Source organism: Lithobates pipiens, unplaced genomic scaffold (genome assembly GCF_037356315.1).
Source record: "Lithobates pipiens isolate NorthernLeopardFrog02 unplaced genomic scaffold, aLitPip1_a1.2 Scaffold_18, whole genome shotgun sequence".
NCBI classification, from domain to species: Eukaryota; Metazoa; Chordata; class Amphibia; order Anura; family Ranidae; genus Lithobates; species Lithobates pipiens.
The window spans coordinates 544,005,451-544,149,629 of NW_027507758.1; the positions used below are offsets into that span (position 1 = coordinate 544,005,451).

Below are 144,179 nucleotides of genomic sequence, written 5' to 3' on the forward strand. Positions count from 1 at the left end.
TATCAATGAGGACATTGTATTACCATCGCTGTGTCCTAAGCCGAAGCACCCTAAAGAGGTGGCCCTTCACACTCTAGATGTGGTTAGGGCTCTGTAGGTGTATTTGTCTGCCATGGCTCCCTTTCGGAAGTCAGACTCGCTGTTTGTTTCGGTTGCTGGTCCCAAGAAAGGCATGGCGGTCTCGTTGGCCACCATTTCCAGGTGGATCAGACAGATTGTGGTACAAGCCTTCACCTTGAAGGGGCAGGTGCCCCCCTTTCTGGTCACGGGCCACTCCACAGGGGCAATAGGAACGTCTTGGGCCTTCTGACACCAAGCGTCGGTCGCTCAGGTGTGTAAGGCGGCGACCTGGTCGTCTGCCCATACTTTTACCAAGTTTTACAAGGTAGGCGTCAGTGCATCGGCTGATGCCTGTTTTGGCCGCAAAGTTTTTGCAGGTGGCCCTGTAGTTGCAATTGAATATGCAACCGATATTTTTTTCCTGTTTTTTATTTATTTATTTATTTATTTATTCTTTAAAAAAGTTTCAAAAATCCGAAAGATTTCGTTCCACTTCACAATTGTGTCCCACTTGTTGGTGATTCTTCACAAAAAATTTAAATTTTTATATCTTTATGTTTGAAGCTTGAAATGTGGCAAAAGGTTGAAAAGTTCAAGGGGGCCGAATACTTTCGCAAGGCACTGTAGACATATAATTCTGTAGTGGGAATAGTTTGTTTGGACCAATTTGGCCTAAACAAACTATTTCAAATCATCTTAAGACCCCTTTCACACTTGAGGCGTTTTTCAGGCGCTTAGTGCTAAAAATAGTGACTGAAAAAAGCCTCATCTGCAATCCCAGTGTGAAAGCCTGAGTGCTTTCACACTGAGGCGCTGAGGTTCTGCAAGCAGCTTCTTTGAGGCGCTTTAGGAGTGGTGTATACACCGCTCCTAAAGCTCCCCTGCCCATTGAAATCACACTTTTAACCCCTCGCTAGCGGCCGAATAAAGGGTTAAAAGCACGTCTAAAACGACGTTTAAGCGCTGCTAAAAGCACTTTACTGCCGACACCTCCATGCTTTCAGTGAGAAAGGGCTCTTAACCTGTCACTTGCGTGTCCTGAATTCCAGTGATGTTGGCGCCACAGCTGGTGTTTCCATCACCTGTTGGGAGCTGCTGCCGCCATTACGGGTAAGGGTACCCAGCAGTGTAGCCTTATGGCTTTGCGCCGGAACCCTACTGCACCTGCGCCTCTCTCATACTGGCCTGGCAACTGGGAGGAGGAGGGAGCCCCAGCCATGACATCAATAGATCAATAGCCGTGGCTGAGGCTCCCAGAGGTGGGAAAGGATACCTATTAAAGACAGGTGTTCCTGTCCCCCCCCAAAAGGTGCCAATTGTGGCAAAGGAGTGGGGGGGGGGGGGGAGAATAGGATGAACAGAAGTTCCACTTTTGGGTGGAACTCCGCTTTAATAAAAAAATTTCTTTAGCAAGAAACGTACTATCCGCACTAATAATTATGCTACCAAAATGAATGTGGGGTGTAAATTGCCTCCAGCATTGCTCCCGTTCCTTCTCGCCGGAAGCTGACATTTTGCTGGGCTTAACAGTTTCAAAAAACATTCCTGGAATGCTGGGATTGTTAACTGGTTACTTGCAGCAGCATGGCAGTTGCAGATCAAACAGAAGCAGCTCCCTTGGCTGTAAAGGATACCGCTTTCAGCCTGGGTTCACCCTGCTGCGATCTCAGATCTCATGTGATTCGGACCCTCCCTGCAGGTGCTGATCACATGCGAAGTCTGTGAGATGTGAGTTCAGCCTTACACTTGTATGGCTGAACTCGCATTCGATTCGAACAGAAAATAGTGCAGGGACTTAATTTTCCCAATCGGATCTGGATTCCTGTGCGAGTTCACAGTTCGCACTGTGATCTGTGAACTAAACTGGGGGTGTCATTAACTTTAATGACTCGCAGCGGTTCGCGGTAGACAGTGTGAACTTCCTGCGGGAGAGGAGCGATCCGTAAACCAGCGCTAGTTCCCACATCGCGTGAACCCAGGGTAAGGCTGTCGGCAGTTCGGCATCAAAATTCTGTGGTGCCTAAAAAGAGAGCAACGGAGCATCTGCAGAACAGGGTGATTTTAACCACTTGCTTACTGGGCACTTAAACCCCCCTCAGTCCCAGACCAATTTTCAGCTTTCAGCGCTGATGCACTTTGAATGACAATTGCGCGGGCATACAACACTGTACCCAAATGAAATTTTTATCATTTTTTTCCCACAAATAGAGCTTTCTTTTGGTGGTATTTAGTTACAGCTCGGAGTTTTATTTTTTGCTAAACAAACAAAAAAGATGCAAAAAAAAAAAAAAAAAAAAATCATGTTTTAATAGTTTGTTATAAAATTTTGCAAACGGGTCATTTTTCTCCTTCATTGAAGTGCGCTGATTAGGCGGCACTGATAGGCTGCATTGGTGGGCACTGATAGGCTGCATTGGTGGGCACTGATAGGCTGCATTGGTGGGCACTGATAGGCTGCATTGGTGGGCACTGATGGGCTGCATTGGTGGGCACTGGTGGGCACTGATGGGCTGCATTGGTGGGCACTGGTGGGCTGCATTGGTGGGCACTGGTGGGCTGCATTGGTGGGCACTGATGGGCTGCATTGGTGGGCACTGATGGGCTGCATTGGTGGGCACTGATGGGCTGCATTGGTGGGCACTGATGGGCTGCATTGGTGGGCACTGATGGGCTGCATTGGTGGGCTGCATTGGTGGGCACTGATGGGCTGCATTGGTGGGCACTGATGGGCTGCATTGGTGGGCACTGATGGGCTGCATTGGTGGGCACTGATGGGCTGCATTGGTGGGCACTGATGGGCTGCATTGGTGGGCACTGATGGGCTGCATTGGTGGGCACTGATGGGCTGCATTGGTGGGCACTGATGGGCTGCATTGGTGGGCACTGATGGGCTGCATTGGTGGGCACTGATGGGCTGCATTGGTGGGCACTGATGGGCTGCATTGGTGGGCACTGATAGGCTGCACTGGTGGGCACTGATAGGCATAGTTAAGGCGGCACTAATAGGCACAGATAAGGCGGCACCGATGGGCACAGATAAGGCGGCACTGATGGGCAAAGATGGGCACAGATAAGATGGCACGGATGGGTGGCACGGATAAGTGGCACGGATGGGTGGCACGGATGGGCACTGATAGGTACCACAGATAGATGGGACTGATGGGCACTGATAGGTGGCACTGATAGGTGGCTCTGATAGGTGGCACTGCTGGGCACTGATGGGCGGCACTGCTGGGCACTGATGGGCGGCACTGCTGGGCACTGATGGGCGGCACTGGGGTGCAGCACCTTTGAGGCAGATTTTGGGTGGCACTGTGGGTGGCACTGCTGGGTGGCACTGTGGGCACTGCTGGGTGGCACTGTGGGCACTGCTGGGTGGCACTGTGGGCACTGCTGGGTGGCACTGTGGGCACTATGGGCACTGCTGGGTGGCACTGACAGGGGGGCACTTACTTTATTTCAGGATGGCACTGCGGGTGGCAGGTGGGCACTGGCAGGGGGCAGGTGTCCGTTTAAATTGCTGGCCGTGATCGGGACTGATGTCCCGAACACGGCCGCCGGCGATCGGCTTTTTTTTTTTTCTCCTCGCGCTGTCAGCGCGAGGAGGAATACTAGCCGATTACCGGCTCCGTTTTATCACATGATCAGCTGTCATTGGCTGACAGCTGATCACGTGATAAGGGGTCGGGATCGACCCCTTACACGGATCGGTGATCAGGCGAGTCTCACGGACTCGCCGATCACAGAGCGCGCCGCGCGCGCCCCTCAGGGGGCGCGCAGGCCGCTCGTAACCGGGACTACGTCAATAGACGTAGTCCCGGAAATGTGGGTCCGCGCTATTGCCGTCATTTTGCAATAGCGCGGTACCCAAGTGGTTAAACAGTACAAGCACTTATTTTTAATGTTTGACATAGCTATACCTATAAAAGGGGGCCAGCCTGAAGTGATCTAGCAGGACTTAAATTTCTGACTAAAGTTCCACTTTGATGGCTGGGTTCACACTAGTGCGAATTGGATGTGTGTTTCCCTCCGTATCCAATTGTGACAGGCTCTCTATGGAGCCGGTTCACACATCTCCGTGGTGGCTTGCACAGGAGTCCTTTGCATCTTTGGCTCTCCGTTTCAGGGCCAAATTCAAGCAAAAATGTTGCTCGGATTTGTCCCTGAAACAGAGAACAGGGACGCATCGGACCCCTGCTGCAAGCCGCGCCCGGCATATGTGTGAACCCAGCCTAAAAAAAATCAATTTGGGAGATTGTGACATTCATCTCTTGTTAAACCACAGAAAGCCTTTAATGCTTTCAAAATAATTCAAGACGTTTCATGAATGAGGGAGCCGCAGAGCAAGCCACCTGCTGTGATCTCTGTGCTCCTGGCCCCAACTATCAGTTTCATGGACGAGAGTTCAGTATTTACATCACTTTCAGGGGGTGCATAAATCTAACAATTTTTGTGAATGAAGCCGCAGCCACCAGTGGGACACACATTATTAGATCATTTGTTTCTGGTAACTAGCTGATGCCCCAGTATTGTTTTTGCCTGGAGTCCAAAGTGTCTCTAAAGTCTAAGTGTAGGTTCACACTGTAGCGATGTTAAACATCGCATTGCTGTGCAGATCACATGTGATGTCTGTGATGCAAACTCAGCCATGCAAATGTTATGGCTGAACTTGCATTGCATTCAAACCAAAATTGTGCAGGACCTTCTTTTGTCCGCACCAGAATCGGATCACATCCTGTGTGATTTCACAGTTCGCACTGCGATATGTGAACCGATCTGGTTATTAACTCTATTGACACCCGCAACAGTTCCCGTAGGGCAGTGTGAACTGCCTGCGCATTCTATGTGATGCCGGAAACTGCACGGGAATCGCACTGGTTCCCGTATCGCGTTGGTGGGAACCGACATTAAAGGTTTTTTACCTTAATCCTTTCGCTGCCAGAGCCGTTTGTGTTTTTTGCACACATTTTTAAAAGAATAATTTTAGGCCTGAAGATTACACAAAACCCACAATTATTATATATTTTCTGAAAGCAGACACCCTAGAGAATAAAAAAGTGGTAATTACACTTTTTTGTCATGTTACTACCGCAAAGGTCTCTGCAATGCCCTGCCAACGCCCTGCCAATACTCTGCGGTACCCAGCCAATACTCTGCCTTGGTCAGCCGTACCCAGCCCTACTCTGCCTTGGTCAGCCGTACCCAGCCCTACTCTGCCAATATTACAGTGGGGGAGATTGTAGATATTACAGTGGGGACTATATGGTGGTGGAATTTTCACAGGTTTTTGCAAATTAAATTATTTGCTGCTCCGAAAAATGATCCTATCCGTGATTCTGATCTGAGGAGTGATCCGATCCGTGAGTTTTTTGATCCGTTGCACCCCTAGTAAGTACCCAATATTTTCTATAGGCAACCCTTTAAAAGCCCCTATAAGTATCAGTTTAGTGTTGTGTACGAGGTCTTGTGTTTAGAATTATTGTTCTCACTCCAGCGTGTGGCGATATGTAAAGTGTATCACAATAGGCGTCCACGACGCATGCGTTTACGTTCGTACATGTATATATTTAGGGATGGGGGATTTCATGTGCTTGGGTGTAACAATTATTTTAACTTTTTTTTTTTTTTCCATCTATCTATGTGATGATATTTAGGTGACAGGTTCTCTTTAATGAGACATGCAGGGTCGTATCCTCTGGGCTCCACTGTATGTTTTGCAGTGCAGATCGCATTGCATAACATCCTTTCACTGCTAAGCTAGCCAAGGACACGGAGAGGCTGACCCAGCATAGATGTTGCTTTCCGAGTAACAACAAAAAGAGAAGGAGACCAGATGTGTGTCCACTCTGCCCCACTCCTTCCCCTTCCGCCGCCGGCACTCGCCATGTTGCTCCCGGGCCCACAGATGGGCAAACGGAGCCCGGAAAACATGACGCAGGGGGGCACTGCTACCAGGGGTGTGTGAGCAATTGGGCGGCAGCACAGCCACCCGAATGCTTTCACCTGACAGGAGTCTGCCTGTCAGTTTCACACACAAGCCAGTGGCAGCAGAAAGTGGGCACCATAAGCCAGGGCTCAACAAAACCTGGACGCCAGGTCGCATTTGTGACTAGAATTAGCGACCTGGGGCAGCACAGCTGGGAGTATCCTGTCTCCGTGCACCCCCCCCCCGCGTGATCGCATCGGGCCGCGCCACCGGCCGGTAATTGAGGCAGCGGCTTCGAGGCCTTCTGTGGTTCTATGCTTCCTTCTGGAATCTGGCGCCCTCTTCTGGTGGCCATTGGTATGACAACCAGCAATGCTAATGGAGCTTCCCCTGACCGTTTTCACTGCCCGCCCATCTCCTTCCCTTTACTTAGAACCCCTAAACCAGGGCTCGACAAACCCCAGGCGCCAGGTCGACAATGCGACCAGAAATCGCAACCTGGCGCCTAAGCTGCCACCAGCCCACTCACTATTGATGCCCCAGACATGCAGCGCATTAACACTGTCTGCCGTCCTCCTCCCTCCTCCACACTCAGCGGCTCTGGCAAGCATCAAGCGCTGAGCTAAGTGTGTGAAACTGAGAAGCAACTGAGAGAGGAGAATCTGCCAGATTTCAGCTTGTTGGGGGTGGGCGGGACCCAGCAGCTATCAAACACCAGCCAATGGGATCTGGGCGGGCCACTACTTGTATGTGGCCCTGCCCCTTTTCTTAAGCAGCCCAACCGTTGGCTGATGTTTGATAGCTGCTGAGTCCCGCCCACCCCGACATTAAGCTCAATTCTGACAGCTCCTCTGTTACTTTTCAGAGTGCTCAGTGTGCCACCTGCCAGTGCCACCGCCAACCAGTGCCACTTGCCAGTGCCACCTGCCAGTGCCGAGTGTCACCGCCTGCCAGTGCCACCTGCCACCACCAACCAGTGCCACCTGCCAGTGCCAACCATTACCACCGCTAATCAATGCCACGTGCCACCGCCAACCAGTGCCACCGCCAACCAGTGCCACCTGCCAGTGCCACCGCCAACCAGTGCCACCTGCCAGTGCAGAGTCACCGCCAACCAGTGCCACCTGCCAGTGCCACCGCCAATCAATGCCACCTGCAACCACCAACCAGTGCCATCTGACACTACCCATCAGTGCCACCTGCCAGTGCCACCTGCTACCACTAACCAGTGCCACCGCCAATCAGTGCCACCTGCCACCGCCAATCAGTGCCACCTGCCACCAACCAATGCCACCAATCAGTGCCACCGCCAACCAGTGCCACCTGCCAGTGCCGAGTGTCACCGCCAATCAGTGCCACCTGCGAGTGACACCTGCCGCCACCTGCCAGTGCCAACCAGTGCCACCACCAACCAGTGCCACCTGCCACCACCAACCAGTGCCACCTGCCAGTGCCGAGTGTCACCGCAAATCAGTGCCACCTGCCACTACCCATCAGTGCCACCTGCTACCACTAACCAGTGCCACCGCCAACCAGTGCCACCTGCCACCGCCAACCAGTGCAACCGCAAATCAGTGCCACCTGCCAGTGCCGAGTGTCACCGCCAATCAATGCCACCTGCCACCACCAACCAGTGCAACCTGCCAGTGCCAACCAGTGCCACCGCCAATCAATGCCACCTGCCACCACCAACCAGTGGCACCTGCCACCGCCAACCAGTGGCACTTGCCAGTGCCACCTGCCATTGCCAATCAGTGGCACCTGCCATTGCCACCGCCAATCAATGCCACCTGCTACCACTAACCAGTGCCACCTGCCAGTGACAACCAGTGCCACCGCCAATCAATGCCACCTGCCACCACCAACCAGTGCGCCACCTGCCAGTGCGGAGTGTCACCGCCAACCAGTGCCACCTGCCACCACCAACCAGTGGCACTTGCCAGTGCCACCGCCAATTAATGCCGCCTGCAACCACCAACCAGTGTCACCTGCTACCACTAACCAGTGCCACTGCCAATCAGTGCCACCTGCCAGTGGCATCCAGTGTCATCACCAATTGGTGCCACCTGCCAGTGACAACCAGTGCCACCTGCCACCACCAATCAGTGGCACCTGCCAGTGCCGAGTGTCACCGCCAACCAGTGCCACCTGCCACCGCCAACCAGTGCCACCTGCCACCGCCAACCAGTGCCACCTGCCACCGCCAACCAGTGCCACCTGCCACCGCCAACCAGTGCCACCTGCCACCGCCAACCAGTGCCACCGCCAACCAGTGCCACCTGCCACCGCCAACCAGTGCCACCTGCCACCGCCAACCAGTGCCACCTGCCACCGCCAACCAGTGCCACCTGCCACCGCCAACCAGTGCCACCGCCAACCAGTGCCACCTACCAGTGCCGAGTGTCACCGCCAACCAGTGCCACCTACCAGTGCCGAGTGTCACCGCCAATCAGTGGCACCTGCCAGTGCCAACCAGTGGCACTTTCCAGTGCCACCTTTCACCGCCAATCAGTGCCACCTGCCAGTGCCAACCAGTGCCACCTGCTACCACTAACCAGTGCCACCTGCCAGTGACAACCAGTGCCACCGCCAATCAGTGCCACCTGCCACCGCCAACCAGTGCCACCGCCAACCAGTGCCACAGCCAACCAGTGCCACCTGCCAGTTCCAAACCAGTGCCACCTGCGAGTTCCATACCAGTGCCACCTGCCAGTGGCAATAAATGTCACCTGCCAGTGCCATCTGGCAGTTCCATGTGCCTGCCAGTGGCAACCAGTACCATATGTCAGTCCCAAACCAGTGCCACCTGCCTAAGCCAACCAGTTCCATCTTTTGCCAGCCTTACTCTTTCTGGTAAGCCCATAACCCTGATGTAACAGCGTTACATTGGAGTTATTGATTGGGTGCTCCGTTGGGGGTGAAAATGACTGGCCTTATCCCGGGAGCTGACAATCCATACCACCTTTAAAAAAAAAAAGAAAAAAAAAAAAACTGGCTCCTAACTTTTTCAACTGGCTCCTAAATTCAAAGTAAATTTGTCAACCCCTGCTCTAAACATATATTTTTTTATTCTAACACCCTAGAGAATAAAATGGCGGTCACTGCAAAACTGTCTGTCACACCGTATTCGCGCAGCGGACTTACAAGCGCACTTTTTTTAGGGAAAAATAATTTATTTTGTTAAAAAATAAGACAACAGTAAAGTTAGCCCAATTTTTTTTTATATTGTGAGAAATAATGTTACGCCGGGTAAATTGATATCCAACATGTCACGCTTCAAAATTGCGCCCGCTCATGGAATGGCGACAAACTTTTACCCTTTAAAATCTCCATAGGCGACATTTAAAAATGTCTACAGGTTGCATGTTTTGAGTTACAGAGGAGCACCTAGAGCTAGAATTATTGCTCTCTCTCTACAGATCACGGCGATACCTCACATGTGTGGTTTGAACACCGCTTTCATATGCGGGTGCTACTTACATATGCGTTCGCTTCTGCACGCAAGCTTGGCGGGACAGGGCGCGTTTGAAACTATTTTTTTTTTTCTTATTTTAACTTTTAATTTTTTCACTGTTCTTTTAAAAAAAAAAAAATGGCCTGGTCCGGATCGCTGTTACGGAGCTGGCTCGTAGATTCCAAGCAAATTTATCAAGCCCTGCCATAAGCGGTGAGAGCCGGTAGCCTCTTAATGCTTTCAATTGGGTTGCCTAATTTCAGCTGTTCGCAGAAACCCCCATTGGGGTTTTTGTAGCTGATCGCAGACACTGTCCCAATTGTGAAGGCATGCTTAACCTTCGTCTCCTGGCACTGGCAGATCCTGACTGCTGTAACAGATGTCACCATAGCATAAGGAGGTGCTGCTCTCAAGAATTCTTGTAAGATTATCTTCCACGGGGGGGGGGGGGGGTGTCCAGATGTGAAAGGCGGCGGACGTGTTGGTGGTGAGGAGCTCCGGGTAGCCATTATCATTCCTCAACCATCCATGTCTCTAACGGCTTAAAGTTGGTCAAATTACCTGTCTGACGGATCTTCCACACATCCTGCTGCAGCCTGTGCCTGTATTGTGAGGGTCCGGCCCGTGAACACCCAGGGAGCCATCGGATCTTCCACGGCCGCCGAAATCTTCCTGCACTGCATCCTGCTTGAGAGAGCCCTTCCTGGCCTGGTGGAGAGGTAGGGGGCCCCCATTATCATCCGACCTGCCCTTCCTGGTACCTGGCGAGGGCTGGTGGTCTGTGGGACTGCTGTAACCGCTCGTCGCGGCCTAGTGAAACCTGCCACCCACCGGGCTTTCCTACACCGCCGGCCGGCGGAGGAGCACCGCGGCCGGACTCGCCTGGACTGGGGAGCGCGGACACTGGTGCACTCGGCCAACCCACCACCCCTCCATCTTCCTGCTGGAACTGCCACAAAATCCTGGCTGGTGGGGACTGCCGGTGTGGGCTGGCTAAGGAGTCCTGGGGCCCAACATCCTTATTGCCCTTCTGGCTCCCTGTGTCTTTCCTGCACGGCCCTTCTCACTGCAGTGATCCTGGCCACCATTGAACAAAGCAAAACCTCCATGCTGGTGAGAATAGACCGCCTTGCTGAAGAATGTAATCTCATTAGGAACAATAATCTCATTAGGAACAACCTGGATAAGATCAGGGGCAGGCTGACTCAGAATCCAGAATCTCTGCCACTGAAGATCTTACAGCTACCCACACCAACAACATAGCGGACTTGCAACGCACAGAACAACTGCTTGTAACTAAATCCGATGAAGCAGAAAACAGGGCAAGACGCAACAACGTCCGAGTCTTGGGTCTCCCGGAGGGGAGGAGGGTGACCGACCGGCAGAGTTTGCGGAAGAATTCTTCAAAAAACTGCTGGGCCTCGCGGATATCTCCCCGACCTATGTTGAGCGCGCCCACCGGGTACCGACGGGACGCACTATCCCTGGTGCAAATCCCCGACCCTTCATGGTCTGCTTCCTCAACTTCAGAGGCCGCAAAAGGATCCTCTCCGCAGCTTGCAAACACCCCTCGCTTCTGTATGCCAACGCCTCAATCCTACTGTTTCCAGATTTCTTGGCTGACCTACAGCGCAAGAGGAAGTCCTTCAATGATGTCCGTAAACGCCTACGGAAAAAGGACATTAAATACAGCATGATGTATCCCAGCCGTCTCCGGTTCCCTCACAATGGCTCGGTCAGGTTCTTCGACTCTCCAGCTGATGCAGACGACTGGCTGAATGGCCTGTGGTGAGCACCAGAAGCTATCCTTCACTACAAGTTGATTCCTGAAAGTTACCATAAAGACTCTATCTTACTTCCAAATACATGCTCGGGGGGGGGGGGGGGGGGGTTGGGGGTTTTGGGTTATCCAGTCGCCAGTTCAGTTGTATAGATCCTTGGTAGGGATGCACCGAAATTTCGGCCATCGAAACATATCGGCCGAAAATGGCCTTTTCGGCATTTTGCCGAAAGAGAATTGTTGCCGATAATGGCGCCGAAAATCGCGCATGCGCAGTAGCAGTGGGAGAAACTTCGGATGACATCACTCGTTCTGTGGGCGGCTTGCACGTTCCTCGTGCTTGTGAGACGCTGCTGGAACCCGAGAGACACTGCTGGGACCCGAGTCGGCTTCATAGAGGGCTGCACATAGAATACTGAAGTACAAGAGTGGGCACTGTCCCTCCTGGATCGCTACCATTACTACTATTCGCCGGTGAGCAATGCATTGCCTTTTTGCCTTTAAACTGCCAAACAATCCAACTAATTTATTTTACTATACTACTGAAACTGTCATAGCAGTCAAACAACATGTATTACTTACGCCTTTGTGCCTTTTGTGCCATGCAGTATGGTATTAAATATGTCTGCACTACAGTACATCTAATGTAGCCAAAAAAATATGTTATATAAAACTGATTTGAAATGGAATGGCATGCTATTTATTCTGTAGTACTAGTATACTATAAAATGTATGCCCTTGTTGTCATTGAATTTGTCATTTTGGTATAGTATAGCACAGTACGCAATATATTATATTTAATAACTATATATATTTTAATTTATTGTGCACTGTCATGTTTCAACAAATCATGTATAACTTAGTTAATACTATGCTGACAAATGCAATGACAACAACAAGCGCATGAAGTTATAGTATATTATACTGCAGAATAGCTCAAAATTAAATATATTAGCATGCAATTGCAATTTGCATGCAAGCAATCCATTCCATTTGCAATGAAACTTAATCAGTGCAATTATATTATCTTTTTGGTACAAGTCAGATGTACTGCAGTGCAGACATATTATTAACTAGCTTGCATGGCAAGAGCTGCAGCGTTTAAAAAAAAAAAAAGTGATAGTTTGTTATTTTTTAAAGCTGCCTCCTGGGGTTTAGCTTTTAAATTGATTTCGTCCTTTTTTTCTTTCTTTTCCCCCTCAGATTTCACTCCCACTATAGATCATTCTATGCTATTATTCTGCGCTATCAGAAAAGGTGGACCATGTCTGCAGTGTGGAAATATTTTAAAGTTTCTGATAAAGACCCCAAATTTGCAATCTGTAGTCTTTGCTCAGCAGAAATTTCAAGAGGGTGTACAGTGCCAAGGCATTTTTCAACAGGTTTGATACACCACCTGAAAACACGACATCCAGTTCAGCATTCAGATTACAAGAAAACAGTGCCACTTCCAAAAAGTGACTCAGGCTCAACACCATCTGTGGCCACGGTCCTTGAAAAGGTTAAAAAATTTGCAAGCGACAGTCCCAAAGCTCGTGCCATAACAGATAAAATTATGGAATTTATTGCATTAGACGACCAGCCATTCTCTGTTGTGGAGGACATTGTATTCCGTAGGCTCATGCAACATATTGAGCCGCGTTACTCACTACCAAGCAGACGCTACTTTGCAGATACCTGTCTACCTGAATTGTTTTGCAGTGTTAGAAAACACATTCAAGAACTCATGACTACCGACATCATAGCAATCAGTTTTACTACCGGCATTCGGAGTTCAGACGTCAGTCCAACGAGCATGCTTAGCCTGACAGCGCAGTGGATAGATGACAAATTTCAATTGCAAAACATCCTACTTAACGCACGTGAGTTTGTTGGATCACATACTGCAGCAGCAATAGCTGACACTTTAAAATCCATGCTTGACACTTGGCACATTGAGAAGTCTAAAGTGCATTTGATTGTCCGAGATAATGCGCGGAACATGGCAAAGGCAATGGAGGACAGTGAACTTAAAAGCATACCGTGTATGGCACACACGCTGCAATTGGCTGTGAATGAAGGATTGCTGAGTCAGCGCACCATATCTGATATTGTATCAAAAGGAAGAAAAATTGTGGGTCACTTTAAGCATTCTCCGCTTGCTTATTCCAGATTACAAGCTTTGCATATAGTTTGGAATGCCACCGAAACGACTGCAGCAAGATGTAGCCACTCGTTGGAACAGCACCTACTATATGCTGCAAAGTCTTTTTGAATAAAAGAGTGTTTTAGCTGCATACATTGCAAATTACGAGCTGCCGGCAACACTGAGTGCACATCAGTGGATGTTAGTTGAAAATAGTTTGTCTCTTCTATCTCCATTTGAACAGTTAACAAAAGAAATAAGCTCAACTAATGCTTCCATTTCTGAAGTTATTCCCTTGATTGCCGCACTGAAGCGTCTGCTAGGAAAAGAGAAACAGACCATGGCGTAAGAAGGCTAAAACCACTCTACTGGAGGCCGTTACCAACCGGTTTCAAGACACCGAGTCCAACCCTCTGTACTGCATTGCAACAGTTCTAGATCCTCGATTTAAAGAGCATTATTTTAATGTTGAGAAAAAGCAGCGTGCACGGGAAATGATACAGGCAAAAATGGAGGTGGTGGAAGCATCCGGTGAAGGAGTTTTGAGGTGTAGCACAGAGGAAAGTGAGAAGAAACGGTTGAATACAAGTGAAGAGGAACACGCTCCCTCCATATCTGATATGTTTGAAGAAATTTTACATGAATGCACCCTGGTCCATAGCAGTGCAACAACAAGTGCAGCTACCCAACAGCTGGACATTTATTTAGCTGAACAGCCTATCGCCAGAAGTGACAATCCCCTTGTGTACTGGCGCAACGTTTTCCTTTGCTTGCACAGATTGCACACAGATATTTATCTGCCCCAAGCACCAGTACAGAGAGTGAGAGACTATTCAGTCTAGCATCTCATATTCTTGACGAGAAGAGAAACCGTCTCTCCTGTGAGAAAGCGGAGCAACTTTTGTTCTTAAAGCAAAATCTGCCACTTTTACTGAAATAGATTTATAAATCCGTAGCATAGACCAATTCCTTTGCCATGTTGTTGAGCATAGTAAATTGGCATTGGACTGTGCTATTGGACAATTGGAACATACAACATAGTATAACTGACTACCAGTATGTTCCAGTTGTCTAGTTGTGCCATACTGCCATTAGTTGCTTGTTCATTGTAGTAGTTCTACAGTTTTTTTGCACTTCAATTTAAGAGATCCCCAGTTTTAGTACTGTACACACACACATCATACATAGTTTGTTGCTGTTGGGCCAAACTATGTCTCTCCCTAAGCTTTCAGCCCGCTGCATGTGCAAAACTGTATGTCCTGTATCTGTGGCGGTCTACATATTCCAGTACTATACACTATACCACACTGTGTTCCAGATATGGGCGGAGACTTCCAGAAACAGACTAGTCTACATTGCTTGCTGTGATTGCCTGAGCACCGCTGCTGTAGACCAGACTGCAGACTGTGTTCCAGGATGTCTCTGCTCATACCCGGGGGCCGGAAAACAGTGTGGTCTACTGTATGACTATGTATGTAACCCGCAGCTACATACATACACTTTTATCGCACATGCAGCCGCTGACACCTTAGGGAGAGAACTTAGGGGCAAAAAAATAAAATTACTACAGTTCTCTCAGGTTGAAAATATTTATTGCATTTAGCATACTTGTATATTACTGTGAAACAGAATAACAGCCTTCTGCCATTGTTATTCTTTATAGTTTGTTGTTGGGACAAACTGTCAGTCATTGATTGTCTCTCCCTAAGCTTTCAGCCCGCTGCATGTGCAAAACTGTATGTCCTGTATCTGTGGCTGTCTACATATTCCAGTACTATACACTATACCACACTGTGTTCCAGATATGGGCGGAAACTTACAGAAACAGACTAGTCTACATTGCTTGCTGTAATTGCCTGGGCACCGCTGCTGTAGACCAGACTGTGTTCCAGGATGTCTCCGCTCATACCGGGGGGGCGGAAAACAGTGTGGTCTACTGTATGACTATGTATGTAACCTGCAGCTACAACATACACTTTTATCGCACATGCAGCCGCTGACACCTTAGGGAGAGGGAACTGAATTACTACTAGTTCTTCTGATTTAAGTTGAAAATTAATAAAGTCTAAGACTTAGTCTTAGTCATTTTATTTTTATATCATTTTATTTCATTTTTTATTTTATTTATTTAGTTGTTATGGTTCAATGTGCACTGACTGACTGTAGTCTACACTGCAGGATATGCTGTAGTAAAACTTATAATTTAATTTTGTATTTTATTTGATTTTATGATTTAATCGTCTGTGTCCACTGTCCAATTTATTTGGGTTGCTTTATTAAAGTACTGTTATTTTACATTACTGGACTATTCTTTTATTCGTAAATTTAATGATTCAGTTGAATATGAATACTATAATGAATAATACTATAAGGCAATTTTATATAAATATTTTTTTTTAATATATATAAAAAAAGATATTTTCAGTTTCGGTTTTCGGCCTAGTGTAGTTTTTCATTTTTGGTATTGGTTTCGGCACCAAAAAACCCATTCGGTGCATCCCTAATCCTTGGGTCTCATCACCTAACGTTGTTGCTAGTTGACGTCTGAGCCCCTTACGCAGGACTTACCCGTTATTTTGGGTGGGAGACCAATCCACCCCAAGAAGCTGGTATGTTAAACTTACCCCTGACCGCAGTGTTTTTTTTTTTTTTTTGTTTTTTCTTCTTTTCTTCTCTCCTTCTACCCCAGAGCTACCTTGTTGGACATAACTCACTGAAGTAACTAACTCCCCCTCCCCCAGTTTTTATTTTATTTTATTTTATTTTTTTACGCCAATTGATTGACCCGCTATTCACTCACCTGGAGGGACTTTAAAATAGCCATAGTTTAAGCCTGCAGCTCCAAATTAGTGCTGCGGAGGACTGTAGTGTGGACTAGTTTTCAGGTTACCGCTTTACAATGTTGTGTTCAGTTTTGGGTATAGACCGGCTCCCGGCCCATCCCCAGTGTTTTTGGGGGACGCCAGGTACCGGTAGGAAAAGTACACAGTGCTTGGCAAGTTGTATTGTTCTCTGTCTTCTATAGGTTATGTGTGGTTGACTCTGGCTCTAAATCACTCGTCAAATGGGACCCAGTTGGGACTCATTCACCATGAAGTTAGCAATGCTCCCCTGGGATCATGGCTTCACGTGATCAGGGAACAATGTTGGTGATATTATGGAATGTCAGAGGCCTCAACTCCAAATTTAAAAGGGTGCTGATGTTCCAGTATGTCGGCGCACAACCCGCAAGTACTGATCCTACAGGAGACGCACTTGTTGGGTGGCAAACTGATGGCCTTGAAAAAGCCCTGGGTTCAGAGAACTTTTCATGTCACGTATTCCTCATATGCCAGGGGGTCTCAATACTGATAAATCCTATCCGTGGAAAGTTGAGGTGGTCCAAACAGACCCCCATGGCAGATTTGTAATTGTGATATTGACAGCCTGGCAACAAAGGTATATTATTGTAGGAGTTTATATAGCACCACCTTTCAAACCCGAAGTGCTATACCAGGGGTTGACAAATTTGTTTGGAATCTAGGAGCCAGCTAAAAAAGTTAGGAGCCAGGTCCGTGACAGCGATCTGGACCTGTCCCTGGCCTGACATGGAGATGAGTGAGGGGAAGATAGCCCCCAGCCCCCCACCTGTCTCCAAGTCATTGCCCATAGCTCTTAGAGGGACATTTTATTTTTTTCAAATGACAAATTTTTTTTAAATTGCATTTTAGTGTAAATATGAGATGTGAGGTCTCTCTGACCCCAGATCTCATATATGAGGACCTGTCATGATTTTTTCTATTACAAGGGCGGGCGCAGTTTTGAAGCATGACATGTTGGGTATCGATTTACTTGCCGTAACATTATCTTTCACAATCTAAAAAAAAAATTTGGGCTAACTTTACTGTTGTCTTATTTATTTTTTTTGTTAAATTATTTTTCCCCAAAAAAAGTGCGCTTGTAAGTCCGCTGTGCAAATACGGTGTGACAGACAGTATTGCAACGACCACCATTTTACTCCTCTAGGGTGTTAGAATAAATTTTTATATATGTGTGTGTGTGTGTATGTGTATGTATATATATATATATATATATATATATATATATATATATATATATATATATATATATATATATATATATATATATATATATATATATATATGTGTGTGTATGTATGTGTTTAGGGGTTCTAAGTAAAGAGAAGGAGATGGGCTGGCAGGCAGGGCAAGCTCCATTAGCATTGCTGGTTGTAATTCCAACGGCCACCACAAGAGGGCGCCAGATTCCAGAAGGAACCATAGGATCACAGAAGGCCTCAAAGCCGGGGGCTCAATTGCCGGCGGCGCGGCCCGACGCAATCACGCCGGGGGGTCCACGGAGACGGGATACCCCCAGCTGTGCTGCGCCAGGTCGCTAATTCTAGTCGCAAATGCGACCTGGCGCCCGGGTTTTGTCGAGCCCTGTGCTATACACTATTTTGGAGAAGATTACCCCGTACTGTCCAGCTAAATTGTTAATCCTAGGAGACTTCAATATCACTCTCTCTCCCCTGATCTTGACAGGCCCACGCCATCACAGTCCTCTACTGGGGACCTGATGGGGTGGACACACTCGGCAGGGGTTACTGAGGTATGGAGGTGATTACACCCCCCAGACTAAAGCTTACTCATGTTTTTCAACCTCATATAAAACCTTCTCCAGAATTGATTACACGTTTGCAAATCAACTTATGTTAACTGACATAGTGGAGGCAGCATACCTACATAGTGGGCTTTCTGATCACTCTCCCCTGAAGATCGCCATGCGTACCAGAGAGAAACGCGGCTCCATGTGGCACCTTGGGGCCCACTGGATCTCCCATGACGAGATATTAAGGCAGACCCCACAAACATTGCGGGAATTTTGGAAACATAACGCGCACAGTATGGGATGCCTTCAAGGTGTTCACTAGAGGACACTATATGTGAGCAATTAGGTGGTAAAGGCAAATCAACAAGCCAGCACATCACGGTTGGAAGGGGAGATTGAGGAGGCTTCAGCCACTTACGGGTCTGACCCCTCTGTCTCCAATTTCGAGACTGCAGTCCACAAAAAGAGATCCCCAACTCCATCACAAGGAGGTCACTCATTTAGAGATGTTCCACACCAAACAGCGATTCTTTGAACAGGGTGATAGAAATGGTAGACTGCTAGAAATGATGTCCAATTACGACACCCCTATGACTCTGATTCCCAAACTGGTCTCTTCTACAGGTGAACCTATTACTTCCCAAGAAAATATCCTAAAGGAGTTTCAGGCCTTTTATCAGACACTATGCAGTACCCTCAGGATATGACTCCTGGTGAGATGGCGCCTCTCCTGGACCCCCTGGCTCTGGGGTGGCTATCAAATGAGGAGAGGTCCCATCTGGTCAGATCTATCACTGCAGAGGAAGTACATGCTATTAACACATTGGCACTGGGACCTGATGGTCTACCCATTGAATTTCAGCGGTCTCATGCGGATCTTCTGGCCCCCTGTTGGCAGACGTGTATACCCAATGTCTAGAGGGGGGGGGGTGCTCTAGGGCTGAAACAACTAATCGATTAATCGACAACTAATCGATTATGAAATGAATTGATTACTATTTTTATAATCGATTAATCGGCCAGTAACATAATGGGGTTAAAAATACTAAAATGGGCCCTTTATAGTACAAAAATATAATCGCTACTGTAAATATTATTTTCACTGTTCTATGGTGAAAAATTGAACCCCTTCCAGTAGTGATTATCTGCTTTTTTTTGTACTATAAAGGGCTAATTTTAGTCTTTTTAACCCCATTATGTTACTACACATCTTAGGCCTGGTTCACATCTATATGTTTATTGGCGCTTTTTGCAGAAACACACTACAGTTCATTTACATGGTTTTCTATGGGACACATTCATATCTGTGCTTTTTTTCAGCCGCTACATATTTGGAAAGGGTCAGGGACTTTTAACGCAAAACTGTGCTTTTTTGGTTCTATATACTTCAATGGAGAAGCTGCAGAAAAGAATGTAATGCGTTTTTGCAGCAATTTGTGTTTTTTAATCTGCCCAAAAAAATTCAAAAAACGCAAATTGCAGTAAAATTACGTGCGCAAAAATCAAAACGCACAGCAAAAAGCACTGCAGAAACAGATCAAAGTAAAAACTGCATAGGTGCGTACCGAGCCTTATGCTGGCCTCACAGATCCATTTGCAGGTGAGAATATTCAGATGAAAAATCTTTGTACATTTGCTGAATGAAAGAATTTTGTTTGAAATTTTCACTTAATTTCTGAACAAAAACCACATACACCGTCTGAAAATTCCTTTGACCAAGAAGTTTTCTATTTCCAAATTTTCCCGTCACTGTGGTTGAAAATGAACGTCAATTTGACCCACTTTTTTATTTATTTTTTTAAGGTTATTAACCGATTAATCGAAACAATGATCGGCCAACTAATCGATTATGAAAATAATCGTTAGTTGCAGCCCTAGTGTGCTCCCACCCTCCATGGCAGACGTGAACATTATTCTAATCCTTAAGCCCAATAAAGATCCCAAACAGTGCGCCTCATACAGGCCCATAGCACTTCTCAACATTGATTTCAAAATTTTATCAAAATTACTGTTAGACTCAACCCGCTTCTGCCCTCCATTATAGACACAGACCAGACTGGGTTCATGGCCCATAAATCGACGAATATTAACCTCCGCAGACTATTCATCAACTTGCATGCCATACATGACAATATGGGCACTACAATGGTGTTGGGAATCTTGGTTGCCTCCTTTGATATCAAAAAGGCATTTGATTCGATTGCATGGCCATTGTTCTGGGAAACTCTGCGGAGGATGGGATTTCCGTTGGTTTTTATTGCCTGGCTGCAAACCATATACAAATCCCCGAAGGCAGCCATCAGACCTGGGGGTGACATCTCTCCCCCCCCCCCCCCCCCGCTTTCCGCTATCCAGGGGTACCAAGCAGGGCTGCCCTCTCTCCAGCACTGTTCGCCATAGCTATGGAACCAGTGGCGATGGCACTGCGGGTCTCGCCCCACATAAAAAGATTAAAAATAGCGTGGCTGGAGGAGAGGGTAGCTCTGTACGCAGATGACCTCCTACTCTTTCTGAACGACAGAGACTCCTCCCTCAGAGGAGCGCTGCAAGTATAGACTGAATTCTCCAAAATAACAGGATTACAGGTGAACTGGACAAAATCCCAGTTGCTAGCTATTGACCCTGAGGCAAAAAGGCTAGCCCCTCCAGATCTCCAACTGCAATGGGTAGACAAAATGGTGTACCTGGGGGTGCACGTCACGAGAGATGCATCCAGCTTTATCCCTCTTAACCTAGAACCGGTGGTCAAAGTAGTCAAGACCAAATTAAAAGCCTGGGGGAACCTTCCCCTATCCTTATTAGGCGACATTAACTTAATTAAAATCATACCTAAATTTACCTACTTATTCCGTAATTCCCCACAAAGGATACCTTGCTTATTTTTTACGAAACTCAACCGCATTTTCTCCTCCTTTCTCTGGGGCCCAAATCCCCCTAGATTTAAACTGTCCACACTGATGTGTCCGGTGTCGCAGGGGGGTTTTTGGCGTTTCTGGACTGCTAGAAATATTTTCTGGCAGCCCAGCTGGTCACGGCAGTTTGGTGGCTAGTGCAGGACGCGTCCAACCCAGCGGCAGTTCTAGAGGCTGCGGTGGTCCATTCTGTGGAGGCCCCAACACATTTACCCCTTTGAGGACCCAAAGCTCCATATGATTTGACCTCTTCCATGCACATGACTCTAAAGGCCTTGAGAGCGGGTACCGGGACTTCAGAAGTTCCCACGAAATGCAGTCTCACCTCGTGCCCCCCTTTGGAACAACCCTACCGAACCCCATTTTTACTCCCAGACCCCACAATATGGGCCAAATGTGGTATTATTCTGTTATCTGACCTCACCAACGGCACGGTTTTACACCCCTTTAACCACCTGGTATCCCACAACAATGTGCCTCCCTCGCATCTATTTCGCTATTTGCAAATGTCTCACGCGTTTAAAGCCCAAATACCCAACGACACGCAAATAGTGCAATCCGATCTGGAGAGGGTCACATGATATGAATGCACCAGGAAACCGACTTCGGTCCTGTATGCACATCTCCTTAGGGTCTCCCCTCCAGATCTATCAAAGCTCCGGCAGTGATGGACACATGACATCCGGGGACTGGACTCCGAGGACTGGGAGGACGTGGGATTTTCCCCTTCAAAGTCCTGGTCTCACTTCGAAACCGTCTCATACAATACAAAATACTACATCGGGCATATATAACCCCGTATAGATTGCATAAAATGAGAACCTCCCTGTCCTCGGAGTGTTGGAGGTGTACAGGGGATCCGGGCGACTTTATACACACTACCTAGCCTGCCCAGCAATTAAAAACTACTGGTCACAAGTACGATCTGTAATACAAGAAGTAGTGGGAATAGATATAGTCCTAATCCCGCAGATATGCCGTCTAGGCTTAGTAGAAGAATTAGCCCCCAGGATCGCAGAGAGAACTCTGATAGAACTCCTGCTTTTCCATGCCAGGAAAATGATCACTCTCTCCTGGAAAAACGTGCCCCGCCATCCATATTGCTATGGAATACACATGTCAATATAGTACTACCACTCTATAAGGAAACATACCAAAATAGAGGATGCCCCAAAAAATACGATAGTGTGGGCCAAATGGCTAGTGGACGCCTCCACAGCAACAGCAGACTGAATGAGCATGTACATAATACCACTCTACGGGTGGCTGTGATTTTGATACATTGGGTGACCTTCTTTTTTTTTTTTTTTTTTTGTGTTATCTCTGATACGGGATTATTTGATATCTATTATGGTCCCTTGGGTCTCGACTGAAAGATCTGATCCTTAGATATTTCAGTTGAGCAAGAGCCAATACAGCACTAGGTTGTTTGTATGTTCTTTTCTTGTAGATGTGCTACAGCTGTATGTCACTAAGGATGGAAGCAGCCCAATTGCCGGCTGGCACTGACTCCTGCGTGGGTCTAGTCCCAAGACTGTGGCAGGTTTACTGTTGTTTATTTGTATGTTTTTATACTCTATACTCTAAAAAGATTAAAAAAAAATAAAAAATTATCTTATCTATTTGGCAATGCTTAGGGCAGTTTAAGCGGCTGCAGGAATGTCTCCAGTGGCTGAGAAAAAACTTTAAGGTGAACTAAAGTTCTTGGGTGAGCACATTATGGCACTCCTTTCTTCCACAGTGCCTCCTTCAGAGATTGTGTGTGCAGTCTCCCTGGTTAACGCCAATGACTTATTCTCCTCTTCCAGGTTCAGCATCTGCTATAGAAGCCGAACTGCTAGCAACTAAAGAAAAAAACTCATTGTGTGACCGTATCTACTGATCAGGTATAATTAAAGAATGCCACATGTTATAAGGTGATTTGAGAGAGTATACAGAAAAGGCAACTGAAATATGACAGGTTGCAATGTTTTCATTATGAGAAATGGAAGACAGGGCATTGTTGATATTATTGAAGGAATTTGTAAAGTTTTGCATTTGATACTACTGTTTGTGCTTTGCACAAAAGCTAAACGAAAATTTTCTAGTCTCCCAATACATTTTTAACCACTTCAGCCCCGGAAAGTTTTACTCCCTTCATGACCAGGCCATTTTTTGCGATACGGCACTGTTATTTTAACTGACAATTGCGTGGTCGTGTGACATACTCAAATAAAATTGATATCCCACCCCCCACAAATGGCTTTCTTTTGGTGGTATTTGATCACCTCTCATCTTTTTGCGCTATAAACAAAAAAAGACCGACAATTTTAAAAAAATATATTTTTTTTTACTTCCTGCTATGAAACATGTAAAAAAATCTAATTTCTTCATCAATTTAGGCCAATATATTCTGCTACATATATTTGGTAAAGTAAAATCCGAATAAGCATATATTGATTAGTCTAGTGATCAGTGCTAAAAATATGTACTGTTATTGTACAAATGATACTGACAGGGAAGGGGTTAACACCAGGAGCGATCAAAGGGTTAACTGTGTCCCTAGGGCTTGCTTTCTTACTGTGTTGGGGGATGGACTCAATGTATGAACACAGAGATCTGTGTTCCTGTTAGCAGGAACACAAGATCTCTCTGTTCATACCTGACAGGACGGCGGTCTGCCTTGTTTACATCAGCAGGTCGCCATCCTGTCTCTGGGGAGCGACTGCGGGTGATCAGTGGACATCGCGTCCACTGGACCCGCTGATCAGCTCCCCCCTCCGACGTGCATGTACCCTGCTGGCTATTGCACAGGTACGTCATTTTGTGCAATAGAGCTGACCTGCCCCAGTATATGTACTGCGGCCAGTGGGCAATCGCACACTAATGGCTTAAAGCTCTCATCTTCACTTGTCTTTCTACTGGGTTCGTGGACTCCAGCTCTGTGACTGGCCGGAGCTGTCAGATGATGGGAATGGACTTTTTTTTTTTTTTTTTTTTAATTAAAGGAATTGTCCAAAACTACCCACTGTCCCATACTCCTTCACATAGGGAGAGGGGCCCCTACAAAAAAAATCTGTATTTATTATTTCTCTTATATTCCCTGACCGACACAGCTCCTCTCTGTAACAAAATGGGTTGTTAGCCCTATCACTGGAGATTAGTAGGCAAAGTTGTAATGCAACACTTCAGATATTTTAGTTCTGCCCAGGGGGCAGTCCTTAGGCTTTAATCCCCACAGTCTGCCCTAGCAGCCTCAGTTTTATTTTGCCTAGTGAATGAGATACACCTAGGAACCCTGCGGGCCCATAGGTCAGTGTTTTTTTTTGATGCAGAAGCTTGGCTTTTTGCGCAAGATGAATGATCCTGTGATCTTCTATCAACAGGCGGCTGGGTGACGGGCTGGTTCACTTATCCTTGTAGTCTCCCCAGTCCGGTCATCGAGCGTGTGCAGGTCGCAGCTACGGCTTGGCAGGCCACGACATACCTCAGCTCCAGAGGTGGGCGGTGAGCTTTATGCTCCAGGGCATACATATGACTGGGCTACTGATGTCTGTGTCACAGTATGCCGGGCCAGTAGACTTCCCTGTACTGATCAGGAGTTGGCTACAATGGAATGTCTCCCAGCTCTTTAGGTCTGGTAAGTACAGCTCTCCCTGTCTCGGCAGAGTTGACCAGCTGGGCATTCCCTGGGAGGTCGATTCGGGGGGCCCCCTCACACCCCCGTCTTCACTCCCCTCCTTTCCCCCCTCGGGGGGGGGGGGGGGGGCTGTGCATGGATACTGAGCGGTGTGTGTTTACCCTGGGCTCTCACCTGGGTTCTGGCTGTGCTGGGGTGCCTGGGTCCGGAGTGCTTAATCCCGGAGGGTGCCTGTGAGGTTTGCCCCTGTGTTGGTGCAGAGCTGTGTCTTCCACATGTTTTCTTTCTGCCTCTCATGGCGCTGGCTGGCAAGGGACAGCATGCTTCTGGGCTTCAAGTGGCCATTTTCCCAGTGATTCCCTATTCAGAACACTGGCGGCCATTTTCTTGAAGCCGGACCACGGTTTTTGTGCTCTAACAGCAGCTCCTGTGCCCTCAGCTTCCTGTTTGGTCATCAGAGCGCTGGGAGGCTTTCTGTGTAATCTGGACACGTGTTTCAGATCGCTCAGCGATTGTTCACCGATTGTGCTGATGGACTGCCACCGACACAGATTTGGTCCCTCTGCATCTGGGAGCGCTAGGGATCTACAGGCACTGCTGTATTACAGCGCAGAACTCCTCAGGGTGGTGAGTCCGTGGGTTAGAACCCCTCAGGCAGCAGCAGCAAGGAGGGTGGGACTGTCGCTGTCCTTATGTCCCCTTCGGGTGGCAGACAGGGTAGGGTCAGCATGGCTTCAGAAACTGGTGTTTCTTCCCCCGAAATCCAGGCAATTGCAATCGGGTCACCTGCCGACTGCGCGGTCCCTATGGACCACCTGACGGCGGTCCTCAATTAATTCGTTGCCAAAATAGAGGAGGTGCGTGGGAAGAAAGGTGCTAAAAAGCGGCCCCTGTCACCACCCCCCCGTCCTCTGGGGGGAGCTCTGACGCAGACTTGGGTCCTGCTGAGGCCAGTGACCCCTCCTCTGTCTTGACGCTGACCAGGACCCTTCGGACAGTGAGGATGAGTCCCGATCTGGGTCCATGCATGACAAATCGCTTGTTGGAGCACTTCTCACAGCTGTGCGTGATACCCTGAAGATTCGGGAGCCAGCGGATCCTTCTGCTGATGTACCGGTCCCTTTTGGATCCCGCAAGCCAGCACGTTCACTTAAGGTATTCCCGTATATGACTTATTTTGACAAGTTCATTTACAAGGAATGGGGTTGCCAGCAACGGACCTTTTCGGTCCCCAAATACATGGCGGTGCGTTACCCCTTTGAGGAAAGCCTTCTCAAGAAATGGTCAGCTCCTCCGGTCGTGGACCCCCCAGTATCCAGGTTAAATAAAGTAACCACAATCCCGGTTGAGGGGACTCCTGCATTCAAGGATCCCACGGACAGGAAGGTCGAGGCGATGGCTCGTTCCTTGTTTACGGTTGTGGGACCAGCCGTGCGACCTGTACTGGCATCCGCACTGGTGTCACAGACACTGACTGAGTGGGCAAAACTTTTGTACCGCGAATTGGGAGAGCAACAGGCCTCCCCTGTCTGCATGGAACTAGCAGACCAACTAGTGCAAGGCCTTAAGTACTGTTATATCCTCTGTGTTGTGAGAGACACAAGACTCTGGTCTGGAACAATGGAAGTTTATTTCCAGTACTCACTGTACACTGCAACATGCATCTCAGGACAGTACATCTTATTAGGCTCTTACATGTGTCCAAGATGGCTACTATACCCCTTGACCCTTGGCATCACTCCTGGGTGGAGCCAGCCTTAAAGTGGCAGTACATGTGGAACCCTTCAGGTATAACACCTTCCATCCATCCCTAAAAAAACAAAACAAAAAAAAAACAAACAAAAAAAGAGAAAAGGCACAAAACATTAACTAATAACTGTCCAATAACAGTCCTCCAAACACAGGAGATGCACAGGACTTTTCCTGCATCCAAATGTGAGAGCAAGATTCCAGGGACAGTTGCGGGGATACAATGTCATTGGATCACTTTCGGCGGCCCCGTCGAAAGTCTCGTAACCGGTCTTGAAGCTGAAACCGGTCAGGAGGGCGACAGTGTCGTTGAGGGCGGGCACCCATCGACTCGGGATCGGAGGAAACAGGGTCGACTGGAATGGGCACTGGCGGTGCAAAGAAGGGATCCCCCAGCTCAGTGGGTGAACCAACCTCCGGACCAGGGCTGGAGGGCTCTGTTGGAGCTGAGTTTAAAAGATGAGAGTCCCCCCAATCATCAGTTCCCATGCATCCTGATCCGCTGGGAGCAGTTCCTTGCAACACTGGTGGTTCAGCCGGCGTCAGGGATTCATGCAGCTGAAAACGAGGGCGCAGTTGGTCCGCATGCCTTCTGCAAATAGAACCATCTTCCAGGCAGACCCTATACATCTTGGGTCCCAAAGTCTCTGCAATGACAGCAGGAAGCCAACGGGTGTTGGAAGCCCCATAAGATCGGGCCCATACCTTTTGTTGGGCTGTGAATCGGGGGATCTCATGGTGTTTGACCATCTTGTCTTGGGACTGCAGTACATGTTCCTGGACTGTTTGTGGGCGGAGCATGTCCAAAACAGTCCATGGCTGCCGACCCAGAAGGAGTTCTGGAGTTTTCCCAGTGGTTGCATGTGGTGTGTTTCTGTAAGCAGAAAGGAAGGAGTCCAGCTGCTGGGGTGACAGGGACTGCTGTTTACTTGTAGCCACTGTAGCTTTGAAATAGCGTTTAAAAGTCTGCACAAACCGCTCTGCTTGACCATTTGTAGCTGGGTGGTAAGGTGCGGTCAACTTGTGTTTGATGTTGTGGGCAGTCAAGAAACGCTGAAACTCCTGACTGGTGAATTGTGCACCATTGTCTGTGACGATTTCTCTGGGGTATCCAAATGTAGCAGCGAGATGTAACAGTATGGAAACTTTTGCCTTAGTTGTTGGCTGAGTAACAGGAATGACCTCAGGCCACTTTGAATGGGCGTCCACTATGATCAAGAAGGTGTGTCCTCTGATCGGACCTGCAAAGTCCAAGTGTAGTCGAAACCAAGGAACCGTGGGCCAAGTCCAGGGCTGGACGCACCCTCGAGGAGGGTCTCTTGCAGTTTGTGCACATCCAGCACAAGCATTCACATATGTTGTGATATCCGAGTCTAAGTTTGGCCACCACACATAGCCTCGGGCCTTTTGTTTCATACGTGTGCCCCCGGGATGACCAGTATGTAGTAAGTCCAGAATGTGTCTCCGGAGGGTCTGTGGAATGATCACTCGGTCTCCCCATAAAACACAGTTACCAGCCACAGTTAATTCCATACGCCTACGGAAATAAGGTTCATAATCCTGTGTGACGGTTGCAGGCCAACCGGACCGTACCCAGGAGAGTATTGTTTTCAGAAAGGTATCCTTGGCTGTATGGGCTGCTATCTCCCCAGAAGACAAGGACAGGCTGGTGTAACGACAACTCTTGACCGGTGGAGAGGAGTCCATTGACCTCCCTGTCAGTCGGGACATTGCGTCCGCATTAGCATTGGCATCATGACCGCGATACTGGATTTTATAACTGTACGCTCCCAAGAACAGGGCATAGCGTTGGAGGCGGGCCGCAGTAGTCTGAGAGATGCCTTTGTCAGGGCTAAAGATCTGAAGGAGTGGTTTATGGTCTGTAAGTATGGTGAATTCCCTACCATACAGGTAAAGATGAAACTTCTTAATTGCCCATATCAGCGCAAGAGCCTCTTTGTCAATGTGAGAGTAATTGCTTTCTGCTTTTGTCAAAGACCTGGAGGCAAATGCCACTGGTTTTTCTGACCCATCAGGTAAGATGTGAGACAGTACAGCCCCCAGACCATAGGGTGAGGCATCACAAGTCAAGGTCCGAGGCTTCTGGAGGTCATAGTGAACAAGCATGCGTGACGCCAACAGCTTCCGCTTAGAGACTTCAAAAGTGCGTTGGCATGCAGCCGACCAGTCCCATCTGGAGTGTTTCTCCAAAAGCTTGTTCAACGGAAACAAGGTGTGTGCCAGATCTGGCAGAAATTTGTGGTAATAGTTCAGAAAGCCAAGGTATGATCGCAGCTGCTGGACATTGGTTGGGGCAGGAGCTTTGACTAAGGCATTAACCTTGGCTTCTGTGGTGTGTATACCGTCTGCATCCACAAGGTGGCCACAAAACTCCAATTTTGGCACCATGAATTGGCATTTTGCTAAGTTCACTTTCAGACCCTGCTCTTGGCGTCTTTCCAACACAAGCTCCACGTTTTGCTTGTGTTCCTGGTCCGTCCGTCCCGTGATGAGCATGTCATCTAAGAGGCACTGAGTGAAAGGAATGTCCGCCAAAATCTCATCCATCTTCCGTTGCCAAATGGCTGGGGCAGAGGCTACACCAAACACCATCCGATTGTACTCATACAGTCCCTTGTGGGTGTTGATGGTCAGAAACTTGCGGGAAGAAGGATGGACCTCAAACTGTAAATATGCTTGTTTGAGATCAAGCTTGGTGAACTTTTGACCCCCTGCAAGAGAGGCAAAAATGTAATCTACTCTGGGTAGAGGGTACTGGTCTATTTCCAGTTGGGAGTTCAGTGCCATGCGGAAATCGCCACAAATGCGCAAGTCCCCATTCGCTTTCTTCACTGGTACAACAGGTGATGCCCACTCGGTGTGCTCTACCTTTGAGATGACACCTTGTTCCTCCAGCCGACTTAGTTCTGCTTCCACTCCTGCTCGGAGTGCGAAAGGTACTGTGCGAGCTTTGAAGAACTTAGTCTGGGCGTTGGGTTTCAGCTTGAGTCTCACACAGTCATGCTTTATTTTCCCCAACTGGTCATCAAAGATCTTTGGGAACCGCTGCTTCAGGGACACCACCCATCCCTCATTATCTCCTAATGGAATTGTCAGTGTTACAGGGATTTATGGCGATGTCTGGCATACCAAAGTGAACAATCCAGTCTCTCCCAAAGAGAGGGGGTCCCCCATTCTCTAGTATATATAATGGCAGTCTCTTTGTCTGACCCTTGTACAATACCTGCACTTTTGCATAACCCAGTGGGTGGAGTATCTGCTTTGAGTATGTCTGCAGTTTGATTGGCGTTGGGCGGACAGTTGTTCGGGTCTGAAGTTGTCTCCATTGTTTCTGAGTGATAACTGAAACTGCTGCTTCTGTGTCTACATCCATCTTTAGTTTCTTTCCCTCAATGGTTACCTCTACAGTCATTGCAGAGGGTGCTGAATGCATATGATGTATGTCTAAACTGTGGAGCACTTCCTCATCCTCTGACTCAGATGATGATGTATATCTTCCCACCATATAGGTCTTTGTCTTGGGGTTCAGAGGTTGTTTATCTCGCACCTTCTTGCTCCGGCAAACTCGTTTCAGATGTCCTGTTTTACCACAATTATGACAGGTCTGATCCTTAAACCTGCAGACTTTGTGATCATGGTCTGTATTCCCACAACGGTAGCAAGCTGACCCCCGGCTTGGTGGAGGTCTGTATTTCCAGTTTGCAACTGTGAGCTTGACTGCTGTTCTGAAAACTTCTTGTTTCACCTCTTCCCTTCTGCCCTGAGAGTTCAATTCCTCTGTATCTTTCACAGCCATTTCTATCATTGAAGCTATCTCAATTGCCTTTGCAAGGGTAAGGTCTTTCTCTGTTAACAGTCTCTTTTGGCTAGAGTCACAATTCAGTCCCATGACAAACTTATCTCTCAGTGCAGTAGGTAGGTACTCCCCAAAAGAACAGGTAGAGGCTAGTCTGCGAAGGGCGAGCACATAAGCTTTAATTTCTTCACCTGGCTGCTGCTGCCTCTGATAAAAACGAAATCTTTCTGCAATCTCTAGTGGTTTAGGCTGGAAGTGACCCTCTAACAGTGTCAGGAGCTCTGCCAATGTCTTAGTTGCTGGTTTTACAGGGGAAAGGAGATCCCTGAGAGTGTCATATGTCTGAGCACCGACCACTGTCAGAAATACTGCTACTTGCCTTTCACCTGGGATGACATTTGCACTGAAATACTGTTCCAGTCTCTCCACCCAGGAACTCCAGGATGTCTGTTCTCCATCAAATTCACTTAATGTCCCGATCAATGACATTTTCCTGCTGGGATCTGTGATTGCTTTTATCCAGGTAACAATCCACAATGTCTTTTGTCTCTCTCTCAGACTGATAGACACTTTGTAAATCCCATCCTCGTCGCCACTGTTATATCCTCTGTGTTGTGAGAGACACAAGACTCTGGTCTGGAACAATGGAAGTTTATTTCCAGTACTCACTGTACACTGCAACATGCATCTCAGGACAGTACATCTTATTAGGCTCTTACATGTGTCCAAGATGGCTACTATACCCCTTGACCCTTGGCATCACTCCTGGGTGGAGCCAGCCTTAAAGTGGCAGTACATGTGGAACCCTTCAGGTATAACAAGTACGTCTGTGACGCGGCCCTGGATACCCTCCCTTTGTTATCCAGGGCTTCAGTGTCAGCTGTGGCGCTGCCGCGCCTGATTTGGTTAAAATGCTGCTCTGCTGACCAGGCATCTAAGAAAGCCCTGACGGATCTTCCCTTCCTTGGCGGCCGGCTCTTTGGAGCCTCATTGGATTACATTATTAAAAATGCCACTGGTGGTAAGAGTACCCTAAGGAAGCCACACCACAGGCAAGGGCCCTCCTTTTTCCACTCACAAATGGCTTTTTCGTCCGACCGGGGCTTCGGCCTCGCAAGCCTGCGACAAAAAGTGCTACCGGATGAAGGTTTGCCCCCACCCATGTCTCGGGTGGGGGGTCACCTTCGGGAGTTTGCAGCCCGGTGGTCCTCCCTATTATCCGACCAATGGGTCTGCGATCTGATTTCCACAGGCTACAAGATAGAATTTCTCTCTTGGCCCGCCAAACAGATTCTTCCCCTCCAGCATACCCGTGTCCTCGGTTCGCTGGGAGGCCCTGTTGGCGGTAAGGGACTTGCTGAGTCGTGGGGTGATTGTACCAGTTCCGGAATTGGAACGCTTCCAGGGATTCTACTCAAATCTGTTTGTGGTTCCCAAGAAGGAAGGGGTACGTCTGATCTGCCCCCTGAGTCTTTACCAAGGTATTGGCTCCAGTTTTGGCGTTGCTGAGACAACGCAGGATCGCGATCGTGGAATATCTAGACGATCTCCTGAGTGCATCTTCCGCCTCAGAGTTGGAGGAGGATATTGCGATCACCATGCAGACTTTGCAAGAATTTGGGTGGCTGTTGAACCTAAAGAAGTCTGTGTCTGTACCGCCCCAGCATCTGGAGTACCTAGGCTTGCTGCTGGACTCCAAGGAAGCGAGAGTCTTTCTCCCTTCAGACAAATTGCAGACTCTCAGATCCGCGGTCAAACTACTGATGAACCCAAGTTGCCGATCAATCTGCTCGATTTGAGAGCGTTCAGGCTGTGCCTCCACACATGGTTGTTGAATCTTCAAGGGCGTCCGATCAGGATACAGTCGGACAACGCCACGGCTGTGGCGTACATAAATCACCAAGGGGGAACAAGAAGCTCAGCCGCTGCTCGGGAGGTCGCTCACATGCTTCGGTGGGCAGAGCGACACGTACCGGCCTTGTCGGCCATTTACATCCCGGGGGTGGAATATTGGCAGGCGGACTATCTGAGCTGCCAGATGCTGGAACCAGGAGAATGGGCATTGCACCCGGAGATATTCAGGCAGCTGTGTCTGAAGTGGGGAACACCAGATGTGGATCTATTGGCCTCCCGTTTTTAATTGGAAGGTGCCAAGTCGCCCTATCTGGTCATCCACAGGGATAAGGTGGTGTTGCGTCTGCAACCATCTTTTCTACCGAAGGTGATCTTGGCTTATATCAATGAGGACATTGTATTACCGTCAATGTGTCCTAAGCCGAAGCACCCCAAGGAGGTGGCCCTTCACGCTCTGGACGTGGTTAGGGCCCTGAAGGTGTATTTGGCTGCCACGGCTCCCTTTCGGAAGTCAGACTCACTGTTTGTTTCAGTGGCTGGTCCAAAGAAGGGCATGGCGGTCTCATCGGCCACCATTTCCAGGTGGATCAGACAGATTGTAGTACAAGCCTACGCCTTGAATGGGCAGGTGCCCCCCTTTCCGGTCACGGCCCACTCTACGAGGGCAATCGGAACGTCTTGGTCCTTTCGACACCAAGTGTCGGTCGCTCAGGTGTGTAAGGCAGCGACCTGGTCGTTACGTTGTCCATACGTTTACCAAGTTCTACAGGGTAGACGTCAGTGCGTCAGCTGATGCCTGTTTTGGCTGCAAAGTTTTGCAGGCGGCCGTGTGTTTTTTCAATACTTATGCAAACTTGTTTTCCTGGTTTTTCAATAAAAACGCAGTACTGTTGTGTTAATGCACTGTTGCATTATTTCCGCAATTGGTTGCGGTCTTGGGGATCACTCCTGTTGAGGCTAACCGGTTATATGGTGGTGTTTTTCCACACACTGCTGTTTTTTTGCGGGTTTAGTTTCACTAGTTCCCACTTGCCATGATGGATGAAGTTTTTTTTTTTTTTTTTTTTTTTTTTTTTTATGCCATTTTTCCCACCCCTCGTTTGGCACTGCTTGGGGACTTCCCACTTTGTACAGAGAGGAGCTGTGTCGGTCGGTGAATATAAGAGAAAATAGGATATTTTTTGTACTCGCCGTAAAATCCTTTTCTCTGTAATTTGCCGACCGACACAGCACCCACCCCTCCTTTTCTCTACGTTATATACTGCTTGTTGATGTACTGAAGCTGCTGGGGCAGCAGGGAGGTTTGTTGGCACAGGGTCCGCCCCCTGGCAGTACTGACAATTCTGTGTATTGTTACAATTTTACCTAATTCCTCCTAGTGGCAGGCTAAGAAACCCACTTTGTACAGAGAGGAGCTGTGTGAATTACAGAGAATAGGATTTTACGGTGAGTGCAAAAAATCCTGTTTTTTTTGTTCATACATTTGGGCCTAAATTGATACTGCTACGTATATGGTAAAAAATAACCCAGATAAGTTTGTGTATAGTATTTGGTCTGTGTGAAAGTTATGTCTACAAGCTATGGTGCAAATTATTGAAAATTGATCACACCTGATGCACTGAAGGCCTTTCTCAGCTCTTGAGGCCCTGAAATGTCAGGAAAGTACAAATGCCCACCAAATGAACCCTTTTTGGAAAGTAGACAGTTCAAGGTATTTAGTAAGAGGCATAGTGAGTTTTTTGAAGTTGTAATTTTTTTTTCCACAACACAATTCTTTCGAATATTAGATTTTTTTTTTTTTTTTCACTCAAAATTTTCATTAGTTATTTCTCACACACAGCATTTGCATACTTTCAATTACACCCCAAAATTCATTCAGCTACTGCTCCCGAGTATGGCGATACCACATGTGTGGGACTTTCACGACCTGGCCACATAGAGAGAGAGGTCCATCATGCAGGCCGTTCTAGGAGCATAAATTGCACATAAAATTTCTACCTACCACACTTTTGAAGACCCTGGAACACCCGGACAATGGCATTACCCTGAAAATGACTTCATTTTGGAAAGCAAACACCCCAAGGTATATTCTATGAGGCATAGTGAGGCTCTTGAACGGTTCATTTTTTTCCACCAGTCTTTGGGAAAACGTTGTTTTTTTTTTTTTTTTTATTTCTAACACCACAGCATATGTGTATCAAAAATGACACCTCAAAATATGTTCTGCTACCCCTCCTCCTGGGTATGGCAATACCACATGTGAAACTTTTACACAGCCTGGCTACCATTGAAGTAGTACCTTCAGGCGTTCTAGGAGCATAAAATTACACACATAATTTCATTTCTACCCATCACACTTTTGAAGGTCCTGGAGCACCAGGACAGTGGATTTGCCCACAAAATTTAAAGCAAACACCCCAATGTATATTCTGAGGCATGGGCTGCAAATAGGTACTTGGGTACTCTGATGGGCTGGTGACAGGAACTCTTTATTGGGGGGAGGCAATCAATGTGTTTTTATACTGTAGGCAGTAATGAGCTGTTACCGCAATCTCCTCCTCAGACATATACAGTGTGTGAGGAGGAGAGCCTGGTAACAGCTCATTACCACAGTTTGTTGACATTCTGTGACCATCTGTGATTGGACATAGCCGGTCAGGTGGTGGAGAGACTATTTTTATTGGCTCTTTACACTGATCTGTAATAGGCTGGGCTGTGTCCCGAGGGACATGCCTCATACTCGATTGCTGCACTGTGGGGGCCCGCAGGAGCCGTGAGAAGCCCAGGATGTCATATGACACCTGTTTGAAGGGACTGAGTGTTCCTGCAGACATTGTATGACCATGGCCCTGTATGGAAGTGGTTAAAGGCTTTCTACTTGTTGACTTTTGCCTTTTGAACAGACTTGCTGGCAGGATCAGCAGATCAAAATAAAAGAAAGCAAGCCTAAAAAAATACTGCAGCCATCGCTTCTAAAGCCTCGTACACACGGTATGATTGTTGGCCAACCGAGTAGGGCTGAAACAACTAATCGATTATGAAATTAATTGATTACTATTTTCATAATTGATTAATCGGCCAGTAACATAACGGGGTTAAAAAAACTAAAATGAGCCCTTTATAGTACAAAAAGAGCAAATAATCGCTACTGTAAATATTACTTTCAATGTTCTACAGTAAAAAAAATTAACCCCTTACAGTAGTGATTATCTGCTTTTTTTTCTACTATAAAGGGCTAATTTTTATTTTTATTTTTTTTTTATTTTATTTTTTTAACCCCATTATGTTACTAAACGTCTTAGGCCTGGTTCACATCTATGTGTTTGTTGGTGCTTTTTGCAGAAATGCACTACAGTTCATTTACATGGTTACCTATGGGACATGTTCATATTAACACAAAATGGTGCTTTATTGGTTCAATATACTTCAACGGAGAAGCTACAGAAAAGCATGTAATGCGTTTTGCAGCAATTTGTGTTTTTCAATCTGCCCAAAATAAAATGCAAAAATGCAAATTGCAATAAAATCACGTGCGCAAAAATAAAAACGTACAGCAGAAAGCACTGCAGAAACAGATCAAAAGCAAATTGCATAGGTGTGCACCGAGCCTTATGCTGGTCACACAGATCAATTTTCAGATGAAAATATTCAGACGAAAAATCTTTGTACATTCGCTGAATGAAAAAATTTTGTTTGAAATTTTCACTTGTTTTTAAAATGAATGTCATTTCTGAACGAAAACCACATACTGTCGTAAAATTCCTTTTGACTAGGAAGTTTTCTATTTCTAAATTTTCCCATCACTGTGGTTGAAAATGAACGTCAATTTGACCCACTCTTTTTTTTTTTTTTTTTTTTTTTTAAGGTTATTAACCGATAAATCAAAACAATAATCGGCTAACTAATCGATTATGAAAATAATCGTTAATTGCAGCCTTACAACCGAGCATCTCATTTTTATCAAAAGGGCATGTGCCAGGATCTTGTCTTGCATACTAACAGTACACAATTGTCATGCCACAAACGCGAACGTAGTGGTGTACTACAAGGAATTTTAGCTCTTGAGCGCCACCCTTTGGGCCCCTTCTAACTTCGTGTTTTGTGAGCATTGATTCCGAGCATGCGTGTTTGTACTTTCGACTTGTGTGATAGATTTGTCTACTGACCATACGAAAATCTGATGTCAAACTGTTGTCTGCCGAAAATTTACTAGCCTGTCATCCAACATTTGTTGGCGGAAAATTGGACAATTGTCAAAAGAAGTGTATTAACAGTAAGATTTTAGGGGAACAGTCTTGTCAGCAGACAGTCCCCTGCCAACAATCGAACCATGTGGACGAGGCTTTAGAATTGGCAAGCTCCAACATATTTGCTTTTTTGTTTCATACTGCTTCAAATGAGGTGTCTGCATTTTCTTTTTCTTTTGAACCCTCCCCTACCTTTTTTTTTTTTGTATTTTTATTTTTTTTCTTTATCTGGTTATCAGGCCAGCACGCTTCCTGTCTTAGTGTCTCTCTGGATTGAGGATCAATAGTGACACCTTTTGGACTGCAGCATTGTCAGTCTGGGGAGGGGTTAGTGTGAAATGCATTAGCATATGGGCTTGCAGAAATCCAGATAACACTTTTATAAGCAGTTAAATCAAACTGTTTTTTCTTTTGGGATAAAGGTTTTACATAAATAAAAGCTGACTGTTTTAAACACCCCTGTCAGTGTTAGTTTGTCTCATGTCTCTAACTGCCACTTTTGCTTGACAGCTTGTTCTTTTGAAAAATAACACTGACATGTTCACTAGGTGAAAATATAGGGGGGAAAAATGTAAATTAAACATTACATATTCCTGGTATGTGCATGCTGTACCATGTACGAAAAGTCTCATGTTCTATTTGTATTGCTTCCTTTATGTAAAATCCCTGGAGTTCCTGCCGGTCTGTCTGCTTTCCTATTAAAAACGTACCACACTAAGCAGGTGAGCACAGCGTGGTCAGTTCTCTAGCTGATGAGGAGACAGCCTGCTCTCCAATGATCAGACTTGTCCTGACTCACCCTAGATCAGTGATGGCGAACCTTGGCACCCCTGATGTTTTGGAACTACATTTCCCATGATGCTCAAGGACTCTGCAGTGTGGTTGAGCATCATGGGAAATGTAGTTCCAAAACATCTGGAGTGCCAAGGTTCGCCATCACTGCCCTAGAGCCTTTCACTGGGAAGTTCAGTGTTCTACTGTTTTTCCTTCCCCAGGTACTATGCAGCTGAGAACAAAGGGAATGTGATCACTTATTGAAAAAAAAAGGGGGGGTCGAGGTCTGTGAAACAGGTATTCGTTTTTAAATCTATATTCAAATGTTATGCATTTTCATTGCTATTTTAAATTGAATGGGTTCTTTTACAAGGTGATTGTGTTACAATTACTTTAATGCAGCCACCAACTGGTTTAAGGAGCCTAATCAACCCTCCCCACTTAAATTACAAAACGCCAATCCTGTGTTAAGAGGGGAAGTAGTTCTTTTGCAAAAGAACAAATGGGCAGGGCTGACACTATCCCCTTGCTTTTTTTATTTCAGAAAAGTCAACTGTCCACAACAGGAAATTAGGAGCAATGTGTGTGAGTTGCAGGGATGTATTGCTCATTGCCCTGATGTAGGGCAAAATATAAATTACCTTTTTTGTCTAACGTTTATTCTATTTTTTTATTTTTTTTTAGATGAAATGGACTACATGTCTTTGTGTCAAAAGCATGATTTGAAAATGGACTTCACAATCTTGAATGTCAGTTGCGCTCCTGGTGAGGTGCTGGTGAAATTTCAAGGAAGATACATATCTAGCTATGAACATGACTACCACATACTACGAACAGAGTTACAACTTGTTTCTAAAGTGAACGAGGACCTTGATATTGGAGAGTTTTGCTTGGTACAAGATAAACCTCTTGGGTTATGGCACAGAGGGAAAATTTTGGATAAAGTGAAGCAGAAGTTTGAAGTAGTCCTCATAGATCAAGGAAACACAATAAAAGTTGATTTGCAACAAATTGCTTCTGCTACTGGAGAGTTGTTTACACTCCCACCCAAAGTAGTGAATGGAATCTTCTCAAATGTACTTCCGTTGGATGAGAAGTGGTCTCCCAGAGCAATAAACTTCTTTTCCTCCTTGGTTGGAGAACAGCATAATGGACATGTCAGTACCTTCTTACCCCATCAAGTCATTCTCTTGGAAGTGCCAAAAATCATTAACAATGCCGTTGAACTACGTGTCGCTAAATATATGGATTCTGACACCTTTTGCTTGCTTGTTGAGCTCCTTCACAAATTCCCAGCAAATTCCCACGGTAAGCAAATGCCTGACTTGCTTCAGCAGAAGAAGTTAACCTCAAACATCCCTCTGAGCTTGAATGCTAATGACCTACGTTTTCAGAAGGTGATGGATCATCTAAAGCCTGCCATTTCTGTCGGAGTTATGGAAAAAATTAAAATTTCTTCAGCAATGAGTCCCGATCGCTTTTATTGTCACATTCTCTCGTGGGAAGCAGAGTTGCGTACACTGACCACTAGAATGTGCTCATACTATGAATCACTTAAAACAGAAGCAAACTCTACACTTGGAAACTATGGAATGCTTTGTGCCGCCAAGAGAAAAGATGGACTGTGGTATAGGGGCGTTATCCAGACACTTCTGACTTGTAATGATATAAAAGTCTTTTTTTTTGACGTTGGCAGCAGTGAAAATGTAGTGTCCACAGACATTCATCAGTTGAAGAAAGAGTTCCTGCTTTTGCCTATGTTGTCCATTCCATGTGCCTTATCTAGGGTAAATGTCCGCGCAGAGAGTGCAAAAAACATGCAGTTATTGTTGTTTAAGCGGGCTCTTACAGGACAAATTGTGATTGCTTACATTGATGAGTTTTGCAGTGAAGAAAAGGTTTTCAGCATATCCTTATATGAAAAGGAATATGAACTGTGTTCTGACTGTCATCTGACAAACCAGCAAGTTCCAATGTTCTCACCTAACTCTTTTACCAATATTGTGAATACGGAATATGAGGGGAGTTCAGACTCGGCTCAGCCGGAAGCTTCAGTATCCAAAGAAATGGATAGCGAAGAAGTTATTTCATACAACTGCTTACAAATGGACCCAGACTCGATCCATGTGGCATATGTTGAATACATACTGGACCCTTCAAACTTCTGGATAAGGACTGATGCATGCCAAATGGAGTTTAATACCATGATGGCAGAGATAGCAGAACAATACAATAAATGTGAACTCATGGAAATGGTGATAGACAATCCCAAACCTGGTCAACTTTGCTGTGCCCTGTATGCAAAAGATGGTCATTATTACAGGGCTGTGATCACAGAAGTGCATAACCCAGAAATTTCAGTTTATTTCATTGACTTTGGAAATACAGAGACTGTTGCTTTCTATGAAGTCAAGGTTTTGTTGCCAAAGTTTAGTACTTTGCCTGCCCTGGCAATGGGCTGCACTCTAGCATACGCATTTCCACAAGATGAAGTGTGGGTAAAAAGTGCAAATGATGCCTTTAAAGAAATTGTGAACGGGAAACCTCTTCTTTGTCATGTTCTTGCAAAACGCAAGTTCCAATACGTGGTGGAAATGCGTCTTTTTGAGAGCTCTGAAGGTTCTGATATTGTGTCTCTTTTGGTGAAAGCTGGCCATGCAGAGTTTTGGAAGGTTAATTTAAATTCCGGATCTGTCGCTCAAGCTTGTCAATTGCCAGAAAGTACAAAATGCATGGATAAAAACACGAATGGCAAAAAATCTGCTATTGTTGGGCGTATAACCAAAGGTGATATAGAGGTGTCATTACGTGAGTGTACAATGAAGACACAAACAAAAGACCAAAATCTTTCCTTTAGTGAACTATCGCATAGAACAAGTTCACATATTTCTCAAATTTCCTTCAAGCAATATATATTTAAGCCTGGGGCTGTCATGTTTGTAAAGTGTTCTCATGTGGAGTCACCAGGATGTTTTTGGTGCCAACTGTCCTGCAACCTTACTGCTCTAGATAACTTGATGGATGAAATGCAAATTTTCTATAAATCTTGCAACAGCAGATATCAAAATGGACAAATAGCTTGTATTGCAAGGTCCCCAAATACTGGCAAGTATTACAGAGCTGCTGTTGTGAACCAGGTCTCTAGAAATGAAGTCGATGTGATCTTTGTTGACTATGGGAGACTGGAGAGATTGTTGATTTCAGAGCTTAGAGAAATTAAACCCCAATTTCTTCAGTGGGAAGGTCAGGCTTTTCGCTGTTGCTTGAGTGAGGTAATATATTCTTTCAGCACTCCTCACACATGGTCTGCCAGTGCTTGTAAGGACTTTAAGAATTTCGTAGAGTCTGCCACTGACCTCAAAATTATTGTCATTACTCTGTTCAGTCATGGCTCGGATGCCCTCTATAATGCAGTAGAACTGGAATATCCCTTTTCTGCAAACCATTGGCAAGCTAGCAAAGGGCAGCTTATCTGTAAAGACACAGTTCCATCTTTTCATCTGCATACGTTTTGTTACTCCACTTTTAACCTTGAGGTGGGAACCAAAGAAAACATTTACATTACCTTCATATACAATACAGGGAAATTTTACTGCCAGCTTGCAAAAAACGAAAACACCATTGATGTGTTAATGAAGAAGGTGTCTGATTTAGGCGAGAGGCTAAAGCCCGAAACAGGAAAAAAAGTAGAGGAATTGTGTATTGTTAAATACACTGAAGATGGTTTCTTTTACAGAGCATTAGCACATGCTGTGGACTCGCACTATGCCCTAGCCTTTTTTGTAGATTTTGGGGACAGCCACATGGTAAAGAAAAATGAATTATTGCCTATACCCGAGGAAGATGCAGATGTTTTATTTGAACCTATGCAAGCTATTCCATGTTACCTGTCAGGCTTAAAAGATGCGACTTTTACCACAGAGGCCAAAGCTTGGTTTGAAGATCAGTGTGATGACAAACCTCTCAGTGCTACTGTAGTATCCATTGACAAGGAAGGACAACTGGAATTGGACTTGAGTTGCGGAACTATCTCTGTAAATCGTAAAATAAAAGAAATATTGGGGGAGCAGGTACAGCCAAAGGTGTCAAAGAATGTATCAAGTGTGGAGGGTAGCAGCATTTCCCTTCCAATTTCTGCAAAAAATCACAATCTACAAGATGTGAACAAAGGATCTGATTCTCTTGGCAAAGACAAAAAAAATAAAATTTCTGATTTGAATGGAAATACAATTGCAGGAGTAAATTTTAGTTTTTCTTTAGATAGTTTAGAGAATTCTACGTGTAAATTATTTCAAAAGGAGCCTTTACATGAAACTGTGCATGCATCAAAGTCGCCAAGTCCCCCACAATCTCAGAATTCCTGCAGTCCACCAAGCCTTAAAAAGCCTCTAAAATCAACTGATCTCCCTCAAAATGTTCCAGAAACTGGCTCCACTCATCTTGTGTATGCATCTTGCATATCCAGCCCTTCTGAGTTCTACATACAGCTAGCTGAGAATGAGAAACAGGTATTGCAACTTGAGAAAGACCTAAATGACATGTCTTTCCAACCTATTGAAGAAAAGCATCTTGAGGAAGGGGCTTTAGTTGTTGCTCAGTATCCAGATGACAAAGCTTTTTACAGAGCAGAAGTTAAAAAAAAATTGAAAGACAGTTCTTTTGAAGTGGAGTTTATTGATTATGGCAATACAGCTAAAGTGGATTTTTCTTCCATTTTCAAACTCCCTGACATATTTTTTAAAGTACCCAGGTTAAGCATTCCAGTTTCCCTAACTGGTGTTCAGAAATGTCAAAATGGTGACTGGAGTAAAAATGCGGTGGACAAGTTTTCTGAAAAAATAACAAATGAATCACTCGGTTGTGTTTTTCTTTGCAGATATGACAGTCAGTGGGAAGTCAGTATGACCTTAAAAGGGGAGTCTGTAACAGAGTTTCTTCAAAGCACAAGCGCTTTTCCAGAATCATCTTCCTTGGATAAAAAATACACTATTCCAAGATCAGACATGGCCTTGAAATACAATCAGATTGAAAAAGTGAAAAACATTTACCTGTCAAACAGTGGACTACTTTTTGTTACCTTGGCCGGGTATACAGAAGAATCCCAAATGAATGCGCAGATTTCGGCAGCTGTCGAACAGGCTGACAACCGGCTCATAGCAAAAGACATCTCTGAAGGGATGGTGTGTTTGGTGAAGTCTGAGAAAATGCAAACTTGGTTTCGTGCAACTGTTGAAAAAATCTTTTTAAGAACAACAGAGATGTCCGTGTTCTTTGTGGACCATGGTGCCCGTGAAATAATAAGTATGCACAATGCCAAATCTCTTCCTGCTGTAGCACTATTGCTGCCTCATCAGGCTATTCTATGCAAATGGGTTTGGATGGAAGACGTTGGAGTAACTTTTTTTCAATCACAAATGCAGTCTATTCTGGAAAAGGGGCTGCACATCCTGTTTCTTAAATTTTTGGAGACTGGGAGCTGCTGGGAAGTAGATCTATTGATTGAGGATGTAATGCTGTTAAAGCACTTTAATACTACATCACAACAAATTACGCAGAAAATAAGCAATACCGTGTCTAGCTTTCATTTTGAAACTGAAATTTTGCTATCTTCTATACCAAGGGGTTCACTCAGGTGTTTAGAATTGCATGCTGGAATTGTTGTTACCTTTCAAACCCCCAGTTGTTTCTGTGTCCAGCTAGATAACTCAATTTTTGCTATGAACCAATTATCCAAACTACTTAAAGAACTGACGAATGATCTCTTGCCCTTTACTGGTAATATGGTAAGGATTGGTTCTGCTTGCCTGGTTCAGTGCTTTGAAAAAAATATGTGGTGCAGAGCTGAAATAGCTAGCATCAACATGAGCTCTATTTTACTGGATCTTGTAGACTACGGAATCTACATGTGTGTTCCTTATTCGGACTACAGCAAACTCAAGGTCATTGCAAAAGAAATTGCTAGTCTGCCTGCCCTAACCTATCGATGCAAGCTTCATGGTGTTCTTCCCAAAAACAAAGACCATTGGCCTGCGGATGCAATAAGGTACTGCATGGATTTTGTTTGTGATGGTGACTTGCTCGTTTTGCCTATTAAAGTTGACACCAATGTTACAGAAGTATTTATTTATGGTGATGGAAATTTGACTGAAAAATTAATTGTCAAGGGACTGGCCACTGACGCAAGAAACAATGCATGTTTTCTGGGATCACAAGTGGAGTCCATTATATCAAACTAAGAGCCACCTCCAAGGTCTGCCATATGGTAAGAATTAAACTCATGCAAACTACTCCTCTGTCAGTAATAGTACAGTATTTAAAGCGTTCATACTTGTTGGTTCAAGAGCATGCCTTTCCATTTAAAGCAGAATCTACACTACATGTAAAGTCTCCTGTTTACCTTTGCCCCTTCATCCCTTTCTGAAAAGATTAAGACCCCGTTCACACTGCAGGCATTTTACAGCCATTTTAGTGCTAAAAATCGCACCGGAAAAAGCCTCATCTGCAATCCCAGTGTGAAAGTCCGAATGTGTTTTCACACCGGGGGCGCTGCGCTGGCAGGACGTAAAAAAAAAGTCCTGCAAGCAGCTTCTTTGCAGCACTTTAGGAGCAGTGTATACATCGCTCCTAAAAGCACTCCTGCCCATTAAACTTTTAACCCTTTATCCAGCCACTAGCGGGGGTTTAAAGCGCCTGAAAAGCCCTGCAAAAATGTCAGTAAAGCGATGCTAAAACGGCACTTTACCGCCGACGCCCGCGCAGTAGCAGTGTAAAAGGGCTCTAAATCAGCCTTTTTGCCTTGGAGGAACCATTGGCAAAATTTTGGAAATTTCATGGGACCCCTGAAATAATTTTTAGATCTGTAGTTCAAAAAAACTTGTTCAGTGATGCATTGATGGTCAGTGTTATTTAAACCATTGGGGGTAAGTGGCAGTGTTCATTAACCCCATGCTGCATTAGTGGTAAATGACAGTGTTGATTAACCCCTTCATAATGTGGCAGTGTTTTCATGCTGCATTAGTGGCAGCATGAAGGGGTTAATAAACACTGGCACTGACTACCAATGTAGCATGAAGGAGTAAATTAATATATTGGCCACTAATGCTGCCATGGTCAGTGCTAAGCCCTTACCCCCCCCCCCCCCCCGAATTTGATTGCAGTAATGTTTATCCTCAGCCTGCTGCACTCAACTACTCCTTTGGGTAATTTTAAGGCCAAGGTCACCTTTAGTGAAAGTAACAAATGTGCATTTTCTTTCTTTTGCAGGAAAGAGTGCATTTTTCCTCACAGGAGCCTGCAAAACATTGCACCCAAAATCGAAAGAGGTCTAAGAGGGCACTCGTCAGAGCCGTCACGTTTCATTGAGAACTACAAACCTATTTGCCACTGTGGAAGATGGGACTTTTTTATTCTCTTCATTCACAGATTCCTTTGAATAAATGCTGTGGCTGTGCAAGCAGAGACCTGCATAGCTGCACCCTTTTTGAAATGTGACATTGGGTGTTGGGAGATGATCCCCCGCTTGCTGATATAGTTGTGTGTGTGTGTGTGGTACCAGCTGGAACATGTTGCAAGGTGAATTTGGCCTTTTTAATTATCTTCCTTACATCCAGCCCTTCCCAATGCGGTGTCGCTTGGTCTTCCTGACCTCTGAATATCATGGCAGAGGCTGGGTCTCGCAGTCCTCTCTTGGAGATCACTCTGCCTGACAGAAGTGTTACTAATTTTAGTACCGGGTGCAGGAGCGCAGAGAGCTCCAGCACTTGGGACCCTGCTGCAACTCTACAAGATGCTCAAGGCCTGGCAAATGGCATCAGCTGCTCTGGCCCTTTCTTCTCTGGTCCCGGGCCCTGACCCTGTTGGTCGGCGACGGGCTACTGTGCATCTCGCGCTGGCTACAATAAGACAATGTCGCCTCTCTAATAGAACCGGCATGGGTTCCTCTCCAGGGGCATACCAGGCCCTTAGGTCTGGTATAGATTTTAAGGGGAACCCCCTATGCTGAAAAAACGGCTTGGAGGTCCCCCCAAAATCCATACCAGACCCTTATCTGAGCATGCAGCCTTCCCGGTCAGGAAAGGGGGTGGGGACGAGCGAGCGCCCCTCCTTCTGAACTGCACCAGGCCCCATGTTGATGAGGACAAGGGCTTCTGCCTGACAACCCTGGCCATTGGTTGTCGGTGTCTACGGGCGGGGGGCTTATTGGAATCCGGGAGCCCCTTTAAGGGGGCCCCCAGATCCTGGCCCCCCACCCTATGTGAATGAGTATGGGGGTACATCGAACCCCTACCCATTCACCTGGGGGGAAAAAGGTGTAAAAAATACCACCACAGGTTTTCAAAATAATTTATTAGGCAGCTCCGGGAGTCATCTTCCGACTTTGGGGGTCTTCTTCCGACTCCTTTGCGATCTCCGGTTCTTCTCCACGCTCTCCGGTTCTTCTGCCGTGTGCTTCGCTATCTTCTTCCAGCTCTTTTGCTAGAGGTGGACCGGTCTTCTGCGTCCTTCTTCCCCCTTCTCTTCTTCCGATGTTGACACGACGTTCTCTCCTGCTGTAATGCCGTGTGTGAGGTGCGCGGCCACTTATATAGGCATGGGGCGTGGTCACCGGGTGATGTCACACAGTGACCTCACCCCTTACAATGTCAAGTCCCATGATCACAGTAGAAGTGTCACAGGTAACACAGTTTAGCTAATTTTATTTTTTATAGCGTCGGGGCACATGCCGTATTCTACCCAATAAAGCAGGGATCCTCAAACTACGGCCCTCCAGCTGTTGCGTAACTACACATCCCATGAGGCATTGTAAAACTGACATTCATAGACATGACTAGGCATGATGGGAATTGTAGTTCCTGAACAACTGGTACAGTTGTTCACCGTTCCTATAAAACTGTGCCAGGGGCACACAGACTGACACAGTTCCTTTACTTAGACCATCAGGTTGTTAAGCCACCTTCAGGAGAGGACTAGGCAGAACATGTTAACATGTACAACAAAACCACAACTTTCTAGTTCCGCCCAAGGGGTGGTCCTTTTGGTAACAACCCCCCAGCCTGCCTCCTGCAGCCTCCGTTTTTTTTCTGCCTAGTGAAGGAGAAGGACCTAGGAACCCTGTGGGCCCATCGGTCCGTGGATTTTCTTTTCTGCAGAAGTTTAAGATTAAGATACTTTGATCTGCTATCAACAGCTGGCTGGGTGACAGGCTGGATACCCTTATCCTTGTAGTCTCCCCAGCCTGGCCAGCGAGCGTGTACAGACCAGAGCTCCACGCTGGGTCAGCCACGACATGCCCCTCGGGCTCCAGGGGCAGCCGGTGAGCGCAATGCTCCGGGGCACACATGACCGGGCTACTGGTGTCTGTGTCAGTGTGCCGGGCCAGCAGCCACCCCGTACTGATCGGAGAGTGGGTCTGTGATGGAATGTTCCCCAGCTCATCAGGACTGGGAATTAGTCTCCCTGCCTCAGGGCTGAGCAGCTGGGCATTCCCTGGGAGATCGATTCTGGGGTCCCTCACCTCCCTCTCTTCTCTCCCTGTCCCTATCTTCCCACCCCCCTCCCTGTGGGGGATGCTGCATGGGCTGCTGAGGGGTGCTTGTGGCATAGACAGGGGCTGCCTGGGGGGACTCTCATCTGGGGTGGGGGCTGCACTGGGTAGCTTTGCCCTGGATGTCTGTAGGTCTGTCCTCTGGGTGTCTTGAGGTCTGTGTCTGCTGATCGCTGTAGCGCTGTTTGCCGCTATTTCCTCTGCCTGTTTTCACTGTCCCTCATTGCATACAGTGCTCGGTACCCATTTTTGGTGTGACCAGGGTGAAGCATGGTAGGACTCCATTTTGCTGTAGTCTGGCGGCCATTTTTCCTGTGATTATGCCCTTTTATACTGGACACTGATGGGCAAGGCAAGGGCTCTCATTTTCCGCTCACAAACTACTTTTTCGTCTGCCCGGGGGTTTGGCTAAGCGTCCCCAGCCCGACAGGATGACCTCTGAAGGACAAAAGTGTCCCTGGAATTGCAAGCCTGCGAGCAAAAGTGCTACCGCATGAAGGTTTGCCCCCGCCCGCAACACGGGTGGGGAGTTGCCTTCGGGAGTTTGCAGCCCGATGGGCCTCTCTGCTTTCCGACCATTGGGTTTGCGATCTGATTTCCTCTGGCTACAAGATAATGTTTTTCTCTCTTGGCCACCAAACAGATTCTTCCCCTCCAGCATACCTGTACTCCCAGCTCGCCGGGAGGCCCTAATGGGGGCGGTAGGGAACCTGCTGAGTCGCAGTACCAGTTCCGGAACCGGAAAGGTTCCAGGGGTTCTACTCCAATCTGTTTATAGTTCCCAAAAAAGAAGGGGTATTCCAATCTTGGACCTGAAAGCCCTCAATTACTTTGTAAAAGTACAGAGGTTCAGAATGGAATCAGTTCGCTCAGTAGTTGCTGCACTCCATCAAGGGGACTCCCAGCGTCTTTGGACATCCAGGATGCGTACCTGCACATACCCATTTGCTCGGCATCAGAAGTTTCTGCGATTTGCAGTTGGGGAAGCCCACTACCAGTTTGTGGCTCTCCCTTTTGGCTTGGCATTAGCCCACCCGAGTCTTTACCAAGGTATTGGCTCCTGTTTTAGCGTTGCTGCGACAACGCGGGATCGCAATCGAAGGTTACCTAGACAATCTCCTCCTGAGAGCATCTTCCGCCTCAGAATTAGAGGAGGATGTGGCGACCACCAAGCAGATCCTGCAGGAATTTGGGTGACTTTTGAACCTAAAAAAGTCGGTGATGGTATCTAGGCTTACGGCTGGACTCCATGGAAGCAAGAGTTTTTCTCCCTTCAGACAAGCTGCAGACTCTCAGAGCCGTGGTAAAATGATGAACCGCAGGTGATCGTTGCTACGCTTCTGCATGCGAGTCCTGGGACTCATGGTGGCCTCCTTTTGAGGCAGTACCGTATGCCCAGTTTCACACCAGAGTCTTACAGAAGGAGATCTTGACAAGATGGGACAAATCTCCATTATCCCTGGATCGGCAGATGTGGATTATGCCTGGATCGGGAGATTCAAGTGAGCCAGTCAGTCAGGGACTCCATGCTCTGGTGGCTGAGGTCCCTGGCACTTCGGTCTGGGAAGTCGTTCCTACCTCTGAATTGGACCGTGATCACAAGGAACGCCAGCCTAACCGGCTGGGGTTGGAGTAATGGGAGTTCAGTCGACCCAGGGCCTGTGGTTGGAGGAGGAATCCAAGTTGCCGATCAGTGTGCTTGAGCTGCCAGTGATCAGGCTATGCCTCTCCACATGGTCGATAAGACTTCGAGGGTGTCCGATCAGGATCTAGTCAGACAATGCCACGGTGGTGCCATATGTCAATCAAGGAGGAACAAGAAGCTTGGCCACCGCACGGGAGGTCGCTCACATCCTTCAGTGGGCAGAGCGACATGTACCGGCCCTGTCGGCCATTTACATCCCGGGAGTGGAGAACTGGCAGGTGGACTACCTGTGTTGCCAGATGCTGGACCCAGAAGAATGGGCATTGCATCCGGAGGTGTTCAGACTACTGTGCCTGCGATGGGGCACTCCAGCGTGGATCTTCTTGCCTCCCGTCTCAATAGGAAAGTGTTTAGATTCGTGTCCAGGACAAGATCCTTGGGCAGTTGCAATGGTGGCTCCGTGGGGTCAGTACCAGCTGATCTATGCCTTTCCTCCGCTAAAACTGTTACGACGTCTGCTCTGCAGAGTGGAGGCCAAGGGGATTACCGTAATACTGATTGGCCCCAACGTTCCTGGTACGCATACCTAGTGCGCCTGATGGCGGATGCCCCCTGGCGACTGCCGTTACGAGCGGACCTTCTGTCTCAAGGTCCAATTCTCCATCCTGCTTTACCATCTCTGGTTTTTTTTGTTTCAATAGTTTTTTTATAGAATTTTTCAAAAGTTTGATTACAACAGAATCCGATAAAAGAACACATATCTTTTGTGTATCTCAGTATATACAAGTCAACTACAGTGTATTGAACAATGTCTAGACACATGTCGCATACTATATATAATAGAAAGCTTACAATTTCAGTTTGTCATACATCGAGATATATAGTGGTACAGAGCATATTAAGTGTGAGCCACCTTCTACCCCGAACACCCCTAATGAGAACAAACTGCCTTGGGGCGAAGGTGACTCTACTGCTGCTGACCGTAATTTCAAACGGTATATTGAAACATCTCAATACATGCTGTGTTTGTAGCGTATTGCTAACCGGTACAGTATAAGGGTCCTTTATAGAAAAGTTTGACTTGTATCTAGGAACTCGCAAAATGGTAGCTCAATGAACTACATACTTATTGAAGGGTCTCGCTTAATAGAGGAATAAGTGTGATAGGTTTCGGTACAATATAAGTTTAAGTTATATTATGAGAGGGGGAGGGAAGAGGCTCCAGAGAGATAGAGGAAAGGGGAGAGGGGCGAGAGAGGAAAAAACAAAAAGGGAAAAGGACGGGGGGGTGGGGGTACAAGTAAGGGCAATCTAAACCTGTTGTAGTTAAGCACTTATGGGTTAAGTTATCAGGTGAATGTGGTTTGGGAGCTGTTGACCCATGTGGTCCAGAGCTTCCAATTTTTAGTTATTTTAAGTAGGGAACCATTTGTCAGGGTATAGATGCGTTCATATATACCGTGTGTGTGTGAGTTGTTGTTTTCACTTCAGCACAGGTAATCTGCTCGGAGGATTTCCAATTTCTGGTCACTGTTAGTCTTGCTGCCAACAAGATATGCGTAATTATGTATCAGCTCTGATATGGGTATCGGTCAATGCCAATGTTGAGGATTGCTAATTCAGGGGATGTAGCAATGCGGGTGTTTGTTACTTCTGCTATTAGATGGAATACATCTTCCCAGAATGAAGTAATCTTGGGGCAGCTCCATAAAATGTGGAATAGTGATCCAGGGAGTCCGCAATGTCTCCAGCGTGAGGGTTCTAAGGATGGGTAGTATGTATATAGTTGAGCTGGAGTGAGATACCATCGGAGGTTGATCTTGTGAGTGAGATCCCAGAGACTGGAAGATCGAGTTGCTGTATGGATAATCTGCAAAGCTTTCAACCATTGTTGTGCCTAGGTCTCTTTCCCATTTAAGGCTAGAGGGCAGTTTATCAAAGTTAAATTTCCCCTTCAGTAAGTTGTAGAATAGTGAAATACCCTTAGCTGGGGTATTACTGTTAGTGAGGTATTTCCATGCTTCTCTAGGGATATTTTTGTGTCAGTGGGGGTTTTGTGTGGGGGTTCAGCAATGAGTTATCTGGATATATTTAAAGTAATCTTTTGGGGAGATTGAGAAATCCTTCTGTAGCGAGGTGAAAGGATGAAGGTATTCACTCGAGTACAAATCTGATACCTGTGTGATACCTTTTGCACGCCATGAGGATATCTGCATGTTGGGTATAAGTAGGTTTAGAATCTCAATTGGAAGTGGTAATTTACACGTTTTTTGAAAAATTTGAATCAGGATTCTTTTGCTTAGAATGAAGATCACGGTTCTCTCACGATTCTCAAAAAACTGTTTTATTTTAAAAATTTACAATCTCTGAGAACATTAGGTTATCAAACCAAATGGAAATAAAATAAGCCATACAGAAAAGGGAGATCATCACTATAACACATGAATGTGATTTTGCATGTAGTGGCCACTGGCCACATCCCTGGGATTGTATAGAACATACAAAGGACTGTTTCTCCCCCCTTGGATGGGACTTTTAAGGCCACAAACAAACACTGAAGTTCATTATAAATTTGATTTATTTCACATTTAGATCACTTAATGGTCAATGATTAAAAATAATAATTTGTTTTGCTTTGTTTGTCACATGTATTATACCACATCTAGTGGTTTATGCCTTTAACCATTGATCAGTGTTGTATGATCTCACTTTTTATATAAAAATAAATCAATTTCTAACGCACTTCAGTGTTTGTGGCCTTAAAAGTCTCATCCAAGGAGGATTTGGGAACAGTCCTTTGTTCTAAAATAACTTAAGCTATAATACACTGGCTTCAATCAAACAAAATGTGAAATAAAGAAATTACAATTACTTCAAAAAACATTCAGGTAACTGTTCATCTTCACTGTCAGTGTTGCCTAAGAACAGATAGGAGTGTAAAATGCAAGGACAAGAGTCTGGATTGTTGTTGCTGTGAGCCTGAGGCTGCAACTGGTCCTGGTCTTTGAAAAAGCTACCCAAGGTTCAGGTTGTGAATGTACTGTAGTGGCCACATCCCTGGATTGTATAGAACAAAGGACTGTTCCTTCCCCCTTGGCCTTTGGATGGGACTTTTAAGGCCACACTGAAGTGCGTTAGAAATTGATTTATTTTTATATAAAGATAGATCATCACATACAATGGTCAATGGTTAAAAAGATCATTTGTTTTGCTTTGTTTGTCACATGTATTATTATACCACATCTAGTGGTTATGCTTTTAAGTCTTTAACCATTGTTCATTGATGGTGTGATCTATCTTTTTATATAAAAATAAATCAATTTTCTAACACACTTCAGTGTTTGTGGCCTTAAAAGTCCCATCCAAGGGGGATTGGGGAACAGTCCTTTGTTCTGAAATAAGCCATAGTAGTACTCTGGCTTCAATCAAACAAATTTTAAAGAAATGACAATGAATGTAATGAAAAACAATGTGAAAGAAAGAAATTACAATTACATTCAAAAAACATTCAGGTAGGTAGTATCTTGATACTACCTGAATGTTTTTGAATGTAATTGTAATGTCAGATAAAGATAACGGATTTAAAGATTTTTAGCTAGAAACACGAGCCTATCCACACTTTGTGGTTTCAGTGCAGAACGGCGACAAGTGACAATGTTGCCCCCTGTGCTAAAAACCCTTTCAGAAGGGGAACTGGTTGCAGGAATGCAAAGGTATTTTCTGGCCAGTGCAGACAATTTCGGATACTGCACCATACTAACGAATCATCTTCACTGTCAGTGTTGCCTAAGAACAGATAAGAGTGTAGCTCCAAGGACAAGCTTTCGGATTGTTGTTGCTGTGAGCCTGAGGCTGGATCTGGTGCCCCTTCACTTGCCGATTTGAAAAAGCTACCCAAGTTCTTTCGAGCCTTCTTTGCATGACATTGACCACTAGGAGTTGTAGGGGGCCTTTCCTTAACTGTTGTTAGCTTTGACATCTTCTCTTTTAGTCTGTTCTGGACAGCAGTTTATCTTCATTAACGTAAGTCATCTTAAACCTGGGATCAAGGGTTGTGGCTATGCCGAGAAGGTCTTGTGTTTTTTTTGGTCCTGATATATTTCCTCCAGATACCCCATTATCTTTGATTTCATTGTGCAAATAAGATCAGAGTCATCTTCCTTAACAGCCAAGACAGAAGACAGAAATAGGTGTAGAGCAGGTTGCACAGAAGAGACACTGACATATTGCTCTCCTGAAAGAGCATCTGTGAAGTCTTCCAGTGGGGTGAGAGTCTTGTCCACAGCCTCCAGGATCTCTAGGTCTTGCCATGTTGGCAAGAGGTGCCTAGCCTTGCAGTCAGAAGAGAGGACATGGGTGATGGCAGCTTGCTGCTCAAGTATCCTCCTCACCATAGCTTGCCTAGATCCCCACCTTGTTGGGCACTCTGTCTTGAGCTTGTGGTCTGGTAAACAGTTGTTTTTGTGCCTCAGAAAGCTCCCTCTTCCTCCTCCAACGATAGCTAAAACACCCGACAAGCTTTTTGCACAAACCCATAGCACGCTCAATACCTGGGTCCTTCATTGCATTCTCTATTGCGAGATGAAGCCTATGGCCAAAACACGGCAATTGTGTCCAGTGATTTATGGATATGGCCTTTACAATGTTGCTTCTGTTGTCTGTAGTGATGCACACAAGATTATTCTCCAATTTCCAGTTGATGAGAGCATCCTTTAACCACTTGCCTACTGGGCACTTAAAGCAGGAGTCCGCCGTTTTTTTTTTTTTTTTTTTTAAAAGCCAGCAGCTACAAATACTGCAGCTGCTGACTTTTAAAATAATGACACTTACCCGCCCAGCGTGCCTGCGATGTCGGCACCCGAAGCCGATCTATCGATCGTCTCTCGGGTGCTGCCGCCGCCATCTTGGTTATGGGAATCAGGAAGTGGAGCCTTGCGGCTTAATTTCCCGGTTCCCTACTGCACATGCGTGAGTCGCGCTGCGCAATAAGGATGGTCCCTGCTGTCTCTGGGATCCGTGTGTTTCCCAGCAGACAGCGGGGGACCTTCGGAAAGGGGCGTAGATTCTGCGGAAAGGGGAGTACCTTCTGCAGATATCTATGCCGGAAGTGGGTGCAGATACCTGTACTGTACAGGTATCTGCACCCCCCTCCCCCCTGAAAGGTGCCAATTGTGGCGTCGGAGGGGGGGAGGGTTCCAATGAGCGGAAGCTCCACTTTAGGGTGGACCTCCGCTTTAAACACCCTTCCTGCCCAGACCAATTTTCAGCTTTCGGTGCTCTCACACTTTGAATGACAATTACTCAGTCATGCAACACTGTACCCAAATGAATTTTTTGTCCTTTTTTTCCCACAAATGGAGCTTTCTTTTGGTGGTATTTGATCACCTCTGGGGTTTATTTTTGCACTATAGATGAAAAAAGACTGAAAATTTTGAAAAAAAAAACGCATATTTCTTTGTTTCTGTGACAAAATTATGCAAATTATTAATTTTTCTTCATACATTTTGGCCACAATTTATACTGCTACATATCTTTGGTAAAAATAACCCAAATTAGTGGATATTATTTGGTCTTTGTGAAAGTTAGAGTCTACAAGCTGTGGTGCGAATCATGCAAAATTGATCACATCTGATGGTACTGGTGGCCAATCTTATTTCTTGTTACCCGAACAAGTCAGGAAAGTACAAATACCCCCCCAAATGACCCCTTTTTGGAAAGGAGACATTCCAGGGTATTTAGTAAGAGGAATGGTGAGCTTTTTGATGTTGTCATTTTTTCCCACAATTCTTTGCAAAATTAAGATTTTTTTATTATTTTTTATTTTTTTCCACAAAATTGTCATTGTAATAGGTTATTTTTCTCACATGGCATGTGTATACCACAAATAACACCCCAAAAAAATTCTGCTACTCCTCCTGAGTATTACAATACCACATGTGTGGGACTTTTTCACAGCCTGACCACATAGAGAGGCCCAACATGCAGGGAGTGCCATCATGTGTTCTAGGAGCATAAATTACACATCTAACTTGTTGACTACCTATTACACTTTTGAAGGCCCTGGAGCACCAGGACAATGACACGTGGCACTGATGACAGATGGCACTTGTACGTGGCACTAATACATGGCACTTATGACAGATTGCACTAATACGTGGCACCGATGACAGATGGCACTAATACGTGGCACCAATGACGCGTGACACTGATGATAGATGGCACTGATAAGTGGCATTGATGACACGTGACACTAACAGATGGCACGTGCCACTGACAGGTGGCACTGATGACAAATGGCACTATGTGGCACTGATGACACGTGGCACTGATGACAGATGGCACTGGGGACAAATGGCACTGACAGGTGACACTGGACACAGATGGCACTAACAGGTGGCCCCAGACCCCATCTGGGCTAAAGAGTCCTGTGTATATTCTCCAAATTGCTAAGGTGCTGTTGCAGCTCTCTCTCTCTTTCCGTTATATTCAACTGGGTGTGGTGTGGTGGACGGAAGCAGACAGATCTGTTGACAATGTTTTTTTTGTATGTACCTAGAGAAAACAAATTGAGTGTCATTTGCCTTAGTTTGAAAACACTGTCTTCAGTGTATGCATACTAGCTCATTATGCCTTTGCCTTACAGGGAGTGTTTTTTTTTGCCTTTACTTCCTCTTTAAAAGGCAACAAACAGTGTTTTTATTTTTTATTTTTTTAACCCTTTCATGACTAAGCCTATTTTTGGAATTTGGTGTTTACAAGTTAAAATCCATATTTTTTGCTAGAAATTTACTTGGAACCCCCAAACATTATATATATATTTTTAGCAGAGACTTTAGAGAATAAAACGACGATTGTTGCAATATTTTATGTCACACATTATTTGCGCAGCGGTGTTTTAAACGCAACTTTTTGGGAAAAGGGTCACTTTCATGAATTTAAAAAAAAAAAACGAAACAGTCAAATTAGCCCAATTTTTTGCATAATGTGAAAGATAATGTTACGCCGAGTAAATAGATACCAAACATGTCACACTTTATAATCGCACGCACTCGTGGAATGACAAAGTACGGTACATAGGAGATCTAGTGCTTGAATTATTGCTCTCGCTCTGACGATCGCGGCGATACCTCACATGTGTGATTTGAACACCGTTTACATATGCGGACGTGACTTCCGTATGGGTTTCTTTGCTTCCCGAGCTCGCGGGGATGGCGGGCGCTTTAAAAAAATGTTTTTATTTATTTTAAAATGAATAAATAGTTTTAAAAAAAAAAATACATTTTGATAACTTTTATTGCTGTCACAAGGAATGTAAACATCCCTTGTGACAGTAATAGGTGGTGACAGGTAATCTTTATGGAGGGATCGGGGGTCTAAAAGACCCCTCATCCCTCCTTTACACTTCAAAGTATTCAGATCGCCGAAAACGGCGATTCTGAATACTGTATATTTTTTTAAAAACCGGCGCCATTGGCAGCCGAGTAAACAGGAAGTGACGTCATGATGACACTTCTGTGTTTACTATTAGGAGACTGGAATGACGCAGATTACGGCGTCATTCCAGTTCCTCCCCAGCAGCCGGAGGCATCGCATATAGGTGCTCCCGATCGAGTGGGAGCACCGGTAACAATGGCGGGAGGGGGGGGACGTCCCCTCCCGCTTCTCCGGCATAACACCCGAGCGGCTTTTAGTCACTTTGGTTGTTATGCCTGGATAGCCGATCGTCCGCTGTAAAAAACGGTACCGGGATGATGCCTGCAGGTGCAGGCATCATCCCGGTATAACCCCCGGAAGCCGAGTACGCACATCTGCGTACGCTTGACGGGAAGGGGTTAAGTCACACAACCTGGTGCTGTCATGACTGGGCCCCAAACCGCTTGCAGATGACAGTCTGACAGGCTAGGCTATTAACCACTTGCTCACCGCCGCACGCCGATGTATGTCCTATTTTTGAAGAGGGATATCTCGGTAACGGCAGCAGCTGCTGCCACAACCGAGATCTCCATCTCTTCAGGTGGTGGACGGCTGTACGATAACGGTGGTCTCCACGGCGGATTCGTCGCGAGATAACCACTATCGGCGGCGGGAGAGGTGCCACCGCACCTTTCGCCGCTTATCGGAGCCGTCGGTAGCGGCGGAGGCGATCGGGTCCTCTTCCTAGCTGGGTATAGAGACAAGTGAGGCTAAGATGGCCCCCACTCGTCTCTATACCATAGGAGGGCGGAAGCGACGTCAAAACGTCACTTCCGCCCATACCTCTTAAAGGTATAATTTTTTTAAATGTCATATTTTTCTTTTTTTTTTTTTCCATTTTAGCCCAAATGAGATCTGAGGACTTTTTTACCCCAGATCTCATATTTAAGAGGACCTGTCATGCTTTTTTCTATTACAAGGGATGTTTACATTCCTTGTAATAGGAATAAAAGTGATTCATTTTTTTTTTTTTAAAACAGTGTAAAAATAAATAAAATCAATTAAAATAAATAAGAAAAAAAACGTTTTTTAAAAACACCCCGTCACGATGAGCTTGCGCACAGAAGTGAGCACATACGTGAGTAGCGCCCGCATATGAAAACGGTGGTCAAACCACACATGTGAGGTATCACCGCGATCGGTAGAGCGAGAGCAATAATTCTAGCCATAGACCTCCTCTGTAACGCAAAAAATGCAAACTGTAGAATTTTTTAAGTATCGCTTATGGAGATTTTTGAGGCTAAAAGTTTGACGCCATTCCACGAGCGGGCGCAATTTTGAAGCGTGACATGTTGGGTATCAATTTACTCAGTGTACCATTATCTTTCACAATATAAAAAAAATTGGGCTAATTTTACTGTTGTCATTTTTTTTTTTATTTAAAAAAATTAATTTTTTCCAAAAAAAGTGCGCTTGTAAGACTGCTGCGCGAATACGGTTTTTTTTTTTTTTAACCAAAGATTTTTATTAGGTTTTGCAGGGTACAAAGATGAAATGTGATACATGGTGACAGATAACATTGTTGTACACATTTAACACAGTCTTCCGCATACTCAGAAGAAATAACATCACAGTATCCTATTAGTGCTATCATAGAGTTGCTACCTCAGATGGCCTTCTAGGAGGCCTAGCCTGTCACCCCATATGGGTTCACACTGTGAGCAGGCTTAACACTTGAGTAGGATTAATTGAAGAACAATTCCCTATGACCTTACTGAGGGTCAAGGTTGATGGCTCAGGTAAGTATGCATCTCAATGGATTCGCTAATTATTACAGCAAAACTTGTGCATGTTGCATAGGGAAAACAGTAAACAAGAAACTTAAATACATTAAAGATACGGTTTCGTCCTTGGGTACTACTCCTGGGTTAGAATGGTAGAGATTATCTCTACTAATAGTTCATCTGGATGTAACATATTCCGTATTATGACAGTTTAGTTCCAAGATAAGGTTCAACATGTATATCCTTGGTCTAGATCACTAACGTGGAGAGGCATATTTGGAAGAATCCCAGGCCTCCCAATATTTATGGAAACCCGGGGTTCCTCCTTCTTTGTATGCTAACAGTTTTTCCATGAGATATAGGTTGTTTACTCTGGATATTACTTCCTCTAAGGAAGGGGGCAAGGGGGACTTCCAGTGTCTTGTCAACGAAATTCTGGCAGCATAAAGAATATTAACCACTATTTTTCGTAACACTGGAGGGAACTGTTCTATTGAAAGGCTGAGGAGCGCCAATCCTGGGTCGAGAGCACACCCGGATTGTGTGATTTCTCTGATCAAGGATTCAACCTTCTTCCAATATGGGGGTGATAATTTCACAGTTCCATAATGCATGGAGGAGATTCCCAGTGTGCTGGCAATTCCTCCAACACAGAGGGGTTGCATCCGTGTGCATTTTATGGATGCGTAGCGGAGTTAAATACCATCTGTGGAGTATTTTCTGGGCATTATCCCAATGGTCTATACAGGCAGAGGATTTTGCATTATTTTCTAGCGCTATATGCCATTGCGAGAATGAGTATTCCTTCCCCAGTTCTCTTTCCCAGTGTAACATGCAGGGCAATTTTGAGTTCAGGTACAGAGGGTTGGCTAGTCTATAAAACAGTGAAATCCCCTTCCTGCAATTAGGGTGTGTGTTTAGGAGGAAATCCCACAGTGCTTGTGGAATTTCTACAGGATTAGTTGCATTGGACATATTGTGATGCTTAATCTGGTGTAGTCTGTATAGATCTGCTAAGTCTCTTTGTCCGTCGGGGGGTACAAGAAAGTGATTGCCTAATTGTTTCCAATGATGTGTTGAGAAGTTGGGTATGAGATATTGGTAGCTTGCTAAGGGTATTTGTAGTTTGCTCATTGGTATGTCAGTGATTTTCCTTCGAGTGAGCTCCGACCAGGCCTGGAGTGTGGCTTGTACAGTGGGGTAGTTGGGGGTAGCTGGTTTGTGGTGAACACCAGCTGCCACAGCTAGAGCTGGAAGATCGTGGCCAGGGGTGATAGTGCGTTCTATGTCTGACCATTTATTGTCGGATTGACAGGAGAACCAGTATTTCATTTGATCCAGGATAGCTGCATGGTAGTAATCTTGTGCGTTAGGGAGTCCCATTCCACCAAGGTATTTAGGCTTGTAAAGTTTCGTTAAGGCTATTCTAGGTTTTTTGCCTGCCCATATAAATTTGTTTAGATGTTTGGCTAGTTGGGCAAAGAAATTGTAGGGTATAGGGATTGGTAGTGTCCTGAAGTGGTATAGTAGTTTAGGCAATATTTGCATTTGATAGGCTGCTATTCTTCCTACCCAGGAAAGGTTAGCTTTAGCTATGTGATTCATTTCGTCAGCTAGTTTATTTAGTAGGGGAGGATAGTTGTGAAGGTAAGTATCAGAAGCAGAGGGGGAAAGCTGTACACCTAGATATGTGATCGAGGGAGGGTTCCAGTTACACGGAAAAATACGTTTTAGGTGGTCTTGGGTTCCCGGTGATACGTGCAGCCCCATAGCATAGCATTTATTAGTATTAACCTTATAAAAGGATACTTTTCCAAAATTACTTATCAGATTTTTGACTGCAGAAAGGGATGTGAGAGGATCCGTGACAGTGAGAATGACGTCATCAGCAAACAGTCCTATTTTATGGGTTTCTGCACCTATTTTAATTCCTTTTACAGTTGTAGCGCTCCTGATACTCTCCGCTAATGGTTCTATGACAAGTGAGAAGATTATGGGGGATAGTGGGCACCCTTGTCTCGTGCCGTTAGTGAGGTTGAAAGGGTCAGAGAGAAGGCCCGAGTTGTAAACTCTTGCTGACGGGTGGGAATACAAGGACATGATAGCTGTGTGGATTTGACCTGATAGCCCGAACTTTTGTAGAGTCTTAGATAGATATGGTCAGTTAACCCTATCAAAGGCCTTTTCTGCGTCTAGGGCCAGAAATACACTAGGGAGGTTGATCATCCGTCTTGTCCCATCTGGTGCTTGCCTGCCTTTGACAAAGCCCACTTGATCCAAACCTAGGAGAGTAGGGGTAATATTCATAAGTCTATTCGCTAGTACTTTAGCATATATTTTTAAATTGGAATTCAAGAGGGAGATTGGCCTAAAGTTCTGGGGGAGGGAGTTGTCTTTGCCTGGTTTCGGGATCGTAACTATGACAGCTTGTAGCATTTCCTTGGGGAAGGAGCCTGTGGACATAGCAGTATTGAAAACAGTCGTTAGTGTGGGGGTTAGAGTTGTCGTAAGTGCCTTGTAGTATTCGGCCGAAAAGCCGTCCGCCCCTGGGGATTTATGCATGGGTAACATCTTGATTACTGCAGTCACTTCCTCACATGTAATGGGGGAGTTCAGAGCAATCAGTGTGGGAGTATCTATTTTTGGCAAATTTAGGTTATGAAGGAACTGGTCAATTTCCGTGTCAGAAGGCTGGTAAGTGTCAGGGTCCTGATCAAGGTTATATAATGAGTGGTAGTAGTCCTTAAATGTGTTCGCAATGTCTTTAGGATTGCGAAAAATCTGTTGTGAGTTATGGTGTTTGATGAATGGTAGGTTGGATTTAGCCTGCCTTTTTTTAAGTTGAGAAGCTAGTAGTTTACTTGCCTTGTTATTTTGTGAATAATAGGATAGTTTCAATCGTTTAAAATATAAGTCGTGGTCCATTTTAATCTCTTGTCGTAGATCTTCACGGCGTTGAGTGAGCTGTTGTAGTATGGTGGGGGAAGTTAAAGTCGGGTTTTTGTGTAGGCTCTCTAGTTCAGCAATTTGATTATGGAGCTGTGTTATGCGATGGGTTTTCTTTTTGCGTTCCCTCGATGCAATCTGTATGAGGACACCTCGAGCGAAGGCCTTGTGAGCGCACCATACCATAGCTGGGGAGGCCTCCTCAGTATCATTTAATTGGAAGAACTCCTTAACTTTTGCTTCTATCTCGTCCCTAATAATGGGGCGAGACAGGAGAAAGGTATTGTTACGCCAGAGTGGTCTGGTAGTAGTCTTATTAAAGTCCACAACTTCAAGTGTCACAGGCGCATGGTCTGACCAGGTGATGTTGTGGATATCCGATCTAACCACATTTTGTAAAGTGTGCATATCCGTGAGGAAGTAATCGATCCTCGAGTAGCTATCATGCATTGCAGAATAATACGTGTAGTCCCTCTCCGTGGCTCTGGTGCAGCGCCAGGGATCAAAAAGTCTTTCATTATGGCAAAAGCCGTCTAGACAGGGTCGCTGCTTGAGGGCCACAGAGGAGGAGTCAAGATCAGCATTCAGTACCATATTAAAATCACCACATATGATTAGACTACCTCTTTGCAAAGATTTCGCCCTTTGCACGACTTTGCGGACAAAGCGTGCAGATCTGACATTTGGTGCATATAGATTTACCAGCGTGTATACAGTATGATTAATTTCAGCAACCAATATAATATACCGACCACGGGGGTCCATGTAATCTTGCAACAAAGAGAAAGAGACAGTGTCCTTCACAGCAATTAGTACACCATTTTTTTTCTTCAGGTCGTTAGCAGTAAATACATGGGGGAATTTGCCATGTGTGCATCTAGGTGGGTTAGCACTGGGAAAGTGAGTTTCTTGTATGCAAAGGATGTCGCAGTGCATGTCGATAGCGGATTTCCAGAGTGATCTACGCTTATGGGGGCTGTTAAGGCCTCTCACATTGTGAGACATAATTTTAATGTTCATTCCAGGAGAAGTGCTATTCGTTGCCATTCAAGTATAGATGGTAGGAGTAGAGCCAAGGTTCCTTTAGTAACGCTCAGAGGGGTAGTACCTGTCAGGGACACGAACAAATATAGTTGGGGAGTTTGTAACTGGGAGTCAGACCACAAGTGGTCAGTAAGCAACTTGGGGAAAACAGCCATAGAAAGGTCCAGTGAACTGTATACAGGATTCATCCTGCAATAATAGTAGAGGGGAAAAAAAAAGAAAACAAACACTAGTAGCCGTTCAGCGGGTGCTTAAGTGAACCGATGCCTATTTATATAACTGCAACAGTGTAGGCACTTGGCTGAGAGCCTGTTTAAAGGGCAAGAGAGTGTCGCGAGAAGGAATCTCAACAGTACTTCACTATGAAGCCAAACTCTGTTTCTCCTATTGAGGCGATGATAGTTCCTTCTATCTTGAGGGGGATCCGGGTCCGCCGTTTCGCCATTGGTTGGAAGGAGGCGCCACTTTTTGAGAAGATCCATGCCTTTCTCTATGGAAGCAATCACATGTGTTTCATTATGCATTTCCAATATAAGTTTAGCTGGGAAGCCCCACTTGTATAAAATTTTATGGTTACGCAGAATCTTGGTGATGGGGACTAGGTTGTGTCTAGCCGCAAGTGTAGCGTGTGAGAGATCTGCATAAAGAGCAATCCCTGTGAAGGGATCAGGAAGAGACGGGTGTTGTCTGGCGAATCGCATTAGTTGATCCTTTACATGGAAGAAGTGGATGCGTGCGATTACATCTCTGGGGACCTGCTCGGATAGAAATGAGGGTTTGGGCAGTCTGTGCGCTCGGTCAATAATAAGATCTGCCGGCCCCAACTCAGGCAGGGCGGCAACCAGAAGCTTTTGAAGATAGGCAGTAAGGTCAGATGGTTTAACAGTCTCTGGGACTCCTCTGAATTTCACGTTGTTTCTGCGTGCCCTGTCTTCAATATCCGCCATTTTGAGGCGCATAGCTTTAATTTCATTCTCAACATCAAAGTGAGCATCAACCAGTTCGTTGTGTGCTAGTGTGAATTCCTCCATTTTACATTCCACATATTCTACTCTTTCCTTGACTGCTGATAGCTCTGTCTTAGTGGAGCGTACAAACGCAGCCATGTCATGTTGCAGAGCCCCTCTGAGAATCTGTAACATCTCTTTCATGGTGGTGTCCAAGATGGGCTGCCCTGATGTGGGGAAGGCATCTAACTGCTGTGTAGCTAGGGATGATTCCTCCATGTCTTCCCCTTCATAGTCTGCAGCTGCCTGGGTGTCCCCCTGCTCCCCCAGCCTTCTTTTCTGCTTAACTGGGCTTATTGACAGGGAGGGGGGCATCGGAGAGAGCGAGGAATGCGACTCACCCAGGTCCTGTCGGTCAGCGTGTGCAGCATGTCCCGGGGAGTGCGCCGCGCCGTGTGCCTCGCGGGCGCCATCTTGGGCCTCTCTGTTCGTCGCCGGCGGGAAGAAGTCGGTCAATCTACGTGGCCCCTCTCGCTCCTTTCTCTTACTCATGGCTTCCGATGTGTGCCTGAGGTATTCCCCTACCAAGGGATACCAAATGTGGGCATGCAGGTTCGCTGTGAGCCGCTGTGTAAAGTCCGCTGTGACGGAGCTCTCCTCTCACACCACCATGCGCTCCGGCTGCCGGCTCCGCCCCCCGAAAAAAAGTATTTTAATGACCGCCATTTTATTCTCTAGGGTGTTAGAAAAAAAACAATATAAAATGTTTGGGGGTTCTAAGTAATTTTCTAACAAAAAAAACTGTTTTAAACATGTAAACACCAAGTCTGAAAAAGAGGCCTGGTCCTTAAGTGGTTAAAGAGGGGCATGTGAGGAGTGGACTTAAAATACTGGCAACAACCACTGTCCCTTAATATATTATAAATATTACCACAGTCTTAGTCAGCTAGCCTAGTAGTACCCATATTATGAATATTACCACAGTCAGTCAAAGTGACAGTCTGAGTCAGCTACCATACCCATATTATAAATATTAGCACAGTCAGTCAGCTACCTCCTCAGAGGCCCAGACTGAGACTCTCTGGGTCGCACTAGCTGACTGTGTTAATATAATATGGGGGTAGCTAAGGGTAATAGGGGGGTAGCTAAGCTGACTCAGTCAGAGTCAGACTGTCACTGTGGTAATATTCATAATATGGGGGTAGGTGACTCGGTCAGACTGTCACTGTGGTAAATATTCATAATATGGGGTAGCGTAGCTGACTCAGAATGTCACTGTTACTGTGTGTGTGGCTGTGTGCTGTGCTGTGGTAATATTCATAATATGGGCATTGGGTAGCGTAGCTGACTCAGAATGTCATTGTGACAGTGAGTGTGCTTGCTGCTGTGGTAACAATAATAATAATAAGGGACAGTGGTCCACTCCTCGCTCGGCTCAATCACTCACACACAGGCTCACAATACATGAATATACAATATACATGTGGTGGAAGGAAGGAGGAAGCTCACTCATGTGTTGGAATTGGAAATCGGATCCGTGGCGTGCACACGCTGCTCGCTGTGCTGTGTTCGTTTTCCGGCCACAGTGTACTGCCCAGGCATCACAACTTCCATTTCCACTCCAGCGGTGTGTGTGAACTGCTCTGAATCTCGCTCTCCAATGACTGACATCAGTTCCGGTTGCTGACGTCAGTGTTACATGGCGCCGCTTACTTGGAACTGGCGGGAATATCAAAATCGCGGGTTATCCAGCCTGGAGATCGCGAGGGGGGGGGGTGAATCGAGATTGTGATCTTATTACGATTAATCGTGCAGCTCTAGTGCACGTTGTTGAAGAGGTATTCGAATGCAGCAATTGAAGCTTGTATGGTGGGAGAAAGTGTGTTAGAGGATCCCTTAAGTGCAGGTGAGGCAAGTATCCAGTTTTTTATATTTTTCCCGGAGACTTGGAGAGCTTCCATAGAGCTCCAGTGGTTTCTGGGATCAGGGTTGAACCAGGCTCTCAGTTGTGACAAAATTGCCCCATTGTAATAGTCTTTAACATTAATGTAGCCTACCCCTCCTGTGGTTTTGTGTTTGATGAGTACGTTATGTGCGATTCTAGCTTTTTTGTGTTTCCATACAAATTGTATGGTTTGAGTCTGGTTAAAAAAGGATGTGGGGATAGGAATGGGGAGTGTTCTAAAGAGGTATAGCAGTTGGGGTAGTTTGAGCATTTTAAATGCTGCAAGTCGCCCGGAGCTGGACAGCAACAACTTAGATATTTTAGCAAGATCTTTGGGAAGGGTATTAAGAACTTGATATAGACCTGTCAGAGTACTAGTGAGCTTGATACCAAGATAGGTGAGAGAGTCTTTAGCCCAAGTATATTGGTATCTATGCTGCAGGGGAGAGCACAGTTGTGCGGCCATTTCTAAGGGAAGAATATGTGATTTAGTTGCATTAACTTTATAGTATGAAATATTACTGAAATCATCTAAAACCTTTTGTACCAAAGACAAGGAAGTATTTGGGTTTTTAAGTGATAAGATAACGTCATCAGCAAAAAGACTGATCGTATGTTCTATACTACCAATGCTGATTCCTGAGATGTCGGTTTGGGATCTGATTTTTTCTGCTAGGGGCTCAATCATTAGGTTAAATATTGAGGGGGGCAGCCTTGTCTTGTGCCGTTTATTTGAAATGTTGACGAAAGCATGGATGAACAGTACACCTGGGCCGAGGGACAAGAGTATAATGATGATATTGTAGACAGGCTGTGATCTTGAAATCCAAATTTTTCTAGGGTCATTTTGAGGTACTGCCTGTGGACCCTATCGAACGCCTTCTCTGCAGAGAAGGCACCCGATGGGCCACCGCATGATGTATGATGTTGAGCATTCGCCGAGTGGCTTCTGAGGTTTGTCGTCCTTTTTGAAACCCGATTGATCTGGGTGAATCAGCATTGGTAGTATTTCATTCAATCTGTTTGCTATTACTTTGGCATATAATTTTATATCGTGATTAAGTAGGGATATAGGCCGGAAGTTTTACGGTAAATTAGGCTCCTTCCCTGGCTTTGGTATGGTGATAATCATGGCTTTAAGCATTTCTTGGGGGAAGGAGGCCGAAGAAGCAGCAGCATTAAACAAGAGTGTAATGTGGTCAAGCAGTATATGCTTAAATTTCTTGTAATACTCTCCCACAAAACCATTGGGGCACAGTGCTTTATTATTTGGTAATGTTTCTATTGCCTTCGCAATTTCCATTGGAGTGAATAGGGCGTTGAGATCTACTAGCTGTGTGGGGGTTAGGCGGGGTAATTTGATCGAGTCAAGAAAAGCCTGTATGCTGGAGGGGTCAGGCTGGGTTTGCTCGGGGTCATCTTTTAGATTGTAAAGGTTACTGTAGTATGCACTAAATGCATTAGTGATGTCTTGTGGATTTGTAAGTTTAGATTTTGTGTGAGGATGGCAAACAAAGGGGATGGGAATTTTAGATAAAGGCCCCTTGATCATTTTAAAGGGTTTTATCGTGGTTTTCTAGGAGGAGGGCTCTAAGTTCTAGCCGGAGTGAGATTAGCTTGGATTTGAGTTCTTGGCTTGGTTGAGTTTTTTGTTTCTATTATCCGTGTCCTGGATGTTTGGTAATAAGTTGTCTATGTGCTGCTTCCTTTGCCTCCTATCCCTAACGCTATATTGAATAAAGAGTCCTCGCATAAATGCTTTGTGGGATGCCCACAGAATGTGTGGGTCTGCATCCGAGTCCATATTGAGAGAAAAAAAAATGGTCAGGTTTTCCTGAAGCTTTCGGGCATAGGGTTCTGTTTGTAGTATTCTGGTGTTTAGTTTCCAAAAGTAAGCCGGGGGGGGGGGGGGAGGGGGTTCTGAGTGTCTTCAATAGTTAAACTTACTGGAGAGTGGTCTGACCACATGGTCAGGAGAATATTTGTTGAGGATTTTGCAGAGTCCAGGGATCCGTTAGAAATAGGTCAATTCGTGAGTAAGAATTGTGGGGTGGGGAGAAAAACTTGAAGTCTTTTTCCTCAGCGTGTTGGCATCTCCACCTATCATAGAGACATAGGTTTGACAGCAGGGAGTTGAGCGCTGGTCTTCCTCTTTTAGTGTAAGATGTAGTGTCTAAGGCCGAGTCTGGGGTGCAGTTAAAGTCACTGCACCAGATTGTTGCGCCTTGTTGAACTAAGGTTACTTTTTTGTGCAGCTTGCGGATGAAGCGAATTTGATGTTTGTTGGGAACATATACCTTAACAAGAGTATATGGCGCATTGTTGATGTTGCATGTCAGAATTATGTAACGGCCTTCGGGGTCTGTGATACATTGCCTGAGTTGGAATGCGAGGGATTTGTTTACAGCAATTAAGACTCCTTTCTTTTTCGTGGTTGCATTAGCCGTATAACTGTTACTAAAGTTCCTGTTAGTGCAAGCAGGTGGGTTTGTGGCTGGAAAATGCATTTCTTGTGCACAAAGAATATCGTATTTTGTTTGGCTAGTGACCAGAGGGAAGCTCTTTTTTCGCTGGGCGGTTGAGTCCCTTAGTGTTTATCGTGACTATTTTGATTGTCATGTTGTAATGAGATGGTGGGTATTAAGTGCTTTACCTTGGTGCTGCTTCGTAATTCGAGGTCTAGATTCAGGGGACTTGTAGCGGTGATGCTTACGCTCTTCTTCGTGGGCGGAAGTTTCTTGTGACAACACAGAAGGCGAAGTTGGGATCAAGTTGGTTGAGGATATGACGTATTGGAAGAACTGTGGATCCAGGAAGTCTAAAAAAAAAAAGAAAAAAGAGGGGTGGGAGACGGGGGAGGGGAGCAGGAGGGCTTGAATGCCATTAGTCTGTAGTGGCCTTATCGTACCTTGAGGATCCAAATGTGGTGTGGGAGTTAAGCCAATGGTCTGTATGTAGAGTAATAGCACTGTATACAGGCGATATCTGTGGGGTGTTTCTATGAATTATCCTGGCACTGCAGTGCCTAGAAACACTAAGTGGGGGTAAAAGAGTTTATAAAGGCCGAGAGTGAGCAAGTGGCACACCCGACCATTGAACTGTACTGTTCCCATAGTAGATAACTATTTGATGGTCAACTATTCAGGTTTGACTGGAAGATGGTGTTTGTGGCTCCGCGGAGGCAAAGGTTGCGCCAACAGTTGTCCTGCATTGCTTTGATCCATATCGTTTGCGTCGGTGGAGGCAGGGATGATATTCCACTGATGCAATAACTGCAGCCCTTGTTCGATTGAAGTGACTACATGTTTCGATCCCTTATGATTGATAGAGATTTTAGCTGGTGCTATCCGTTGGTATTGGATCTGGTTGTTGCGCAGTGCTTTGGTTATCGTGTTAATCTGTCTGCGGCGGCTTAGTGTATGTTGGGACAGGTCAGCAAATATTTGCAGGTGACTGAACGGGTCAGGGAGGGTACCCATTGCTCTCACTTTTTTGCATGAATTGTTCTTTCACATGGAAAAACCATTTGAACTTAGTGAAAAGTGTGTTAATTTGGCAGAAGAAAGCTGCTGAAATGGCAATGGATAATGTCTGGAACAAATACAGGAAGTTTGGTAGTATACTCATCTTATTAATATTACAAAGACCAAACCATGAGTGCGTCCCTGATGCCATTTATCTAACAGAGTGCAAATCGAGCTAAGCAATGGTAAAAAGTTCAACTCATTCAGGTTTGATGAAATATATATAATCAAATACTTCAATGCGGATGTTGCCCACTTAAATTTAAAATTGGATTGTAAAGTATGGTACAAAAGAGGAGGTAAGGCAATCCCTGTACCTTCGGATTTAGTATAGTTTAGCTTAAAATTTGATAGAATTCCATATCTCTTTATTTCCTTCATAAGGTTAGGTAGTGAAACCTGTGGATTGGTCGGCAGTCCAAATTCCCACGACAGCTTGTGTGGAGAAACCCCTCTGTGTCCACGAATACAACCTTAACATGGGAGGGGTGGACCTCAACGACCAATTGTTGGAGCCTTACCTAATTGCCCGTAAGGCCAGACGCTGGTACAAAAAAAGTGTTAATTTCAATTGGCTTTGAATTCTTTTGTGCTATATAAAGCTTCAGGACGGACTGGATCCTTCCTTAAATTCCAGAGCCCTTCTGTTTCCAGACTGTGCTCTTGCCCAACTTCCCAATCCAAATACAATGAGCCGGCTGCATGAGGGGCATTTTCCTTTTGTCCTCCCTGGTACCCTTACCCAGAGAAACCCCCCAAAAAAGTGTCTGCAGCAAACACGGTTTGAGGCGTGACACACGCTTTTATTGTACCTCCTGTTTTGACCAACCTGTTCTCTGCATTGGTGAATGTTTCAAATGCTACCACACACTAGTGGAGTTTTAGCGTAGGTTACAGCACTACACAGTCCTAGGCACATTAACACAGGGTCTCGGGGTCTTGAAAGATGTGATGGCCATCACATTTTGAGAGACCCTAATCTTCCATGTTCAAATTACAGTTTTTATAAAAGGGGGAAAAAAAAAACCTATGTATCTCCTGTGTACAGGGATACCACATGTGAGACTTTTTTGGAGCCTAGCCGTGTACAGGACCCCAAAAACCAATCGCCACCTTCAGGCTTTCTAAAGGCATTAAATTGTGATTTTTTTTTTTTTTTTTTTTTACTCCTCACTACCGATCACATTTACGGAGGCCCTGAAATGTCCACATAGCACAAAACCCCCCAAAATTACCCCATTTTGGAAAGTAGACACCCTAAGGTATTTGCCAAGAGGCATGGTATTTTTTAACGTACATCAAGGGAAACAGCCATAGTAGTTACTATGTGGGTTATAAGCCACCTTCAGGTGATGGACACTGGCATGCCCTTAATTAAAAAGTTCACTCCCTATATAACCCCTCCCACTGGTGGGAGTATCTGTTTTTTCGCCAGTGTATAAGGTGTTAGTCATGAGTAAAGAGGTGCTGAGCTCCACTGGAGCAATCCTTGCTGGGGCTAGGCATGCAGCTGGATCCATTCAAAGTGTATTTTTGGCCGAATTGAATGGTGCCCGGGCCTCGTATCCAAAGAAACAAGGTCTTGCCTTCTCTTTAGAGAGCTGGACCCTAGGATCCAATACTTTTTGGTGTTAAGGCCATAAAGTCTTTACTGGCGGTGGTGCTATTACAGGTCCAGGATTGTGGGTTTCCTTGAGAATCCCCAACCCCTGAAGGTTTAACGGAACCCACGTGAAGGGAGAAGATTGGGTCTGTTGGTTTACCACAGAAAACCCTGCGGTGGTAAAGGTAAGTGGAGTTTTCTAAGAATTTTTTAAATTCAGTAAGTGCTGTCATGCCTATGTGTCACCACTGGGGGCTGTATTGAGCACTTAGCGTCTCATTCTTCTCAAGAGAGCCCAGGTTGTGTCTAGGAAGCAGCAGTTTCTTCTTCCTCCGGCCAAGCAGCAGACCTCTGGTAAGTCTGGGGGGGGTTCCCTCTCCCCACCAGATGCCCCCTGTGATGTTTTTTTCTTTCCCTCTTCTCGAGGCCACGAGAAATAAAAATAAATAAAAAAAAGACGTGAACGGCACGCCGATCAACGTCTTCCAGACCCCCCCCCATTCCTCCTTCCTCCCTGTGGTTCCCATAGGATCAAGAGCTCGTAGTAAAAACTATGTGGGTTATATCGGACCATCAGGTGCTGGACACTGGCACTCCCCTTAAGGCTTGAACTTCCCCATATAACCCCTCCCACACCTGGGAGTCCTCCGTTTTTTTCGCCAGTTTCTAAGGTGTTGGGCATGTGTAAGGATGTGTTGTACTGAGCTCCATGGCCAGTAATCCTTGATGAGAGCCAGCCATCCTGACCAGATCCGTTCTGATGTCTCCGTAATGGACTAAATTAATGGTACACGGGCCTCGTCACCCGAAGACGCAAGGTTTTGCTTGTGAATGCTTTAAGAGCTGGGCCCTGGGATCCAGTACTTTTTGGTAGTAAGGCCAATAAGTTTACTGGCAGGGTCTTCTCGCAGGTCCAGGTTTGTGGGGTAACCTGAGTGTTCCCTGGTTCCTGAAGGTTTCCTTTTAAGGTCTCGGAGCCGACCGTGAAGGGCGAAGATTGGGTTTTTTATCTCTGATAAAACCCTGCTGCGAGGATAAGGTAGGGGAGATTTTCTCAGGAATCTCTCCTTCCATGTATTGTGTTGTCATGTCATGTCTGTGTCACCACTGGATGCTGTATTGAGTACTCACCATTCTGACGCTGGAAACGGCAGAAGCTCCACTCTCCTCTCCGTTCAAGCCAGCTCAGACCCTCAGGTATGAAGGGGGGGTCTGATCACTTCCTGGACCCCCAGATTGCCGATTTTTGTCTGATTGAATGCCCGCCAGCTGCCTTTTTTTTCTTTCACAGAAAAAAAAATTGTTTTGGGCAAGCCACGGCCGCTCACTGAGCGGAGGATTTACCCCCCGCCGCCCGCCATGATGCCGGTGTTCATGCGGGAGATTCAACTTCCCTGTTTGAAAGGAAGGGGGGCCATTTTCATGCGGGGCGTGGCTAAGTGGCATCAGACGCCGGCCACACGTGTAGGATGTAGTTTAGAGCTCTGCAAGAGAAGCTGCTTCCTGGCGTTGGAGGGACAGAGCAGAGTGGTTGCTGGTCAGGTTTGGTGACACAGGCATTTCCCTTTTGACAACATTGTACTGTATAGCTAGGATTAATAGCAGTTATTGTATTGTACTATAGCCTAGCAAGTGTAACATTCTTTTGCTGGTACTGCTTCTGCTTTGTACTGTAAGCTGAGTGATAGAGGGACCAGGGACTCCTCTAAGGGTTCTAAGGGGTTAATGGTATTCAACAAACTAAAAACCCTTCCAAAAGAATGTCATCCTCCTCTGAGGGGTAAAAAGAAAAATACGGCCAATCAGATGAGCCGTCAAGGTAGAACACTTCTGTCCCTGTGTATTTCATACGAACAGGTTTTTTCTTCAACTATTTTTAAGATTATTGCTATGTTGTCTCTCCATAGGACTAAACATGACAGATTCCCATCTAGTCCTCAGGGCCCTTTTGAGGTGCGGGAGGCTGGGAATCGGGTAGATCTTCCCAAATATTGGAAGATAATTATTTTTCCTCTTAGGAGGATCCTAACAGGGAGGGAGTAGCCGCACAAGTAAAGTGTTTGTCTACTCCCTTACTTAACCCTTTTGTATCTTGAGGTATCTACCTATAATAGGGTTCATTTGAACCTCCCCCACCTGGGGATGTTTTGCCTATTCATGCATAGCTATGTATTCAGGATGGGAACATTTCTATGAAAGAAATGGCTGGGGTTCCAGTTATTAATGCTGCAATCACCTCAGTGAGCAGAGTCTCACATGTCCAGTGGATAATTCACTGATGTTAAAGGATCCAGCAAGTTAAGGTTGGATTTTCCTTTTTAAGACAAGATGTCTTTTGCAGTTCTGGCTGCAATTGGAGTAGCTCAGTCCATTAACCCTTTAACGCCTGCTCCACTATTTTGGTGGAGCACATTTTGAGTCATGCCAATGCATTGGACTGTGGACTCCAAGGGGTTAAGGAACAGGTGTGCGATACCTGAAAGCTCTGCCTGATCAGCAGGCCCGGCAAGGGGCTGGTGCATTTGACGCACTGTGTTTCACAGATGCTATGAAGGACTCGATCGTTTAAACCCTATGGCTTATATTTGGACTAGTGCATTTTTGCAGAGGTCCGTGGCTGAGATATTGATCAGCCGAAGCACTAGGTGAAAACCCTTAGCCAGTCTGTGTCCCTTCCTGGGGTACAACTATTTGGAGTGGATAAGTACATTCAAAAGGGGTAAAGCTCTCTTTACCAGTAAAAAGGTTCAAACAGTTCTCCTTTAATTGTGCAGCCTCCTATGCCTGGGGTATCTGCCTTTAGGCAGTCTCGACGATCTCAATCGTCAGGTTTGGGGAAAAGATCCCAGGGGCAGGATCTTGGGGGCAGAAAGCCCATAAAGCAGAATGCTAAGGCCTTCTCATAGAGGAGCACCCTCAGTCGTTTAGGTGAGTAGAAAGGTCCTGCGGTTCTCAGTCTGGCAGGAACAATGTTAAGAACAGAGGGATTTCTGCGATTTTTTAAAAAAAAAATTTCTCTAGGTTACATCTAGAGACTCAAGAGCCCGGATGGCCCAGTCGGCTTTCGATCTGAGGGTCCGGGGTTCGGCTCCTGTTTGGCTGCTGCCTGTGGGGTCCTTGGGGCTGCTGGTGCGGCAGTCTTTATGCAAGAGTGTCTGTCTCCACCAAGAATGCTCCTAAGGTTCCAGAGAAAAAAATAAATAAAAGAGAAGTCTCTCTTTCTGGCCTCTGGATCAGCTGTTATCCCAGTCAGTGATATCAGAGATTCCCTTAGTGGAACAGGTTTTTTTTTGGCTCAAACCTTTTAAGATCCCAGAGCCAAACAGAGAGGCAAGACCCATTCTAGATCTCAGAGATCTGAATCTGCACTTGAACATCCGATGCTGTCATAATTCGATCTGCTGTGTCCATCCTGCAAGGAGGGGAGTTGCATATCTCCATGTGCCAAAGTTTCCCACTTACCAGAAATTTCTGCGGTTTGAAATATAAAATTATTTTTTCAATCGTGGCACTTCCATTCGGCTTAGCCACAGCACCACGAGTGTTCTGAAAGATTCTGGCACCTCCTTTAGCCAGGTTAAGGGCTTTAGGCATAAGGGTCCTAGCCTATTAGAAGATCTACTTTTAATAGATCATTCAGTCTCAGGTCTAAAACCAGAGTCTGATCTTAGCTGTAGATATCTGAAATCTCTAGGTTAGATTCTTAGCCTAGGAAGATTCTCCTTAAAACCATCAAAGAGGTTACTTGGGGGCTGGTTATAGATACCATACAGAAGAAGGTATTCTTACCCCAGACGTGAATTAGTTCCATTGTAGGACTAATTCAACTTCGGATAAAGGAAAATTCCTTCATTCGGCTGCGGGAGATTTTTAAGGGAAATGGCCTCCTTCAGGGCTGTCCCTTACGCGCAGTTTTATTCAGACTGCTCCAAGACACCATCCTGTCGGTCTGGAATAAAGAGGATTCAGGCCTTGTTTGTTTCTAATAGGCTTGGCTCCAGACATAGGTCAGAGCCTAAATTGGTGGTTATCCAGCAGGAGGGGACATCTTTTTCCTGCAAAGTGTTAACAGATGCCATCCTTCGCTCGGGAGCAGCCCTGGAAGAAGATGCTATCCAGGGGAGATGGTCCGGGTTAGAGGACCTTGCCTATCAACCTTACGGACAAGGAGTTTAACAGGTTTGACAGTTGAATCCTGCTCTATAAAATATTGTGGGTGATCTCCTTCAGTAGCGTTTACTTTGACTAAGCCCAGGAAGCCGACTTCCAGAATCACTTACTATAGAATCTGGAAGGCATAGGTTTCTTGGTGTGAATCCAGGGGTTGGCACCCCAGGAAGTATGTCAATAGGCAGGATTCCTGCATATGGGATCTGAAATGAAGCTGGTCTTGACTCTTATCAAGAGCCAGATCCAGGCTGTGTCGATGTCTTTTCCTATGGCCTCTTGGTGCGTAGCTTATTCAGGGGGTAACACTGTTTATTCCCCCTATCAAGGCATCTCTAAATCCTTAGGATTTTAAATTGGTCTTATCGGCTTTGTTAAATCAGCTGTTTGAACCTTACGAGGATTTCTCTTGGTTTTTTGACAAGAAAGATCATTTTTTTTGGCTTGCCATTTATTCTGCTAGAAGAGTATCGGAACTAATGGCTCTGTCTTGTAAGAGCCATATTTCATCATGCATAAGGATGAGGTGGTTTTATGTCCTCATCCTGAATTCTTACCAAAAGTGGTAACAGGTTTTCATTTAAACCAAGGTATTATTCTTCCTCCTTTCTCCCGCCTTAATCTGGGGAAGAAAAAGCACTACAGTCTCTTGATGTAGTAAGAACGATCAGAATCTATTTAAAGGCGACCGCTCAGGTTCGCAAAACAGAGGTTGTTTGTACTGCCAGAGGGTCCAAGATATGGATAGGCAGCGTCAAGATCCACTATTTTCCTAATGGATTTGTCAAGTAATTGATCAAGCTTCCACTTAACCACTTAAGGACCGCCGCATGGCAATGTACGTCGGCCCAATGGCACCGACAGGCACAAGCACGTACATGTACGTGCTCGCCTTCCAGCGGCTGGGGGATCCGATCGAACTCCCTCCAGCTGGATGCGGCTGTCCGTTTCACTGCAGGAGCGATCCGGGATGAGGGGATGGCCGTTGGTTTCTGGCCATCCCCTCTCGATCGATCCTGGCGAATGAGAAGCTTCCCCCGCTGTGTATAGTAAACACAGGCAGGGAGGAAGTGATGCCATTCTCCTCGGGGCGGTCTTTTTGACCGGACTGCGAGAAGAGAGAAAGTAAGTGTGCACCAACACTACACTGACATGTGGGTACACATAGGCACACAAACCCCCCTCCCCCCCAGTCAGTGTCACTGATTGCAGTGATCATTTATTTTCTGATCACTGCATTTAGTGCCAGTTGTGACAGTAAAAACTGTCAGGGCAGTTATTGTTAGGTCCTGGGTAGCCCCCTACCCCCCCATAAAGGTTTAACCCCCTGATTGCCCCTAGAGTTAACCCTTTCACCCCCTTTTGCCAGTGTCACTAAGCAATCGTTTTTCTGATCGCTGCATTAGTGTCACTGGTGCCGCTAAGTAGCTAGTTTTTTTTTAGGTTCACCGCCAGGTTTTTATAGCGCTAGGTTCCCCCGATATACTACCCAATAATGGTTTTAACTCCCTGATTGCCCATAGTTAACCCTTTCACCAGCGATCACCGTATAAGTGATGCTGGTTAGCCAGTTAGTTATTTAGGTTCCCCGTCAGGTTTTTATATAGCTCCAGGGACCCCCATATACTACCTAATAAAGATTTTAACCCCCTGATTGCCCCTAGTTAACCCTTTCACCAGTGATCACCGTATAAGTGTTATGGGTGACTCTGGTTAGTTTGCTTTTTATAGCATCAGGGCACCCACCATTTATTACCCAATAAAGGTTTAACCCCCTGATCACCCGGCGGGTGATATCAATTAGGTTTTAAGGTCAGGGTCTGCGTCGCCCCAGGCAGCGCTAGGTTAGTGCCAGAACCGCTAACACCCACGCACAAAGCATACACCTCCCGTAGTGGTATAGAATCTTAACAGATCAATATCTGATCTGATCAGATCTATACTAGCGTCCCCAGCAGTTTAGGGTTCCAAAAAAACGCATTGTTAGCGGGATCAGCCCAGATACCTGCTAGCACCTGCGTTTTGCCCCTCTGCCCAGTCCAGCCCACCCAAGTGCAGTATCGATCGATCACTGTCACTTACAAAACACTAAACGCATAACTGCAGCGTTCGCAGAGTCAGGCCTGATCCCTGCGATCGCTAACAGTTTTTTTTTTGGTAGCGCTTTATATTTAAATCCGGAAGGCAGTGCTTGGTTTTCGGGGTCCCGTACGCAGCTAGGCTCCCAAAAAGTCCCCACATGTGGTATCCCCGTACTCGGGAGAAGCAGCTGAATTTATTTTGGGGTGTAATTTCACTTATGCCCATAGCATGTGTGAGCAATATATCATTTAGTGACAATTTTGTGCAAAAAAATAAATAAATTGTAATATTCCTGCAACTTGTGGCAAAATATAAAATATTTCATGGACTCAACATGCCTCTCAGTAAATAACTTGGGGTGTCTACTTTCCAAAATAGGGTCATTTGGGGGGGGGGGGGGGGGTTGTGCTATTTTGGCATTTTATGGCCTTCGAAACTGTGATGGGTAGTGAGGAGTGAAATAAAAAATTTGCACCCTTAGAAATCCTGAAGGCAGTGATTGGTTTTCGGGGTGCCGTACGCGGCTAGACTCCCAAAAAGTCACACATATGTGGTATCCCCGTACTCAGGAGAAGCAGCAGAATATATTTTGGGGTGCAATTCCACATATAACTATGGCATGTGTGAGCAATATATCATTTAGTGACAACTTTTTGTAAACTTTTTTTGTGTCATTATTCAATCACTTGGGACAAAAAAATTAAAATATTCAATGGGCTCAACATGCACCTCAGCAATTTCCTTGGGGTGTCTACTTTCCAAAATGGGGTCATTTGGGAGGGGGGGTTTGTACTGCCCTGCCATTTTAGCACCTCAAGAAATGAGATAGGCAGTCATAAATTAAAAGCTGTGTAAATTCCAGAAAATGTACTCTAGTTTGTAGACGCTATAACTTTTGCGCAAACCAATAAATATACGCTTATTGACATTTGTTTTACTAAAGACGTGGCTGAATAAATTTTGCCCTAAATGTATGACTAAAATTGAGTTTATTCGATTTTTCTTATAACAAAAAGTAGAAAATATATATTTTTTTCTCAAAATTTCAGCCTTTTTCCATTTATATCGCAAAAAGTAAAAATCGCAGAGGAAATCAAATGCCATCAAAAGAAAGCTCTATTTGTGGGAAGAAAAGGACACAAATTTCGTTTAGATACAACATTGCATGACCGCGCAATTACCAGTTAAAGCAGTGCAGTGCAAAATTGTAAAAAGACCTCTGGTCCTTAGGCTGACAATTGGTCCGGGGCTGAAGTGGTTAAAGAAGAAAGTTCTTCATTCTCAGATTAAGCACACTCATCCAGGGCGATTAGTGCCTCTTGGGTGGTGCATCATCGGGCCTCTATGGCTCAGATCTGTAAGACCGCAACTTGGTCTTCGGTTCAGACGTTTATCCGATTTTATCAAATCGATATTAAAGGTCATGAGGATATTGCCTTAGGGCACAGCATATACTGCAGGCTGCAGTATGAATCCTCTGGCCCTCCTTTTCCTTGATTCTGTCTTTCCCCCTTCAGTTGCCATTGCTATGGGACATTCCACATAGTTATTGCTATGGATCTGTGTTCCCTGATGTAAGAAAAGAAAATAGGATTTTTATAACAGCTTGCCTATAAAATCCTTTTCTTTGATGTACATCAGGGGACAGAGGTCCCTCCCTTCTTTTTATACACTTTGATTGCTTGGCTACAAAACTGAGGACTCCCAGTAGTGGGAGGGGTTATATGGGGGAAGTTCACGCCTTAAGGGGCGTGCCAGTGTTCGGCACCTGATGGTCCGATATAACCCACATAGTTATTGCTATGGCTCTGTGTCCCCTGATGTACATCAAAGAAAAGGATTTTACAGGTAAGCTGTTATAAAAAAAAATCTATTTTTTTAAAAAAAAGAGGGGAAGGACCGTAGGTGGCGGGGCTTAGCATGGCGTTGGCATCCTCCAACGTCCAGTGTGGGAAGTATGTTTTAAAAAAGGCACCATTTGTGCTGCATGAGGGAACACAAGAGCAAAGGTGGCATATAAGAGGTTTGGTGACAGGCATTCCTTTGACACATTTACTACTGCATCAAGCTGAGCATTAATAGTAGTGACAGAGCTGGACTATTACTCAAGCAGTGGATGCATTCCTTCTGGTAGTACCTCTGATTTGTGCTTTGGTCAGAAGAGGGTGAAAAACACCTCAATAAGGGGCTTTAGACTTCTACAGTCACACGGAAGCCTAGATCCATCCCAGTTGGAATGAATGAATGAAATACTTGTATAGCGCACAATGCGAACTGAATCGCCTCAAGGCGCTGTGGCGAGCTTTGATCATCAGCTAGAAGAGGAAGGTCTTGAGTTTTAAAAGCCAGGTGATTTTCTTCCGGGCGGATGTTGATTGGTAGAGCATTCCATAGCCGAGGACCTTGGACAGCAAATCTCCGATCCCCCTTGGATTTATACCGGGCTTTGGGCACGACGAGGAGGTTTTTGTTGACTGATCGAAGACTGTGGTTTGGAGTGTAATGATTTATTTTCTGCATTAGGTACTGCGGAGCTTCTCTATGCACACATTTGTGGGTGAGGCAAAGGGTCTTGAACGTGATCCGATTTTTTCCTTTAGCCAATGTAAGCTCCCCAGCGAAGGAGCGATGGATTCCCAGGCTTTTTTTTCCCTGTTATCAGTCTTGCCGCCGTGTTTTGGATCAGTTGTAATCGTGCAAGTTGATATTGTGGTAATCCTATGTAAAGCGAGTTTGCGTAGTCCAGTCGTGAATTAATGATTCTTCCAACTACCACTGCTTTGTCATTCTTTGGGATAAAAAGCATGAGTCTGTGAAGCATGCGTAGCAGATGGTGAGATCCATTGACATTTGTGCGTCTAAAATAACCCCGAGACTGTTGACCTTGGTCTTTGGGGAGATAGTCTGCCCAAAGACGGTGGGTGGATACCAGGAGGTTTTGGTTGCGGGATTACGATTTGGGTGTAAGATAAGAAGCTCTGTCTTTGGTTGAGTTGGAGGGAGTTAATGGTCATCCAGTCCTCTATTGATTTGAGGCAGTTTTCAAGTTGTTGATCTTTTTTTCCATTGATCCGGAAATAAAGTTGCGTGTCGTCAGCGTAAGAGTGGAAGCAGAGGTCTGAGCGTCTGATGATTTGGAGGAGTGGGCGGATGTAAATGTTGAAGAGAACAAGTGACAAAGGAGAGCCTTGAGGGACTCCGCAGGTGACTGCTCGGGATTCAGAGAGGAATTTTCCTAGTTTCACTGTATGTGACCGATTTCCTAGGAAGGACGCGAACCAATGGAGATCTCCGTCTTGGACTCCGGCTACTTCTGTGTGGCGGACAAGTAGAGTAGTGTGGTCTACTGTATCAAACGCTGTGCTTAGGTCTAACAGTACGAAGAGACACGGCTCTCTGTCATCTGCTGCTTCGAGGGCGTCGTCCCAAATCTTAAGGAGTGCTGTTTCTGTTCCGTGACCCGGGCGGAAGCCTGATTGCAGCGGGTCCAGGAGTTTGTGAGTATCCAGGTGGAGTTGTAGCTGATGTACTACTGCTTTCTCCATGATCTTCGAAATGGTGTTGAGGCTCGTAATTGGCCTATGGTTGTTTGGGTCCTGAGGGTCCAGGTTTGGTTTCTTGAGTAGAGGTTTGACGATGCCTTGTTTGAGGATGCTGGGAACAATCCCTTCTTGGAATGATCGGTTTAGGGAGTTGAGTGGTTCCTCCGAAGAGTAGTTTAAGGTTATTGTAGTTATCTTGTTGGATAGAGTGGTTTTGAAATATTCGGAGTAGTTTTTTATGTGATCTGGTCCAGTGCGTTGTTACAGGTTTCCGTTTTGTCGGGGGTGATGTTGGTAGCGATTTTGAATTTGATGGCGTGGTGGTCCGTTCATGGCAATGTTATGTTGTCGAGTATGTTGACGTCAATGTTGTTTGAAAATGAGGTCCAGGGTGTGTCCTGACCCATAGTTGATTGATACAGGCAGTCGCGATTGGGTCTTTGGGCTCGTTTGCCCACAGGTTGAAATCTTCAAGTGCCAGGAAATGTTCGAATTTTAAGGTGTGTATTGCAAAGGATTCCGTGAGGGGTTAAAGAAGATTGGACTTTGGTCCCAGTGGTCTGTAGCACAGTAGGATATGAGTGGTGTCATGGGGTGTTGATTGGAGATGTAGCGTCAGGGTTTCCATAAAAGGCACTGGGTTCTGTGGTGATGGTTTGGTGAGCCCCAGGTGAGCTTTAAAGATCATTGCTAGGCCTCCTCCTTTTTTCCCTATCCGGTGTTCGGTTAGGATCCTGTAGTTTTTGCAGTGGTGTTGCAGTCAGAGGTTAAAGTTTTTTTTTTTTTGTTCTGCCGCAGCCACCAGTCTATATGGGGCTAAATGTTTAGCCCATTAGGGGTGATGACAGGGTGGCTGCGGCGTGGTCACTTTAAGGGTTCTTCAGGCTTCAGGGTAGCTTGAACAAGGGTGGGAAGTTGATAATTTCCACCGAGAACGGGTGGACCAAGATGGCCACTGGCAAGGCCGGAGCCCCGGGCTTTCCTAATTCACGCCCCGGGGCCCGGTACTAATGAAGGTCGGGGACCGTGCGGCGTGCAAGCCCTGGACTGCCGAGGTTCAGGGGGATGGTGCAGGCGGCTGCACGGTGAGTCACCGCGGTACGCCCGGACTAGGCCGGAGCCGCAGTCTTGCGTAATGCCTACCCGAGCGGGAGGCCGGTAGGCCGCGGCGGAAGATAGGGAGAGGTGGATAGGTGACTAGGGGGGATTGTTCACAGCCCCCGTGTCACTATCCTCTCTAGAAGCCGGGTGAGTATGCAGGTTGGGGTGTGGCTGGTCGGGTGCCTAGGGGAGAGGGAAGGGGAGATTGGAGCTGGGACGGAGCCTCCAGCGCACGTCTGCTCTCTCTGGATGATGCCTGGTCTCTGGGATGATGCTCCTTCAGCCTCAGAGTAATGGAATCCTCCCCTGAGAGTAATATGGCTGGTCAGAGTGAGCCATCAAGAGGGGCTGGGGTTGCAACTGCTCTTAACACTGCAGCCCCTGTCTAAGGAGGTTTTTTCTTCAACCATTTTAAGCTTGAAACAAAGGTTTGATGCTTTAATCGAATCCGAGATTGGGACTAAGCGTAACAGGTGCCCGTCCATTGCTCAGGACCCTCTTGCTGAGGAACAATGAGCGAGAGATGATGAATTTCTCTCAAGGACCATGAAGAGGCTGAGGTCTCTTCTTAAGAACCTTGATGCTGAAGTATCAGGTTTGCAGGAAAGGTTGTTGGTGACAGAAGACCGGGCCACCGCTAGTAAAAGAACTGTAAGAAGAAGCAGTGGCCCGGCAAGAAGAACCGAAGAGGGGGACAAGACCCCCGAAGTCGGAAGAAGGGGCGACGGAAGACCAGGCCTCCGCTAGTAAAAGCTAAAGGAAGAAAGCGGAGGCCCGGCAAGAAGAACCGAAGAGAGGGACAAGACCCCCGAAGTTGGAAGAAGACCCCTGGGCGGCGGCGAAGAAGAAAGCCGGGCTCCTCCGCAGTCCGGCAAGAAGACCCCCCCAAGACGAAAGACCCCCGGAGCAGTGCAATAAATTATTTTCAAACCTTGTGTGTTGTGTTTTTTTTTTACATTTTTTTTTTCACAGGTGAATGGGTACGGGTACATTGTACCTCATACTCATTCACATAGGGTGGGGGGGGGGCAGTGTCCTGGGGCCCCCTTATTAAAGGGGGCTTCCGGATTCCGATAAGCCCCCCGCCCACAGACCCCGACAACCAACGGCCAGGGTTGTCGGGAAGAGGCCCTTGTCCTCATCAACATGGGGACTAGGTGCTTTGGGGTGAGGGGGGCTGCAGGGCGCCCCCCTTCCCCCAAAGCACCCACCCCCCATGTTGAGGGCACGCGGCCTGGTACGGCTCAGGAGGGAGCGCTCGCTCATCCCCACCCCCTTTCCTGACCCGCCGGGCTGCGTGCTCGGATAGGGGTCTGGTATGGATTTTGGGGGGACCCCACGCTGTTTTTTTTTTTTTTTTGGCGTAGGGGACTCCCCTTAAAACCCCTACCGAACCTAATGGCCTGGTATGCCTCTGGAGGGGGAACCCATGTATTTTTTTTTTATATATTTTTTTCGATTTAGATTTTTCGATTTAATTCGATTTATTTCAATTTGGATCCCCGCACCAGTGTGAACCCGGCCAGCGACGCTTGTCGCTTATCGGGAAAGGAAAATAAGCTCCCGATGTGAGCCAGATTGGCGCTGGCTCCCGCGACGGGGCTCGCAGGGTGTCAATCTTGCCGATTTAAAAGCGGCGAGATTGACACAATATCGCGGTCACCTACTGTAGGTCTCTTGGAAGCCTCTCTGACCAGTTTTCTCCTGGCTCTTTCATCCACTTTGGAGCGACATTCTGATCCGGGGGAGGGTCTGTGTTGTACCAAATACCTTCCTCTTCTTAATAGACTTCACTGTGCTTCTAGGCATTGATAAAGCCTTTGAATTTTTTTTTTTGCATCCATTTCCTGACTTGTGCCTGTCCACAACTTTATCCCGGAGATCTTTTGACAGTACCCTGTCACCCATAGTTGTTTTCTTCAGTTGCTCTACCAGGGACTGAAATGCTATAGGAAAGCTGTTCATACTGCGCTAATCAAAATTACCACAGCTGATCAGTTGAAAGTGAAATTACTTTTCTCTTTTGTTCATTGACGGACACAGCTCCAGTAATCTTGACCGTAGGGTTATTACGCCACCTTCAGGAGAGGACTAGGCAGAACATCTAATACATGTGAAAAACAGAACTTTACAGTTCCGCCTAGGGGGCAGTCCCTCTGGTAAAAACTCCTCAGCCTGCTTCCTGCAGCTCAGTTTTTTCTGCCTAGTGAAGGAAAAGGGCTGAGGCTCCCCGCAGGACCATCGGTCCTGGGAATTTTCTGGATATTTGCCTTTTGCACAAGATTTTAAGATCCTGTGATCTGCTATATACAGCCGGCTGGGTGACAGGCTGGATAATCTAGATCCTTGTAGTCTCCCCAGCCTGGCCATTGAGCGTGTGCAGACCCTAGCTTCGTGCTGGGTCGGGCCATGACATGCCCCTCGGGCTCCAGGGGTGGCCGGTGAGTGCAACGCTCTGGGACACACACATGACCGGACTACCGATGTCTCTGCCACAGTGTGCCGTGGCCAGCAGCAACCCCATACTGCTCGGGAGTGGATCTGTAATGGGATGTCCCCAGCTGCTCTGGATGGTAAGTACAGCTCTTCCTGCCCCGGTGGGATAGAGCAGCTGGGCATTCCCTGGGAGGTCGATTAGGGGGTCCCTCTCCTCCCTCTCTTCTCTCCCTGTCCCTATCCCCCGTGGGGGATTCTGCATGGCTGGGCTGTGTACCTGAGCCAGGGGTCCTCCGGGGGGCTCTGATCTTGGATTGGGGGCAGCGCTGGTTGTCTGTGCTCTCTCCGCTGGGTGCTGTCGTCACAGCGCTGTTCGGCCGCCATTATCTCTGTTCGTTCACTGTGTACAGTTGCTTGTCGGACATTTTCTGTGTCTCAGTGGAAAGCGTGGTTTTGGGCCATTTTCCTTGTGATTGTCCCTTATACAGGGTGGCTGGCGGCCATTTTGTTGTAGCTCGGCACGTTTTTTATCCTCGGCGCTGGTCCCTGTTGCTCAGAACAGTGTGTTTTTTTTGCTACGGACACCTGGGAGCTGATACTGGACACAGGCACCTGTAACAGAACGGTGCAGCACTCGGTCAGGGTGGTGAGTTCTGTGGTGGGGGCCCCTCAATCTGCAGCAGCTAGGAGGGTGGGATTGTGCACCTGTCAAACAGGGTGTGTCAGCATGGCTCCAGAAACTGGTGTTTATTCCCCAGAACTCCCTGCAATTGCAACCGGATCATCTGCAAACAGTGCAGTGCCTTTGGACGCTTTGTCGGCAGTCCTTGAAACGTTCGTTGCCAGGGTGGAGGCGGTGTGCAAGCACAAATTGCCAGGGTGGAGGCGGTGTGCAAGCACAAATGTGGTGAAAAGCGACCCCTGCCCCCGTCCTCCAGAAGCACTCAGACTCTGGCCCCGCAGCGACTGGCGGCCCCTGCTCTGATGTGTCGGAGGACGCTGACCAGGACATTGGACAGTGAGGATGATTCCCCGTCCGGGTCCGCGCAAGACAAAGTGCTAGTTGGAGCACTTATCACAGCTGTGCGTGATACCCTGAGAATTCAGGATACAGCAGGAGCCTCTGCTGAAGTAGCGGTCCCTTTTGGGTCCTGTAAGCCAGCCCATAGACCTAAGGTGTTTCCGTATCATCTGACTTATTTTGATAAGTTCATATACAAGGAATAGGGAAGCCCGCAGCGGACCTTCTCGGTCCCCAAAAGAATGGCGGTGCAATACCCCTTTGAGGAGAGCCTTCTTAAAAAATGGTCGGCTCCTCAGGTCGTGGACCCCCCAGTATCCAGGTTAAATAAAGTAACCACAATCACGGTAGAGGGGACTCCTGCATTTAAGGACCCTACCGACAGGAAGGCTAAGACAGTGACCCATTCCTTGTTTACGGTTGTGGGGTCAGCAATACGACCAGTACTGGCCACAGCACTAGTGTCACAGACACTTACTGAATGGGCAAAACTTTTGCACCATGAATTGGACAAGCAGCGGGCTACTCCTGTCTGCGTGGAATTAGATCAGGTAGTGCACGGTCTTAAGTACGTTTGTGACGTGGCCCTGGATACTCTTCCTTTGCTCTCCAGGGTTTCAGTGTTAGCAGTGGTGCTGCAGCGCCTGATTTGGCTAAAATGCTTCTAAAAAAATGCATCAAAAAAAAAAAAAAACCTTGACGGATCTACCCTTTCTTGGTGAGCGGCTATTTGGAGCCTCGTTGGATGACGTGTTAAGAATGTCACAGGTGGGAAGAGCACCTTGCTCCCACAGGCCAGGAAGAGTAAGGAGCCACTCCGCAGGCAAGGGCCCTCATTTTCCGCTCAAGAGAATTTTTCATCCGCCCGGGCTTCGGCTAAACTCTCCCAGTCCGACACTGAGACTACCGAGGGACAGTAGCGTCCTTGGACCCGCAAACCTAAAACGCCAGTGAGCAAAAATGCTTCCGCATGAAGGTTTGCCCCCGTCCGACACTCGGGTGGGGGGATCGAGAATGGAATCAGTTCGCTCAGTTGTCACTGCACTCCATCAGGGAGACTCCCTGGTGTCCTTGGACATCCAGGATGCGTACCTGCACATACCCATATGCCTCAGGCATCAGAGGTTTCTGCGATTTGCAGTAGGGGAAGCCCAATACCAGTTTTGTGGATCTCCCCTTTGGCTTGGCTTCAGCACCCCGAGTCTTTACCAAGGTATTGGCTACAATTTTGGTGTGTGGCGACAACACGAGATAGCAATCGTGGGTTACCTAGACGATCTCCTAAGAGCAGCTTCTGCCTCTGAATTAAAGGAGGATGTGGCGATCACCATGCAAACCCTGCAGGAATTTGGGTGGCTGTTGAACCTAAAGAAGTCGGTGCTTGTGCTGACTCAGCTCCTGGAGTAACTAGGCTTACTGCTGGACTCCGTGGAAGCTAGAGTGTTTCTCCCTTCAGACAAACTGCAGACTCTCAGCCGCAGTGAGGCTGTTGATGAACCGCAGGTGGTCATCGCTGCACTTCTGCATGCAAATCTTGGGCCTCATGGTGGCCTCCTTCGAGGTGGTAACATACGCCCAGTTTCACACCAGAGTCTTGCAGAAGGAGATATTGACAAAATGGGACAAATCTCCGTTATCCCTGGTTCAGTCAGGGACTCCCTGCTTTGGTGGCTGAAATCCTCAGCATTTCGGTCCGGGAAGTCGTTCCTACCTCTGCATTGGACAGTGATCACAACGGATGCATGTCAACCATCGAGGAGGAACAAGAAGCTTGGCTGCAGCATGGGAGGTCGCTCACATTCTTCGGTGGGAAGAGCGACATGTACCGGCCCTGTCGGCCATTTACATCCCGGGAGTAGAAAACTGGCAGGCAGACTATCTGAGTCGCCAGATGCTGGACCCAGGAGAATGGTCATTGCATCCAGAAGTGTTCAGGCATCTGTGCCTGTGGTGGGGCACACCAGATGTGGATCTCCTGGCCTTCCGGCTCAATGGGAAGGTGCCGAGGTTCGTGTCCAGGACAAGAGATCCTTGGGAGGACGCGTCAGATGCATTGGTGGCTCCATGGGCTCAGTACCAGCTGATCTACGCCTTTCCTCTGCTAAAACTGTTTCCACGTCTCCTCCGAAGAGTGGTGGTTGAGGGGATTCTAATGATACTGATTGCCCCAGATTGGCCTCGGAGTCGCTGGTACGCCAACCTAGTACGTCTGGATTCTCCATACTGCTTTACCATCGCTGGTTTTAACGGCATGGCTGTTGAGAGCCAGGTGCTAAGGAACCGAAACCTGTCTGACTCTGATTTCAACTACGTTGAGGGCACGGAAATCTATTTCTCGGAAGATATCCCATCGTACATGGAAGGCCTATATCTCCATGTGTGAGGAGATGGGGTGGCATCCGCGCACCTATTCCGTTTCCAGGGTCCTGCTGTTCCTACAGCGAGGAGTAGACCAAAAGCTGGCTTTAAGCACCATTAAGGGACAGATATCAGCCTTGGCTGTCTTTTTCCAAGGACCCCTGACGTCTCACTCTCTAGTGAGCACATTTGTACAAGGGGTCCGGCATGTAGTCCCTCCGATGCGTCCACCCTTGCCCCTGTGGGATCTGAACCTGGTGTTATCGGCACCTCAGTAACCGCCGTTTGAGAACATCAGGGAAATTCCCTCGACTTTCCCAGAAAGTGGTCTTAGTGGCCATTACATCGGCCAGGAGGGTTTCTGAACTGGCGGCCTTGTCTTGCAAGTAGCCCTATCTTGTTATCCACAAGGTTAAGGTGGTGTTGCGTCTGCAACCTTCTTTTCTACCGAAAGTGGTTTCGGCTTTTCACATCAATGAAGACATTGTGTTACCATCTCTGTGTTCTAAACCGACACATCCTAAGGAAGTGGCCCTCCATTTCCTGGATGTGGTCCGGGCTCTAATGGTATATCTGTCTGCCACGGCTTCCTTCTAGAAGTCAGACTCTGTTCGTTTCGGTAGCTGGTCCAAAAAAAGGGATGGCGGTCTCGTTGGCCACCGTTTCCAGGTGGATCAGACAGATTGTGGTCCAGGCTTGCACCTTGAAGGGGTGCAATTTTGAAGCGTGACATGTTGGGTATCTATTTACTCGGCGTATCTTCCTCTTTCATATTATGCAAAAAATTGGGCTAACTTTACTGTTTTTTTTTGTTTTTTTTTTGCATGAAACTGTTTTTTTCTGAAAAAAAACCTGTTCGAAAAATTGCTGCGCAAATACCGTGCGAGATAAAAAGTTGCAATGACCGCCATTGTATTCTCTAGGGTCTTTGCTAAAAAAATATATATATATAATGTTTGGGGATTCTATGTAATTTTCTAGCAAAAAAAATTATGAATTTTACATATAGGAGAGAAATGTCAGAATTGGCCTGGATGCGAAGTGGTTAATGGAGCTGTGTCAGTGAGTGAACAAAAGAGAAAATAGGATTTTTGTACTCCCTGTAAAAATCCTTTTCTCTGAAGTTCATTGACAGACACAACACCCCCCCCCCCCCCCCCCCCGCTAATGGTTTACGTTATACTGCTTGTTACTGAGCTGCAGTAAGCAGGCTGAGGGTTTATTACCAGAGGGACAACCCCCTGGGCGGAACTGTAAAGTTCTGTTTTTCACATGTATTACATGTTCTGCCTAGTCCTCTCCTGAAGGTGTCGTAATAAACCTAAGGTCAAGATTATGGGAGCTGTGTCCAGGTTCGCTAGACCTGATTACATTTACAAGTTATTTTTAGGAAAGGGGGTGATCCTTTTTTCCAACTCAGTGATTTTGTTTTTGACATCTTGGTGTTCTATCCTTTTTAACCACTTCAGCCAATGAAGACTTGGCTGCTCAATGACCAGAGCACTTTTTACAATTTGTCACTGCGCTGATTTAACTGGTAATTGCGCTGTCATGCATTGCTGTACCCAAATGAAATTTGCATGCTTATTTTTTCCCCCCACAAATAGAGCTTTCTTTTGATGGTATTTGATTTCCACTGCAATTTTTATTTTTGGCGATTTATAAATCGGAAAAGACTGAAAAGTTTGGAAAAAATTATATATTTATTACTTTTTATTAACAAAATCCAATAAACTCAATTTTAGTCATACATTTAGGCCAAAATGTTTTCAGCCACATGTCTTTGGTAAAAAAAAAAATGTCAAGCGTATATAGTTATTGGTTTGCGCAAAAGTTATAGCGTCTACAAACTAGGTACTACATTTCCTGGAATTTACGCAACTCATTCCTTGAGGTGCTAAAATGGCAGGGCAGTACAAACCCCCCCCCCCCCAAATGACTCCATTTTGGAAAGTAGACACCCCAAGGAAATAGCAGAGAGGCATGTTGAGTATGGGAATACCACATGTGGGACATTTTGGGAACCTAACTGCGTACAGGACCCGATAACCAATCGCTGCCTTCAGAACTTCTAAGGGTGTCAATTTTTGATTCCACTCCTCACTGCCTACCACAGTTTCAGAGGCCACGGAATGCCCAGATAGCACAACCCCCCCCCCCCCATGACCCCATTTTGGAAAGTAGACACCCCAAGTTATTTGCCGAGAAGGCTGTTGAGTATTTTGCAGATCTCGCTTTTTGTCACAAAGTGTTGAAAATTGAAAAAAGAAAAAAAAATACATTTATTTTTCTTAATTTTCCAAAACAAATGAGAGCTGCAAAATACTCACTGTGCCTCTTGGCAAATACCTTGGGGTGTCTACTTTCCAAAATGGGGTCATGGGAGGGGGGGTTGTGTGCTATCTTTACATTTTATCTTTCATTTGAACAAAACAGGACATTTATAGAGTACTCCGATAACTGTTACACATAAATGGTTTTTGGAAAAATAAAGGTGTCTTGCATGAGAAAATTGTTCTCACTTGTACAAAAGTCTGTACAAGATATGTGTCTGGGCCATTTATTCCCTTCGGAGCTGTCCACATTGCTTTGTTAAACCATAACGAAGACCAAGGTTATTATGTTTTGCAATCCGCTTGCATGGTTCTCAGGCTTTCCAAGGGAAGCGAGGACATCCAGGCTACAACGTAACGGTCCCCTGTGGTCCTGTCTGGAGAATGTCTGAGAACTTAGTGATGAAGGGCCTGTTGTACAGTAGGTCTACATGTGTTTATAGAATATATGAAAAAAAGGCCATGGGGGTACCTCATCCTGAATAACATTTACATAAAAAAGACCAACATGACAGACTATAGCGGCACCCATGAGGAATGTACATAAAAATACTTTAACCTCCTCGCGCCCGCCCTATAGCCGAATGACGGCCGTAGAGCAGGCGCGTTCGTCCGGGCGGTCGTCCCTGGACGGCTTGATGTTTACTTCCGCAATGCGCGCCGCCGCGGGCGCGCATCGCGGAAGTTCTGTGTTCGCCGTGTCCCCCGGGGACAGGCAAACACAGATCGCTGTAAACGGCCAATCACAGCGGCCGTTTACAGCGTGATCGGCGTGTCCAATGGGAGATGATCTCATATGTAAACATATGAGATCATCTCGCAGCGCCGCTCTCCTTCCTCGCACAGACAGTGCGAGAGGGGAGAGATGAACGGCTGCAGCGGCAGCCGTTCTGATTGTGGAAAAAAAATAAATGAAAAAAATGAAATAAAAAGTACCATCCTCCCCCAGCAGTGCCATCCGCCCCCAGCAGTGCCATCTGCCCCAGTGCCATCCACCCCAGTGCTACCTGCCCCCAGTGCCATCCACCCCAGTGCTACCTGCCCCCAGTGCCATCCACCCCAGTGCTACCTGCCCCCAGTGCCATCCACCCCAGTGCTACCTGCCCCCAGTGCCATCCACCCCAGTGCTACCTGCCCCCAGTGCCATCCACCCCAGTGCTACCTGCCCCCAGTGCCACCTGCCGTCAGTGCCACCTGCCCCCAGTGCCACCTGCCGTCAGTGCCACCTGCCGTCAGTGCCACGTGTCATCAGTGCCACATAGTGCCATCTGTCATCAGTGCCACGTATCAGTGCCATTTGTCATCAGTGCCACCTGTCAGTGTCACGTGCCATCTGTTGTCAGTGTCACGTGTCATCAATGCCACTTATCAGTGCCATCTGTCATCAGTGTCACGCGTCATCGGTGCCATGTATTAGTGCCATCTGTCATCGGTGGCACATATTAGTGCCACGTATTAGTGCCATCTGTCATCGGTGCCACGTGTCATCAGTGCCACGTATTAGTGCCACGTGTCATCAGTGCCACGTATAAGTGCCACGCGTCATCAGTGCCACATATTAGTGCCATCTGTCATCAGTGCCACATATTAGTGCCATCTGTCATCAGTGCCACCTGTCATCATTGCCACGTATCAGTGCCATCTGTCATCAGTGTCACGTGTCATTGTCCTGGTGCTTCAAAAGTGTAATAAATAGTCAACAAGTTAGATGTGTAACTTATGTTCCTAGAACACATGATGGCGCTACCTGCATGTTGGGCCTCTCTATGTGGCCAGGCTGTGAAAAAGTCCCACACATGTGGTATTGTAATACTCAGGAGGAGTAGCAGAATTTTTTGGGGGGTGTCATTTGTGGTATACACATGCCACGTGAGAGAAATAACCTATTACAATGACAATTTTGTGGAGAAAAAAAAAATAATGAAAAATCTTAATTTTGCAAAGAATTGTGGGAAAAAAATGACAACATCAAAAAGCTCACTATACCTCTTACTAAATACCTTGGAATGTCTACTTTCCAAAAAGGGGTCATTTGGGGGGTATTTGTACTTTCCTGGCTTGTTCGGGTCACAAGAAGCGAGATAGGCCACCAGTACATCAGATGTGATCAATTTTGTGTGATTCGCACCACAGCTTGTAGACTCTCTAACTTTCACAAAGACCAAATAATATCCACTAATTTGGGTTATTTTTACCAAAGACATGTAGCAGTATAAATTGTGACCAAAATTTATGAAGAAAAATTAATAATTTGCATAATTCTGTCACAGAAACAAAGAAATATGCGTTTTTTTCAAAATTTTCGGTCTTTTTTCATTTATAGCGCAAAAAATAAAAACCCCAGAGGTGATCAAATACCACCAAAAGAAAGCTCTATTTGTGGGAAAAAAAGGACAAAAAATTCATTTGGGTACAGTGTTGCATGACTGAGTAATTGTCATTCAAATTGTGAGAGCACCGAAAGCTGAAAATTGGTCTGGGCAGGAAGGTGTTTAAGTGCCCTGTAAGCAAGTGGTTAATAATTTTTTGAACAAAAAGAAGAAAACGTATACAAAATATTTTGAAATCGAGACAGATATTCTTCACAGATTTGATAGTCAGAATTACACTTCATGTCAAAAGAAATCGGTTGACAGGTTTCGCAAGTAGCTTCTTCAGAACCATATATCTATTGACTTATGACCAAAGAACCTTAAAATTAGAGACATAGGAGAAAGATGTCAATAAGCATATGTTCTATACAAGTACCAGAATACACATTATTCTGTAAATACATACATCTTCATTATATTGATATTCATGTATAAATATATATCTAGTCAAAACGAACAACAAAACTTGTTTCCAGCCCCATAAAGACCAGGAAAGCCTGGTAATCAGAAGCGGTGTATACCCCCAAAGATGGAAAATTGAGAAATGGATGGTGTTCTAGGGATACAGGGCTTTAGATTTGAGTTGCCCCTGTATATTTATCTATTAATAAAAAAACAGGTTTGGATCACATCCGATGTACCATCAGGTATGTGAAAAGGGTCACAGTGTGACTACAATAAAGTCAGAGTGGAAATAGAATTAATGATGACAGCAAATACTTAACCGATAGGTCAAAGGTAAGGCCGCTAGATATCTCAGGTGCTGAGTACCATACTAATATCCAAATAGAAGACCTAAAATTTAAGATCGGGTCCCTTTAATTATTTCATTAGAAAATTAACAACTAGGAGAGCAAAACAGACCCAAAACCACAAAACAATGTTGATTAAAGACCCATAAGCAGCTATCAGATCCGTAGATCTCTCCCACAATGCTGGAGATGATACTAAGGATTGCTACACAGGGATACAGATAATGGTAAACCTATAATTTTTCCATACAGATATAACTTATATAGAATCCAATCAAGTAGACAGCCACTGAGAAAGAAAATAGATAATACCAATCATAATATGCATGAGCAGGCTTCTACAAGACCAACACAATAACATCTGTCTAAACAACAATAGACATAGCTAACTGGCTTTTACCTTATCAGCTCACCCACTTTACACATACACCGCTCTTTGATGCAGTGAGTGATTCAGTGAGCACTGTATAAATAGGGCCCATGGCACCAAAACCGCCAGGGAGCCCATTATCATAATAGACATCAGCTGGAGCCTGTTACCGCTTCCATAGATATGAAGCCGTTCAAGCCAGCGTCATTATGTGATCACTGGCCGAGACATCAGACCAGGACAAAGCCCTGCACATGCGCAGAGGGACGCCAATGAAGCCAGCATCGTATTACAATGCTCAGCAGTATGTCAGACCGAAACAAAACCCTGCGCATCCGCAGATGGGACTTGTTCATCCCGCAATGCGAGCTAAGGCAACATATAGTTTGGCCACAAATCTAAATCAGCAGCAAAAATGAATGACTATAGATAAATAAATACAAACCAAACTTGTGTATAAACTCATTGTCCACCTGATGCAGAGTATAGGCCAACCTCAAACATAATGGAACGGAAGTAAGGTTATCCCCTCAACGCCGCCACCAAGGATAGGTGAGAGGCAAAAGAATTTGCCTTCCAACCCTCTGATGATTTCCAAGCCAGATGGGACCCCCTCTACCCTTGCATAACGATTCCAAGTCCTGCACATCCAACATCGTTATGCCATCTTTGAATTCCAAAAGTACATGGTCTAAAATGCCTTTAAGAACTTTTTTCATATCTGATATGAAAGTTCACAAATGAACTATATCTGAAACTTTTTTTACTAATATATGAAGCAACACTAATTATGAATGTATTATTTTTGTAAGTATTTGTGTGAAAATAAATCGGTTTGATTTAAGCTGACTCAGACATAATTAAGAAATTTGTCGCACAATCATCATTTCAAAGCTTTTGCAATATTAAGCTACTTTTACAGTATGACAGAGTTCATTGTAATGCATGAACTGCAAGATCTGCTCGTATCGTGTCCTGGTGAAGGAGGCAGAGAACATGGGCATATGGTGAATTGAGTCAGTGGACTAATATGACCGCAACTTTTTTTTTTTTTTTTTTTTTAACTATGCCCATGAGGCGGCGTAGGCCAAGGAAGGTCTTAAATTCAGAGACCGTAATAGGTCTCCAATCTCTGGTAAGGGCCAACTGGGGATTAGCGGCGATGAATTGACCAGGCAAGCAGAACAAAACTCTGGATAGCTGCACACTGGAAAAAGACTTGAAATCCCGTGTTTTATTGAAACCACGTGGGTCACATCAAATCAAAATTAAATACCGTATTTTCCGGACTATAAGGCGCACCGGATTATAAGGCGCACTAGCAAATGGCTGCCTGCTAATGGGATATTTCCATATATAAGGCGCACCGGACTATAAGGCGCACTGGATTATAAGGCGCATTTAATGAAACAAAACTCTGAACTCAAAACTTTGGTAATCCCACGAAGCTGCACTGCTTGGATTGGGCATTACGGCCATCTTAGTCAGGAGGTGTGTGCATTCATTCGTTCATTTTCTACGGTCTACCCGCTGCCCCAAAAATGGCTCCTTTTAAGAGACATGCTTACGAAGCGGATTTCAAACTCATCGCTATCAGTCACGCAGTAGAACATCCTGAGAGAGGTTTACGGTACGTCGGTTTACGGTAAGAGACCGGGTGGCTTTTTCCACAAATCTCCATCCCTATTGATCTGTGACTCCATGCGCGCCCATCTGACAGATACTGTCAAAGCCCAAGTGAAGAAAACTTATTCGGTGCTTGCCATCATTCCGGGTGCATTAACCAAAGAACTCCAGCGATGTCAACAGGTCATATATAAGGCGCACTGCATTATAAGGCGCACGTCGATTTTGTGAGAAAATTTAGGGCTTTTAAGTGCGCCTTATAGTCTGAAAAATACGGTAATCCACAGCAAGAAAATAACAGGGTACAGGGAAATGCTGATGAGTTTCGCACTGTGATCAGTGCTTACTCATAGCTTATAATTATTAATTATCTGACAACAAGTCTAGCGATCTTCCATGAAAAACGGCAAATAAAAATCAAGTGACGTAAAGTCAACTGTTTTCACCTGAACTCCAGGTTGGCCAGTGAATGGGGGAAGTACGAGTGCTGCAGAAGTGATGGGCTCCCAATTCAGATTGGCGAATGCAGCAGGAAGAGCTCAATGGGCCTGTGTTTGTCTTTTTGGTGGCTGCGGGACTCTACTTGAGCTTACCAGCTTGAACTGCTCTTAAGGGACTCGCCATATCACCAAGTGTTAGTGCAGTGCTGGATGTACGACCAGGATTTATTAAGCTGATGATGCTTGCCAGTTCACCAGAAGGATGAGCGGCACTAGTACTGGCTCTCTGCTCCATACGAGAGCCCTGCAGTTCTTGCACCTCAACAGCAGAACAGGGTCGGGTACGCCTGACCTTGGCAGGGACCACTACTCCGTCACCAGCTATCTGTAGGGGTGCCGCTGCTGTCTACAGTTTAATATTCTGAGCCTGAATCTGACATATGGGTGACTTCCTCTTCACTCTCATTTGTCTGGCTCAGAAATGTGTAGGCCTCTTCACTAGTACCTCTAAATTTACTGGTACACTAGTGTGACACACAGTAAAAAAGTGCACCTGACTGTCAGCTACTGCTTCAAATGCTACCAAAAAAACGTAGCATTCGCAGGGATCCGGCCTGACTGCAAACGCTGTAGTTATGTGTTTAGTGTTTTGTAAGTGACAGAGATTGATACTGCACTTGGGTGAAGGGGCTAAACGCAGGGGATAATGTGTCTGGGCTGATCCCGCTGTGTTATTGTGAACCCTAAACTATTGGATGCTAATATAGTTCTGATCAGATCCAAGATATCAATCTGTTCAGACACTATACTACTACTAAGGAAGGTGTATGGTGCGTGCATGGGTGTTAGCGCTACTGGCACTAATCTGACACTGCCTAGGGCAATGCAGACCCTAACTGATTTCATTAGGTAATATACGGTGGGTGCCCTGATGCTATAAAAAATAACCAGCATCACGCGTGGCACTACTACGGTGATCACTGGTGACGGGTTGATCAAGGGCTTAAACCTTTGTTGGGGGGGGGTCCCTAGACCTATCTGGGCCTACTACTAAGTACTCTGATTATTGGACAGGGAGTGAAGGAGTAAACCTGGGGGGGGGGGGGTGACAAGTGTACCTATAAGTGCTGGTGTTAGTGTAGTGTTGATGCAACTTACTGTGAGATTTTTTCTCTCCTCTCAGGAATGGAAAAGAGTTCCACAAGGGGAGATGACTACTTCCCCTGCCTGTGTTTACACTTACAGGCAGGGGAAGGATTTCATTTGCCAGAAACTATGACCAGATCCAGGCCAGAAATCGTTGGCCTGGAGACTGGTTTTGAAGTGAATCCAATCGTCGCTGCACCGTACAGCTACGACGCTTCGCCCAGCCGAGCCAACGCGCCGCAGTATAACCGCGGTGGCTGGTCCGCAACTTCTTTTATATTTGCAAACAAAACAATAAGGAGTCAGGTTAATAAAACAGCAATATCAGAACTGATTTACTCATACAGTTTGTACAGTGGAACCTCTGATTGGGTGTAACGCGGTTAACAAGCGGTTTGCAATACGAGCAATTTTTTTTTTTTTAAATCTGACTCTGGTTTGCGAGTGTTGTCTCTCAATACGAGCAGGTTTCAAGTCTCTGCGGTATGCAGTACTGCATTTGGCCAGAGGTACGGGAGGGCCGGTGACACTTGGAGCCGTTGGAAATACTCCGTTCCCGAGTGTTTCGAGTCTTTTTGAGGACATTCAAGCTGTCTGAGTATTTGAGTCTCTGGCGCCCCCACCTCTGGCCACATGTGGTATTGCACGGAATAGAAGGCAATGTGGAACAAATTTATCTTTGTTTCCATTGACTTTGATATCGCTTTAATATGTGAGTGCTTTGGATTACAAGCATTCTCCTGGAATGGATTATGCTCTTAATCTAAGGTTCCACTGTAGTGTAAATAGATTTGCAAAACAATGGGATAAAGGAACATTCCTGAACTTTTGTTTTATCTCAGGGTTACTGTGTGTGATTGCATCAATGCAGTGCATGTTATCTCGGCTTGCAAAGCTTGGACTCATTGAATGAGTTTGCCAAAAATGTAAATATTGCAGAATATACACGCTCATGCTACATAACTAAGCTCCATTTCATGCTGAATAAACTAAATGAGTATATCTTAAACAGAAAGCTATCTTCAGATAGATTTTTACTCCAAAAGGATTTTTATTAAAATCCGATTTAAAAAGAAAAAAAAAAAGCTTTTTATTTTTTTGAAATCATTGATTTTTATCCATCCTGATGTCAGCATAAGTAGCGATAGGTGTAAGGTCCAAAAAAAATAAAATACAATTGTCAGTTTTTTTTAAATTTTAGATTACCCTGAAATAGTCTCTATTTTTTTTTTTTGCAGGAAGTTGGAGGCAATGGAATCGACTGGCAAATGTATTTGATGTTGACTGGAAATTTCTTGAAGTAGCAAGAATGTGCATTAACCTTGACATCCCTACTTGGTGGATTTCATATGGACTAAACGCTATCGTGTTAACGTTTAACAAATAGGGGCTGATTAAGTTTGAGTTGAGCTTATTCCCCGGTTCACACTGTACACCGCATGTGAATCGCACAGGAACTGCACAACATTCTTGTGCAATTCAGTGCGGTGCAATTTGAGCCCATTCATTTTGAATGTTTAAGTTTTGTCATGTTATTAAAATTGTTACATATAGAAACCAGCCAGATTCCAACATTTTTGTTTTCTTTTTTTCAGTGAAAGTATGAAAATTGTGAAACGAATAAAAATGGTTGCTCTGGCGATAAAATACTTGCGAGGTCATTGTGTTAAGTTGTTATGCAGGTACACTTAATGTGTTACCCCAGCATTTCATATTACTCAGGGGTCAGGGGTATTCTTGGATATTTTTTTGCACTATACACAAAAAAGAGCGAAATTTTGAAGAAAAAAAAAAAAAATCTTTTACTTTTTGCTAGAATATCCCCAAAAATGTTTTTTCATCAGTTTAAGCCAATATAAATTCTTCTACATATTTTTGGTAAAAAAAATCACAATAGGCGTATATTGATTGGTTTGCGCAAAAGTTATAGTGTCTAGAAACTATGAGAAAGATTTATGGCATTTTTATTAATACTATTTCTCTTATATTCACCGACCGACACAGCTCCTCTCTGTAACAAAATGGGTAGTTAGCCCTATCACAATCAAATAAGAACACAGTGCTATAAGAAGCTAGGAGGGTGCTGCTCACCCCAAGTAGATACAAATAGAACTAGTTCCCCCACAAGCGGGGTTTTTAGGCAGCAAGAGACAGTAATAGAAGCCAATAGAAGTAGTATAAAAGGTATTTTAATAATAATAATTGGTAAAAACAAACATGAGCTTCACCTGAACACTTGGATAACAGACAAAATCATGTATATAAAGTACATATAATGTCACATGGAAGTAAAATAACAGACACAACTATGTTACACTGTATGAGTAGATAACAGTGAGAGCATAAAGCTAACGCGTTTCGACCCCAGAGGGGGTCTTCTTCAGAGATGGTGGTCTGTTAAAAGAAAAACAAAATTACACTGAATAAATAAATCCGGTGTTATACATATTAGGGATACCCAATATCAATTTAAAAATGGTTTACCCAATAATGTACTTCCGGGTAGGTAAGATGGTTTGTAGTGCTTCAGAAGAAAGGTTCTCCCATAAGGCAATGTCTCAATTTCCTTTACACATCTTGAGTGGTACCTGGTCCGTATGTATTGCCAAGATGCCAGATGGAAGAAGAGGCAGTGTCACACACCCACTGGCGTGACTCACGGGAGGTCACACTATTGCCTTACCCCTCAGAAGAGGAAACTCCGGGGGGGTAGGTGCGAGTAAGGGTACACCGAAGATATGGCGGGTCACACCTGCAGCAAAATCCCAACAATGGCAAAAAATTAATTAATTAAATAATTAAAAGCAAAGATTATTTAATGTTGGAGACATGGAGTGCATACATAATATGGGGATAATGATATCATATCCCCGTTATGTATGCCAAAGGTTGTGCACATGTACATATATACATATACACACTTGCACCCCCAATTGTCCAAATGTCCATATAACATGCTTTCTAAAACCCGGACAAAGAGAGAAAGAAAAAGGGGGGAAAGGGAACCACGCCTGGGAGTCCAAGGAGCCTGAGAAAGAGGGGAACGAAGGAAAAAATGGCCTGGGATGAGTGGGTGTGCAAATGTGTGTCAGTGTGTGAGCCCTGATGCGCAGAAGAAGGGGGACGGGAGAGAAGAAAATAGGGAAAAAAAAAAAAGAGAAATAAAGGTGATGGGAAGTGGGCTGTGTGAAAACGGTGTGAGTGTGCGCTTAAGCAGAGAAAGAAAAAGTGCGCAAAGGAATGGTGAAAAAGTGAAAACATGAGTAAATAATGATATATGCGGGTCATATAACAAACAAACAAGAAAACACCACATGTGAAAGTGTGCAAAAACAAGATGCGCTAAACTAGGTGACAAGTGGTAAGGGACATGATCAATAAGAGTGTCAAGTGCATGATGATATATACATGTAAGAAAAGTGTGTAAATATGGTGTGTGAGAAAATACCACACTGGTGTATTAGCGTCATTGGAATAGCCAGGCAGGTGGTGAGATTATTACCTGAATTGTAAGACCTAATAGGAAACTGTTCCAGAAGGTAAAGATGAGGGACGGCGACTTAGGCGTTAATCCACAAGTGGTAACTGGCGCAGTCCCTACAACGTATTTCCTGAAGTCCGATCTGTAAATTAGTTTAGATCAGTCCTCATATTAAACAGCCAATAAAAAGGGCTTGTTTTGGTGCAGTATACCACCAAATATAGGTCAAATACAAAGGGGAAATAAGTGCTCACCTAACCACGGGTACAGGTTTCTTTCCTCCTGGATGAATATACACCTCCTATGAATGAAGGTTCGTATATAAAGCCTGGAGATTGGCTGCAGGTGCAAACGCCCACCAATCAGTCGGCGTATCCAAACGTGTTGGCTGCCTGAATAGGATCAGCCTCGTGTGGCCGCCCCGGCGTCCTGGAAGGCCGGAAACCGGCCCCGAAATTTCGTCGCTTCCGTCGCAAAAACGTGGCGTCACAACGTCGCGCACGTCCGCTCGATCGAACGGACGCGCGCGAAGTATATATCACGCACGTTCGCCCAAACGAGCGGACGCGCCCGAGGTATGCGCCCGGAAGTGTCCGAGGATGCCACCGGCAAGGGAATATATGTCCACCATCCCTCCACAAGGGGGGAGGGGGAACCAATGGAGAGGCCTGTCCGTAAAATACAGGCAGAAACCCCTCCTGCCCTTGCCGGGGAGTCAGAGCAGGGGGCAGACACATTATCCCCTCCTCCCCTCTGTAACTCGGCAAAGGACCGTTAGAGATTTCGAGGGAAGAGAGACATATTCTCAACGGAAGGAAAAAAGTTGTTATATTATAAAAAATAAAAATTAAGCGATGTCAAAAAGCCGAGACTAGCCAGGTACCCCCTAAGCACCCACCCGGGATCTTCAAGAGGATAGAAAAAAAAAAAAATTAAAAAAGAGGTTGTGCTCGTGAAGGGGAAGAAGATCCAAGGGTGGGGGAAAAGGAGAGGTAGATGGCAGGTCGGGGCATACCATCACAAAAAGCCAAGTGGAATTCACCAATCAAGTTGTATAATTCTATAATACTCTTCAAAGTTTAATGGCATCTATTGTCATGTAAATATAAGTCTCTATCAAGAGCCTGAGCGGAGCAAATATGCAAACTATAGTAAAATGTACATCAATTGAAACGCATGACAGTTAAACACATGGTTTTTCTGGGTAATTATTGATATAAGGATACATTGCATATACAAAACAATCAAATAATCTATTGGCGGATACAGAAAAAGAGCCTGAGATGTAATGATTAGGGGAAAAAGGAGAGGCCCGGGTAGGGGAGAGGTGAGGCCCCCACTGCAAAGCAAGGGAGGCTTTATTGTGTCCTTCCAGAGGAAAAACCTTTGAGGAAGGGGGCAAAAGAGATCGATTCGTTTAAGCCCGGGGCAGAGGTGGCGTCCAAGTTGTGTATCCACCTCTGTTCCCGTTGCAATAAGACCTTGTTCCAATCCCCACCCCGGGCCGGTATGTGTATGCGATCTAAGGCCACAAATGTGAATTTCGGCATCTTGTAATTATGTACTGTTACAACATGTCGACCAACTGGCAAATAATAATTGCCGATTTCCATACTGTACACGTGTTTGGATACGCGACGGTGGAATTCCTGCTTGGTTTTACCCACATAGTATGCCCCACATTCGCATTCCATAAGGTATACTATTCCACGTGTTTGGCAATTTACAAAATGAATAGGTCGAAAGATGCCACCATTTGGTAGGCAAAAGATCTTATCCCGTCTAATGTACTTACAGCATGAGCAATGATTGCAAGGAAAAGAGCCAAAAACTGGACAGTGTTTGGATCTCTTTGCCGCACTCATATACTCACTTTGCACTAATCTGTCGTGCAGTGATGTAGCCCTCTTGAAAGAAATAGAGGGACGTGTAGCGACAAGACGTCCAATTTTGGGATCATCAGTTAGGATGGACCAATATTTTTGAATAATGTTGTAGATAATGTTATGTTGTTTGGTAAAACGCATCGTGATCTTAGGTAGATTGCCCATAGGGTCATCGCGTGTCTTTTTGGAAAACAGAAGATCCTTACGAGGTAGGGTTACCACCTTATTAAACGCCCTCCGTAAACATGAGCGGCTGTACCCGCGTGCTAAGAATCTAATCTGAAGTTTATAAGCTTCTTCTCTGAAGAGGCTATCATTAGAGCAATTCCTGCGAAGACGCAGGTACTGCCCATATGGTATGGACTGTTTTAAGGCAATGGGATGGAAGCTATCGGCATGTAGCACCGTATTGCCCGCTGTGCTCTTCCGGTATAGTGAAGTGTAAATAGAATTTTCTGGGGTGCGGCCTATGATGACATCCAAGAACGTAATGCTCTGGGTGTCATACATCATGGTAAATTTTAAATTGTACTTGTTTGTATTGATACAAGATTCAAATTCCAATAAAGCCGTCTCTGATCCCTCCCAGATGATGAGGACATCATCGATGTACCGGCGCCACATAGCAATGTGACGCGTGTACCCGACAAGGCCCTCATCACCCAGGTGGGATTTTTCCCACTCCCCCAGGTACAGGTTGGCGTAAGCCGGGGCACAACACGTACCCATGGCCACGCCCTGTACCTGGAGGTAGTGGGAATTGTCGAATAGAAAAAAATTATGATGTAAGATGTAATTCAAACCATTTGCGATGAATTCATTCACCTCACATGCATATTTACCGCTGGTTTGGAGTAGGTTCCGTATCACTTCAACCCCACAATTGTGTGGGATGGAGCTATATAGAGCCTCCACATCAATGGCCACCAGAATAGACTTGTCAGTTAGGGTATAATTTTCGATTGTCTGTAACAGATGTGTCGTATCCTTCACATACGAAGGCATACATGTGACAAATGGTTGCAAATATGAGTCGATGACTTTGCTGAGATTTTCAGCTATTCCACCTCTCCCCGAGACAATCGGCCGACCGGGTGGTCGTAATTGACATTTGTGGATCTTGGGTAAGCTGTAAAAGGTAGGTACCCTAGGATGTTTCGTTCTAACAAAGGCATGTTGTTCCCTTGTAATGCCTCCCTTAGTGAGAGCTGTGTCAATGAAATTATAGAATTTATCATAGTAGGTCTGTATTAGTTTACTTGAAATGACCTTGTACCATTCTTTTTTTTTTTTTTTTCCATAAAATGTTTATTTATTTTCAAAGAAAGAGGTATAACAGGTAGGACTTGATGTACAAAATGAGAAAAGTACAAGTTGGTATCACAGACAATAACAATGGCATAGATAAAACATGTGAACAGCCAAATCGGACAAGGTTTCCTATTGGAGAGCAGAGGTGAGTCCTACCCAGCATCTCCTATTAAAACTAAACACAATGTTATGTCCCCTACGCCTCTACTCCTTTCTTTTTCCTCACCACGAATGCAAGCACAGGAGGCGATAAGGGGGTCGCAGTTCAGTTACAATGTAGCTCAGCACGGGGATATTCAGTCTCCCATGGCAATCGGTCCAAAACCCCAGTGAGTAGTGGAGTGAGGTGGAGGAAGGGTGATAAAACAGCAGTCATAAGAGAGGCGCAGGGGGCTGGGGAGGGGTACACATAGTCAGTGCGAAGCCGTCAACCGTTCTCGGGATGGGTGTCTGCATCAAAAGTCTAAACCCCATACAGGGGGGTAGTCAAGTCAAATGAAAGAAGGAAAGAGGGAAAGAACAGGTATGAAAGGAAGGACAAAAAAGAAGGGGATGGGGGGATAGGGAGTAGGAGCCCCGGTTGGGGGGGGGGGATTTCTCTCCGGGCTCCCCCAAGTGTCCGTGTACAGAATGAGGGGGAAAAACGATAAAGCGAGCTGGCCTACATATCCCGGGACCGCGCGATCGAGGTGATTCGGGGCAGATAGGGTTATCTAAGTTGGAGACTAGTCTGGTTGGCCCCTAAGCTCAAGGGGTGACAGCTTTGAAAAGTCGTCCATTTATCCCAGATCTGTGCGAATTTGTGCGGTGAGTCTTTGGCAATGTAAATGAGTTCCTGTACCATTCTTTGTTGTCTAAGATATCTTGACACATCCGTACGTAGTCCGAATTATCCATTAGGACTACGTTCCCCCCCTTATCGGAGGGTTTTATTGTAATGTTGGCATTTTTTGTCAGCATATCAAGGGCTTTAGCTTCCTCTTTGTTTAGATTATCAGGATCCGATTTCCTGTATGCCAATTTACAAATGTCCCTAGCTACTAATTTAACAAATATGTCGATATTTGAGTTTAAACTCAAGGGAGGAAATTTCCCTGAGGGTTTCTTAAAATTATGCTGAATTCTATGTGTGGATTCATCAGCCGTTTCGAGTAGCGCTTCCAAGTCTATTTGGTCTATAAGGTCCACTGTGTTGTTTTCTTCGTATAGGAGTGTTAAGTCCCTTAGGGCCTTAAATTCCCTCATACTAAACCTTGACCAGTCGGTAATATCGGTGATACTTTTTGCATGCAGGCTTTTTAGTAGGAGCCTGCGTGCAAATAGTTGGATATCAATAATGGCCCCGAAGGGGTCTAGGTTTGCCTGTGGGCAAAATGTCAGGCCGCGTGCCAGAACATCACTTTCAACCGTAGATAGTGCATAGGACGAAAGATTAATCACACTGAGTGATTCACCTGAATCCGTGTGACAAATGCGTCCAAATTTCCTGTTCCCTTGTTTGGATGGGGTGAGGGGAATCCCCGTTTCGAGTTTAAAGAGCTCTGACAAAGTTCTAGGCTGGGTGCTACAATGTCCCTAGCATGTCCGTTAGATGTCCCATTGTTACAAATAGCTTCGATATTACGATTAGGTTCCCCTTGGAATATCGGGGCATCCCTTTCTCTCCCACTGCGTGACCCATTGTCACATGTGGAAGTGCCTATGTCGTCGGGGTATTTGCATGGGACTTCCCCAAATGCAAATGCCTCCTGTGCATCTGTATGCAGATCCCGACCGTTCTCGGGTCTCCCTGTTGGGGTGTTATCGGTAATGCGTTTTTTAGTGTTACCTTCAGGGGAATCTTTGTTGCTGCGGTTCCTTTTGAACTTTCCCCGTGATTTTTGCACCTGTTTAGTTGGTTCATTAGGTTTAGACAGGTCCTTGGATTTATTTGTGTTCTTATTGGGAAGATGTATCTTTCCATTACCATTCTTTTTGGATTGTGTGTTAATACTCCATTTATAGGCTCGTCCCTCTGAGAAGGCAAATTTATCCCTCCAGTATTTGGATTCCTTCTTGCGTAAAATATTTTTATTATAGATGGATAAGTCATCCCGGAGTTTGGTCCGGGTTTCTACAGCTAGGGTATGTGACGCATAAGGTTGTAAAGCCATTTCCAAGGTGTGAATCTCCTTGTCGAGGAGTTCAATCTGCCTGGTGTACTCCTTGACAAGGATAGTCATCATTTGCTGAGAGCAAGCATTTAGGTTGGCCTCCCATTCTGTTTTACATTCATTGCTAATTAGGTCTATATTTGTAAAAATTTGGACCCTGAGACCCAATGGGTTAATCTTTTCATTCTTATATCTTTCGAACGATTTGATGTGCCAAAATAGTGCTGATTTTCTTTCAAGTGTTCTCATTAGTTTGAAAGTCAGAGTAGTAATCTCAGTATCAACCCGATCATTTTTCTCAAATTCTGTTTCATACCCTAACATCAACAGATCCCAATCATTACCCTGAAACATATTCTTATTTACCATAACAATGTTTGCATAAAAATATACATATAAGGATAAATCAATTCCTCAATGTTAGTTATGCTAGGCCAAGCTCATGTTTAACCCTCCTGTGTTCAATTCGGGGGAGGGAAAAGGAAAGGGATGGTATGAAGAGAAAAGAAAAGAGAAAAAGGAAAAAGAGAAGGGAAGAAAAGAAAAAGGGTGTTTATCCACCCAGTCTGATTAACAATCAAATAAGAACACAGTGCTATAAGAAGCTAGGAGGGTGCTGCTCACCCCAAGTAGATACAAATAGAACTAGTTCCCCCACAAGCGGGGTTTTTAGGCAGCAAGAGACAGTAATAGAAGCCAATAGAAGTAGTATAAAAGGTATTTTAATAATAATAATTGGTAAAAACAAACATGAGCTTCACCTGAACACTTGGATAACAGACAAAATCATGTATATAAAGTACATATAATGTCACATGGAAGTAAAATAACAGACACAACTATGTTACACTGTATGACTAGATAACAGTGAGAGCATAAAGCTAACGCGTTTCGACCCCAGAGGGGGTCTTCTTCAGAGATGGTGGTCTGTTAAAAGAAAAACAAAATTACACTGAATAAATAAATCCGGTGTTATACATATTAGGGATACCCAATATCAATTTAAAAATGGTTTACCCAATAATGTACTTCCAGGTAGGTAAGATGGATTGTAGTGCTTCAGAAGAAAGGTTCTCCCATAAGGCAATGTCTCAATTTCCTTTACACATCTTGAGTGGTACCTGGTCCGTATGTATTGCCAAGATGCCAGATGGAAGAAGAGGCAGTGTCACACACCCACTGGCGTGACTCACGGGAGGTCACACTATTGCCTTACCCCCCAGAAGAGGAAACTCCGGGGGGTAGGTGCGAGTAAGGGTACACCGAAGATATGGCGGGTCACACCTGCAGCAAAATCCCAACAATGGCAAAAAATTAATTAATTAAATAATTAAAAGCAAAGATTATTTAATGTTGGAGACATGGAGTGCCCCGTCCCGTCCCCCTTCTTCTGCGCATCAGGGCTCACACACTGACACACATTTGCACACCCACTCATCCCAGGCCATTTTTTCCTTCGTTCCCCTCTTTCTCAGGCTCCTTGGACTCCCAGGCATGGTTCCCTTTCCCCCCTTTTTCTTTCTCTCTTTGTCCGGGTTTTAGAAAGCATGTTATATGGACATTTGGACAATTGGGGGTGCAAGTGTGTATATGTATATATGTACATGTGCACAACCTTTGGCATACATAACGGGGATATGATATCATTATCCCCATATTATGTATGCACTCCATGTCTCCAACATTAAATAATCTTTGCTTTTAATTATTTAATTAATTAATTTTTTGCCATTGTTGGGATTTTGCTGCAGGTGTGACCCGCCATATCTTCGGTGTACCCTTACTCGCACCTACCCCCCCGGAGTTTCCTCTTCTGGGGGGTAAGGCAATAGTGTGACCTCCCGTGAGTCACGCCAGTGGGTGTGTGACACTGCCTCTTCTTCCATCTGGCATCTTGGCAATACATACGGACCAGGTACCACTCAAGATGTGTAAAGGAAATTGAGACATTGCCTTATGGGAGAACCTTTCTTCTGAAGCACTACAATCCATCTTACCTACCCGGAAGTACATTATTGGGTAAACCATTTTTAAATTGATATTGGGTATCCCTAATATGTATAACACCGGATTTATTTATTCAGTGTAATTTTGTTTTTCTTTTAACAGACCACCATCTCTGAAGAAGACCCCCTCTGGGGTCGAAACGCGTTAGCTTTATGCTCTCACTGTTATCTAGTCATACAGTGTAACATAGTTGTGTCTGTTATTTTACTTCCATGTGACATTATATGTACTTTATATACATGATTTTGTCTGTTATCCAAGTGTTCAGGTGAAGCTCATGTTTGTTTTTACCAATTATTATTATTAAAATACCTTTTATACTACTTCTATTGGCTTCTATTACTGTCTCTTGCTGCCTAAAAACCCCGCTTGTGGGGGAACTAGTTCTATTTGTTAGCCCTATCACTAGGAGATACTAGGCAAAGTTGTAATACAACACTTCAGAACACTTAGTTCCGCCAAGGGGGGCGGTCCCTCAGGCTACAATCCCCACACTCTGCACTAGCAGCCTCAGTTTTATTTTGCCTAGGGAAGGAGATAGACCTAGGAACCCTGCGGGCCCATAGGTCCCTGTTTTTTATGCAGAAGCTTTGAATGATCCTGTGATCTTCTATCAACAGCAGGCTAGGTGACAGGTTGTTTCCCTTATCCTTGTAGTCTCCCCAGTCCGACCATCGAGCGTGTGCAGGTCGCAGCCACGGCTCGGCAGGCCACGACATACCTCAGCTCCAGAGGTGGTCGTGAGCTTTTATGCTTTGGGGCATACATATGACCAGGCTACTGATGTCTGTTACAGTATGCCGGGCCAGTAGCCTTCCCTGTACTGATCAGGAGTTGGCCTACAATGGAATGTCTCCCAGCTCTTCAGGACTGGTAAGTACAGTTCTCCCTGTCTCGGCAGAGTTGAGCAGCTGGGCATTCCCTGGGAGGTCGATTCGGGGGCCCCATCACCCCCCTCTTCTCTCCCCTGTCCCTATCGCCCCTCCTCCCCCGTCACGGGGGGGCTGTGCATGGGTACTGAGCAGTGTGTGTGCCCCTGGGCTCTCACCTGGGTTCTGGCTGACTGGGGGTGCCTGGATCCTGAGTGCTTAACTCCCGGGAGGTGCCTGTGAGGTTTGCCTGTGTGTTGGTGCAGCGCTGTGTCTTCCACATGTTTGTTTCTGTCTCTCCTGGCGCTGGCAGGCAGCCATTTTCAGTGTGGGCAAAGGACAGCATGCTTCTGGGCTTCAAGCAGCCATTTTCCAAGTGATTCCCTATTCAGGACACTGGCGGCCATTTTCATGAAGCCGGACCACTTTTTTTGCTCTAGCAGCAGCTTCATGTGCCCTCAGCTTTCTGTTTCGTCATTACTGAGTGCTGGACAGCCTTCTATGTAGTCTGAGCACGTTTTTCAGATCGCTCAGAGATCGTTCACCGATCGTTCTGATGGACTGCCACCGACACAGTTTTGGTGCCTCTGAACCTGGGAGCGCTAGGGGTGTACAGGCACTGCTGTAAACAGTGCGGAACTCCTCAGGACGATGAGTCCGGTGGGTTAGAACCCCTCAGTCAGCGGCAGCAAGGAGGGTAGGACTGTCATTGTCCTAAGTCCCCTTTGGGTGGCAGACAGGTTAGGGTCAGCATGGCTTCAGAAACTGGTGTTTCTTCCCCCGAAATCCAGGCAATTGCAACCGGGTCACCTGCGGACTGCGTAGTACCCATGGACACCCTGACGGCGGTCCTCAATTTGTTCGTTGCCAAGATGGAGGTGGTGCGTGGGAGGAAAGGTGCTAAAAAATGGCCCCTGCCCCCCCCTCCCCGCCCTCTGGGGAGAGCTCTGACGCAGACTCTGGTCCTGCTGAGGCCTGTGACCCCTGCTCTGTCTTGTCAGACGACGCTGACCAGGACCATTTGGACAGTGAGGATGAGTCCCCGTCCGGGCGCGACAAAGCACTTGTTGGACCACTTATCACAGCTGTGCGTGATACTCTGAAGATTCAGGAGCCAGTGGTTCCCTCTGCTGATGTACCGGTCCCTTTTGTGTCCCGCAAGCTAGCACGTTCACCTAAGGTATTCCAGCATCTGACTTATTTTGACAAGTTCACTTACAAGGAATGGGGTTGCCCGCAACGGACCTTTTCGGTCCCCAAATACATGGCAGTGCGTTACCCCTTTGAGGAAAGCCTTCTCAAGAAATGGTCGGCTCTTCCGGTGTCTTGTCATATAAGGTCCCCCATCCGATAGTGTCCGCTGTGTACCGCGAGGGGCCCTCTAATATTCACAACCCTATGTCCGCTTGGATGCTGGGGCCACCCCCTCCACTCACGGTGCAGGTGCCATTCAACTTCTGAGATTTTCCGAAGCTTCGTCTGCTCCGTACTGCGCATGCGCAGTACGGGGCGGATGCTATATGATGGCCGGACACTATATGGCACAACACTGGTCGTGAAATAATAAATAAAATAAAGTAACCACGATCCTGGTTGAGGGGACTCCTGCATTCAAGGATCCCACGGACAGGAAGGCCGAGGCGGTGACTCGTTTCTTGTTTACGGTTGTGGGGTCAGCCGTGCGACCTGTACTAGCATCCGCACTTGTGTCGCAGACACTGAGAGGGCAAAACGTTTGCACCGCGAATTAGGAGAGCAACAGGCTTCCCCTCTCTGCATGGAACTAGCAGACCAACTAGTGCAAGGCCTTAAGTACGTCTGTGACACGGCGCTGGACACTCTCCCTGTTATCCAGGGCCTCAGTTTCAGCTGTGTTGCTGAGGCGCCTAATTTGGCTAAAATGCTGGTCTGCTGACCAGGCATCCAAAAAAGCCCTGATGGATCTTCCTTTCCTTGGTGACCGGCTCTTTGGAGCCTTGTTAGATGACATTATTAAAAATGCCACAGGTGGTAAGAGTACACTGCTCCCACAGGCCAGGAAAGCTAAGGAGCCATGCTGTAGGCAAGGGCCCTCCTTTTCCGCTCACAAACTGCTTTTTTGTCCGACAGGAGCTTTGACAAAACGTCCCCAGCCCGACAGGACGCTCACGAATGGTCAAAAACGTCCCTGGAACCGCAAACCTAATAAGCCTGTGAACAAAAGTTCTACCGCATGAAGGTTTGCCCCCACCCAGGTCTCGGGTGGGGGGTCGCCTTCAGGAGTTTGGAGCCCAGTGGTCCTCCCGGTTATCCGACCAATGGGTCTGCAATCTGATTTCCACAGGCTGCAAGATAGAGTTTCTCTCTTGGCCGCCAAACAGATTCTTCCCCTCCAGCATACCCATATCCCTGGTACGTCTGGAGGCTCTGTTGGGGGTGGTAAGGGGTTTTCTGAATCACGGGGATTCTACTCAAATCTGTTTGTGGTTCCCAAGAAGGAAGGGGTACGTCCAATCTTGGACTTAAAAGCCCTCAATCACTTTGTAAAAGTGCAGAGGTTCAGAATGGAATCAGTTCGCTCAGTAGTCGCTGAGCTCCATCAAGGGGACTCCCTGGCGTCCTTGGACATCTAGGATGTGCACCTGCACATACCCATATGCCATTCGGCTTCAAAAGTTTCTGCGCTTTGCAGTAGGGGAAGCCCGTTACTAATTTGGCTCTTCCCTTTGGTCTGGCATCAGCCCCCCGAGTCTTTACGGAGGTACTGGCTCCAGTTTTGGTGTTGTTGCGACAACGTGGGATCGCAATCATGGGAGCATCTTCCGCCTCAGAATTAGAGGAGGATGTGGCGATCACCATGCAGACCCTGCAAGAATTTGGGTGGCTGTTGAACCTGAAAAAAGTCGGTGCTTGTGCCGACCCAGCATCTAGAGTACCTAGGTTTGCTGTTGGACTCCAGGGAAGCGAGAGTTTTTCTCCCTTCAGACAAATTGCAGTCACTCAGATCCGCGGTCAAACTACTGATGAACCGCAAGTGATCGTCGCTCCGGTTTTGCATGCGAGTACTGGGACTCATGGTAGCCTCCTTCGAGGCAGTACCTTACGCCCAGTTCCACACCAGAGTTCTGCAGAAGGAGATCTTGTCAAAATGGGACAAATCTCAGTTGTCCCTAGATCGACAGATCCAGGTGAGCCAGTCAGTCAGGGACTCACTGATCTGGTTGTTGAGGTCCTCGGTGATTCAGTCCGGAAAATCGTTGCTTCCTCTGAAATGGATGGTGATCACAACGGACGCCAGTCTATCCGGCTGAGGTGGAGTGATGGGGGTTCAGTCGGCTCAGGGCCTCTGGTCGACGGAAGAATCCGAGTTGCCGATCAATCTGCTTGAATTGAGAGCAATCAGGCTGTGTCTCCACACATGGTCGATGAGACTTCAAGGGTGTCCCATCAGGATACAGTCAGACAACGCCACGGCTGTGGCGTACGTAAATCACCAAGGGGGAACCATAAGCTTAGCCGCTGCAAGGGAGATCGCTCACATACTTCGGTGGGCAGAGCGACACGTACAGGCCCTGTCGTCCATTTACATCCCGGGAGTGGAGAACTGGCAGGCGGACTATCTGAGTCGACAGATGCTGGACCCAGGAGAATGAGCATTGCATCCGGGGATATTCAGGCTGCTGTGCCTGAAGTGGGGCACACCAGATGTGGATCTACTGGCCTCCCGTCAATCGAAAGGTGCAAAGATTCGTGTCCATGGACAAGAGATCCGTAAACAGACGCGTCGGATGCGCTGGTGGCTCCGTGGGATCAGTACCAGCTGATCTACGCCTTGCCTCCACTGAAACTGTTGCCATGTCTGATTCGCAGAGTGGAAGCTGAGGGGATCCCGGTAATACTGGATGCCCCAGATTGGCCTCAGCGTCCTTGGTATGCAGACCTGGTGCGTCTGGTGGCAGACGCTCCCTGGCGACTGCCGTTGCGAGAGGACCTCCTATCTCAAGGTCCAATTCTCCATCCTGCTTTAACGGCAAGGCTATTGAGAGCCAGGTGTTGAGGAACCGGGGTCTGTCGTACTCATTGATTCCAACTATGCTGAGGGCACGGAAATCTTCTTCTCAGAAGATATACCATCGTACCTGGAAGGCCTACATCTCCATGTGTGAGGAAAAGGGATGGCATCCACGCTCCTTTGCCATATCCAGGATCCTGCTGTTTCTCCAGCAAGGAGCTGACCTGAGATAAGCATTAAGCACCATCAAAGGACAAATTTCAGCCTTAGCTGTCTTTTTTTTCCAACGACCCCTGGCATTGCACTCATTAGAGAGTACCTATGTCCAGGGGGTATGACACGTAGTCCCTCCGGTGTGTCCACCGTTACCTCCCTGGGATTTGAACCTGGTGTTGGCGCTTCAAAGACCGCCATTTGAAAATATCAGGGAGATTCCCTTTCTTGACTCTTTCCCAGAAAGTGGTCTTCCTAGTGGCCATCACATCGGCCAGGAGGGTTTCGGACCTGGGGGCCTTGTCCTGAAAGTCGCGCTATCTGGTTAGCCACAGGGATAAGGTGGTGTTGCGTCCGCAACCGTCCTTTCTACCGAAAGTGGTCTTGGCTTTTCATATCAATGAGGACATTGTGTTACCTTCTCTGTGTTCTAAGCCAAAGCACCCTAAGGAGGTGGGCCTTCACACTCTAGATGTGGTTAAGGCTCTGAAGGTGTATTTGCCTGCCACGGCTCCTTTTTGGAAGTCAGACTCGCTGTTTGTTTTGGTGGCTGGTCCAAAGAAAGGCATGACGGTCTCGTCGGCCACCATTTCCAGGTGGATCAGACAGATTGTATTACAAGCCTATACCTTTCCGGTCATGGCCCACTCCACAAGGGCAATATAAACATCTTGGGCCTTCCGACACCAAGCGTTTGTCGCTCAGGTGTGTAAAGCGGTGACCTGGTCGTCTGTCCACACGTTTACCAAGTTCTAAAAGGTAGACGTCTGTGCATTGGCTGATGCCTGTTTTTGACACGGCCGTGTAGTTGCAATTGAATATGCAATATATATTTTCTGTTTTTACTAGTTTTTCGATAACAACACAGTACTGTTATGTTAATGCGCTGCCGCATTACTCAGCAATTTGGTGCGCTTTTGGATGATCACTCCTGTTGAGGATTCCCTGATTTTTGTGGTGGTTTTTCCATGCACTGTTGTTTTTTGTGGGTAAAGTTTCACTAGTTCCCACTTGCCATGGTGGATGAAGTTTTATGCTGTTTGTCCCACCCCTCGTTTGGCACTGTTTGGGGACGTCTCAATGGCTAAGAGAGGAGCTGTGTCGGTCGGTGAATATAAGAGAAAATTCGTTATTTTTTTGTACTCGCCGTAAAATCCTTTTCTCTGTAAATCACTGACTGACACAGCACCTGCCCCTCCTTTTTATCTTCACGTTATACTGCTTGTTGATGTACTGATGTCTGTCTGCGGACGGGAGGGTTGTTGCCCAAGAGGAATTTTTTGCTGAAATGTCAGATTTCACAGATAGAACTTCTAGCCTTATTGGCCCCTACATTACTTATACCACCCAAGACCCTCCCAGTCTACCCTGGTATGGGCTTTATAATGACTGGCTTCAACTAGAGAAGATTTTTACTTCTCAAATGCTTTATTCAACAGTATCCCATTAAGGAAAAATTCCTGTGCACGTGGGCAGGTCCTGTGTTTGATGCTAACAGTTCTTGCCCTAATAAAACCCTCCAGCCTTCCCCTCGTGAAGTATAATTCTGTGTTCAACCAAGAGTAACCAAGAGTTAGAGGCTCATTTTAAAGCCCTCTAATCCTTGCTTGGCACAATCTGTGGTTGCTTTCATGGCAGTCTGCTAGGTGATTGCTATCTGGACTAACCACGTGGCCTGAAACACTGGTCCCATCCCTACATATTCTTCTTACCAGTCTGTTAGATCTTTTAACTGGGGATGTATGGTAAGGATTCCTCTAGTCTCCCTGTTCCAGCACGAAGTCTGAGATTGGAACGTACAGTAAGAGTACCTGGCTCTACAAACCAACCAAGACTGATTTTAATGCTTTTTCCAGTGATGGGGTGTCCCCACCCTTCAGGGTGAGGGGATATCTATTGGCCTGCTCAGTTTACTGATTGTAGGAAATTTTGGATGCTTAGGTTCAGAGTATCATCTACAGGGGATACAAACTAGTTCTGAATTCTGCTATCCAATGTTTCCTGTTTTCAGTTCCCCTTCCCTGTCACAATGGCCAGATCTTGCTTGCTGCTTTATAGTAGCTCTTATCTCAAGTGCTCATTACCCCTGTACTAACAGAAGAACACTTTCAATGGTTCTGCTCTAACTTTTTTTTTTATCATTACTGAACAAAAAATGGAGGAGTCCAGACTATTCTGGATTGCGGCTACAGCTTCAAAGGTTATGCAAAATGCTAAGTCGTTCATTGCTCCACCCTTCCAGGGGACTTTCAGGCCTAATTAAACAGCCACTCGGGATGCTTACTTGCCCATTACCATCTTCTGTTTCATCAACGCTGTATTTTGCAGGTAGCAATCGATATTATATACTCGCACTGTATATACAGCATATAACTGAGCATCCTTAACGTATAACATAGTTGTATAATATCCACATCAATGGTATGACCCAAGGTTTCCTAGCTGAACCTTGACCGAAGTATCACACTGCTTCTGCCGGCTTGCCTTCTTATACTGCATCCTGGTGCCATCCCTTCCCCAGGTAAGTGACACACATGCACCTGGCCATCCACATGATGTAAAGCAAATCTTGATTCGTCAGACCAGACCACCACCTTCCTTTGCACTGGGGTCCAGTCCTGATACTCATGTGCCTATTATAGAGGCTTTTAGTTATAGGCACCAGTCAGCATGGGCACCTTGACACCCCCCATACACAACAAACTTTGATCCTTTTTTTCCCTCTTTCAGGACAGCACACTTGAGACCTCGGCTCCTCCCTTCTCAGGAAACACCGCCTCCACCAGATCTTAAAAACCACACCTTCCCTCTAGCCCTTCAGTTTTGGTGTTTCCTCTGGTGAGGAGACATCGCTAGCAGCCTGGGCTTAATTCAGTTGGGGAGACTGAGGCTGGTGTTATCCTGGGGTTCTTGATTGAACAGCGGATAAAAAGAAGGCCTTTCCCTTAAAGGAAAAAGTCGAAAAATCTAAACGGAAGGCTTGCCCGCAAAGGTAGTTTAACTTTCCTAGGGCAGAGTCCCAGAAAAAAGTCTGGACCAACAAGGGCAGAGAGCACGGGAGTGATTTTTCGCCCTCCTGAACAGTCCGAAAAGTCCCTATGACAGGTTTACCCCAGTGGGAGGAAGACTGGGGGCTTTCCTCCAACAGTGAGAGTCGGTTACCTACAATCCATTTATACTAGGAATTGTAAGGAGAGGGTACAGACTGCGGTTCTCAAGCCTCCTGCCCTCCCCCCCCCCCACACACACACAGGCTGTTAATCACAGATTTACCAAGGTGTGCAGAAAAGTCGGCGGCACTAATGGCTTCACTGGAGGATTTGGAACGACAGGATGTAGTGTCACGGGTCCATCCTGGGGAGATGGACAGAGGTTTCTATTCCCACGTTTTTGTGGTTTGGAAGCCTTCAGGGAAGTTCAGGCTTAACCTGAAACCTCTGAATCTGTCAATCTATTACAAAAGGTTCCGTATGGATTCAATTTTTTTCTGTGAAAACACTGCTTCCTCTAAATTGTTTCATGGCGTCCATAGATCTAAGGGATGCCTATCTGCACATTCCGATCGCCGAGGACAGCCAAAGATTCCTCAGACTGGCAGTAAGGCCAGGGTCCGAAGTAGTACATCTTCAGTTTCAAGCCCTCCCCTTTGGGCTATCCTTTTCCCCCTGGATATTCACCAAAGTTACGGTGGAGGCTCTGGCTTTTCTGCAACTCAGGGGAATCTCTGTGGTCGCATACCTGGACGACCTGCTCCTTTTTTGCTTCTTCGCCGGAGCAGCTGGTTCAGGATTTGCAGGTAGCAAGGAGTTTTTTGGAACATCTGGGATGGATCTTAAATTTGGAGAAATCCAACCTGGTTTCATCCCAGGGAGTGACGTTCCTAGGTTACATTCTAGACTCAACTCAACAGCGAGTTTTCCTGCCAGAGGAGAAATTTTGCAAAGTAGACAAAGCAATGAACAAATCTATAAGAAAGGCCATGTCCGCTTTGGGACTACTGACGTCGGCCCTCCCAGCTGTAAGGTGGGCAGGAGCACACTTCCGCCCCTTACAGCTGTTTATTCTGGAGGTTTGGGATTGTACTCAGAGATCCCTGCACTCAACGGTTCTCATTCCAATAAGGGTAAAGAGGTCCCTGTGGTGGTGGAAGAAGGTAGCAAATCTATCTCGGGGTCTAGAATGGGTACTTCCAGTGTCCAAGGTCATCACAACAGACGCAAGGGGCACGGGTTGGGGGGCACACCTGGGGAAAGGTCTGGCTCAAGGATCTTGGAGTATCGAGGCCACGGGGCAGTCCTAGAATTGGAGAGAGCTGAGAGCCATCTTTGTCCTTCATCCTCTCAGGTTTTTCCAGCAGGAGCTCCAGGGACATCACATTTAGGTCCGTTCAGACAATTCTTCAGCAGTTGCTTACATCAACCTACGGGGGCACAAGAAGCAGTTCCCTTTGGACCCTAATGAAAACAATATTCAGCTGGGCCGAGGTCACAGTGCTCTCCCTATTGGCAGTACACCTGAAAAGGGAAGCTAAATCAGAGAGCAGACTTCCTCAGCTAGAGGAAGCTGAGGGAGAGCGACTGGGTCCTGAATGTAATAATCTACAAGATCATTGTCCAGAAGTGGGGCGTTCTGTGTGTGGATCTTTTTGCTTCAAGCGAAAATGCAAAAACTCCCCTCTTCTCTCTGAATCGGGGGGGGGGGGGGTGGAGCAATAGGAGTGGATGCTCTTTCCCAAAGATGGCCTTTTGCCAAGTGCTATGCCTTTCCCCCTCCTGTGCTGTTGCCGGCAGTCCTGAGGAAATTTCAGGAAACATCACACTTCATGCATACCTCTGACCCCCAATACTGAGATAACCGAGCGACTTTCACATCTTGCTTTTGCAGGATTCTCTGAGGGTGCCCAACAGGTCCTTAAGCAGACAGTCACTGGCCTTGGACAACAGCACGTACATTTGTTGTGGAAGACCATGCCATCCATGGATTCGGAATGATTCCAAGGGATGGTGTTACTTGGCCTCATTTATTCCGATAGTGGTGATTCTCGGGGACAGTGAGGAACGTCACTTGCTCAAGGCTAGTGTTCGTCCTGGATGCCCCCTCGGACACCGTTATGCTGGGTCATTGTTTCTGAAAAAGAACATGACCTGGGCATAGTTACTCTCAGGAGCTTGAGGGGGTATTGACATGATGAAAAAGCAAAATAATTGCTTGGGAGCCCCCTGGGTAACATGGGGGGTTTGGTCTCAATGCTGAATCCTGGATTAGGGATATTGCGATGTTTGTTGTACTGATTTTGCTTATGGTATTACTTTTATATGCCTGCTTCAAGTTTATTATGTGCATGATTTCCGAGTTACTTGACCTTCCGACCCAGCTGCAACTAATAGAATATATCTTAACTTTTACTATGGTTACCAGGATGAGTATGTCACAATGAGAAGAAGTAAGTCATGTTCATGGTTTGATTTCATGACTTAAAGAGGTGATTGTTGTGATATGGCTGAACCAGAGTGACTCCATCTTTATAAGTTCATATAAGATTAGCTTGGGTTAACCTACTAGTTAGTTTAGACTCTGTATTTGCAGACTGTGGCAGTTTCCCTATAGAGCATGAATATAGGAAAATATAGCTTGCATAAGCAGTTTTATTCTGTACTGTCTAAATAAAGAAATTGTGTCACAATATGTCTAGGCTACATAACTCATGATTGTGACTCATGAAAGCAGATGACATAATTAATCATATGTAATGTACACCTCTGTATTGACCACACCGATGTTCTATGCAATGATTGGCTGATAAGGGTGCATATAAAATGCAGCCCCTCCCAGAATAAATCCGACAACCCCTGAATTCTAATCTTGACTCATCTCTTCTTGTGTTTGACAAGATGTTGTCTCCTTAATACTGCAGTGTTAAGTAAAGGGTTTCGTGAGTATTGTAATTGCGTTAGTTATACCTCTAGCTGGTCTTTGTCGGTTATAAAAAAATACCATTTTAATCACAACAGTTTTCAGGTTTCTGCTTTTAAGTGTTTTTCTTGAACAACAACTGGCAGGGAATCATTGGGTTTCCAGGTTCTTTAAAGGTTTAAGTAGGCAGAGTCAGCATCCATCCCTTTCCAGTTTGGGATCTATCTTTAGTATTTCAGGCTCTTACAAAGGATCCTATTGAGTGTTGTACGGTGAAATTATTAACCCCCAAGACTTTTTTTTTTGGTAGCAATCACTACCGCGAGAAGGGTTAGGGAGCTAGAAGCCCTCTTGAGGAGGGCTCCTTTCCTTCAGGTGTTTCCGGATCGGATTATCTTCAAAACTGATCTGGCCTTTTTACCAAAGGTGGCTTCAAAATTTCATAGAAGCCAGGAAATTTGTTTGCCCACTTTTTTTTTTCAAATCCTGTGAGGGAACAGGAACATGTCTTCCACAAGTTAGATGTCAGGAGGTGTGTATTAAAATACCTGGAGATTACGGAACAATTCAGGAGGTCTGATTCCTTTTTTTGTTTCTTTTTCAGGGGCTAGGAAGGGTTCCAGATCCTCTAAAAATACCATAGCCAGGTGGATAAGGTTGACAATCAGTCATGCATACATACATAGCAAAGGGGGTGGAGGTCCCGGAAGGTAGTAGGGCCCATTTCACTAGGGCTATGGCAACGTCACAAGCAGAGTGGGCTGGTGCTACACCCGAGCAGAGCTGCAACATGGTGAAGTTTTAAGATTTTCTTTAAGCACTAGAGTCTGGGCTTATTATCTGGTCAGGACCAGGCCTTTGGGCGTAAAGTCCTGCAAGCAGTAGTCCTACCCTAGGGTAAGTGCTTGCTTATCCTCTCAAGTGTGCTGTTCTGAAAGAGGGAAAATCAAAGTTACTTACCGGTAACGGTTTTTCCAAGAGTCTTTCAGGACATCACCGATACCCACCCAAAATAAGATCTTGCCCTTAAGACATTAGAGCATCAGGTATATGAAATGTTTTATGATGTATTCTTATGTCTCCCTAGTCTGGCCGGAGGTGCTCGTGCAAAACTGAAGGGCTGGAGGGAAGGAGTGGGGAGCGGGGGTTGTGTTAAATGTATTAGCAGATTTAAATGCACTAACAAATTGACACACGTTTATCAGTTACAGCAAACTTTCCTTTTTGGCTAAAGGTTTTGCATGAATAAATAAGAGCTGATCATTCTAATCACACCTGCCAGTATTATGTGATGGTCTCATCCATGTAAATTGTGACATTCTGCTGCAGAGCTTGAGCTTGTGAAAAACCGCATCGTTTTACTACTAGTATTACTAGATAGATCATTCAGATGAAAATAGAAGAAAGCCTAAAAAAGGAAACTATTGCAGCAATCACGTCTAACAATTGGTAAAACTGCAATATAATGTTTGATTTGGGGGTTAATACTACTTTAACATGTCAGTGCTCATACATTTATGGTTGATATTGCTAGTTGTGGGAATATTGGACTTTGCAGGCATGTACAGTGTTTAACTCCTGGAGGCAACACTGAAACTCCCTGTGTGGCAATATGGAAAAAATGTCCACACAATGATGTAGCGCCCCTCTCGGTGAATCCCACAGTCCTCATAGGTTAAAAAGAATTGCTCACTCTGCATGTTTCGTGACCTGCTATCACTTCTTCAGGAGCTTCAATAATTTAAAAAATATAGTGCTTGAAAAAGTGGTCTCAATATTTATCTGTGCCAGATGACAATAGCCACCTGGATGCACAGGGTTCGAGGTGCACAGTGGGGCGGACACATGCTCCTCCCGAGGTGTCCTGCAGGAGCGTGTGTCTGCCCCACTGTGTACCTCAAACCCTGTGCATCCAGGCTGCTATTGTTTCATGTATTTGCTCAGAATAACTGAATGTTATCTGGGAACGTACACGTTGGGGTGTTTAATTTTCTAATAGTAAAAAATCAACTAAAATTTTTGCAACCTTTGCTTACGCCCCGAGCCTAAGTGATGTAAAAGATATATATGCTAAATTTCAAGAAGATTGGATAATATTCAGAGGTTGCACACTTTGATCTGTTGTGTAAAAGTAGGCAAAAAATATGCTTTTTCAGTGTTAATTACTTTTACTGGAATAACTAAAAATCCCAGACTTAAAATACTATTAAAACTATACACTAAGATGAATAGCTAATATGATAGGCAAAACGTGTTATATTAATCAACTTTGATGCAATCGCTTGTTTTATTTGCTTGGTGACGACTTTTCTGTTATGCCCGACTACCCTCAACAAGAATTGTTTTTGTTCATCCCTGACCGATTCGTTATACTTTTTTTTATCAGGGCAATTCCTCTTTCTGCGGTATCATTGACAACCTTAAGAGCATTCACATGGCTTCTCAAGAGGAATATTTGATACATCTGATTCCCTGACTACACGTCACATTTGTGGAGGACCTGCAGTGCCAGGACAGAAGACACATGCACAAAATGATCACATTCTGGAAAGCGGACCCTCTAACATTTTTATTAAAAGACATAGTTGGTCTTTTATTTATTTAACTTTTCTTGCCACAAATTTGTGGAAAGAAAATAAAAAAATTTTTTTACACAAAGTTGTCAATTCGTAAGCTTTTTCAAACGAGCACTGTGAGCATAGTTAAAATTTCCCCCCAAAAACACATTCTGCTACTTTTCTCGAGTATGGAGATAAAACGTATGACACTGTCTACCCGCTGTAGACATGTCACTGGAGAAGTGGTCGGGGGGGTGTACATCTCACCTAGGTTGCTACACAGTGTGAGATGGTAAGTCCAGGATGGATCAGTTTTCTCAGCAGCAATATGCTGCTGAGTGGTTATTTAATCCTGCCGGGCCTGGGTTTATATGGAATGGCAGGTAGGTTTGGTAGAGGGACCTGTCATTCCACACACCCCCCGATCCAGTTCTGGGTTTTGGATCAGGTGAGCTTTGATCCTAATTAGCCTGGGAAGGTAAAGGCTCTGCGGGGCCTGCAGGTGTTCGCTCTCAGCCAGGGAAATGAACAGTCTGTGTGTTGGAGGAAGCTGCGAGCGCAGCCACTGCTGGAGCTAAAACCCACCCTGCGATATCCAGGCGAAAGACGCTGTGTTTATAAGTGTCAGATAGGTGAGAAGAACCTGTTAGTAAGCGCCCAGCCGGGCTAGGTTGTTTCTTTTAGTTTTTTTCTGTTGTACTTAAAAAGCACGGTGTTGCCGTATATTTTTGTTTGTTGGACTGTTTGTACCACGAATAAACGCCAAGGTCTGCTTTATAAATTCCAAGTCTGCTGTGAACTGTGTCCAAACTCACCCTACCCCGGGAAGATCCCTTACAATTGGTGGAGGTAGCGGGCAACACGGTTGCTAGGGGCAACGGTGTGGACAGACTTGGCTACAGCTGCTGATGTCCTGGGTGAAAGCTGCAACTACACTCCAAGAACAGTCCAGCAACATGGAGGAGATGCTGAAGCAGTTTATGCAAGTGAGTTTGCAACAACAGCAGGCTCAGACAGAGGCCAATAGACGACATGAACAGTCCATGGCTGCACAACAGCAGATGCATAAGGAAGAGTTGCAAGCTTTGCGCCAAAGAAGGACTGTGCAGCGAGCGCTGCAAAAGATGACTGCTGAGGACGATGTTGAGGCCTATCTAACAGTATTTGAGCGCGTGGCTGAGCGAGAGAAGTTACCAGCCGCTGAGTGGGCAGAGGTAATTGCGCCCTATTTAACAGGTGAACCTCAAAAGGCCTACTATGACCTCAGTGAGCAAGAGGTTAAGGACTATACTCGGCTAAAAGAGGAGGTACTTGCCCGACTAGGAGTTACTACTGCAGTCCGTGCCCGGAGGGTACGCAACTGGAGCTACAGTCTGGACAAATCAGCGAGGTCCCAGATGTATGACCTAATCCATTTGGCAAGAAAGTGGTTGGAGCCAGACACTTCTACTCCTGCACAAATCCTAGAGAAGGTCGTGATGGATCACTACCTCCGAGCGCTTCCTACTGACCTGCAACGCTGGGTGGGACAAGGTGATCCTAAGAATGCAAACGAACTTGTCAACCTTGTGGAGAGGTTCCAGGCGACTGAGGACTACCTCCGTGATGTTCCTGCAGCATCTTCACCTCCCCGGAGCGCCAGATCTGTGCCGTCAGCTGGTAAGAGACTTCCATCTATTGGGGGAGTGTGGAGGGGTGCTGATGGAGGGAAAAGGGCTCAAGTGGTGTCTCAGGGACAAAAGACTGGTGATGGTCCCGGGTGGCTAAGGGGCTCTAAAAAGGACTCCTTGCCAAAGAGACCAGGCCCTATCCAGTGTTGGAGATGCCATGAGGCGGGACACGTGTCTGCCTATTGCCCTCTTACCACTGAACCCATGGAGTGTGACGCTAGCCGGCGTCAGTCGCTATTTGCGGAACCATCTTGTGCTGCAGTTCCTGGACTAGAGACTGAACCGCAAATCTGCAATATTACAATCAATGACCTTCCCGTTAAGGCGTTAATGGACTCGGGAAGCCTCGTAACCTTGGTGCATGCTAGCCTGGTGGCTGGGGACTTAGAGTCTAAAAAGCATATGAGTGTTGTGTGCATACATGGTGATACAAAAGTGTACCCTATAGTGCTGGTTAAAGTCGGGACTGAACAAGGCACCGTACAATATGAAGTGGGTGTGGTTAAAAACCTCATGCATAATGTAATATTGGGGCGCGATTTTCCATTATTCTGGGCTCTCTGGGGAAAAAAGAAAAATCCCCAAAATGAGTGAGGATACCTCTAAGGGGGTTGCCTTGTCCCCTGTGAATGATAGAAGTGTGCAGGATGAAAATGATTGTTCTCCTTTGCAGGTCCTGGCTGGGGAGGAGGAGGCTCCTCCCACTGAGCAAAATATACTAGACTTAGAGGTGTCTAGGGATAATTTTTGCGCTGCACAATTACAGGACCCCACTCTCAAAAATGCGAGAGAGCAGGTTGCTGTTATGAATGGGGTACCTCAGGAACCAGATGCTGAAAAAAGATTTCCACATTTTTCGGTGACTAATGATCTTTTCTATAGAGTCAATAAGATTAAGGATGAGATTGTGGAACAGCTTCTGGTACCTAAGCCGTACCGGCGTCAGGTGCTTGACATGGCACATAACCATGTTCTTGGGGGACACTTGGGGACTGACAAAACGCGAGAGAGGGTTCTCCAGAGGTTTTTTTGGCCGGCGATATATGATGACATTAAAAAATACTGCGAGTCGTGCCCCACATGTCAGGTTAGTGCCCCAGTGTCACATTTTCGCAGTCCTTTGGTTTCGCTCCCTATTATAGAGGTGCCTTTTGAGCGTATTGCCATGGATTTAGTGGGTCCCGTTGTAAAGTCAGCTAGAGGACACCAGTATATTTTGGTAGTCATAGATTATGCGACCCGCTATCCTGAGGCTGTACCCTTAAGAAACACTGCATCTAAAACAATTGCACGTGAGTTGTTTTATATGTTCTCTAGGACTGGGATCCCCAAAGAAATCCTAACTGACCAAGGTACGCCATTTATGTCAAAACTGATGAAGGAATTATGCAAACTATTTAAAGTCTCACACATCCGTACCTCTGTATACCACCCCCAGACGGACGGATTGGTGGAGAGATTTAATAAAACTTTGAAACATATGTTGAAGAAAGTGGTGGCAAAAGATGGTCGTGACTGGGATCATTTATTACCCTACCTCATGTTTGCTATTAGGGAAGTGCCCCAAGCGTCCACAGGGTTCTCACCATTCGAGTTGGTCTATGGTCGTCACCCTAGGGGTCTACTGGACATTGCAAAAGAGACATGGGAGAATGAGTCCACCCCATACAAGAGTGTTATTGAGCAGGTAGCACAAATGCAGGACCGTATAGCCACTGTAATGCCCCTGGTAAGGGAACACCTCCAGAGAGCTCAAGAGGCCCAAAGTAGAATTTACAACCGGTCCGCAAGAATCAGGACATTCAACCCAGGCGATAGGGTCCTTATACTAGTCCCCACTGTTGAGAGTAAATTCTTGGCGAAGTGGCAAGGTCCTTATGAAATTGTTGAAAAGATCAGTGAGGTGAACTACAAGGTGCACCAACCAGGTAGAAGGAAGCCTTTCCAAGTTTATCACATAAACTTGATCAAGCCCTGGAAAGACAGGGAATCCTTGGTGGCGACAAATACTGTTAATAATTTGTCACCACCAATCCCTCCAGTCAAGGTAGGTGATACTCTATCAGTGTCACAGAAACAGGAGGCTCAGGAATTTTTACAGAAAAACAAAAACAAGTTCTCTGACCTCCCAGGGCGTACCCACCTCATCCATCATCACATTGAAACTGAGCCTAGAAGCAGAGTAAACCTAAAGCCCTATAGGATACCGGAGGCACGTAGGAAAGCCGTATCTGCCGAGGTAAAACGTATGCTTGATCTGGGGGTAATTGAGGTGTCACAGAGTGAATGGTCCAGCCCGATTGTGCTAATCCCAAAGCCCAATGGAACTTGGAGGTTCTGTAACGATTTCAGAAAGTTGAATGAGATCTCCAAGTTCGATGCTTATCCTATGCCCAGGGTAGATGAGTTGATTGAGAAGTTAGGTAACGCCAGGTACATAACCACCCTCGATCTCACAAAGGGCTACTGGCAGATTCCACTTTCTAGTGAGGCTAAAGAGAAAACTGCATTCTCCACCCCTGATGGGCTATTCCAGTATGTAGTGATGCCATTCGGGTTACATGGAGCGCCTGCAACTTTCCAGAGGTTGATGGACTTGATTCTGCGACCACATCGGGATTACTCAGCCGCCTACCTCGATGATGTGGTCATTTTTAGCCCTGATTGGGAAAGTCACCTCTGTAAGGTACAGGCCGTGTTGGATACCATAAGTGATGCAGGGTTGACCATAAATGCCGAGAAGTGTGCTCTAGCCCTAGAAGAGGCCAAATATCTGGGCTACATTGTTGGGAGAGGATTGATTAAGCCACAGCTAAATAAAATTGAGGCAATACAGAATTGGCCTAGACCCCTGACAAGGAAACAGGTTAGAGCTTTCCTGGGTATTACGGGTTATTACCGTAGATTTGTGCCGAACTTTGCCTCAGTTGCTGCTCCACTAACTGACTTGACAAAGGGCGGAAAGACAGCAATGGTCACGTGGACCCCAGAGGCCGAGAAGGCTTTCCAAAGCCTTAAGTCTGCCTTGTGCCAACCACCTGTGTTAGTTACCCCCGATTTCAGGCGAGAATTTCTGGTCCAGACAGATGCCTCTAACACAGGCTTAGGTGCAGTACTCTCACAAGTAGTGAATGGTGAGGAGCATCCGGTGACGTACTTAAGTAGAAAACTAACCCCGGCCGAGAAAAATTATGCCATTGTGGAGCGAGAATGTTTGGCAGTGAAGTGGGCCCTAGAATCTTTAAAGTATTACTTGCTAGGCAGGAAATTCAAGTTGGTGACAGACCATGCCCCCCTAACATGGATGAAGTTAAACAAGGAGAGAAATGCAAGAGTGACTAGATGGTTTCTGTCCTTACAAAACTTTAATTTCACTGTGGAACACAGGCCAGGGAAATTACAGGCAAATGCTGACGCATTGTTGAGGGTAAGTTGTCTGTGGGGACAAAAGGCTCAGCCCTCCGGTCTGAAAAAGAGGGGGGGGATATGTAGACATGTCACTGGAGAAGTGGTCGGGGGGGTGTACATCTCACCTAGGTTGCTACACAGTGTGAGATGGTAAGTCCAGGATGGATCAGTTTTCTCAGCAGCAATATGCTGCTGAGTGGTTATTTAATCCTGCCGGGCCTGGGTTTATATGGAATGGCAGGTAGGTTTGGTAGAGGGACCTGTCATTCCACACACCCCCCGATCCAGTTCTGGGTTTTGGATCAGGTGAGCTTTGATCCTAATTAGCCTGGGAAGGTAAAGGCTCTGCGGGGCCTGCAGGTGTTCGCTCTCAGCCAGGGAAATGAACAGTCTGTGTGTTGGAGGAAGCTGCGAGCGCAGCCACTGCTGGAGCTAAAACCCACCCTGCGATATCCAGGCGAAAGACGCTGTGTTTATAAGTGTCAGATAGGTGAGAAGAACCTGTTAGTAAGCGCCCAGCCGGGCTAGGTTGTTTCTTTTAGTTTTTTTCTGTTGTACTTAAAAAGCACGGTGTTGCCGTATATTTTTGTTTGTTGGACTGTTTGTACCACGAATAAACGCCAAGGTCTGCTTTATAAATTCCAAGTCTGCTGTGAACTGTGTTCAAACTCACCCTACCCCGGGAAGATCCCTTACACCGCATAGAGAAGCCAAAAATCCAAGGAACACTTTTAAGCTTTCAAGGGGCATAAATTATCCATCTAATTCAGTGATCATCAACCCTGTCCTCAGGGCCCACTAACAGGCCAAGTTTTATGTATTACCTTGGGGAGATGCAGACTAGAATACTGCAATCACTAAGCAGCAAATTATATCACCTGTGATGTATTTCAGTTATCTTGCAAACCTGGCCTGTTAGTGGGCCCTGAGGACAGGGTTGATGGCCACTGATCTAATTTACTACCTATCACAATTTTGGAGTGCCAAGACAGTATAAACACCCATTAGATTCTGTGTTTAAAAAGCCTCCTCAGTAGTGTACATTTTTGTGGACATTTTTGGCAGTGGCTGTACTGGTACCCGATGACACTGGTACTGGAGGCTGGTTGGTGATTAGGACACTGGCTCAGATAACAATGGTACTAAATGACACTGCACTGGTGTGGCTGGTGATCAGGTTACTGGTGCTCGCTTTCACTGGCTGTGACACCGTACTGGTGTGGCTGCGATCAGTAACATTGCTTATGGCTTACACTGGTACTGGTGTAGCTAGCAATCGGAACACTGTTTCTGGCTTACACTGGCTCTGGTGACACTGGCACTGGTGTTGCAGCTAGTTGGCACTGGCAATACTGGGACTAGTGTAGCTAGTGAGCAGTAACATGGTTGCTGACTCACATTGGTTTGTTGACACTGGGACTGGTGTGGTTAGTGATCAGGGACACCGTTGCTGGATTACACTGGTCAGTTGGCACTGGGATCGGTGTGGCTAGTGGTCAGGAAAACTATTGCTGGCTAACACTTGTCTGTTGACACCATGGCAGGTGTGGCAGTGAGTAGGAACACTTGCTGGCTTCACTGGCTCTATTCTGTTAGCTACATCCCCTGCTCAGCCCTGCACTGTTAAATGACTTCAACAAGTGAGGCTAGTGAATTTGTGCTGGGAAATTGCAGTCATGTGACTTTACAATAAAATGGTGAAAAAAAATGTATATATATATATATATATATATATTTAAATATACATTTTTATTAAATAGTTTAGGTTACATTTAAAAAGCCCATAGTCTGTATCGCCTTGATCCCATATAGGGCAACATTAGTGATGCTTGAGGAGGACAATCCTTTCTAATATTTCAAAGATCAAAATAAATATATCTTATCACCTATTCAACAAAAACAACTACACTTAAAGTGGTTGTAAACCCTTACAAACCACTTTGACCTACAGGTAAGCCTAGATTAAGGCTTACTTGTAGGTCCAAGAAATATTTCCTAAACCTATACGGTTTAGGAGATATTTACCTGAAGACAGCCACCGCTGTCTATGGCGCATGCGCCGTAGACAGCGGTGCGCAGGCGCACTGGGTAAGCCACAGATCGCGGCGATATGCCGCTAGTGTCGGCTCCCGTGCGCATGTGCGGGAGTGACGTCATCGCTGCTCCGGCGAATCACAGCGCCGGAGCAGCGAGACCCACGGAGACCCACCAAAAAGATGGACGCTCGGAACTACAGGGGACAGCGGTGACTTCGCAGGCTCCTGTGTCAGGTAAGTGACACATAATGGACTACTATGCGATGCATGGTAGTCCATTATGCTTTACCTTTGCAGGGAATCAAAGAGGAAGTAAACCCATCAGGGTTTATTTCCTCTTTAAGTAACCATTATTTCACTTGGGCAAGAATCTGCCCAAAGGCAAAACAAAACAATAAAAAGAAAGAGAAGAAAAATAGGAAAGGACATAAATAAAAAGATTTAAAAAAGGAGAATTTCATAAGCAAATCAATCTATTTCTCTAACAATCTATTTGGGGAGCCGCTGTTTTAAGTAAGAGTCATGTCGTGTCATGAAGTAAAAACTATAAGATCCCAGAATATCAGAGCCCAAAAACTCAATCCAAGTAGATCATATCCCCATATACCTAGGCTAACATGCATGTATGTTTGCTGTTAATTCTTCCATTCTCCTTAGATGGTTCAGCTCAACTATCCACTTTTAATAGTAGGAGCAACATCGGTATTCCAGTGTCTAGTTATAAGTATTCGTGCTACACAAAGGAGAAAGCGAAGCGGCCCCTTTTTAGTCTGTCCCTTAGAACCCGGATGAATAGACAATAGGTCCATTTCCAGAAATTTCTGATATGGCATACCAGTAGCAATAGAGCATATTTGGAGCACAGACTTCTAAAAAGTTGTAATCCGAAGGAAAGTCCGCCATATGTGGATCATTGTGCCTTTATTCCCCCCACAGTGCCAATGCTTTTCAGGGTAGATTGAAGATATTCTATGAAGCCTCACCGGCATCTATACCGCCCGGTTAATACTTTATAGTTCTTTTCTTGTATATATGTTGAGAGACTAGATTTAAGGGTTAGGAGGAATTACTTTTTCCAATCTTCTGTTGTAATACTATGGCCCAATTCCCTCTCTCAATCTTGGATGTAATATGGATAGTTGGGGAATGCATGGGATAACAATATATCATATATTTTAGAAATAGTATGAAAGAACTCTGAGAGCCCAGCGCAAATATACAGCAATTTTATGACTTTTTACAAATTAATTTAGAGCGACTCGCACCAATTTGGTACTCATTATTTACCTCTCAGCCGCAAGGAATTTCGTGGTCAAGTAAATATGTTTGGGCAACAATTTGGTACTCATGGTTTACAGCCGTGAGTGATTCTAGTTTGTTCCACAATTTATGAATTTATGAATTGAGTATCTTTGCATAGCGATTGAACTGTCTAGTAAGCGACTTGTGTGTTTTTCTTTCTTTTTTTTTTAAGAAGTTTGACTTTTTTCACTCTCTAAATGTCATCCATATTAGCCTGTGTGTCCATGTACACATAGGAGTTTACAGCGAGGAGCGTTTAGAGTCAGACAATATAAAACTCATTACTTGCACAAGCAGAAGAGGAATGTTTTGGCTATAAAAACACCAAAACATGCCTAAATCCATGTAAATGTGTCTAAAAGTGCCTCTGCACTAGGCACATTTAGCTGCTGGAGCATTTATTAATTTTAAGGGACAGAATACATTTTAATGCTGGCCAGTGAAATAAATGAACATCTTAAGGGATGGATGCATCTATATGTGCCTAAATGCATTTGCAATAACATTATTGGTGCGATTCAGAAGCTGCTTTTCTTCTGCCAGGAGAAAAGTGTTTAGAAGAGCCCCAGTGTGCATGGGGACAGAAAAGGTCTTGTATTGAATGCCTGTGACTTCACAACTTTACTTGAAATAGTATGTGAACTCTGTTTACATCCTAACCACACGGTGGCAGTAGAGTTCCTCAAAGAAAATGTGAAAGTTTTAATATTTAACTTCATTGTATGTTCTTTTAGATACATTTATTAGCAAAAATATGTTTAACAAAATACAGTATGTATTTTTTAACCAGAAATATGATTATTAATTATATAATATGACTACGTTAATGTATAAAAAGATGAAAATGATTGTTAATGTATAAAAAGATGATGTACACATACAGTATGTGAATAACAATAATGAATAGATATAGCAGATATATAGCGGTGCCTGCAGTCCTTGAATTGCAAAAACAGTTCTGCAGGTTGTCAGTCTCTGTAAATGTTCCTGTTTGTCCATACCAACTAACCATATCCTAAAATCCATCACTTTCAAAAAAATAAAAAATAAATGCACATAGTTTTGCAGGTAAAAATTGCTGGTGCAGTGTCAGGCTCTTGCAGAATCCCAATGATAGCTGTCATACCTCCCATACAGGCAGACAGGCACTAGAGTGCAGGAAGATCAATGAACTATGAGAGCGCTCAACAGCGCCCTCACCGTTTACTGAGAACTACAAACGGCCACAGTGGAAGATGGTTATTGTAGGTAATTTATTAATTTGCTGTGAATGAATGATGTGGTTGTATGGGCAAAACTAAATTGTGACAGTGGGTGCTCTTTGGTAAAATGTTACATGTTACACCCTAAATACAGGTGTAACATGTTACCAAAAGTGAACTTATCATTTAAGTGTAACTGCATATACAATGCAATGTGCAATTATTTTGTAGTTTAAAGTTTGGTAGATGCAGGCTTATCGGGATTATCTGACACCAGAAGTCAATACATATGCACACTCTCTGTACTTGCAAACACTGTTTCCATATTTTCAGCTATCATCTTATAAGAAATTTGTAAAGAATATACCACTGCATAAGATACCACTCAGCATTCAAACACTGCAGTAACAGATGCTGTTCGCACATAGGTATGTTTGTAGGTGGTGGGCAGCGGGGTGTAGTGGCAATACTTCACACGGCGGATGCAATAAAGACAGAAAACAACAGAGGGCGCCTCTATCTGAGTGTAGAGTGTTGAAAACAGCTATTAGGTAATGAATAAATATTGCACTCACATGTAATGGAGGACATGTCAGCTTGTCATCTGTAGAGGTTTTGGCAACTCTAGCAGAGATCATCAGGCAAGCGGCTGGTGTTGTGCAGAGATCAGCCAGGCTTGTGTGTGGTGAGAGAGAAGTGCTGGAGAGTGGAGAAGCCAGCAGTGTGGTGTGCATCGACATCTGAGTGTTCTTGGCTTGCTTGGCATCTTCTGATATGCAGAGTTTGGCTAGGAAGCTGCAGACAGGAGAAGTGTGGCTGGGGAAGCTAAACCACATGCACCGTGATAGAATGGCGGCTTCTCTGTGTCCTCGGCTGGCTTGGCAATCTCAGCTGAGTTGAGGTGATGACATCACTTTGTCCCTTTGTCAAACCACAAGGAAAAGGAAGAAGAGTGCAATAAAGAACTTGTATTGAAGTATGCAGGAATAGTTCACAACAGAGCACGGGGTGAACCACTCAACCAGGTACCCTCATAGTTCTCAGCAAAGTGAATGGTGCAAGGCTCAGCTGGACTGACAGCACCTGTAAAGAGGATGGAGTGCAGACTGGCCATCTTGTGCCCAATCAAGAATATGTCCAGAGGAGTCACAGACCCTATGCTTTCTCTCCTTTTCAGGGTAACTTTCCCTACACTGTCCACATACCAAATGTTAACCTGGGAGCCAGGGCTTTAAATAGGCTCTGCCTGACCCAAGATGGCCACCAGAGGCACATGGGCCGGCAGCATCCGATAGGGTAGCTTCCACATTGACCCAGGAACCCTGTTCTTCTTGACTTCCTCTCCAACACTGCACCTGCCTACAAGTTCCCTGAGCATGGGATCGAGTTTGCCCTCAAACAGCATCACGTGTTGGTATGTTGTGGGTGGGCCAATAACGCTCTAAGGCCAGGAAACATGGCTTCATTGGCAACTATGATGATGGCTGCCAACTCCCTTGCATGACTTTGATTCAGGTCAGGCAGTATTTAGGGTTCCCCCCAGTATTCAAGAAAAGGCAGAAATCTGCCTAATCTACCTCCTGCTCTCTGCCACGCAGCTGGAGCCAAAAACGTAGGGCTCTGATGTTGAGAGAACTTTGTAATGGGGGAACTTTGATGTGATAAGAAGACTCATTATAAAGGGCATTTAATGTATAGGGGTGACTCTGAAGTTATGGGAGGCTTTTATTTATAGGAGGGGCTTCTGATATGCTGTGGGGACCTGTAACATAATGGACCTTTGATGTACATGGGGGAACTCCGATGTAATGGGGGAATTCGGATGTAAAGGGGATGTGTCTTATGTGAAATTAAATTCAACATGGCAGTTATGTGCATCATCCCAGGTTCAGGTTTTCCATTGATAAATAATATTTACTTTTTTTTGCATTTTTTTTTATACTTTTAATGGAAGATAAAAGGTTGACTTCCAGACAAGTAACCACTAATACCAATTATATTTTTTAGGTATCTGTACATTAATGATCTGTAAGGGGAGGACTCTTCCTACTGACCACAAGTGTAAGGAGCATTCTTGCCACTGGCCATTACACTAACGTACCATGAGTGGTATACAGTAATAATCATTAGCAGAGGTTCCCTGAGACCCGAAAGATATTTCAAAGAAGGCTGACCCACATTGTTTCTACTTGATGTGCCTATGTGTGACTGTGACTGCTTCGGTGGCAGGAACAGGATGTGAATGGTTCAATATTCCCTGTAAAATGCTATGGGAAGCGTTATTGCTGTGTCAACCACTTACGGACCGCCCGCCGTCGTTATACGTCGCTACTTTGAAGAGGAATATCATTGTTATGAACGGAGCTAGCTGCCATAACCCCGGTATCCTCTTCAGTGGGCAGTCCTCTTTCAGATAAAAGTGGTCTCTGTGGCAGTTTTGCCGCAAGATCACTTTTATCGGTGGCTCGAGAGGACCCGTGCTCCGGTGCCCTCCGCCGCTTACCGGAGCCATCGGTAGCAGCGGAGGTGATCGGGCTCTTCTCCCTGTTAGGTATGGAGACTGGTGAGGGGAAGATGGCCCCCACCCGTCTCCATACCATTGCAGGGTGGAAGTGACGCCAAAATGTCACTTCCGCCCATATAGTAGCTCTTAAAGGGACATTTTTATTTACTTCTTTTTTTTCAAATGACATTTAATAATTTTTTTTTATTAATGCATTTTAGTGTAAATATGAGATCTGAGGTCTTTTTGACCCCAGATCTCATATTTACACTAAAATGCATTAATAAAAAAAAGAGAGGTCCTGCTATGCTTTTTTTCTATTGCAAGGGATGTTTACATTCTTTGTAATAGGAATAAAAGTGACACACTTTTTTTATTTTAAATTTTTTTAAAGAACAGTGTAAAAATAAAAGGTAAAATAAATAAGAAAAATAAAAATTTAAACACGCCCCATCCCGCCGAGCTTGCGTGCAGAAGCGAACGCATATGAAAACTGTGTTCAAACTACACATGGGAGGTATCGCCACAATCGTTAGTGAAAGCAATAATTCTAGCCCTAGACCTCCTCTGTAACTCAAAACATGCAACCTGTAGAATTTTTTAAACGTTGCCTATGGAGATTTTTACAGGTAAAAGTTTGTTGCCATGCCACAAGCAGGCGCAACTTTGAAGCGTGACATGTTGGGTATCAATTTACTTAGCATAACATTATCTTTCACAGTATAAAAAAAGGGTTAACTTTACTGTTGTCTTATTTTTAATTTAAAAAAGTGTATTTTTTCCAAAAAGAAGTGCGCTTGTAAGACCGCTGTGCAAATACAGTGTGACATAAAGTATTGCAACGACCGCCATTTTATTCTCGAAGGTGTTAGAAAAAAAATAGAAATATATATATATAATGTTTGGGGTTCTAAGTAATTTTCTAGCAAAAAAAAATCTCTTTTTAGGGCGTGTCCTTGCCTGTGAGCGAGATGGCTGACTGATCTGACTGCCCTGCACTATCGAGGGTGATAACAGCGGCCGGAAGCATACAGTGCCTTGCAAAAGTATTCGGCCCCCTTGAACTTTTCAACCTTTTGCCACATTTCAGGCTTCAAACATAAAGATATAACATTTAAATTTTTTGTGAAGAATGACCAACAAGTGGGACACAATTGTGAAGTGGAACGAAATCTATTGGATAATTTAAACAAAAAACTGAAAAGATGTGCATGCAAAATTATTCGGCCCCTTTACTTTCAGTGCAGCAAACTCACTCCAGAAGTTCAGCGAGGATCTCTGAATGATCCAATGTTGTCCTAAATGACTGATGGTGATAAATAGAATCCACCTGTGTGTAATCAAGTCTCTGTATAAATGCACCTGTTCTGTGATAGTCTCTGGGTTCTGTTGAAAGCGCAGAGAGCATCATGAAGACCAAGTAACACACCAGGCAGGTCCGTAATACTGTTGTGGAGAAGTTTAAAGCTGGATTTGGATACAAAAAGATTTCCCAAGCTTTAAACATCCCAAGGAGCACTGTGCAAGCGATCATTTTGAAATGGAAGGAGTATCAGACCACTGCAAATCTACCAAGACCCGGCCGTCCCTCTAAACTTTCATCTCAGACAAGGAGAAGACTGATCAGAGATGCAGCCAAGAGGCCCATGATCACTCTGGATGAACTGCAGAGAACTACAGCTGAGGTGGGAGAGTCTGTCCATAGGACAACAATCAGTCGTACACTGCACAAATCTGGCCTTTATGGAAGAGTGGCAAGAAGAAAGCCATTTCTCAAAGATATCCATAAAAAGTCTCATCTAAAGTTTGCCACAAGCCACCTGGGAGACACACCAAACATGTGGAAGAAGGTGCTCTGGTCAGATGAAACCAAAATCGAACTTTTTGCCCACAATGCAAAACAATATGTTTGGCGTAAAAGCAACACAGCTCATCACCCTCAACACACCATCCCCACTGTCAAGCATGGTGGTGGCAGCATCATGGTTTGGGCCTGCTTTTCTTCATCAGGGACAGGGAAGATGGTTAAAATTGAGGGGAAGATGGATGCAGCCAAATACAGGACCATTCTGAATGAAAACCTGTTGGAGTCTGCAAAACACCTGAAACTGGGACAGAGATTTATCTTCCAACAAGACAATGATCCCAAACATACAGCAAAATCTACAAAGGAATGGTTCACAAATAAACGTATCCAGGTGTTAGAATGGCCAAGTCAAAGTCCAGACCTGAATCCAATCGAGAATCTGTGGAAAGAGCTGAAAACTGCTGTTCACAAACGTTCTCCATCCAACCTCACTGAGCTCGAGCTTTTTTGCAAGGAAGAATGGGCAAGAATTTCAGTCTCTCGATGTGCAAAACTGATAGAGACATACCCCAAGCGACTTGCAGCTGTAATCGCAGCAAAAGGTGGCTCTACAAAGTATTAACGCAAGGGGGCCGAATAATTTTGCACGCCCCACTTTTAATTTTTTTATTAGTTAAAAAAGTTTCAAAAATCCAATAGATTTCGTTCCACTTCACAATTGTGTCCCACTTGTAGGTGATTCTTCACAAAAAATAAAAATTTTATATCTTTATGTTTGAAGCCTGAAATGTGGCAAAAGGTAGAAAAGTTCAAGGGGGCCGAATACTTTCGCAAAATAATGCTGAAAACACCCCCATCTAGGAGGGTTAGACAGCGGGCACCTCACAGGCTATGTCCTGCAAGAAGAACAGATCTACAGCGCCGCACCGTCTCACACATTACTACTCTATGCAGGCAAGGAAAGGAGGGAAAGATGGTACTGAGGAGAACGGCTGTTCTTCCTCACTGACACACATGCCAGAGGATCACACAGAGCGTGAGCTCCCAGATGCGATGGAGGAGACAGCACAGGATGCAGCTACTATTTCCTCTGCTGACAGAGGTAAGAGAATGTCTCTGTCACCAGCACATTCGCCCCATAAGCCTCCTCATACCAAGAAATATCACTGGGCAGCCTCCTCAAAATCACAAGCTGACACTGCAGCAATACATACAATGCCATTAGCAGCATTTCCTGCCTCTGATGCTCCAGCCTCAGAAACATCATTGAAAGCAAAGCTTTTATCCTTGCAAATTGGATTGCAACAAGAAATGCGCATGTCTATCTCTCATCTCTCGCATTGACTCTATTGAGGTCCCCCCCGACATCTTAAACACGCAGATAGGAGAGGTGGTCAAAGCTCATGGTGAACTGATAGACGCAGATGAGGAACAAACGGAAACGATCTGCCAACGCAAACTTAAAGTGGTAGATCTCGAAGATCACTCCTGCGGAAACAATATCAAACTTAGGGGTATCCCTGAGTCGGTGAAGTGAAATTACCTGATTGCTTATTTACACCAACTTTTCCTCAAACTCATCCCAGACCTAACACCAAGAGAAATGCTACTGGACAGAGCACATCAGGTTCCGAAACCGACCCACCTACCCGACACGATCCCTAGAGATGTTCTGGTCAGAGTACAGTAGGGATGAGCTTCGTGTTCGACTCGAACATTGGCCGTTCGGGTGTTCGCCGAATTCCGAACGTTTGGGGCGTTCGCGGCAAAATTCGTGTGGCCCACAATGCACTGCGATGGCGCAGTGCAATGCTGGCTCATGATTGGCCAAGCATGCACTGTGACCCCGCATGCTTGGCCAATCGCAGCGCCAGCAGCGAGGAGAGCCATGATTGGCCACGGGCATCCTGCCTGTGGCCAATCATAGCTCAGGCTGTGTAGTGCACGCCGCACACACTATATAAGGCAGCCTTTGAGGCGGCCTCGTGTAGTGTGTTGGCATCTGAAGCAGTGGGTGTTCTGTGTACCTTCAACACAGTTACACACCAATCGTTTTTGGCTGATTTCCTATCTTGCTCTTGTGTAGTGGTTACTGTCTGTGCCCTGACCGCAGTATACACCACTATATTCACCTCACCTATATAGCTAGTGATCTAGCTTTAATAATAGAGCTTGCAGTCAGTAGTGTTAGGAGATAGTGCGTGCTGTCTGCGTGCTCTGTACCCAGTACATACCACTATATCCACCTACATAGCTGTTCTCTATTTGAGCCCAATTGCCATCTGCAGGAGTTATTGGAAGTTGTGTGTGCTTCCAGCACAGCACAGTACAGTATACATCTGTATATACCCCTTTAACTCTGCTGTTTTCTGGTTATTGTCTGCGTGCCCTGACCGCAGTATACACCGTGATATTCACCTCAACTATATAGCTAGTGGTCCATCTTTAATAATAGAGCTTGCAGTCAGTAGTGCCAGGAGATAGTGCGTGCTGTCTGCGTGCTCTGTACCCAGTTCATACCGCTATAATCCACCTACATAGCTGTTCTCTATTTGGGCCCAATTGTCATCTGCAGGAGTTATTGGAAGTTGTGTGTGCTTCCAGCACAGCACAGTATACATCTGTATATACCCCTTTAACTCTGCTGTTTTCTGGTTATTGTCTGCGTGCCCTGACTGCAGTATACACCGTGATATTCACCTCACCTATATAGCTAGTGGTCCATCTTTAATAATAGAGCTTGCAGTCAGTAGTGTCAGGAGATAGTGCGTGCTGTCTGCGTGCTCTGTACCCAGTACATACCGCTATAATCCACCTACATAGCTGTTCTCTATTTGGGCCCAATTGTCATCTGCAGGAGTTATTGGAAGTTGTGTGTGCTTCCAGCACAGCACAGTATACATCTGTATATACCCCTTTTAACTCTGCTGTTTTCTGGTTATTGTCTGCGTGCCCTGACCGCAGTATACACCGTGATATTCACCTCACCTATATAGCTAGTGGTCCATCTTTAATAATAGAGCTTGCAGTCAGTAGTGTCAGGAGATTGCAGTGTGATGGCACCAGTGCCTAAGGCCCAATTTTTCTGCCCCTGTTTAACAGGGACATGTAATTACAATTCTTGATGTAATATTTCACAGGAGGGCCCCTTCCTGTGCCCACCTAGAGTAACGGTGAGGACTTATAGTGTTGTGGCACCAGCACCACAACCACCAAAGGTCAATTTTTCTACCACTGTTCAACAATGGCATGTAATTACAATTCTTGATATAATCGTTCACAGCGGGGCGCTCCAGCGCCCACCAAGAGTCACTTTCAGGGCTTACAATGTTGTGGCAAAACCAACACCTTGTTCCGCCATTTCTGCAGAGCATATAGGGCAGGCCCCTACTTACTAACATCCAACTTACAAACATCAGACAGCAGCAAGTGAGATGAAAAAAGATGGACGACAAAACAAATTATACAGGGGTGATAACCCTTCCCTATGTTTTCCAAAAAGCTTAAAAATAGTATTTTTTGACTGGAGCTACACTTTAAAAATGTACCAGTTGAAAATTACAAACAGATTCAACTTAACACAACAAACCTACACAGTCCCTGTCTTGTTTGCACCGCCTGTATACTGCTGTTCTGAGTATATAGGGCCTGGGGGCCACACGCATTTCCTTTTTTTAATATGGGTACGGGGTTCCCCTTAATATGCGTACAAGACCCAAATAGGCTGGTAATGGGCAGGGAGGGCTACCCATGCCATTTTTCTGAATGATTTTCAACCATATTGCAGGAACCAGATATAACATTAAAACAAGCAGTTTTAAATGGTGTTATTTCCGTTTAATGTCATTTTGTGCAGGGACTGTTCTAAACACGTGGCACTTCACAGGCATACTACAGACACCCCCCAGGCACCATATTTAAAGGAATATTTCATTTTTTTTTTTTTTCACTTTAATCGTCATTAAAATCAGTGCTCCCGCCAAAACGGCCGTTTTTTAAAACCTTTTTTTGCATTGACCCATGTCCCCTGAGGCAGGAGTCAGGTCCCCAAACCCTTTTTAGGATAGTACCTTGCATATTAGCCGTTAAAATTAGCACTTTCCATTTCGAACGTTCGAGTCCCATAGACTTCAATGGGGTTCTAACGTTCGTTTCGAACGCGGGGGTCGTTCACAAGTTCTGGTGCGAACCGAACCGGGGGGTGTTCGGCTCATCCCTAGAGTACACTGCTACCATATTAAAGAACGTCTGCTGCGTGCAACCAGATCAAACTGCTTGCTACCTCCCCCCTATGTCAACATAGCGCTCTACCAGGATATCGCTCCAGCAACAGCTCAAAGGAGGAAAGAATTTGCACCCTTAACTGCAATCTTAAGGGAACATGAAATCCCTTATCGCTGGGGTTTTCCGACAAAACTTCTAATAACCTACCAATCTCAACAATTAGTCATTACCTCACCCAAAGATGGCCTCAAACAACTGCAAAATTGGGGTGTGAATACCCAAATCCCCCAACTGGGGTCAGTAGACAACCATACTCAAAGTCGCACTATATACTCCAACTCATAGGTGTTCGGTAACTATATACTGCTGTAATAATTTTCTTTTCTTCTTCCGTGTTTATTGGCAGCAGGCCCTATAGGTCTCTAAGCAATCTGTTACATCTCACCCTCCAGGTGCAGTTATGTTGTATTACCACCCATTTATACTTGTTTGCACGTACCCCGATACGTTGTGTGCGAAGCACACCTTACTCTCTTACATATCTTTTGTTCTATTTCTCTTCCCTCAACTAGTTTGTTTCCAGCGTTTCTATACTGAAACTTAAACTAAGGCTGTACAATTGATTTGTTAGTTTATACTTACTCATTTGATCCGCACCTTTTGGCCATACCTTTTCTTTTTATCACAATGACGCTTCGTATAACCTCCATTAATGGGAAGGGATTTAATAGCCCGTTTAAGAGATCAAGCCTATGGAAGGAAGCCCTGTCCCTGAAAGTGGATCTTTTATGTGTGCAGGAGACGCATTTTGCTCAAGGGAAAGACCCCTCCTGTACCCATCGCACATTTCCCCAACAATTCTTTGCTAATAATACTAAGAAAACAAGAGGGGTTATGATTGCTGTACGGGGATCCATATCCTTTCAGCTCCAGCACACAGAATGTGACCCTATGGGCCAATATCTCATTCTATCCGCCATTTTTGACAATGTGCACTATATGATAGTTAACTCCCAACACATACCAGAAACGGTTTTACCGTACGATCCAAAACAAACTATCTCACTACCCCAAAGATAGAATAGTGCTCTGCGGTGACTTCAACAATATAATAGACCTGACCCTAGACCAGCAGAAGGACACCAACAGCTCTTCACTCTTTCATGCTTCTAGAAGAACTCTATGATCCGTGGCAGTGTTTGCATGGCACGGAAAGAGGTTTTTGCTGCATAAATACACTCTCCAAACTGTATTTCAAGACAATATAGGACTAATCACCTGGTCAGATCACACGCCAGTATCCTTTAACAATTTCCACTAACCCCACAACTCAGAGAGGCACAACCTGGCGTATGAACACCTCTCTACTCTCACATCCATTGTAACAAGTGTAACAAAACCAGACCTAATACAATGGATGCAGCCCTTTTCCGCACCCTTAGAGAGGACCTCCATAACTACATGCACTCATCTTTTGATTACCACATTAAGAAATTACAGCTAAACTGGTATGCTTATGGCAACAAACCTGGAGCCCTACTGGCCAAACAGGTTAAAAAGAAGGCAGCCCTTTCTAAAATTCCCTACCTGCACACCCCACAGGGACAAAGAATCTGCAATCCCAAAGATATTGCGGACTGTTTTAGTGACTTCTACTCAAAATTATACAGTCTGCGCACATCTAGCTCAGAGCCGACATCAGAACCAGCCAAAATAGATACATTTTTGAAATCTTTACAACTCCTTGCTCTTACTCCAGACCAACTATAAACAATCAATCAACCAATCTCTGACACTGAAATTTTAAAAGCCATTCTAGCACTTCGACTACATAAGGCACCTGGACCCGATGGGTTCTGCAGTGAATACTTTAAAACTTATGCTTCGGGGCGCATGCGCGGCGCGGAACGAGGCAGCAGCTAAGTCTCTGAGCTCCCGGGGCAGGGGAGAATAAACAACACTCCCCAGGACGATTTGGACCATCTACCGGCCCATAAATAACATTAATCTCCTGCGGGACCACTTGTGCATGCCGACATCTAAGAAAGGCAAGCGGAAAACCGCTCAACGCTCTCTTACGGCCTACCTTCTGCGGACCACGGACAGACCAGACATGTCCCAAGATGGCGCCCAATCCCCCAAGGCCGATGCAGCCTCGCGGCCGGCGGGCCCGCTCAAAGGTATGGGCGACACTCACCTCACTAAGGCTGACCTGGAGGACAGCCTGTCCTCTATGTATGACAAGCTGGCGAAGAAATTCCAAGCGGAGCTGCACAAATCCACGAGCATGCTATCGCAGGAAATGGCGGCCCTTGGCAATAGGACTGACCTCCTGGAAGTTAAGAACGACGAACTGCACCTTGCCTATTCGGACTTACGAAGGGATCATGAGCTGCTCGGTGACACGGTCGTTCAACTTCAAAACCACTTGGAGGACCTCGACAACCGCAACAGGAGGAATAACGTTCGTGTGCGAGGTATCCCCAAGTCGGTGACGGACCTCCCAGCCACGATAGTCCGTCTGTTTCAATTACTACTTCCGAACCAACCTAACGAAGCCTTTACATGCGATCGTTTACATCGCGCTCTGAGACCTAAACCTCCTCCCGAGAAGCCGCCCAGAGATATCGTATTGTTTCTCAAGGACTACCTTATAAAGGAGGAAATCCTTCGTGCCTCACGAAACATGCCTCGTATCCAACTGGACGGTGCTTCTGTCCAGATCTACCCGGATATTTCACCGGCAACGCTGGAGAAGCGAAGGAAAATGAAGGAGATTACCTCCTCCTTGCAGACGGCCCACATACGGTACCGCTGGGGTTTCCCATTTAAACTGATCGTGCCTCACAACGGTTCTACTTACATCGCCTCTACGGTATACGAGGGCAAAGATATTTTGGTGAAGCTGGGTCTCCTGGAACGACAACGTTCACCCCGTCACCCACCGACCCCACGACCATCCCCCATCTGGGCTACACCATCGCCTCAAAGAGACAGAAGGTCCCGCAGACTTCAGCCACTACCGGACGTTTGAGGTCTTGTTCTCTGGACCGTAACCTCTTAAGAAGTCCTCCCTTCGTCTGTCATTGGACCTTCCAGAGTCCCCATTTCCTAACGCCCAGCACGTACTCGGCTACTCTATCTTCTGTTTTCTCCACGTCCCGGGAGGCTGAAGGAGGTGACTTTGTGTTTACGTTACTTCTCCTGTGTCTCTCCCTCTCTGACATTCGTAGCTGCACTCCCCCCCTTCCATACCTGCACACCATTCCCCACGTATCCTTAGTCCCAGAGACCTGGGTACCAGGTTATTTGAATACGCTCATCACCGATTAGTCTCTCAGTTGGCTAACGATCTTCACCCACTGTGGGACATGTGTGGAGCAGGTGGCAGTTGGGCCGCAAGGCCTGGTATTTACACAATTTTCTTGATCTGGCTGGACTTTCCACCCAGACCCCATAGAGTGTTAAGTTTTCTTTTCACGTTTTTGTTTATTTGTTTTGCTGACTTCACGACGGAATGTGTTTTCTGTGACTGTAAGCCCGGGGCTGATGGATCTCCGTTTCATATCGGACCTCCTGATGGCCCTATATGTACTAGATTTGGCCTGATGTTGGCCGCTGCGAGCTCCTCTGGTTCTGGACCCAGTCATAGTGATCTCAGTTCTCCCTGCGGACCAACCGCACATCTGCGGTTAAACACTGGCTGATATGGGTCTCCATGTTATCTCACATAACGTGAGGGGCTTTAACTCCCCCCACAAACGGAGGAAAGCCTTTCGATACTATAAGCGGATTGGGGCGGATATCATTTTACTACAGGAGACACACTTCTCCTCGGGGGCCTGCCCCACATTTTTTGATAAGTCATATAAATTACATTACACTGCTACGTTTGGCTCCAGGACCAGAGGAGTGGCAATTTATATTCGTAATACTGTTCCATTTGAACCCTCGCATGTGTTTAAAGATCAGGATAGCAGATTCTTAATTGTTCAGGGTAAATTACAGGGCAAGGAGGTTACGATTGCTAATCTGTACGCCCCGAATAGTGCCTTCTATCACCTTTTCCTGCGTACTCTGGACAGATACATCTCCCCTCACCTGATAGTGGGTGGAGATTTCAATTTAGTGGCTAATCCCGTGGAGGATAGGAGCAGAACATCACATAGCGCTAGGGTTTTCCCTAAATTCCTCTCTAAAGCATTTGATGGTTTGCAGCTCATCGACACCTGGAGGGCCCTTAACATTGGAGTTCGAGAATATACACACTACTCTCATCCTCATGATAGTTACGCTAGATTAGATTATATCTTTGCTTCTCCGGTTCTATTGGCCAATTCCACACACACTACTATCCACCCGTGCCCATGGTCTGACCATCAGGTTGTGGCCTTCCATACCTCCCACGTAGGCCTCTCCCCCTCTCTCGCCTCCTGGCGATTGAATGATTCCCTACTCTCTGACCCCACTACCTATACTCAGATTGAGAACCACCTAGCAGACTACTTCGCGATTAATGACACCCCGGACATCTCACCCCAGGTTCTTTGGTCCGCTCATAAAGCGGTTCTTCGTGGCCGTTTAATTGAAATAGCAGTCACTAGGAAGAAACAAAGTAATGCTAGGATCCAGGTCCTCACACGGGACCTGCGAGTCCTCTACCAGTCCCACGCACAGGCACATTCCCCAGATACCCTTCTCTTGATTAATCAAAAGCGGACCGAACTAGACACTATCCTCTCGGAGCGTACCGAGAAATCGCTTCGGTGGTCAAAAGCTAGATTTTTGCTACACAGTAACACAGCTTCCAGGATGTTCTCCCGGAAATTACACCAATCCTTACAACCTACTCATGTTTATAAATTGAAAAATGACAAGGGTAATCTGGTTTCACACCCTAACGAAGTACTGAAAATTTTCTCCTCCTTTTACCGAGACCTATTATCCCCTCCCTCACAACCCCTGCCGAACACTGTAGATCAGTGGTTGGACTCGCTCCCTCTTCCATCCCTCTCCGATTCACAGCGGACCGCACTTAACGCCCCCTGCACTAAACCAGGAGGTGTTGGACACTATTAAGACACTCAAATCCTCTACAGCCCCCGGCCCGGATGGCTACACCTCCTCATATTACAAGAAATTTTCACAGATCCTGGCCCCTAAATTGTCCAGACTTATTAACCAGACGCTACAAGGACAGACTCTCCCTGACGAGATGTTGCGTGCTAATATGACCCTGATCCCCAAACCCCATAAAGACCACTCCCTGCCCCAGAATTTTAGGCCCATCGCGGTGTTAAATAATGATATTAAAATCCTAGGAAAGATATTGGCAAACAGATTAGCCCCTATTGTGGGTGCCCTGGTGGGCCCGGAGCAGACTGGTTTTATCCCCAATAGGCAGATCACTGATAACATCCGTTTGGCAACGAATATCATTCAAGATGCGAACCTTTTCTCCCGTAGAGTCCTGATTTTAGGGCTGGATATCCAAAAAGCATTCGACAGTGTCCTCTGGCCCTATTTAGATCGGGTTTTGGCCAGGCTTGGGTTCGGGGGCGAATTTATTAATGGTTTTAAAGCACTGTATCATAGACCCCAAACTAGGATCAAACTCCCCGGTAGTTCCTCAGAATTTTTTCCTATAGGTCGGGGCACCCGCCAGGGCTGCCCCCTATCCCCGCTAATATTTGCCTTGGCCCTGGAGCCCCTTCCCAGGGCCATTATTACTAATCCGAACATAGGGGGGTACTTGAAAGAGGAAGGGAGTACAAGCTTAGCCTTTACGCGGACGATGTCCTTTTGTTTTTACCCAATCCTTTGATAGCTCTTCCCAATCTTCTCGAGCTTTTGGGCACTTTTCACAAGCTTTCGGGCCTGGGGGTGAATCTAGCTAAGTGTACTGCCCTTCCTATCAACTTTACCCCCGCAGACGTATCTAATATTCGCTCCTATTTTGGACTCTCTCTCTCTAAAAGCACCATATTATACCTAGGGGTCCATCTAGCTCCTTCCTTACCAGAAATCTATAGCGCCAACTATCCGCCGACCTTTACAATGGTTCGGAGGTGGCTGCGTTTGTGGTCGACCTATCGCATCCCCTTGATAGGGAGGGTTGTAGCTATTAAAATGTCTATTTTGCCGAAACTACTGTATTACTTCAGGGCTCTCCCTATTTATGTGTCACGCAGAGCCCTCACCGCTTTACAACGCGATATTAACACTTTTCTCTGGCAGGGCAAGAGGCCCAGGCTGGGGAGACACCTAATACATCGACCACTTCTACAGGGTGGCTTGGGACTCCCAGATGTATGGCTATATTACTTAGCGGCCAGGTTGGCCCAGACGGCTCAATGGCATGCCCCTACGGTTGGTATACCGTGGTTGCAATTTGAAACTCAGTCTTTGCGGCCTTATTTCCTCCCGGGAGTCCTGTGGCAGGAGAGTCTCCGTCCAAGGGACTTAGCCCCTCTTAATAACATAGTGAGTAGCTCCTTCTACCTCTGGTCACTGTATAGGATTAAATTTAAACTGCGGCCTAATAGACCCACTTTGGCATCATTTTTGGGCGATAGG

General features: G+C 45.8%; 1 protein-coding gene across 3 annotated transcripts; it reads left to right on the forward strand.

Moving 5' to 3' along the window:
* The first annotated feature begins 37,616 nt into the window (after nt 1-37,616).
* Nucleotides 37,617-96,629, forward strand: TDRD15 (tudor domain containing 15). 3 transcript variants are annotated; one of them, XM_077488852.1, is made up of 2 exons: nt 37,617-43,190; nt 96,308-96,629. In XM_077488852.1, exon 1 carries the CDS (start codon nt 37,618-37,620, stop codon nt 43,162-43,164), a length of 5,547 nt encoding a protein of 1,848 aa, XP_077344978.1. In that variant the 5' UTR covers nt 37,617; the 3' UTR covers nt 43,165-43,190; nt 96,308-96,629. The 3 variants fall into 3 exon arrangements, with proteins under 3 accessions (XP_077344978.1, XP_077344980.1, XP_077344979.1); XM_077488854.1 differs by having other exon boundaries at nt 37,617-42,971; XM_077488853.1 differs by lacking the exon at nt 96,308-96,629 and adding an exon at nt 44,192-44,300.
* The last annotated feature ends 47,550 nt before the right edge of the window (nt 96,630-144,179 follow it).

Bases quoted from the DNA above. Each gene is read 5' to 3' on its own strand.
- TDRD15 (XM_077488852.1), top strand. From the start codon at position 37,618: ATGGACTACATGTCTTTGTGTCAAAAGCATGATTTGAAAATGGACTTC.